Raw genomic sequence first — 144,179 nt, forward strand, 5'->3', positions numbered from 1 at the left:
ATATAAATTTGATTTTTTTCAAATAGTTTGTGATATTTAACTTTTAAAAGAAAATCTAAATACATATAGTTTTCTCTATCTGTTTATCTATTTTTGTTAATATTTTAATATTCTTGATGGTCTGAGTTTAATTTTATGTAAATTTGCAATTACAAGATTTTGTGAATTTTATGATGGGAAAATTTTGCTGATCAAAAAAATATTATAATATTAATTTTATTATATACCGAGTTCTTTCAAAATATAGAAAATTATTAGTAGATTTATACAAAATAAGTTAGGAATTTTTATGCGTTTGTTAGACATGACCCATTGACAGCTTAGAAGAAAGTATAAAATCAACAAACATGATCACCAATCATTAGTATATTATGTCACCTGTACGTTATTCTTTCTAGATTGAATTTGATAACATGATGGAAGACTATTAGAGCCATTCATGATGCCATTGATTATTGGAGGATGTTTTGGTTAGTCACAAGACTCACAACACAAAAAAACGCTAAAATGTTCTAAAAAAACGTGAACCCCGCTCTCGCTTGCATATACTTTCAAAAAAAATTTATCAAACTATGGCTAGTGAAAATGCGCAATCACAATCATCTGTTGGTGTTGGTACATGTGCAAGCAAAGGTACTGTTTGTAAATACTTTAGCAACAAACACAAATCTGGAAGTTTTTCAACATTCTGATTTATGTAAGATGTCAAACGGTACAAAACGTACTCGAAGCAAGATATATATGGTACGTTTTTCTGTCCCTAGTCAAACACAACTATGATAAATCATATAACAAAACATTGCTAGTCGTTGAAAAGCACTCCCGCTTAAGGTCAATCATCAATTACACGTGATGGAAATCTTTGAAACGCGCTCCCAGAATTTGTTGTGGGTCGGGTCATCAACGTTGTTTGCAATAACGGGTGTTAGCGATCTTTTGCCAATGAGTATACCCGGCTTTGTTGATCATTCAACAAAAAAAAAGAGTTATTTTTTCTGTATATAATAACTCAAGAACAGTAATAATATATATTGTTTATTTAAAATATATTAAATATGTCTTTTTCTACATCTCCCTACAAAATCAAACATGTCCAAATCAAGAACTCATATTGCAATAAATACTTCTCTATAAGGAAATAAGATTATTAATGACGATCGTAATGATCTTAAGACTTATAGACCATGGCCCAATATCGGTAAAACATCATGTCAAATTCGACAACCAATTTTTGTTAGTTGTAACTTCAAATAACTTTATTTTGCAAAACAAATGTATGTTCAATAAATCAAGAGATGGTTTTAATGTTTTATGACTAATTTAATTATTTTGTGAGTTGTAACTTCAAATAACTTTATTTAATATTTGTTTTAGATGATTCATTTTTATATATATATATGTTGATTCCGGTAGTGAAATTATGTTTAACGGGTGAATGTGTGATCCCAACGCATCCCCTTTTGCTAATTGGGTTTAATTGTTAACGATGTTGTGTCCTATCTGGTTTCTATTTCGGATGGCTTGAATGTGTTAAAGACCATCAATGGGTTAAAGCGGAAAACGTGCGAACCCGTCGGGCTTTAGTAAACAGGTTTTATAGGCGATAATGTTGTCTAAGCTTATTTGGTTTCTGTTTTTATGGCTTGAATGAATAAAAGACCGTAAATGGGGTAAATAGGTAAACATGAGATGAAGCTGTCGGGTTAAAATGAACACAACGATTTACAGGAGATAATTCCGGTTTCTATCTTTTTATGGCATGAATGGGTTAAAAAACTGTAATTTCGGTCGTCGATCTCTAACTGTTGCCAACTTTTTGGATGGATTGTTAACTTTTGTGAGAATCCGGTCAAATCCAAATATAAAACTTATTGTAAATTTGTATGTGAAGAGGCTACCTCATATTTAACCCGGTAAGGCCCAAGAAGCAAGGGCAAGATAGGCAAGCCCAAGAAGTGAGGCCCAATCCAGGAATACCTAGTGCACACCAAGGACCGAGGTCAACGAGAGACCCGTCGTTATTGGTCTGACACTCGACAGAGCTGGAGCTTACGTACTCCTAGAGGAAAGGACATACCCAGCGGACAATAGCAAGCCTCCTGTTGAAGTCAGAGAGGAAGTGAAGAAACCGCTGGACAATAGGCTAGACCATAGAGTAACGGTCCCGGAAAAGATTCCTCTGGGACACTATATATGTACATATTCTTATTGTAAGGGGCATGTTCAATCAATATAACGAAAAAACTACCATTCACCGGCATACGGTTATCCTCGACTAAAACAAATACACAAGACTTCACACACACACACGCATTTAATCTTACAATAATTCATTTGAGGTTTCAACAGTATGTCATTGTATTACCAAGCAACTCGAGCATTACACATCTTAACCTCCGCCGCATTGAATACTAGTATCTCTAAACGTACAAAAAATTATATCAAAATAATAACCCCCAAATATATGGAACTTTTGTTTATCAGCCATTTAAAACTCTACTACATGATCTGCAACATTCCCTTGATAGTCAGTATATATTCACATCACCGGGCCTTTTTTTTCATGTGATCCATATATATAACACCAAGGACAGGTTTCAGGTGTACGTCTTAGTTAACTCTTTATCCCTTGTAATGAAACCCAATGCATGTAATTCAGGTCCATAAGCTCCGATTACACACGCTACATGTCTTGTAACAAACTCAAAATGAGCCGAGCTTTTTCGAGCTTGAGCCGAGCCCGAGCCTAATTGTGTAATTGTGTTGATTATCGACGGATGGAGTAGTATGAAGAACAATCTTTGAGTCCTGACTGGTTTGAAGTTTAGTATTTTATTCTTTCAATTAACTTTTAATTATTTTTTGTATATAAAATTTTGAATACACCGTGAGGCGTGCTTACTTCTATCTACGCCCGACCTAAAATTTACTCAAAACTAGTTTAGACTTAGAGATTGGGCACTAAACAAATTAAGATTAAGAGATTGAACACCAAACGAGTCCGGACGCGGCGTTTGAGCTTGAAACCAAACGTGAAGACGAGTTTGAGAGGAGACATTTGAGGAATTACGAGATTTGAGAGATATTTCTGAAATCTCTATCCACATTTACGAAATTTTCCTAATAAAAATGATTGTATTGTATTTCAAACCCCTATATATCACATCACATTCAATTCAGAGAATGAATTAGAACCAAATAACTTTTATAGTTCTTATTTCAAACTTCATTTACTAATTTTATAATATTAGTACTTATTGAGCATGCATGAGGCTTGACAAATATAAGTTGTATTCAACATTTTTCTTATTCATTAAAAAAAATTAACTCAATTAAGCTTCTTCCGAATTTCAAACTGATTTTTTTGGAATTTTGATTGGAAGGAGGATACGAGCCGATTTGTGTACAACTTAACGATGCTCCAAACAGCTTGATTAGTGCTTCAATACGGGTGTTTGAAATTCCAATAAACAAATATCAAGTCGTTTGAAGCACCGTTCGAACTAAGCTTTGATTATGAATCGTAGAAGTTATACGAAGCGTAATTGCGTTGATTATCAACGGATGGAGTAGTATGAAGAACAATCTTTGAGTCACGACTGGTTTGAAGTTTAGTTTAGTATTTTATTATTTCAACTAATTTTTAATTATTTTTATTTATGAAATTTTGAATACACCGTTGAGACGTGCTTACTTCTATCTACGCCCGACCTAAAATTTACTCAAAACTAGTTTAGACTTAGAGATTGGGCGCTAAACTAATTAAGATTAAGAGATTGAACACCAAACTAGTCCGGACGTGGCGTTTTTGAAACCAAACGTGAAGACGAGTTTGAGAGGGGACATTTGAGGAATTACGAGATTTGAGAGATATTTCTGAAATCTCTATCCACTAAAGAGACATTTACAGAAATTTCCTAATATAAATGATAATATTGTTATTTCAAACCCCATTATATCACATCACATTCACTTTAGAGAATAAATTAGAACCAAATAACTTTTATAGTTCTTATTTCAAACCTCTTTTACTAATTTTATAATATTAGTACTTATTGAGCATGCATGAGACGTGACAAATATAAGTTGTATTCAACATTTTCTTATAAACATACTTCTCATCACTTTATATAAATCAAGAAGTTATATGATTGAGACATTAAGATTTAGCAATCTAAAATTTACAACCTTTCATATGTTTATAAAGAGTTTTAGGGAGTCTCACGTTTTAGGTGTCATGTCTTTACCTCAACTTTTTTCAATTAAGTTGCCATTTTAAGCATGCTTATAAGTTTTCATGAGATGATAATCATTTCTTTTTACTCATCATTTTATCATATTTTACAATTGTATCGATAATACAAAGAATAATTAACTAAGAAATCTTTAAAATGTTATATAAGTAGGATAATAAACAACCCTTATGGCTATGCGTAGGGAGGGGATACAAATTGGACGAATTGCGACACGTGGCGCCCAGTCAGCAAAGGGTAAGAATTTATTTTTGGGGTGTAATGGCGTTTTATGCTAATATATATATATATATATATATATATATATATATATACACACACACCACACCCAAACATATATAATAATAATATTCAATCCAAAATCGCCCGACAAATAGTTGTCGCCCCCCCCCCCTTTTCGCCCCACATTTCGCCCGGGGGGGGGGGGGGGGGGAGGGGCGGCGGCGGTGTTGTTGCCAGATTTAGCCCCTTTTCACCCCTTTTTGTTGCCCACTACGGGTAGCCTAAGAAGTGTTGTAGTTCAAATTGATCTCAATGAAGATGTTGTGTTACATCTCAGTCAGAATTAGGGCTATAAAGTTTAAATTAGTTTATTACTTGTAAAGAACATGTTCTATCAAAATAATCTTCTATCTAGACACTTGCAGAATGATTGCTAAAACAAAATTATACCCCCTTTCGGAATCAAAACTTGAAAGAAATATAACATAAACCTAAAGAAATTCTGGTCACTGTATCTTCATAGATCTTCATCACTGCTGTTCTTAGAAGGATAGTCCGCTCCTTGGAAGCTTCTTATCAATTTTCTGGACTCTTTGAGGCGGCCAGAGAATGTGTGTAACCCGTCCACGAATCAATCCCAACGGAATCTGCTAATAAAAAATAATTAAAACTATTAACATTATCAATTTATATTTCAATTAGATCTTTGTTTAAAGGTAAATATGACAGATGAACGAGGCGGGCAATGGGTTATCGAATTTTATAGATAAGTAACGTGCTAAATATGATAGCCATGTTAATGAATCTTTCAATAACGCATTTGACATGTTTGAGCCGTCTTTGTAGTTAAATACTTTCCGTTAGAGAAAAACATAACTCACTTCAATCCATTTATAAGTAAATAGGTCAATTCCCCGCATTTAGTTAGAAAAGAAAATCCGTCCAAAATGATAAGTTAACGTGGAGCCAACATACCGGGCCAAAGGATCTGGAGTCGAAGCTGTCGGTTGGATTGTCTCCTTCAACCCAACAATGGCCTTGAGGAATCTTCACGGCATCATATGAGAAAGGAACACTGATCCAATCGCCTGGCATGCCAGTTATACGTTTTACTTGTTTCTCCTTGTAATTTATCGGGGAGCTGCATAAAGTTACAAACTATTTAATATGTCAAGATTCACAAATATGCATAAAATATGCAACATACTCCACAAAAATCAAGTGCCAATAAAGAAGGCGAAGCTAATAAAATACATTTGACATGGAATTTCGTTAAAACGAAAGCAGAGGCTAGTCATCTCAAATAATGATCAACTAAGGTCATATTTTATCTCAGTGTCCCATGATTCAGGAGCTCGGATGACATTACAAAGTTTACAACGTTCTTTTCTTTTGGAAAGGCCAAACCAAACAAGTCCAAAACTTTATTCTGAAATGTGACATATGCCAGTTCCAAGATTTCTTTTTTTTTTCAATGGACTGTCCCTAAGTCACAAGGCAAAGATGGCATATTTGTGGTGGTGGGTAGGCTCTCCAAATACGCCCAATTTATGAACTTACATTCCTCGAGATACCGAAGGGACCACTGTAGATACCTTAATGAGGGATAGAGAGTAAACTATACGTAGGGCTGTAAACGAGCCAAACGAATACGAACAAGGTCTTGTTCATGTTCGTTTGTTAAAGAAATAATGTGTTCACAAACACTTACCAAACGAGATTTTATGTTTGTGTTTGTTCATTCATTAAGGAAATGAATTTGTTCACGAACGGTTCACGAACACAAATAAAATGGGTAAAGCCTAGAGATTGAGACCGATGTATTCATCAATGTGAATAATGAAAGCCTGTAAACGAATCGAACGAACACGAACAAGGGCATGTTCATGTTTGTTCCTTTAACTTTAAACGAACACGAACACTTAATCGAACAAATATTTATGTTCATGTCCGTTTATATAAAAAATTAGCATTTGTGTTCGTTTATTTAGAATCTAAACGAACATTATTGACAAAGATAAACGAACATATATCAATATATATGAACAAATGTAAATGCGAACACTTAATCGAACAAATATTTATGTTCATGTCCGTTTAGATAAAAAATTATCATTTGTGTTCGTTTGTTTAGAATCTAAACGAACATTATTGACAAAGATAAACGAACATATATCAATATATATGAACAAATGTAAATGAACACAAACAAACATAAACGAACATAAATGAAAACACTTAAATGAACACAAATTAACAAATATAAAACCTTTAAGTAGATGATACACAAATGAACATAAATAAACAGACATAAACGAACATATATAAACGAACATAAACAAATGTTCATGAACATAAATGAACGAACGGAACATGTTTTCATGTTCGTTCGTTTTTTAATTAAATGAGCACAAATTTTTTGTTCATGTTTGTTCGTTTATTAAATAAACGAACTTGCCGCCGAATGGTTCACGAGCAATTTATCGAACGTTAGGTTCGTTTGCAGGCCTAACTATACAGGTGTACAGTGTCAATAAGGACTAGAAAGATCTATTAGGAACTTAGAATGCAGTATTTAGTTACTGTTGTTATTGACTTATTTCAGTTGTACACTTCACTGTACTTAAGCAACTGATCAGTGACTAATAAAAAGCGGCTAATGATTTCTGTTCTCCTACCTATTAGGCTCAAAGCTGGAAATTCAAAAAAATAAGTTGACATACATAAATGAACAAGAAATACCGAGAAAAAAACCTGAATTATACCAGAAAACTACAACATCACCATGTGAGAACTTGTAATCCGCCAAGCAGCGTTTCTCCACCAAGACATGGTCATCTGTAGACGAACCATGAACTCGATAAACAAAGTCAAAACTAGCATAATGAAAGTCAACTAGCACACATCTAACAGTTTATAGTTTACATACCAGTAAATGAGCCCAAAGAAGAGTTGACTGGCGGATTAAATGTCGGTGACATGGATAACCCCTGCACATGGACAACACTAGCAACACGGTCCGATACAGTTAGACCTATTAACCCGAATGTAAATGATGATCTACAAACATTCCAGATAAAACTTGTAGTTCTCATTTTTGTATACAAAATGACAAGTCAAGGTCAAGATGAAGTAAAATCCATCTGCAACAACAAAAACAATGTATCAACTATCAAGCCACAAATCCTAAGGAAGAATCTGATAAATCACATGACGAACATCTTGATTTAGTGTACGGCATTATCACAATCGAAGAAAAATAGTTGTGTTTTCACTCATAGATCTATAATACTGAAGAAGTTGTTACATCCTACACGGACGGACCATGAGTCCCGTCAGGGACGAATGAACCAAAGACCATATCAGATTTATAATAATAAGTACCACTTGGTCGGCTAGAACTAGTGTGGCATGCAAGGCGTGATATACGGGCTACCAAGACCTTATGGTTCGGATAACATAACATAATGGGTCCTACACCTAACAAACTGTGATGGTGACTAGTCCGGAACAAGAGCCATTTCTCCTCATTATCTCCTCGTTCTACACTCTCGCCCACTTAAAAACCCTTTTGTACTAAACTGATTCTCAAGCCGGAGGGTGGTTGGCAATCGATTAATGCGAACCAAAAACACGGAAAATATCTGGCACAACTCGCCAGTTTTCTTAATCAGGAAAATAACTCAAAACTTGATCAAACTCATAATTTAATAAATAAATAAATAAAAGTCCATCTTTATCTACTAAAATAAACTAGAAAATTATCTCCAACTAATAATAATGAGATTGATCCGGTCAACTATATATGCTCCATATAAGCCAATCTGATTTGGTACTAGGTTCAGTACTAATCTTAAGTATAGAGTTTGATTTCAAATACCCACTAAGTATGTATCCTAATAATGTTCTAGTGAGAATTCATCTCGATTATTTATTTATTTAATAAAACACAGGATAAAGATAAACCAAGCGCAGAAAGTTGAAAACATAAACAAGCAGGAAATAAATACATTGCAATTTAACAAAATTAATATCTGTGTGCATTCGTGTACAATATAATAATAATCTAAAGGACAGAAAGAAAGTTGGGAGAAGACGTACTTGCTTTGCTTCCGTGCCGGCACCAAATGGTTTTGTGTTTGGTTTTTCCCAAATCAGATTTTTACTTTTATTTATCTAACTTTTTATTTTTTTTATTTTTATTTTTTATTTTTGAAAAATCATAAAAATAATAAGTTTGATATGGTGTTTATACTGTTTTTTTTTTCTTTTGGACATTCCCGAGTTTACTTAACGAGAGAAAGGAAAGGAAAAGAAAATTTTCATTTCCTTTTTTTTTATTTCATCTCCCTTCTCTTTTTATTTTCCTTTCTTCTCAATTCTTTCCATTTTGGAACGAAAAATTTCCACTCACTTTTCTTTTTTATTTCTCCCTCTTTCTTTTCCTTTCTCTTCATTATTAACACTCAGGAACACAGCAATTAGTCATCAAGATTGTAGGAAGTGTTATATGCACCTCTAAGAGATCCCGGACGAGATGATATAGATGGGAGAGAACTTACACCATTTGCTGATAAATTGTCATATAGTAACCGTCACATGACATGATATCCTCTATGTTCACTTAAACCACGAAACAAGTGAAACCACTGTTTCACATCATGTTACATGTTTGACAAATGATTAATGTACTTATCATGATTGTATTGTGATTGGGGTAAACCACCTTTGATGATGTTAATGATTTTTTCAAGTTAAATTCTTAAACCAGTATGTGTAAGCTATAACTAAAATTAAAAAATAATAATAAACAGGTCATTGATTTTGATCAATCCTTCCAGTTGAGATATAAAAACATGTGAGATCATGAAAGAATAAACCAAAAAGGAAGACCATAATTACAAATGATGAGTTGGTTACATGACATCTTACCTTTCCTATATCATCCAAATAATATACATTTGCACTGTTTAACTTCATACTATATCAAAACATATTCAATTCTGTAAGATCATCCATCGGTATCTCAAGCCCCGCTGAAAAATGGTCTTGTAATTCATCATCATCAAAATTCAGTAACGAGCTCAGATCCTGCGGACCACCTACCCCTAACTCATCAATCGGGTCCAGCTCGTTGAGCGGGTCAGCGTTTTCCCTGGACGTATCTTGACCATGTGACAACATCCGACTTTCCCTAATTAGTGAAGGCTGTACAGGGTGTAGCGTTCTTGTTGATTGGGTCGGTGCTTGACCCGCTTTTTGTTTCGTTGTTGCTTTCATTTTTCTCTCACCCTGGTATGCGCGTTTTCCTGTGGCTCCGCCATAAGCAGTGCCTACGTCATCCAGTAAAAGCTCTTTCTTCTTTCCTCTGTTTGATATCGGTCCGTTTATGCCAAAAGCCTCATCTGATGCATCATTAATATGTTAGCAAACACACGCACATATTGAACAGGCTCAATATTATATATATAGCCAAATTGGTAAGTGAATGAATCTTACCAGATGATATCCTTGAACCTGGGTGGGGATTTTGGAAACCGATATACTTTGTGGGAGGCTCCGACTCATAATCGGGTGGAGCAAAAAGGATATCCTTAAGTGGGGCCACGTTAAAGCAACTTACACCCGACTTCCCGAATTTGCGGCACCTGGAAAGAACTCTCCTTCCGAATGCCAATGCAACATGCTTTGGAATCTTTGGGGTCCCACCTCTAGACGGTCCTTTAGTAGCCTGCAAAATATTCATGTGGATTTAAAAAAGACTATCTGACCCGTATTATAAGTCAATTAAACTAACGGTTAAAACTTACGAGAAGTTTTCTGTAAACTATCTCCACCAATCTATCCATTGCAAGCTGCTCAAGATCTCTGCATAAAAAACCGGACGATGTTTAAGCTTAGAGACATCATTCATTAACGATAAGAGATCTCTGTATAATGTTCATACCGTCCTTCAAAGCCATATCCAACACTTCTACATATTTTCTCCAAGTATGCCTTCTTTTTATAATTCTGTATTAAAAATAGAACAATAGTAAATATTGGTGATCGTTGTGGATAATATATATCATATTATATTAAGTATTTATTGCAATAACCTGCTGTCGAAGTTTTGTCTTCAGTTGGTTGATTTCTTGCTTGATTGCTTCATCCTCCTTGTCATCCAACTTAGGCTGATTTTTCCAACAAAAAGCCAATATTTTTTTAATAATGTGATATATGAGGTAAATTATATATTAAGCAAAACGAGTATGAGCTTACCACTAACTCGGGATATAGACCAATGCTGTGGAGCTCCAAAAGAAGTTTGTCATCCAGACGCATTTGGTCATGCTGATTATTATCAAATGAAGGAATGCCAAAGCCTTCCATGTGCACCACTTGTGGCCTGTTGACCAAATTCTTCGAGATCCCAGCCAACGCCACGTCACCACATGGAGAATCGTTGACAGTAGGGCTTCTAAAATTGTTAGTGGTACATCCGTTGCTAGAAAAAGACAACTTCACAGAATGTGTGCTTTGAAACATGGTCTCTTGTTCAACTTCCATTCTAGCCCTCTTTCTAGGCTCATTGAAATCATCATGGTGAAATGTGTCATAAGCTGGCCCGTCGAAAGTATCTTGAAGTGGTATATTTTCAGTATTTTCTTCTTCAAGTTCGTTGGCGGTATCTTCTATAATGAGTGCTGATAATACTCTTTGGAACAATGGGATGAATTCTTTAGATGTTTTATCTGAATCGAGTCTTCCAGAAAAAGACTCACTTCCTTGATGTTTCACATGCATTTTCCTTTCTGCAGAACCATTTGCGTCATATACAGAGACTTCATGTGTAACACTCATCTGGGAAAGCAAATATATATTTGTAAAAAAAAAAACTTAAATACCCAAAATGACCCTAAAGAACATAACAAGACGTCAGGCAAAAAGAAGTACCGCGACATTATTTGTACGACCATGAAACTGGGGGAAGTTTTCTTGAAAATCAGGTTCTTTTAGCTGCTTCAATAGCATCACGAGTGATTGAAAAGTTAAAAATCAAGAATAGATATTGAATATCTGATGATTAAACAACATTGTCACAAATAGATCCCACCTGTGTGGATAAGTAGGTTTTGTCTTTTGTACTGACAGGAGCAAATATAGGTTCAAACTTTTTCCAAAAAGCGCTTGAGCACGCTAAATCTACACAGAGCAAAAACATAATTGTACCATATGCTAAATTGCATTGCTATTTTACACCAAAACTAAAGAATAGTACAGTAATCGTCTTACAGCTAGCATTACGAGCATGATTTGCAGCTGCCAACAGTTCTTCACGGTCATCATCAGATTTCCCTAAATATCATATAAAAAATGTTACATTTTGTAGAAAGATATAAAATATTTTTCTTTATATCCCTTGGCACCATACCTGTACTCTCAGAAGCACCATTCTGCAAATTACCAAGACGTGAAAACCCCTTGCGGTCCGAGAGCTTTTTCAAAGGCCGTCCCGACTTACTGGAAAAAAAATGCATCATTTCATGAGTAAAACAAAACAGATCAAATAAAAACCGTCATTTCAATAAACAAATTCTAGAACCTTCCATTCTTCTCAGAAGCAGGCTTATTGCTTCTAGCTGCCTTAACCATGGGTGTATTATCCAGCTTATCCCCGGTTACTGAAGCGCTAGCCCTTGCAATTAACGGGCCTCGTCCACCGCGGCCCTGTTTCTTCACACCCTCGCCACTTTCTTCCTTAATCACAGATTTAGCCTTCATTCCAACTGCTAAAGAAGGTCCAACAGTTTGACCACCGACAGATTCTTCACTTCCAGACACCCGGTATGGAGATTGAACCGGTTCTAGTTTAGGTTTTAAGGGTTTGGATACAACAGGACCATTGGTTCCCTCAGAAGCTAACCTAACACTAACATCTGAGTGCGAACAGCTGTCAGATGATAACGGTTTTTCTTCTTGATTTGAAACCGGTGACACCAAATTTGCCCTCCTGGTTCGTGAAATCTTTTGTGGTCTCTGGCCAACCCACTGAGCCATATTAGGAGAAGATGGACCCGTGGGCATAGCTCGTTTCCGATTTATAGCTCCACTAGTTGACGGGATCTTACTGCCACCTGTCACGTTCTCCCAGCTTTCTGGAGTTCCAGATAAGCGAGGTGTACTTGGTGTTGAGCTGGCTGGGACCATGGCACCGTTACGTGAAGTCCTTGTAGCCTTCCCTTTTGTCACTAAACTACCACCGGGTATATAATTATCATCGCGAGTATTTAACCTGCAAATAGAATAAAGTTAAGACAGCATAAATGCATAAATGTTAAACATAGTAACACGTCAGATTAAAAGTAAACACATACTTAATGTTTCCCTTTGTAAGAACTCTTTCCTTGTTTGGTCCACTGGTAATTTCTCTAGTGGGCCCCTCGAGTTCATTTCTGGGAGACAGGCGAGCACGAAAGCCATTAGGTAAAGACGACCCTTCTGACTTGTTATCCGATTTGTGACTACTGGAAGTACCATTAGAAGCTCCTAATCTGCAATAGAATCTTACTAACTATTACGAACCAAATGTATGATGTAACTGCATATGCTTGTTGATAATAAATAGGTTACCTGTAAGGGTGAGTGTCATTCGATTGCAAGACAGGTTCATTAACAACCTTGTTTTGAACAGTTCTTTTTGGTTCTCCATTGTTATCCACAGGTCTAGTAGAAACCGTTCCTACCGAACGTTTTCTTTTCATCTTTTTATCCCATCCTTCCCGGCCCACAGGCAGCCTCTGAATTTTATCTTCTGAAATATCAGATTCACCAGCATTATCCTTGACTGAATCTCGATCTTTAGCCATCACAACAGGCTGCTTTCTTAGACCATTACTCCGTAAGTCCGACTATTTTAAATGTGGAAAAAGGGAAACATATAAACAGGCTTCACAATATGTAAAATTCTAAGTGTGCATAACAAGCTAATGAAGTAACAAAACAATTAATATGATGTTCCAAGTCATATAAGAAGCAAACCCTTGTTTCTGCAACGGAAGTGCGAACACGCTTGTTCAAAAGAACATTTTTGGGACAATCTTCTACTCTTTGATTTACAAGTTCTGCAGGGTTTCTGTAAACTTGAGTTCCAATCTTTGAGTTCGTAGAGCCTGCTTGATCATTAGTCAATGATTCATTTCTCTGTGTTTTCTTTGTGTTTACACCGTCACAATATTTATCCAACTTATGCAAGCGTTCATCCAATTTGCTCGCCCTACCCCTGTTAAAACATTGCATCACGAAATATTACACCTAATGCACATATTTGTAACATACCGAAACAAAAGGTAACAAAGAGTACCTAGCTGTGTTGCAAGTATCCACAACACTCGATCTCAAACGCTTCAGATCCTCTGCAACATTCGGAGACGAAGGCTTCGAGTTCGCGGAAACCGCAGCACCAGAAGACCCATCTTCATTTCCACTTCCAGCAATAATACCCATAACCCGTTTCAACTCACCTGACCGATCACTCTTCCGATCACCCATCTGAATCGGCTCAAGCGACAAACACTGCGACAACGGCGGCAAATTCCCCGCCCCAGACGCTCCCGACACACTACTTCCACTTCGCGTCACAGCAAACCCTGAATTAAACATCCGACTCTCCGTCCCATCTCTACCTTCCCGAAAGCTTCCCGGTCTATCCAAACTCCCCCGTTTCCCATTCGCATACGGTCCCGAAAACCCCGGCTCGGACGAACTGGCGGAAGCCGATTCGAATCTTGCATTGGCAGCCATAACTTAACACACTTCCAACACTCCACTCATACGTAAAGTGTTAAACTTTATGCTGAATAAATATAAAAATCACATTTTTATTAAATAATCTAGATTTATTAGAAACAGATCAAGAAACAAAAAAGTCAGCGTTTTTATCATGTGGGTACTACACATTCCGACCATACAGTAACTAAAGCTACATGGGTATGTCTTAAAACAAGCAAATACAGCAACTACATTTCGTAATTGAACCAAAAAGCACATAATTGAAGAATTGTGTACCCTAGTTGTTGGTGGGACAACAGAGAGCAAAATTGGTGGGTTAATTGTGCAATTGAATTGGGGAAATGGTACCTGAGATAGTGAATTAGACGCCGGAGAGAATATCCGGTGGGCGGCGGTGGTGGATGGTGGTGGTCGTCTCCGATTCCGTCGTGGTTGGTTTCGTCCGCGTTATTTGTTTGTTGTGTTTTGCGTTCAGAAAGAAGTCGGCTGATTGTGAAAAGGCTGGGCCTTTTAGTTTTACGGGTTGTTTACATTGGGCTTCTTTATTATTATTATTTACTATTATTATTATTATTACCGTGTTCGAATCCTGATTCCGACCGGATTTTACAAGAGCATTAAAACATGTCGTGCCTTCAGGTGAGGTGAGTCAACTGGTTTTACCGGGAACGTCAAGCCAAACTCGGATGCCAGCGTGGATCCCGATCATGTCAACATAGTTGGCCTGAGTGGGGTGGTGGGGCGCGACGTGTTCACGCAGTGAGATAACTTAACTGTGAAAATTACCGTTCGAAAATAATAATAATAAAATAATATATATTTTACTCGTATGTTTTCATTACTTTTGATGAAAGTAGGAAGTTTATCAGGGTATATCTGAGTGATAACAAATTGTTACATGAGTTGTCATGTATACGTTATTTTTAAATAACAAAAAAAGTTATATATAATAGTGTGTTGATATGTTAGTATATGTTACTTTTTGTAACATACTAACTGGTAACGTGTTAATGTGTCATTGTTATCAAAATAAGGAACAAGGTGTGAGTCATAACATGTTTAGTGGAAGTTCCCTTAAGAGAAAAAAACACATGTTAGATTAAAGTGGTCAGAAAGTGAAATGTTTTGGGAAATCATATCTTTGTATAATACTATAACAGAATTGCAAAAGCACATTGCCTAATCTTGTGTAAAGTCTTTTAAAATAGATAAGGATTGAATGAGAAATTTCAGAGTAGTTTATATCAATTGTTGTATATGAAAATAAGTTAAACGTGTAGATATGGTAAAAAATAAATTATTATAAAATTCTATGAAAAATTGATGTGCAAGTTTGACAGACAATTCATATTAGACCGTTGTACATCGGTAACTTCACTTTTAGGCTTGAAATTTTTTCATGTAATTCCAACTTTTTACGCGCACACACACCCCATTACCTCGCCTTTGGCAATACTAAAACATAAAATTCTGCTTTAAATTGATCTTAATTATTTTACATGTATTATTCATATCTTGATTATTGAGATATAAAAGAAATTAAAATAATATATATCATCTACCATGATATAGTGAGACTTGTTGAATGTGTTGGAACCTATAATTGAAAGAAGAAACTATAGAAGAAGAATTATCTCAAATCCAAGCTATATGTATATATCGACTTCTTTGATAGGTAATTACAAGTGTTATAATAGTACATAATTAGTCCTTCTATTTTGCTAGGTAACACTTTTGAACCAACTAATATTCTAGTTGTAACAGAATGTCACTACCTTGTAACAACGAGACGAGTTGTAAGGTTATCACTACATATTCTTAATGAGACGTTGTACACCAATGATTTCTGCCACACCAGAGAAACACTTTCAGTGGAACAACTTTTGATTCAAGATTCAAATAGAGGACTTGTAGCGCATTTGTTAACATCCAAACATATAATAACTTATCAAAACACATAATATTTTTTCTCTCTCTAAATAACGAATTGTGCATTCATGTCTAAGCAACACATGACGAAGGATCAACTCATCACTCCTTAGATTTCACACCCTCCAAGTTGGTCTCATATATCATGGCTATCATATTCATATTCCTCACCATGTGTGTTTTTCTCATGCTTTAGGACCTTGCAATTGTGAGAATGATGTCCAACCTCATTTTAAAATGTGACACTCTCCCATAGAAGCATGATATTTTTTTTAATATTTATTTTCTTAGGCCCATATTGACAAATTTATCGTCCCTTTATTCGAAATTTGTCTTTGTTAACCCGAAATGGCTGGTCATATTTGACAAGGGTTGTTTATATTGAACCATGCATTTGCATTCCCTTTTGAGCCAACTTGTTTGTCCTCTTCGCTATAAAGATGAAACATCAACTTTTCAACGGTTGTTTCTTTCGCTTGTGTTTGAAATATTATCAAACACATTATCAGGGCACGCCAAATAAACCAATGATCCCAACCCAAGTGGTTAAGGTGAGGGTATTTTTATAAAGGCCAATAATATTCAGTGGCAGATTTAGAACGTGATTTTAAGGGTAGTAATTTTTTTAACTGTGCCTTAAGAGAATTTTTTTTTACCTGTTCGCGAGTATGAGGGGCCCGGTTACGCGTGTCCCGACGCCTGGTAACACGTTTCGCTTGTACATGCACTCGGTTACGCTTTTCATGCGCTGACACGCCTAGGCCTGGTTTCACATTACACGCATACCGGTGTCGAGTTACCTTTTGGAACATACAGGCGCCCGGTTGCCTGTTTTGCCCGTATTGGCGCTCAATAACGTGTTTATTTAAGTTGGTCCTTTAATTTTAATTAAACAGTAGGCTTTTAATCATTTTGTGCTTTTAATAAACTTTGAAAGGTGGAGTTTTGAGCTTTTAATTTTTTTTGAGGGGTGGCATAATATAATTTCATGGGTAACGTGATACATAAAACGTCAAAAATAAAATAAAATTCCACTTCACCGGAAAGGTTGAGCGCTACCCTTCCCTTCATTCCTTCAAGCTACATCCTACCCTAATAATATTAAAGAAAAGGAAGGCAGCTAGTAAGGCATAAGAAACCAAAAGAGTATAAACAAAATAACAAAATAGAAACCGAAAACAATTATAAAGAAAAATTCGTGAAGTTGAACAAACACCAAGCTTCCCAATCTAAGCTTGCCTTACGCCTTGTGTGCGCCATTCTTATTTCGCCTTGATATCCTCCACCACTTTGTCCACCGAAATTGAGACACTATTAAAAATCTTGTCGTTTCATACCCTTCCAAATTAACCACAACATGACAAGTGGAATTGCTTGTATTATTTGACTTTCCTCCTTGATACTTTTGTATTTATTAGGGAAATCCAAAAGCTCTTTGACCGATTAGTCCCGATGACCCGATGCAACCGGTAATTTTCCCCAATTACTATATAATGAACCAAAATCCATAATGAGGTGCTCAAAGACTTCAGCTTTCATCATGAGGTTTTCTCAACTACAGTAGGTTTCATTCTAAAAGCAAAATAAAAATAATCGGGTAAATTAGTGACCCGTAATTAATCTAACTGACCGATAAACGTAAAAAAGTAGGCATGTGAATCCATAGAACGCCAGGGACGTAATGCACACGGTGACACACACGGCGTAAGGGGTAGGACAACCCGTAAGTGGCACGCGGCTAAGGAATATATTCTGACCCAATAAAGTCGAATCTATTTCTTTGTTCTGTTTTTTATTTTTTTATAGGGCGAGGCGGGAGGTATTATTGTTTCGTTTCAGTCACAAAATCGAATCATTGATTGTTTTATAAACATATAAACTAATCTTTTATTATTGTCTTGGTTCGCTCAATATCTCAGATCTACCTTCAGTTTTAAATTAGATTCATCTTCATTCATCACCAATTCATTCATTTCTGCACATAAGGTATAATTATTCATACCTAAACCCTCACCTATTGTTCTATGCGATTCTCTTATTTAATCGCTAATTCCAGTTTAATGATACGTGTACGGTGAGTTAATTTGAATAATTATTAATATATTACCAACCCTAGCCATCACTTTAATTTTTTATTGTTTTCTTATGTAATCCAGTTTAATTTGCTGTAGTTTGGTTGATTATGTGAATTGATTTATAGTTTTATTATATGCAAGTAATATATGAGTTACAAGCCCTAACTATCAAATTGGAAGAAATAGAAATAGAGAGATAATAATAAACCAGTGTAAATCAGTATGTCACCTTACTGGTAAATAAACATGTGCAGATTACTGGTTTGTTGTGAAACTTTAAACCATAGTTGTCAAAGGGTGAGCCTTGGGTCTAGGCGCTTATAAACCGAGGGCCCGAGATAAGCAAGGCGCATAGTGTAAACGTACGATTTTTGGGGACTTAAGACATGTTTTAGGCTTGTTTAAGGATGGTGTCATGCCATTTTTTGGATGTTTTAGACCAATTTTCCTGAAATTTGTAGAATTTTGCCAAAATTTTTGGCATTTGGTCGGAATCTCACTGGATTCTGACTAAAATCTGGCCGGAATCTCGCTTAAAGGTTGCCAGATAGCCTGGAGGGCAGCAAGGAGCTTTTCTTGCGTTTTGACAGCATAGCTTGAAATTTTGTTATAAACGTGTAATGCCACCTTATGTGTTTTGTCATATTGATGAATATCATTGTTTTCAGCTGTTGAAAATCTATGTGGAAATCTGTGCTTTGGTGGTTATTAAATATAATATGCTTATTACAGATTCATAGAGAATGTTGTTACATGATTTAGTCAAAAGAAAGTATTGCCTCACAATGTTATGCGATTATAGTGTTGTATCTATTTGGTTATCTGATTTCATTTTTTATGAGTTGATTTTTTTTTGTTCCTTCATTTTTTAATAAGTCGCAGGTTGTAAAATCTAAAGAGTGCTATAAGAAATGGGTTATATAGGTGTTCATGGAATTAATGCACTGCATAAATACAAATACAGTGGAGTTGATCACTCTTATGTTGCAAAATATGTCTTGCAACCTTTTTGGACTAAATTTGTTACTTTCTTCCCTCTTTGGATGCCGTAAGTAGCACTCTGTTTTTATTTGTTTGATTTCATATGTTATTAGATGTTAGTTTTTATATAATCACTTAACCGATTTATATCTTTTTTTTGCATATCATGGACACTTCAGGCCTAATATGGTAAGCATGCATTTCAACCATATTATGTTGCCTCGATACATAAATTAAAAAAATTCACTTTCGTTTCATTTGCTTAGCAGTTAGCACTTGTTTTTCTTTTCAGATTACCCTCATGGGATTCATGATGTTGCTGGGCTCTGCAGTTCTTGGCTATGTGAGTCTATGCATTTGTTTTTTTTAATTTTATGTCTTACACATTTTCATCCGTATTATATTGACATAGTTGTTGAGCTATTTCTAATTTTCTATACTTTATTTCACTTCGTTGTGAAAATTCCTGATGTTGGCTTTTTTTTTTTTTATCTTCCCTTTCTATTATGGCATTAAAAAGCATGCTTTTGAAGTATTCTTATGGCAGAATATATTCTAATATAGTGTGTGCAAAAAGCAATGACCTTCTTTTAAGTATTTATGGACGATTAAAAAGTGTCTATTAAGAGTTAAGTTTTCTTTTGCTGCATTTTAGACTTATTTTTATATGTTTGGACAACTTTTTTAGATATATTCGCCTCATTTGGATTCTCCACCACCAAGATGGGTTCATTTTGCTCATGGACTACTACTTTTCTTGTACCAGGTTTGTTTTCACCTTAGTGGCTTAGTGAAAACAAATTATGTATTTATACTATGTATTTATACCGTCTTTATATTATTTTTCTAAAAGTTTGGTTTATCATTGATTTGCTTCCAACTTCTTGATGTATATACTAGACCTTTGATGCTGTTGATGGAAAACAAGCAAGAAGGACAAGTTCTTCTAGTCCACTAGGAGAACTTTTTGATCATGGTGAGTTATAAAACTCCTTTATACCCTTTTTCTTTGACTTTTTTCTATTTTGATCATTTTTATGTGCTAAAATATGTAAATTGATGCCCTTTTTTGATTATGCAGGTTGCGATGCACTTGCATGTTCTGTAAGTCATCTTTCATAGTTTCATGCTTAATTATAGATGTTGCTCCCATTGGTATTTTTATTTTAGTTTTTATTATATTATAATTGCTTTATTTAGTTGGAGGCTTTGGCTTTTGGGAGCACTGCTATGTGTGGAAGAAATACATTTTGGTTCTGGGTGATTTCGGCTGTTCCATTTTATTGTGCAACCTGGGAACAGTAAGTAGTCTAAACAATCCTCTTTTCTAGTTTTTTAACAAATTTTCAAATGATTTTTGCACAAGTCTATGGAAAAGACATCATTGTTTCAACAACCTGTTGATTTTTTTTGCATGTTGCAGCTATTTCACCAACACCCTAATCCTTCCAGCTGTAAATGGACCCACAGAGGGTCTGATGCTGATATATATGGCACATTTCTTTACAGCTATAGTTGGTATGTCACTTCTAGAAATTCAAACATATGTTATATGTTCCTTGTAACTAAATAACTTGATCAAATGATGCTGGTTATACTTTCAGGTGCAGAGTGGTGGGCCCAGGGTTTTGGGAAATCTATTCCTCTCCTGAGTTGGGTTCCATTTATAAATGGTAAGATATCCGGTGTTTAGTGTATTATGCGTGAAGTATTTGTTTTGTTGAATTTTGATTTGATATTTTGATGTATTGTTGTATTCAGGAATTCCTACTTCGGATGTTGTTTTGTTACTTATGGTATTGTTTGCTGTTATACCTACCGTCACATTCAAGTAAGTAAATTTCTTCATTTCATCGAACATGCTTTTCAAGCAGATATATCTTTACTATAAGTATTGGTAGTTGTTTTAGAAGCGCTAAATAGTTATGAATTAACTTGTCTTTTTATTTTTTTTTGTCACAGTGTGCAGAATGTTTATAAGGTTGTGCAATCAAGTAAAGGAAGTATGCTAAATGCATTGGCTATGGTAATAAATATTCTCTCGTGCATTTTGTTTTTTTTTTAAATCCTTGGCGGCTTACTGGTTTTATTTTTATTTCATGTCAGCTTGTCCCATTTTGCGTGCTATTGGGAGTAATTATTTCATGGTGTGTACCTTTTCTCTCTTTGTATTATCATGAACGGTATATAAGACATTTGAGCTGCAGTTAAAACCCTTAAGATTTTTTGTGTTTTAGGGATTATATGTCTCCATCTGATTTAATTGGAAACTACCCACACATGGTTGTGATGGGAACTGGACTGGCATTTGGATTCCTTGTGGTAAGATTATAGTTACATTACATCTCTTACATTTTCTACGTTTTAGTTTATTTTTCGTGTCTACAAATTTACCAAAATGACCTCATTTGAATTCATGAACGCCCATATTAATATGAAGATCTTGTTTTTACAGGGAAGGATGATATTGGCTCACTTGTGTGACGAACCCAAGGGATTGAAAACCGGAATGTCTACTGTAAGTTTTATTCTAACACCTTTAAATACTCCATTTTGTTTTGTAACCATTGATTAAGTTAATATTTTGTGTTGTTTTAAATGCAGTCACTGCTTTATCTTCCACTCGCAATTGCAAATACGCTTACAGCCAGGTTAAATGATGGGTATGTAGTCACATAATTTCTGTCTTTCTTGTAAAAGGTCAGAAAAACCCCTCTTTAGTTTGTATCTAACGTTTAAATTTTTCGCAGAGTTCCCTTAATTGATGAGAAGTGGGTGCTTCTCGGTTTTTGTTTATACACAGGTATGGTGTTCATCATTATGATTTGAAGTGAATTGCTTTGAAACAATTTTACATGCATAGTGGAAATTAATTCTTGCACTTTTTTGGTTATTGCAGCTACACTGTATCTGCACTTTGCCACATCAGTCATTCACGAAATAACGACAGCTCTCGGAATCTATTGTTTCAGGTAACAAAAAACGCCATTACTTACTTTTTTTTATATGATCTATGTGTTGACCTTTTCGGCCTCTAATCGTGTTGAAAAAATTATCAGAATCACAAAGAAAGAGGCTTGAGACGTATTCGAGTTCGATACCATGTCGTCTCTTACAAAGGTAGTGGAGTGTTTAGATGCAAGTGTTTTACTTCTTTCAACCTATCCAGGAATTTTGTTCATGTCATGTTATCTTAGTTGGATAGATTCAGATCTTTTTGGTTGAGTTTGTTTTTTTATATGGGTGCAAAAGCCCTTAGTTTTGATTGTTATTTTGATTTAGATAGATATTACAAATTACTAGATGCATAATGTAATAATTTTAAGCTTAATTATGTTTTGATAAATTGTTATAATTATATATAATTAAATGTAAAGAGCTTATGGAAATTAACATTGAGAACCCTAAATCTCTATTTACTATACGAACACAAGCGGTCGTTTGATTTGCAGAATATTTTTGATGGAATTGGAATTTGAAGGGATTAGAATGAACTCCTATCAAGTGTTTGATTGGGAAAATGTAATGGAATCCTTTCACTTATATTGTTTGTTTTGCAAACCTCTCAAAGTAATTAGAATGTAAAAGGCTACTAAATGACATAATTATCCTTTTATTGCGTTTTTGTTACCATAATCTCAAATTTAATAATAAACACTTGTAAACCAAACATTGATTTCTAAGAAAATTAGTTCCGATTTTGTTTCATTTCCTAAAGATTTGGTGAATCAAATAAGCCCCCTAAGAATTATCGTTACATATTCACATGAAAGTTACATTTGATTTATATACGTGCTAGTTTTTATAACTATGTTTTTACGATAAAACAACTATTAATATATATTTGTATATTCCAAAATAGGGTTTGGAGCAAATATAAATGAAATTAACGTGCTAAACGTGATAATCAAGTAGAGTAATTATATATACAAGTAAGTAATTATGTAATTACTCTACTTATATACTACTTAATTCTCACGTTTAGCACGTTAATTTCATTTGTATGCTACTTAATTCTCTAACTCTTATGCTACTTAATTCTCTAACTCTTAACAGGCCATCTTAACAAAGTTCACTCAATTCATATATCAAACAGAAGAGGATACTTAATAGCTAATAACCTTACTTCGTTCCAAAATATCAAAACTTCATTTAGTCGTCTCCCTAGCCATACCCGTTACACGACATGAATGCCAACTCCTATACAACTATTATTATGCTACATATTTCATCTTGACAATTGACATAATATAAGGTGATTGTTTAAATAAAACGACAAACTTAATTACACGTCTTCGCTGTAAGTCAATTGACATGATTAAGTAGTTTTCTAAAAAAGTTATCTTGACCATTCATTTAAGATGAAAGAGTGAAACTAAAAGCATCAGCGGACCTACACTTTTGGTGTAGGTGTCGGCCGACCCTTGTAATTTAAAAAAAAACGTGAATTAACTAGTCAAGAATATGACATCTAGTTAAAGATGCTAAACTAGCATTGCGTTTGCTAGTATCATCAAACAATGACAATAATCTTGGAGCGAATACAAGATAGATCGAAAAGAAAACATAATGCTATCAAATTTTGTCGTAGACACTTGATACTTAAAAGACTAACGATCAAAATTGATAAACGAATCAAGATCGCAACTTATATAGTCATTTTCTAAACAATATATGTAATCTATAGATTCGTACAAACTTGAAGATAACAAATCAAAATCTTGGAGAGAAATGAAGCAACTTTGTAACATATCAAATCTTTTTCTTAATTTTCAAACAAAATATTTGTAAAATCTTAAGGAGACAAAAGAACCGTCATGATTCACGTGGGCAACATTATCTTATTACTTCACTTCTAATACAAGTCTCCTATGATCTTTCACTTGTACACCATCTTCCACACTTAAAAAGCCATAACAACCACTCATCATTCATCTCCAATTATTACTTTCATTATGTACAACAACAATATATAAAATGACACACATGTATTGAACAACATACATTAGCATATACTTAAATCACAAGATAACGTGTATTTGACATCTCCAAGCATGGGTGAACCAAATGCATATTTTCTTAAGACACGTTAGATACAAAACCAATTTTAATAAAAAAAAATTTGTCGAAACCATATAAACAGTTATTCGAATAGACAAGCGTGTCTTACGTAATGTAAAGTAATAACAAGAAGTGTGTATGCATCACATTATATTTCATAATACCTTTGAAATAAAGGTTTAATGTTGCATGATTGAACCTCATTAGCAATCATACTCATTACTCAAAGCCCATTAATTTACCTATAAATTTTCAATCTTCATACCCATTCCCCACCATACCCCATAGCTATAACCATGTTTCCCAATATGACATTTATATTAGTTATGTTCATCTTCCATTTCACCATCCTAATCCACCACCCTTCACCGGTTTTCGCCTCCGACCCTGATCCAATTCAAGACTATTGTCTACCCTCTCCCCACACCCACCAATGCAAAAACTCTTCATCACTCACAGTTGACGATTTCGTGTTTTCTGGCATTAAACACCCCGGAAAATTCACTAACAAATTCTCTGGCGTCCCAGTGTCCGCCACTGCATTCCCAGCGCTTAACACGCTGGGAATGTCGCTTGTTAGAGCCGACTTTGAGGTGGGTGGGATCAACGTCCCACATTATCACCCTAGAGCCACCGAAGTGGCGCATGTGCTTGAAGGAAAGGTTTATTCGGGTTTCGTTGACACGCAAAATAAAGTATTCGCAAAAGTAATCGAAAAGGGTGAAGTTATGGTTTTCCCGCGTGGAGTGTTGCATTTTCAAATGAACGTTGGGGATGCACGGGCAACCGTTATTGGGAGCTTTGATAGCCAGAATCCGGGCTCGGTGAAGCTTCCCGTGGCGTTATTCGGGTCTGGTATCAAGGATGAGTTGTTGGAGAAGGCTTTTGGATTGAAAAGTAAAGATGTTTCAAAGTTGAAGAAGAGATTTGGAAGTGAAAATGAAGACTAGGTATGAGTTAATGTGACAATGTATCCTATGTATTCTTTATATTGTTTTCTTATAGAATGAACACTTATTCATGTTTTTTTATCAATAAAAGTTTTGTTAAGAAACACTTGTTCGATCTTTTTCTACCTTGTAGATTTTTAATTATGAATCTTTCTTTGCAAAAAAAACTTTTAGTGATTAAATCAGTTTTTGTTGTTGAATATGTTTTCTTAGAGGACTAACTCAAAAATTTATGTGGGCCCAAGTGTTGAAGACCGGGCCATGATGTTTCTGGATACTCAAGATTGCGCTTCCAGGGTGATGCACAAAAATGAACTTAACTTGGGCTACGCGCCTCCGTTTCGTGCGTGCTACTGGTCAAAACGACCGTTGGGACGTGGGCGGGTTATCCCGTTTATTTTTCTGAAATAAGGCTTCTAGATACACTTTTGGGTCACTTTTATATTTTTCGTCTACTTTTTGTGTTTTCTTTTGGGCTGTTGTTTGGCCTATGATTTTTTATGTCGGCCCAAGCTCATTTTGGATTCTCTATTAATATGTTATGAATGTCTTGTGACTGATCATTGATCAGAATTGAATAAAAAAAACTTTGGCTTTTCAAATTCTTGATTTTTGGGTCGGATTTGGGGTTTGGAGAAGGATCATCACGGGTATTCGTAGAATCAACGTGATTAGCCTTCGTTCTCTATTAGGCCCCGCCGTGTAGCTTAATTGGTTAAGGGGGCGTAAGGCTTGGAACAATAACCTAGAAGTCGTGGGTTCGAAACCGATCTTAAGCGCCTATCGCCTTGCCGTTGAGTGAGGTTGATTTACCTCTCACGTGATGGGCCTGAAACGGTCTGGCGTGGACCAATTTGCGTGTCCAAACAACACGTTTTGAAACAATATGACCAATTGGCACAACATCCAACATCTTATGACCAACAACTCACAATCTTATTGATAGTTTAAATAGGTAGTCAAATAATGTAATGAGTTATCATATTTGTTTAAATGCTTTGGATTTCTAATGGTTTTTTCGTTTTGAAGAATTTTTATGAATTATTAATATTTTTTAAACTTTTGGGTTTTATGGTGTTTTTTTTATCTCATTCATGTGATCTAATTTCTTCACCGTAGGCCCGTAGCCCATCCTAATTACCGGTTTAATTAGACACGTTTACGGTCGCTAATTTATTTTATGACAAGTACCACTATAAGAAATCTTACCTTACAGTGTGAAAATCAAAGGTACACTCGACTAGATAAACAAGGCAAATAAACCAAACCTAGACGGACTCCTTACAGAGAATTAAATATAGCAATTCATCAACCAAAACCTATCACATAATCTATCACCTTATAGCTATTTAGATAGCAGCACACTTAGGTCTACTTGATTTATGTCACACCCCTACCAAAGGCGGCGGAACATGCCGAGGTGCAACGGATTGCCAATGAACACATGACACTATTTAAAGTGACAATATTTAAACAACTCGTTTAATTTCATAACAACATAAAGTCACATAACAATATTCATACGATAATCATAACAAAATATAGCAAATAATATATTGTTCATTTTGCTAATATCCTAAAGGTCTTGATAGCGTTTCTCCACGATCTCGAGTCAACCAAAAGTCAAATCTGTAACATTGCATAAAATAAAGTTTATCAACACAAAGGTTGGTGAGCAATTCATAGTTTTGAACAATTATGTATACAATAGGAGGGTGGGGTTAGAATAAGAAGTGAGTTATTTGTAAATGTGAGAGGTAATATCGGGCGTTGGATGTGATCATCTGATGGTGGATATTGTTAGTGTGTTTTTTGTTCGGTGTGTTTTATTTTGTTAGTTCGGTGTGTTTTTTGTTCGGTGTGTTTTATTTTTTTAAGGGTAAAAACCACTTCTTACACTCCTTAGGATAGTTTTACTTCTTATTTTAACCTTGCTCTACAATAGGAAATGCCACAACTTGTTTACAAAACGATAAATAATAGCAACAATTAGGATAAATGAAATTGTTAATAAGAATACATTAGCGACACCTTGCTATAAGAGAATACCAAATAGTCTAGGATTTTGTATGAAATTGTTAGTAAGAATACATTAACGACACCTTGCTATAAGAGAATACCAAATAGCTTAGGATTTATGAATCAACCCTCCAAAATTGGTAAACACATTAGCATATAAGCATGTAAGCATAGAACACCAAATCGAGCATTTATTTAAGTAAAGAATACAATAAAGTTTGTGGTTTAAGACTCAATTATAAAACATTTAGTTTGAATAAGATATGCAATATCACCCCCAAAACGAAAGATGGAAAAACGGGGAATGAAAGTACTCACATTCAAGTATAAAACTTGATCGGTAAAAGACGGGAAATCGGAAGGACGAAATTTAACGAGCAAAGCCTAAATAAAAAGGAAAAGCCTTGAATTAGAAAGGTTGTTCTAGGAAAACTTTAAAATACAAGATAAGATGTATATACAATTAAAGTTTAAGGTTTAAAATGTAACTATTTAAGAAATTTATAGAATTAGTCCTTTAAAATATAAGTTTGCTCGGAACCGGGTTAAAGTATCTAGCCTTAATATTTACTCAACCTAGGTTAAGTAATAAGGTGGGTAAAAATACAAGAATGCAAGTCCCTTTATAATAAAGATATTAAAACGGGTTTTAATTAGTGTTCGGGTTGTTGGTTCGGATCTTGATAATTGGTCAAACCCAAAGTTGTGACATTCGTCAATTTTGGGTCCGATTCGTTTTCATTATTTAATTCATATACTTATAAATCGACCCGTTTTGTAAACCAAAACCCCCGACATAATCAAAATGATGGTTTTTATGTTACAATATTGTTTTACACTTGTTGTGTCTTGAAAACATCCTTTTCGGGCCTAAAAAAGCGTTAAAAACACTTAAAACCAACTCCAGGGCCAAACTGTCATTTTTGAAAGTTTGAAATATATTCCAGCCTCCACCCTGCCGCGCCGCGCGACGGGGGAGCCTCTTACGGTCGCGTAGCGCGAGCCTCATCAGACCAGCATCTCCGTTTATTTGTTTGTTTGTGCTTGTTTTGACCCATTTTTGCATGAAACTTCTTGTGTTTAACACTCATATTTGACCACCAACATTACCCTATATATACACCCCCTTTCCCCTTCATTTTCCCATGCTACAACTCCAAAAACTCTCTCAAACATCAAAGATCTAATGTTATTTTCTTAGTTGTTCATGAAGGTTTGACTTCTAAAAGTCAAACTGAGTTTAATCTTTCATTCTAATTAACAAGATGTGTTATTTAATGATTTATGAAATAAATGAAATTATTAAATATTGTCATTTTAATAGTGTCTTGTGTTTTGGGCAATCCGTCGCACCCGACATGTTCCGCCGCCTTTGGTCGGGGTGTGACAAAGGTCAACTTTCCAAAATAACAAATGTTATGAGATAACTCATAAAAATCAAGTAAGACTTAACCAAGTATGTAGTTCTACTGTTTTAGAACTAACAACGTCCGTTAAGCGAGTGTTCGGTTTTGTCGGTCCAACTTTGTTATAAGATCAAGTTGGGTTCAACATTCCAAGTACTTTGATAAAATATTTAAAATCAGTTTATAAAGTATTTTTAAATAAATATACAAGTTTTGATAGCTAGAAACACACTTGTGTGTCTTAAGCGAGTGAAAATCGGTTTAGTTCGGTTTGGTTCGGTTTCTATCTCACAATAAGTTCATGGACGGTTGCCACATGCCCAAATATCAAAGAACTTGTATAATAACTTATAAATGATGATACTTAAGTTTTACAACCCAAAAATTTAACAATAAAGTCTTTAAACGAAAGTTCGGTTTTCGGTTTTGATCTTGTTTCGTGTCACACCCCGACCAAAGGCAGCGGAACATGCTGAGGTGTAACGATTGCCCATAAGCACATGACATTATTTAAAGCGACAATATTTAATAAACTCATTTCATTTCACAACATCGAAAATGTCACATAACAATATTCATAACAAAATGTAGCAAATCAAATATTGTTCATTTTTGCTAATATCCTAAAGGTATTTGTGACGTTTTCTCCAAGCATTCAAAATCAACCAAGATATAAACCTGTAACATTTCATAAAATAAAGGTTATCAACACAAAGGTTGGTGAGCAATTCATAAGTTTTGAGCATATGATATATATTAAGGAAAAGCCACAAAACTAGTACACGAAACAATAAATAAAAGCTGTAAACTTGGATAAAATAGTTATCGCTAAACAAGTTAGCGGCACATTGCTATAATGGGATGCCAAATAATCTAGGATTTTATAGTTATCGTTAATTGCATTACGTTAACGACACCTTGCCATAAGGGGTTGCCAAATGGTCTAGGATTTATAGTTCCACCATCCAAAAGCGATAAACACATAGACATTTAAGCATAGAAAATCGAGCAATTATTCAAGTAAAGTATACAATAACGTTTGTGGTTTAAGACCCAAGTATAAAACATTTAGTTTAGATAAGATGAAATTTCACCCCCAAAATAAAAGATAGAAAACGGGGTATGAAAGTACTCACGTTCAAGTAATAAACTTGAAAGTTGATAATTTGGAGATTTGCCGAAACGACGGGTTTAACGAACAAAGCCTAAAAGGAAAGAAGTTTCGGGTTTAGAAAGGTTGTCTTGAAAGTCTTTAAATGAAATAAATGTTGAGAAATGTAAACAATGAAAGTTTCAAGGTTTAAAATGTAACTATTTGCAATTTATAATAATAACCCTTTAAAAATGTAAGTTTACTCGAAACCGGGTTGAAGTATCTAACCTTATTATTTACTTAACCTATGTTAAGTAATAAGGTGGGTAAAATGCAAAAATGCAAGTTACGTTGGGACAAAGATACTAAATAGGTCTTTAACGAGTGTTCGGGTTGTTGGTTCGGGTCTTGATGATTGGTCAAATCCAAAGTCATTTTCCAAAATATTAATTGTTATGAAATAATTCACAAAAACTTTATAATACTTAACCAAGTATGTAGATCTATTGTTTTAGAACTAACAACGTACGTTAAGCGAGTGTTCGGTTTTGTCGGTTAAAACTTTGTTATGAGATCAAGTTGGATCTAACGTTTCCAAGTACTTAAGAAAATAATTAAAATCAGTTTGTAAACTATTTTTAAAGAAATATACAAGTCTTGATAGCTAAAAACACACTTGTGTGTCTTAAGCGAGTAAAAATCGGATCGGTTCGGTTTCCATCTCACAACAAGTTCATAGATGGATTACACATACCCATATATCATAGATCTTGTATAATAATGTACAAATGAAAATGTTTAAGTTCTACAACTAAAAAGTCAACAACAAGTCTTCTTTTTAAAAAGAGTTCGGTTTGGTTCGGTTTCCATCTCACAATGAGTTCATAGATGGTCTCCACATACCCAAGACTTCTATATGTGACTAACAAACTAAAATGAGCAGAAGTTAAGCATGGTTAGTAAGCAATAATAAAGTCAGATAAGTATATATATATAAAGAACACGAAGTTCTCCATGAAGCCTTGCCTTACGAGGTCCGAAACCTCACCGACCGGAGCCGGAGAAGTAACTACCAAAGGTAACAAGGGGTATTATATTATATATATGTTGTGCCACCATAAACAAGTATTAATAATGTTAGATAAACAAATTAAAATGAAAGATTAAACTCAGTTTGACTTTTAGAAGTCAAACCTTCAAGAACACACTAATATTAACCTTGAATCTTTGATGTTTGAGAGAGAAAATGAAGTTGTAGCAGGTGTAAATGAAGGGGAAAGGGTATGTATATATAGGGTAATGTTGGTGGTCAAATATGGGCGTTAAACACAAGAAGTTTCATGCAAAAGGATAAAAAACAAGCACAAAACAACAAAAAACCGTTTGCTGATCTGAAGCAGCTCGCGCCGCGCGACGACCTCTCTTGCCCTAGTCGCGCAGCGCGGCGTGCCCGGGGGGGCTGTTCCAGCTCGTCTAGCATAGTTCGTTTCTCGTCCAGAAGTTCGTTTTTGATGTATTTTGCTCGTTTTAAATGCGTTTTTGAATCCGTAATAGGGGTTTTTCAAATTGAACATATGGGAATGATTTGGTAACATAAAAATCCAATATTTTATATATCATGAGTTTCGGTTTACAAAACGGGTCGGTTTACAACATAAAACAACACCAATACGAATACAATCGAGACCCGAATTTAACAAATGTCACATTTCGGGTTAAGACCGAGGTAAGATTCTACAAAACCATAACCATAGAAGTTATAAAAATGGTTTTAGAAACTTAAATCTAACAGTAAGCATGTTTAAACAATTATTTAATAAAACTAGTAAATAAAGTTCGGTTTACGGTTTAGAGCTATTTACGGTTAAATCGAGGCTAGTCTCTTTAAACCCATAACCATGGAACTTCATAAATATGATATACAAAATAAAATGAGAAGAAGTTAAGCATGGTTAGTGAGAAATAATAAAGTTAGATGGTTAGATAGTTAGATATATAACAAGGACCACGAAAGTCCTCCATGAAGCTTTGCCTTACGAGGCCCGACACTTCAACGACCGAGACCGGAAAAGTAACCACCAAAGGTAACAAGGGGTGTTTATTATATATATGTTGTGCCATAAGTTATAAGTGTTAATAAAAGTTAGCAAGTTAAATAAAATGAAAGACTTGACTCAGTTTGACTTTGAAAGTCAAACTTATCAAGAACATGAAAATAACCTTGAAAGAACCTTGAATTTAATAGAGGAAAAGAGATATGAGCAGGGATGAATGTAGGAGAGGGTCTTGTATTTATAGGATAAGCTTAAATGGGTTAAACAAGTGATTTAGTGGGTAAAAACGGATTTTTGTTAATAGAACAAACAACAAAACACAAACCTGCAGCTGCCGTCTGGTGTCTCCATCGCGCCACGCGACCCAGAAGGGTCTCACCCATCGCGTAGCGCAATGGGTTGGGCGGGTGGATTTTTTAAAGTTTCAAAAATGACAAATTTGGTCCCTGAAGTTCGTTTTTAGCGTTTTTAAGGCGTTTTAAGGACCGAAAAGGATGTTTTTTAGACCCAAAAAATATAAAACAATATTGTAACATAAAATCCATCATTTTGATTATATCATAAGTTTCGGTTTACAAAACGGGTCTGTTTACATAATAAACGAATACATAAACGAATACAAATTAGACCCGAAATTGACGAATGTCGCAGTTATTATTATTGTTCCTATGGTTTTATTACAAATTAACCGCAAACTAATCAAAAACACAGTAGATGACATAACATATTCTAATAAAAAAAACACTTACATCAAAGTGACCATCCACCCGTAGTGTCATTTGTTCCACATAGATGTATACACCACCGGTAAGCAGCCATGCCCACTATAAAATAGGCGAAAAATCCGAATATGGTTTATATTTTTGACATGTTGAACCACACTGTAGGATTTTTACTTTGAAGTCCATCATCAACACGGAAATAGGATTTAATTTCCAGCAAGCAGATAAACATAATAATCATGAGTATTAAACCTATGACTATAGATGACATCATTTCTAACTCGGATATGGTTGAGTTCAAGATTGGTTGATATGCTCACACAAGTGCAATGCTATATGGGTATATATCACTTTATGAATTTTTAGTGGGGAAGAGGAAACAACATGTATTGTGTTTTGGTGTAATTACCAGACTACTTGCTAAGAAGTTGGAAACATTAGGTTGTAATGCAGCGTTGGCTGAGGTTGATACTAACATTTTAAATGTCGTGAAAAGTTTCTATGATATTAAAGAGTCATGGACGTTTCATATTTGCCCGATCAACATCATTGAACAAGATACGCATACCACTTATTCAAAAGTTAGGCAAAAGACTTATCGAGTCCCGTGGAAAAGGCCGCAATGAATTTGACGTGAACATGGTGGATTTAAAAGATCACGAGTCCCGTTCTGTTTCAGGGGCATGTGCACCTCTCCGTTACATGGAAACACTTAACATTCACACCAAAATAAAATTTATAATCCGTGATGACGTTGCTCCTGCGATGAATGTGATCCCACCATATTACATGTTCTGTTCAAGTGTTCTTACCAACTTAAAGACGGCTTTTTCAAAACTTTACTGTGGATGTGAGTGAGAAAAATTTTGTTGTGATAGCCACAAAATCAGCATCGATTGGTTCAACTTCAAATTCCGTTGCTAACTAAAAAAAATGTGTGCTGAAGTCTTTAAGGGAATTTACAATCTCAACACTTGTTCATGCTTCTGAATAAGAAGGAAAAAAACCCGTTTAAGTCTTTCATGGTTCAAAAAATTTAGATATGGGTTTGTTTGCACTAATATGCTTTTAACCAAAACGTGATTTAAAAAAGGGTTGAAAAAGGTTTAGACGTGTGTGCTTCGATGAGTTGTACATTATCACATAAAATAGTATTCAATATATATATATATATTTATATATATATATAAAAGCAGACGTTGATTATTATAAGACGTCACAACGGTATATTTGTAATTTTATAAAGTATTATATTTAAAAATATATTACAATTAATTACAATGCTAAATCTAGCATTTAAAATATATTATAACTATACTAAAAAAATGAAAGCCCAACATATGTGTATGCTTTGATGAGTTGTATATTATCACGCAAAGTCTGTTTTCATATATATATATATATATATATATATATATATATATATATATATATATAAGAAAATATAGAGAAAAATAACACAGACAATGGTAAATTGGAAATTGTAACTACAAAAAATTTGAAGTTTACTTAAAAATCCTTTTGTTTTGTTTATGCACATTTCACTTATTTTAAAGCAACATATGGTAACATCATGGTAAAAAAAGTGTTGCTCAACATACTTCTTACCCCCATATTTTTACTAAGCGTACATCTTCCATTAAATTATACATTAATACGATTCAAAGCTTTGTTGTTTATTTTGTCATTTTGTTATCTTTTATTATTTATATTTTTAAAATACATATTTAAGATTTTTTTTCTTTTGTTTTTTATATATATTTTTTAAATGACTTTTTATTTATTTTAAATAACAAAACATTTATTTCTTATTTTAAAACAAGTTTTTTTCTATACTTGTTTAATTTGGAATTTACAATCTCAACACTTGTTCATGCTTCTGAATAAGAAGGAAAAAAACCAGTTTAAGTCTTTCATGGTTCAAAAAATTTAGATATGGGTTTGTTTGCACTAATATGCTTTTAACCAGAACGTGATTTAAACAAGGGTTGAAAAAGGTTTAGACGTGTGTGCTTCGATGAGTTGTACATTATCACATAAAGTAGTATTCAATATATATATATAAAATCAGACGTTGATTATGATAAGACGTCATAACGGTATATTTGTAATTTTATAAAGTATTGTATTTAAAAATATATTACAATTAATTACAATGCTAAATCTAGCATTTAAAATATATTATAACTATACTAAAAAAATGAAAGCCCAACATATGTGTATGCTTCGATGAGTTGTATATTATCACGCAAAGTCTGTTTTCAAATATATATATATATATAACCAAATATAGATAAAAATAACACAGACAATGGTAAATTGGAAATTGTAACTACAAAAAATTTGAAGTTTACTTAAAAATCCTTTTGTTTTGTTTATGCACATTTCACTTGTTTTAAAGCAACATATGGTAACATTATGGTAAAAAAAGTGTTGCTCAACATACTTCTTACCCCCATATTTTTACAAAGCATACATCTTCCATTAAATTATACATTAGTACGATTCAAAGCTTTGTTGTTTATTTTGTCATTTTGTTATCTTTTATTATTTATATTTTTAAAATACATATTTAAGATTTTTTTCTATTGTTTTTTATATATATTTTTTTTAAATGACTTTTTATTTTTTTTAAATAACAAAACATTTATTTCTTATTTAAAACAAGTTTTTTTCTATACTTGTTTAATTTGGAATTTACAATCTCAACACTTGTTCATGCTTCTGAATAAGAAGGAAAAAAACCCGCTTAAGTCTTTCATGGTTCAAAAAAATTTAGATATGGGTTTGTTTGCACTAATATGCTTTTAACCAAAACGTGATTTAAAAAAGGGTTGAAAAAGGTTTAGACGTGTGTGCTTCGATGAGTTGTACATTATCACATAAAGTAGTATTCAATATATATATTTAAAATCAGACGTTGATTATGATAAGACGTCACAACGGTATATTTGTAATTTTATAAAGTATTATATTTAAAAATATATTACAATTAATTATAATGCTATATATCTAGCATTTAAAATATATTATAACTATACTAAAAAAATAAAAGCCCAACATATGTGTATGCTTTGATGAGTTGTATATTATCACGCAAAGTCTATTTTCAAATATATATATATATATAGAATCAAATATTGATAAAAATAACACAGACAATGGTAAATTGGAAATTGTAACTATAAAAAATTTGAAGTTTACTTAAAAATACTTTTGTTTTGTTTATGCACATTTCACTTATTTTAAAGCAACATTGGTAACATCAAGGTAAAAAAAGTGTTGCTCAACATACTTCTTACCCCCCTATTTTTACTAAGCATACATCTTCCATTAAATTATATATTAATACGATTCAAAGCTTTGTTGTTTATTTTGTCATGTTGTTATCTTTTATTATTTATATTTTTAAAATACATTTTTAAGATTTGTTTTTCTACTGTTTTTATATATATTTTTTTAAATGACTTTTATTTTTTTAAAATAACAAAACATTAATTTTTATTTAAAAACAAGTTTTTTTCTATACTTGTTTAATTTTTTTAGAGTGTGTTTTTTTAAATAATTTTTAGAGAGAGGTTGTATTTTTTAATACAAAATTCATATTATTCGTTAACTAAAAAAATAGTGTATTTATGTAATAAAGAACATAATTTTTATGAATTGAGTATAAAATATATAATGTTATGTGATAATTAATATTTTAACATAGAAATTGTGTTAGAATGGACTAATCTTTCAAATAAACATGTTTAAATAATTTAAAGTTTAGGGAAGAAGGTATGACGATATGCAAAGTGAAATGTAACATCTTGAGTTTAAACGAAAACATAGATTGCAACGTAGATATAAAAAACAAACTCTTTAAAAAAGATAACAAGAGAATATAAAAAAAAGATAAAAAAAAACAACTAGGTTGTTTACGGATGAACCAAAGTTCTGACAATATTGTTAAAGGTTAATTAAGTTGAAGATTTAAACACAATTTATGATTTCCATCTTGTTATAATTTAACTAGGTTAACATGCCATACGAAAGGGTCGTGGACTACCTGTATCGTCATTTGTGTTCGATGGTGTTGTAGTCTACGGTGTCGGTGGTGGTAAAGCATTGCCGGCATTTAGAACTTAAGAGAAATAAGCAAGAAAATGGTGAAATGAGGAAAGATGGTGTGAGTAATGACAAGAGTTGCTCTTGGTTTTATTGTTCAATGCAACAAAGGGTGAAAGCAACTTATCAATGGCCACCTGCGTGATCTCAGGGATATTATCGTCCTTTGTTTGTATTTTAGTGACAGAATAGTGGCAAAGATGTTTCACACAAGAATGTTATGAAATTGGAAGGGATGGTTGGTTATGCATGACTCAATCACCAATGAGTTATTTAGCTAGATTATTTAGAATTTTATTCATATTCTAAAATTTTATTATTTACTCTATACTTTAATTATGTTATTCTATTTAATATTTCAGAATTTGGGTCGCATATTTGCTATCTTTATAGTTATGAGGGAGAATCAATAATCACCACCGTTTTGCCACCTCCATGACCACCGATGGCCACCTTGGCTGTTACTATTGTATCTCCCGTCTATGCCACCTCCATGACCACCGATGGCCACCTATTAACCGAAACCGAATGTAACCCCGCAAAATCGTGCCAAAAATCGATTATTAGTGTTTTTTATAATCGAACTGAACCATTCACATTTTCATATGATTTTAGCTCTTATACCTTCATTTAATGCATTTTCACATCTATTCCATGTGTTTGTAATTAAAAAATATTGGCTCAATTTTAGTGTTGGATATTAACTAAACCGACTCAAAAACGACAATTAACCGAAGAAACCGAAACAGCTGGGGCTAATAACCAAAGCTTTCCTTGAAAACGGATTGGTTTATAGATGTTTAAAAATCTAGTTAAGAGATTTTCGATTATAAATATAAAATTGTTTAAATTACCTAAGGAGTATATATTTAACATTTGCTGTAAAAAAATAAATTATATATTTAGCATTTATTCATTGTTACCATGTAAGGACAAAAATTGAATGGTAACAAATGCTGGTTGTTCCCACCGGCCACCACCCACACCATTTGTATTTATTTAACTGCTTCAAAATTAATATTACATTGAACTTAAAAAAGGCTCATGCTTCATCTGATTTACAATGGGATTTAAATTAATAAATAAAAATAACATCATAGCTATATTAATATAACCCAAATAAATATAAAAAATCATATCTAACAAAATCAAAAAAACAGTTCCATGTTGTGTAGTTACAAAACAAAACACATGTATCCATAATTTCACAAAATGGGGTAATATATATGGCCAGTAATGTAAAAAGTGAAATGGTGCCAACATCATTTTAGCCACTTCTTATTGGCCTATATCATGGCACCTTGAGTATCTACACATTTGGTCTGAAATGGAAATGATACCTTATATAAATTTTTCATCAAAAAATGATTTAAGCAAGTCAATCAATGGAAAAGGCATTTCAAGTACTTACCATCTTCATCCTTATTATTCCTCAAACATGTGAACCTCTTTTCTTTCTTCTCTTATCTAGTTATCTGTTATATATATATATATATATACATATATACTTAGTTGTTGAAGAACACCACACCACAACAAACACAAACACAACTCTCGCGCTTTCTCATGACCAACCACCACCATAAACCATCGTACGCCACCCGTAACCTCCACCGGAAACCGTTGTATGTACACCACTAGTAACCACCACTAATCACGTTCAATAAAGAATATTCGAGTTATAGGAATTGGACTCAAGAGCTGGTACTCAATATCATCTTCATTTCCTCATTAGAATTAATCTTCACCTCATGCAAGTAAAAGGTACAAGTTAGAAAGTTAAGAAAATGTTAATTTTGTGAGCTAAAAGCATATAAACGTGTGTTATTACAAAAACAAAATTATTGAACAATTGAATGACATTGCTACTTACACTAAGAGCGTGTTTGTTTTACAAAATTCGTGGTAATTCAAATGAATTGGAAATCCTATGAAAATTCCATTTCATTTTGTGAAACGAACGCGCCCTAAGTGATTAGTAAAACAAAAAAATAAGAATCAAAATAGAACTTATATGACAAAACTAACACATATCAAAAGGTGAAAGCAAACTTTCGACGTAATAGATAGGGCGTGAATATGTGAGACGATAATCCACGTAGAACTCCTGATTGAAATCCCCAATCCAGTCTATCCCCATGGATTCATCAAGAGTTGCCAAACCCTTGAGCGCCTTATATGAATCTTTTGATGTGTCATAGATAACGAGCTCGAATGAGAAACTTCGGAAGAGAACTTTCCCATCACCTAAAATACAAATAGAGTAGAACCTGTTAGCTTCCGATCCGAAGATGAATGAACGTGTTTTTAACCATACGCCTTCTTCTTTCATCAACCACAGATCAAATGTGATATTGGTATTTGAGCTATCGTTAATCATGCAAAGGCATCCGTCTATGATTCCCAAAACCATCCCGTCGCATTGGAAATAATGTCCATTGGGTGGTTCTACTTTCGAGAATATCATCTCCTTAACATTGAGCGCCAAGATCGCCCGATTGGAAAAGTAAGCTGGCCAATAAACAGTTTTAAATCTAACAATCTTCAAGTCATCACCAACACTATAGCCTAATCCAAATACGTAGGGATGGCCCGTACGAGGTGGATCCATAACCACAAGTATCTTTGATGCACATGTTAAGGGATTGTATTAAACCAGTAACGGATTTCAATAATTCACACAACACTAGCAGCTCTAGCTAATGTTTTCATTTAAAAAGGTATCTTTGTATTTTGTGATTTTTAGTATGTTAACCTAATGTTTTCATTTTATTAGAGTTAGGGGAGTTAACGAACTGAGTTAGAGCTCGACTTAGCTTGAGCTTGTTTACATACTAGAGCTCGAGCTTAGGGGCTTGACTCATTTATTATTCATTAATTGATTAATTTATAAATTGTTATAATATTTGATTATATATATATATAGTAATAATAATAATTGTATAACTATATAAATGATACACTTAGGAACTGGCTTGACTGCTTGAGCTCGATAAGTAAAGATTGGGTTCGAGCTCGTTTGTTAAGCAAGCTTGTATTCATGCTCGAGCTCGTTTAAGCTCGGTTTGATTTGAACTTTTAGCTAGTCGATCTCGAAAACGGGTCAAAACAGTAAAGTTTTAGTTGTAGTCGAAATGGGATGGGTTGGATTGACTGACAATTTATGGCTTTTCCTTTTTTATCAAGTTTTCTTTCTATTAATATACGTACCATTCAGTTCCACAATTCATTTTTAATTCAAAAATAACTTCCATTTTTAAGGTATAGTAAAATTAGAGGGGAATTCTAAAAGTTTACTAACAAATTTATTTAATAAATTCTAAAGCTGGGCAATGACTCGCCGACTTCCGTGGCAAAGGCCACCATCAGTTTGACGTTATCATTATGGATTTACAAGTTCACGATCCTCGTTCCGTTTCGGGAGCATGTGCGCCTCCCCGTTACATGGCAACGCTTGAAATGCTCGAGAAAATGAAGTTAATGATTCGGGAGGACGGTGCTCTCGTGATGAATGTAATCCCTCCAGAATATCCAAACTTCTGCTGCTGTTAAAGACAAAGGCGTGCTGAAGTCTTTGAGGGAATTAGTTGGTCATGCTCCTGAAGAAGACGTAGACGAAGAAAAACTGTTGAAGTCTTTCACGGTTCAAGAAGTTTAGATGAGTTTGTTTGCACTAATCTGTTTTTAATCTTGGTTGTTATATGTTTTTGAACCTAATCTGCTTTTTATCTAGACATGTAATTGACTGATTTCTCTTTGTGTAATTCGAGTTTGTTGGAATCCTGATCATTTATGCTTTAATTTTAGTTTGTTGGAATTTTGATTACCTAGCATCTATGTTTTAATTTTAGTTTGTTTGAATTTTAAATCTTAGCACGATATGTGTAAAGGTGGAAAATTGAGCAAGGGCTGTGTAACAGGTCAATACGCATATGGTACTAATAGTTTTTACTTGTATAGTTTGTCATAAACTAAAATTAACAAGAAAATGGTTTAAGAAGAAAAGGTGTTCCATAATCACTCATTGCAGGGGATGATTCATAATTCTGTTGTTATACAAATATAAAAAGCACATGCCATTAATTCTGTTCTTTGATTATCTTTACTTCCCAAATCAAAAGGGGACGACCGCTGGTATTTGATGATTCTGAAGGTCTTAATAGCTATTAATGCTCTTCTGAATGCTGCATACCAAGATTTGGAATAAGGTAAGTTGATAAGAGTTATTTTCTTTATGTTTGACAATGTCAGCAGTACTTACATTTGTATGTTTACTCATCGCAAAAACTAAAACCATGCGGGCAATAGTCCCTCTAGGAAGTAGACCACCAACCCCTCTTGGAGGCCTAATGCTGTTTGACATTTCTAAAAGTCAACAAGGGTAGAACGGGTATCTATGGCTAGTATATCTTCTCTGATGCTTTACTGTTCTACAATGCTTACAACTTCTTATCCTTCTCAGGTACCTTTACATGTTTATGATATAACCATTGTTAGAGGAGACAAAACAGGCAGATTGGTCTGGTTGGGTAACTGGTCAAAGTGGTTAATTTTTGTGCGCACTGTAACGGGTCATATCCGGTGGATCTGAAAAACATTTTGTCAAAAGTGTTCTAGTTTTTTGATCGAAATGGTTTAGGAGGTTGTTGCTAGAACATTGTATTTTGGGTGACTTTTGTTACGTTTAAACCATTTGACCTTTTGACAGTCTATTTTCTTTTGTGTTACCTGTTTGACCCATTAGAGTTGAACATGACTCTAATTATTACTTTTTATAAATAATTGGTGTGCTAAGTAAATTTAACATTTAACAAGCATATAATGTTTATATGGTAAGAAGAATTCCTACTTACCCAGCGGATGGCAAAGTTAACATCCAACTTACACTGAAAATAATCATTAATTTATTTAATAATGTATTTATTACCAACAGGAATACGTATACTTATAACTCCCGGTTCAGCATTCTCGTAGTTTGGATATTCTGTGCGACATTGTCAAGGAAGCACGCATGCAACTTATAGTTTGCATTCTTTAAAAGTAAATGCATCACTCTTGCCAGCATGTTTTAACTTTGTTCTTCTCCTTGCAGTTAACTGTTACCACGTGGTGCACATATTATCCGAGAGAATCTTTGGAAATGTGATCCACTCTAACTTAGGACAAAACACTATGCTCTCAAAAAGTTGATGCTCCTGCCTCCTGTCCATGGGTGTTGGTATGCTTTTAACTTTTATATTTGATTTAAATATGTTAACAAGTTCATTCTATTCTATAATTGTGGTTGTGTAATTGAACAGTTACTGTCACTATACGTAGCTGAAGATGTTGTGAACAATGAATTCATTGATCTGGATTACTAATCTCTGAGAAAACATGAAATGGCAACTATGCCCCTTGGAAATCAGTCTGAAGCAAGTTACTTGCCCAAAAGCGCTACTCCAATTGCTGCAATAGAAAGTACACTTCTAACCGTGATATATATGGCGCACTGCGGTGAACTCAAAACTTTATTTGTAATAATAATAATTGTATAATTATATAAATGATACACTTAGGAACTGGCTTGAGCTCGATAAGTAAAGCTTGGGTTCGAGCTAGTTTGTTAAGCAAGCTTGTATTCATGCTTGAGCTCATTTAAGCTCGGTTTGATTCGAGCTTTTAGCTAGCCGATCTCGAGAACGGGTCAAAACAGTAAAGTTTTAGTTGTAGTCGAAATGGGATGGGTTGGATTGACTGACAATTCATGGCTTTTCCTTTTTTATCAAGTTTTCTTTTTATTAATATACGTACCATTCAGTTCCACAATTCATTTTTAATTAAAGCATCTGCAGGTATAGTAAAATTAGAGGGAGATTCTAAAAGTTTACTATCAAATTTATTTATATAAATTCTAAACAGGTTTCAGTATAGTCTGCAAAAGCTAGATTTATAAAAGTTCAGGTATATATATTTTGGTCCGCTGTGATAAGGTTTGGATTGACCTGGTATGGCCCAACTTAATTGCTAAAGGGTGTCAATTTCGACTTTTATGGTAGTTATTAGTACGGGTCAAAATTTGTCAAGTCTGGTCATCCCATAAATACTCTTTACCTTTTGTTTCTTGAGATTTATGACTGGTTAAATTTGATTTAGAAAACTATAGTACTTTCTTCAAAAAAATGGTTTAGGAGATTTTATACATTTTGAATCTTGTGTTGACTTTCAATTTGTTTCATTAAAGAAAAACAAAGAGAAAGTGTAATTGAAAGACCTTACATATAGATGGGTTGGAACTTAAAATGTGATAACTTATATTTTAGTTATAATGAATGAATGTGTGTTTGTATGGATATCATTTGACTTGTTTCTTTGTGGATTGAATATGGTAACAGGATGGAAGACTATTATTACATTACACTATTATTAGATATAAATTATGATAAAAATATTTTACTTATTAGAGGGGCATTCATAATGCCATTGATGATTAGAAGGGTGTGATCAAATTCTCTTATCATTTCATTATTTACATGTAGAAAGCCTCAATAATGTACAGCTTCTGTCACATTGGCAATCTAAATACACACAAAATACAAAGGAAGAACATTCCACATTTTAATTTAGAAAAAAGACCATAAATCGATATATAGATAAACCTAATAAGGATCTCCGGACACATGACAATTCCGATGGAAAAGATGATCACGTGTTAGCTATTGAATGGATTAGTTCTACCTTTAGGTTGAATTTAAGTTTGTCAGGACATTGGTCCCCAAAGAGATCCAATGTCCTCAAAACAACACTCATCGTAGTCTAAATGTCCTCAAAACAACACTCATCGTAGTCTAAAATAACATGTTAGATAAAACTAACACACATCAAAAGGTGAAAGCAAACTTTCGATGTAATGGATAGGGCGTGAATATGTGAGACGATAATCCACGTAATACTCCTGATTGAAACCGCCAATCCAGTCTAACCCCATGGATTCATCAAGAGTAGCCAAACCCTTGAGCGCCTTATATGAATCTTTTGATGTGTCATAGATAACGAGCTCGAATGAGAAACTTTGGAAGAGAGCTTTCCCATCACCTAAACTACAAATAGGGTAGAACCTGTTAGCTTACGATCCGAAGCTGAATGAACGTGTTTTTAACCATACGCCTTCTTCTTTCATCAACCACAGATCAAATGTGATATTATTTGAGCTATCGTTAATCATGCAAAGGCATCCGTCTAGGATTCCCAAAACCATCCCGTCGCATTGGAAATAATGTCCATTGGGTGGTTCTACTTTCGAGAATACCATCTCCTTAACATTGGCGCCAAGATCGCCCGATTGGAAAAGTAAGCTGGCCAATACAAAAAGCCATTTACAAACAAACCCGCTTGACCCAAAAGGTCAAAATCTCTTTTGAGGTATTCATATGGTGGCCCGCTCCACAAACTAGTTTTTAAGATCAAAGACATCATATTTATACAACCGTCTGTCGATTCGATTGTAAACAGTTTTAAATCTAACAATCTTCAAAGTCATCACCAACACCATAGCCAAATCCAAATACGTAGGGATGGCCCGTACGAGGTGGATCCATAACCACAAGTATCTTTGATGCACATGTTAAGGGATTGTATAGGACCAAATGACAACGTAAGGATGTGTCATGAAGAGCCAAGAGCACAATGCCATTTAAAGTTCTGACAACGGAAACGTGTGTCCCATCATCATGTTTTAAAGGAGAAGGAATTCTGACCATAGAAGGAGCCTCGTCTTCGGCTGGTACATTGTCGTCTATGACAACAAGAGGCCGTGTGAATGGCAAAAGGATCATTCGACGTGATCTTGACCTCATAAAACAAGGATATGAAATTAGAGCATTCCAATGCTTAGACACGCATCGAAACCGTAGTAAAGGTTTTCCCGGAAGTCGACCAAGAATGTTGTAAAGATTGTCGTCTCCTATATGGATGTTCGCCATACATGATTTGTATTTGGGGTGCTGAGGAGAAGATATGATGAATGCAAGGATGGAAACCCTATGTTTGCATTGTTAACAGTATTATATATATATGTAAAAGAAATAGTATTAGTAATTTGTGAGCGATCTATATATATATACTAGGTTAGTCACCCGTGTAGCACACGGGTTAGAATAAATAAATAAATTTATTTAAATAATAACACAATATAAAATTTAAAAAAAATATGTTCTTTATACACAATATTTGTAGTTTTATTTGCAACTTTACTTTTTATATAGAAACTTAGTAGTTTCTTATTATTTCCGCTTTTAACTATGAATAATACAACACATAACTGATCATAAACTAAAATAATTTGTTTAAAAAAGAAACCAACTATATATAATGATTGACCTTAGCTTTTATTAATCTTTATTGCAAAGCAAAAATAAAGTGAAAATTTCATTCTTTGAAATTAATTATTTTATCTAAAGGGGTAGGATTATTTTTAAGAATGAAAGTATGAGTTCCATTATTACTTCTGGATATGATTTCGGCTTCTATTGCACGATTATCATATTGTTTTTTATGTGTAGTTTAGTTTCATTGCATAGACCAATTTTCTAGTTAATATTTTAAGCAACATCACTTCAACATCGGCTTTTAGGACTAACATATGACTTGACAACCTTAGATTTTAAGGCAAGTTAAAACATCAGGAAACTAATACCTTCTTGTAACGTATCATTTTATGCCTGATAGATACCATCTGAAAAATAGTAATATTTTTCATCTCCCAGAAACATGGATAACTAACGTTTGCTAATTTCTTGAACGACCTAATTTTTTGGTGCATGTACAACTCGTTTTACTAAAGAAATCTATATTTTTGAAATCTCCAATAGTAGAAGGATATACAGAGTCAATTTGTCATTTGATTAACTGTGTGCTAATGTCTAACATTTGTATTTCAAATATAAAAAGTTGTATTATCCACCTGAAAACCAAAACATGTAGTCTAGTGTTTATATTTTGTGAATTTTTAAGATGATGAACGTAACATAAATGATGAGTTGTTTAAACAATCAATTAAAAAGTTGTAAATGGTTACTTTTAAACCAACCCGTGCTCGAAACATTCTAATCATAAATATTTTTTACTTGAACCATGTTTAATACTTTAACCAGTTAAAAAATTCGCTCGTTTAAATTAATATAAACACTAAGAACACATCGATAGTGAATTTGCCTTTTAAGAGTTTGAAAGAAAAAAACATGTAAATTAGTAAACAATCATATATTTAATAAGTTAAAGTTTATTGAAATTTTAAATTTAAGTTAATCTTGCCTTTTCATTCAATAATATCTTTATTAAAAAGAGAAAATTAAATATTAAAAGGAGAAAAATGAAATGAAAAACTATTAATAAGAAAGATATATGTATTCAATATGAGAGATGAGAGTGAAAATTTTGTATTTAGTAGGAGAGAGATGAGGGAAAAATTTTATAAGGAATACTTTGATGTTGACATGTGACAATAAAAACTTTTATTTATTATATAGTATAGATTCTGCCACTTTCTGGGCCAATTTCAAAAAGGAATAAAGACTTGGAAATGGATTTTACGTACCAACCAAAATATTAAGAATCATTCACCAAATAACCAACACAGGTATCATGAAACGTGCATGTGACGTTGACTTATGTAAATGGATAATTCTTACTAATTGTTCATGATATTAATTGGCTTGTAATCAGCAACATTACCCATAGTATACTTGATTATCTTAACTACATTGCAATGTATTAGATTTAGCGGAATTAAAAGTTTATGCTAAGAGCATTCACATCCCATTCCATATATTTTTTCTTATAATTTAGCTAAAAAACATCATTTCATAAATTTATCTATCATTTTTTAAAATTCTTTCACATTCTATTCCCTATTCATATCCATAAATTAATTCTTTATTAATTTTTTCTCTTTTGTCTTATTATATAGCAAGTGGTGATTGAGAGATATGTGATATATTATATGATATGGATCAAAAATGAGTCTCTATATTTAGGGATTTACTCTAGTTGCCATATAACTCATCCATATAATAGAGAATGGATTAGAGAGGTAATTTTGATGGTTTTCTTAAACTTTACCCTAAATTATATGGGTTTGACAACTTTAGGGAATAGGTTGAGAATGCTCTAACCGCCTCTAGGGCTGTAAGCGAACCGGACGTCCGCGGACGTCCGGGCGTCCGTTCGGCAAGAAGTTCGTTTATGTTCGTCCGTTTAATAAACGAACCGGACATGGACACAAAAATTTCGTTCGGTAAGCTTAACGGAGGAACACGGACAAGGGCCAAGTCCGTTCGATAGTGTTCATGAACGTCCGGTAACGTTCGTCCGATTACGTCCGGTAATGTCCGTCAGGTATCGTTAGTGTTTATATCTATCCAGTATTATAATTTAACTGCGGAATTTCTAGTGTTGTTAATAACACTTTTATATTACTACACATGTTTGATGTCTCTTGTATTATAGTGATCCACTATATGTTAATATATTAAGTGTTAAGTATATTTGGATGTTATATGGTGTAATTCATAATTTATATGTGAAGTTGTTTAGATATATGCTTGGTGTTAATATGTAACCGTTTATATTTGTCCATTAGTGTTCGTTGTCCATTAATGTTCACATGTTTGTTTGTCCATTAATGTCCATTAGTGTCCGTTTGCCCATTATTGTCCGTTTAAAATATTAAAGGACGGACATGGACAGACACGGATATGAATTTTCGTTCGGTAGAGTGTTCATGAACCGTCCGTTTGTCCGTCAAAAGCTTAACGGACGGACACGGACATGCTCTCGTCCGGTTCGGTCCGGTCCGTGTACACCCCTAACCGCCTCATCTACCCGTATAATTATCATTTGTGGAGATAGTTTTTAGCATTTATGGGAGACTGATTTCAAGGGTGTTTGGATGTTACAACCCAAATAAACCACACGTTATTTAATTTCATTAGCCTAAATTAACATACATTATCATAGTATAATTAAAACATCAAAGCATAGCATTTAACATCTCATTCCAAATATCTGGAACCCCAGGCAGGCACCAGTGGCTACAATCAGCCAAACCATGGCCTGCCCCATGCTGTTTCACGGCTCCATCACCGCCAGCTTGCGTGTAAATCGATGGGTGACCATCTCTTCGTAGAGCAGACATAGTGGTTATATCTTGTAAATAAACAGGGAATCTCATCCTCTTGAGCACACCTTTAAGCACCATCATCTCTTCTGGCACATGAGGGTGACTAGCATACCCTAATGGTTCACTTTGCTTGTAACATTTCCATCCATTGTCTCTATACAACCTTCTATGTGTTAGGTACAACATTCTATGCACAATGTACAACTTCCATTTATTTAATATATATGCACAAGGTACCTGTTATGTCGAGGTGACATGCTACAAATATGACGCGGGACTGACGTGGGTCAAGGTTCAAATCAACCCATTTAGCCCATGTCCGAAGTCCTCTTTGGTATGCCACCATTCGGTTCATGTCTCGGGCTACATGCTTCCCCTCCATCAACAGGTCCCACCTAAAAACATTCCTCCAATTATAAGATGTAAATTGTAATGCACAAGTTATCACTTATAACTTACGAGGTCCATTTGTTAGAGTGCGTCCACCAGTGTGCTGAATCAAAAACCAACACGTCAGCAGCCCGCCAATACTTGGCATTCTCTTCTATCAAATCCAAATGCAATATCCTCTTGTTTCCAGGCCCTTTCTTCAGCTCAACAAGCAGTGGGGCCCAACAAAATTCAATTGATGTTTCAAAATCCTGTAAAACAACACAATGAGCTTGTACTTGTACAATAATACAAATCCTGAAATCCATATATGCATTGATGACTCTATGGTACAACTCATTAATGCATGTATTTTGCGGTTAATAGTTTTAAATACAATCGGTCTCACCGGTGCATGGAAGGCCATCGTTGGGCCTACATAAGTGACCGTTTTGCGGTCAGTTGGCACTACGGATTCGACCAAGCAAACGAGTGACTCCCATTGGTTTCTCATTATGGAGTCACCTACTAACATTATTCTTTTCCTTCTCATTCTTCCAAGAAACTCCAAAGCATCAAACCTGAAAGTGTTTGATTTTGATCCATCAAATCTTAAGGTACAACTTTTGTTGAACAGATTAGAAAACAAAAATGTACAAACCAATAGTTTTTAGGATACACACTAATAATCAAATTTGAATTAAGCTATACAATTTGTTGCAACAAATTATTATAGCTAGGAGGTGTCATTTTTTTGGCCTCCACATAGGCTAAAAAGACGTAAAATTTTATAATAATTTAAAAATAAAATATGTAATGGATTGAAAGTATGTACTTTCAACCCAAGTTCACCTCTATCAGTCATGTTGACACGTGACATGAAACATTATAATTCGAAACTGAACCTAATTATTATAATGTAAGTTTAAATAAAAGAGAAAATGCACACCTAGGAATGTTGCAACCATGCGGCTTCCATCTCCATTTCTCATAATCAGAATCGGGCCTCCCGTTCTTTTGGCAAGTAACTCGGGTGCTAAGATACGGGCAAGTGGCTGCATCATAAAGAGGATATGTTTGATCATACACCCATTTACCCGACCCAAAGTCACATTTTCTTAATGAATCGTGACAGCCCTGGACCATGCTGATCTCCTCATCCTTGTCACCATTGAGCCATGACAACTCCTCGATCTCTAGGTTTGATGCTTCAAACGGTTTAATGAAACTAAGAAATAATGAGAAGGCAATGGAACACAATATGAAGGTGGTGGAAGCCATTGCTTATTACAAAGGTTACAAGAAGACATAAATTGGTGGTATAAAATATAGAGGCAGGGCCAAAGTAAAATTGAGCATGTGGGAACACTTTATAAAAAGTTGGATGAAATTGTGTAAAATTTAGGCATGAAATGCGATGAAATTGAGTCATCAAGAGCCTACCAAGTACCAACAATCATGAGTGCTCACAGTGGCATATAATAATTTTATACAATCAAGAATATATTTCATCATGAAATGATATAAAAAATTATAATTTATCAAAATAAAAATCTATATTAGAGTTTTATCTATAAACCGTATGTTCTAAAAGCTGTCAAAAGCAATAAAACCAGCTTTTTTTATATATATAAATTACTGGTCATAACAATTATGAGGTAAATTGCATTGCTAATTTGCTATATTGTGAGCATTGTAGCTATTTAGCAAAAAAACAGTGAAAAATAATATTTACTGAAGTGCTCCTTTTGAATTTGTGAATTGTGATAACCAAAATCATGACATGAAGAAAATTAACTTTAGAAGTTGGACCCATGTTGGACCATGGAAATGATATGGTTTACACTTTAATGTGTTGAAGGGTGAAAGTTAATTATGAAAGGCATGACAAGTCCAAAGCACCAAGAAGCAAGGACATCATCACTCTACCAACTATCTTTAACAAAAAAAAAATAAAAATTAAAATAAAAATTAAAAAAAAAACTTAAAATCCCACATAATAAATATGAATAAAGGTAAAGAAAGATTACTAGTCTTAGCTTGTTGTTTTTTAATGTTGTCATGAAAGCTTAAAGTTTAATATGAAAAATAATTAAACTAGGCATAGTTTCACTTATTAATTTAATTACACATAGTTTCAATTATTAGCTACGAGTTTGAGGCCCATGTATTACACGGGTAATTGATGAAAGTTTTAAAAGAGAAAATTATGATTTGCCTCCATGTGCTTTAGTGGTACGCAACACGCAAAATCAGACTCGGGCTTGTAAAGCGTTCCCGCCCATAAAGCATAGGGAAGCAAATTATAATTTTCTCATTTTAAAATTTAAACATTAAGAAATATACAATCAACGATGAAATTATCATATATTGTTAATACAATTACAACTTACACTGAAATTACAGGAATTACAAAAGAAACATTATACAAATACTTGACAATAAGAACATTTCCTTGTATACTACATTTGTGCTTGTATCAGATTACCTTATTTATCAAGAATCAAATTCTCTAGCACATGCCTGCTTGTAACTCTTGACAAGGCAACATATAACCGTCCATGTAAGAACACGGGTTCTTTCAAGTAAAAAGATATATGTTGGTTATTTTTTTTATTAAATTGGATACTTTTAATAATATTATACTAACGGAATTTTAATACAAAGTATTATACTAATTGGATCGGAAGTTGAATGAGCATGATAAATTTGCTGTCACCAACCGATATGTATCGAAATATTTCAAGTTTTTTGTTTTAATTTATTATGATTAAAAGTCATATAATCAAGGAATATATGAAATAGTTGAAAGTATTACACAAGGAATGCAATTGGCATAAATATGAAAAAGACATACTAACATGTTTGCCATAGTTGTGAAAACTTTGATTACTGTATGAGTTAGCAAAGTACCACAGGATGTTCTTATATATAGTACTTGAAAATATTAGATAAAGAATGTTTTAAACTTTGAATACTAATATCGTGTGATTAGTGATTATCTTAAGAAGAAGTTGCAATATTTAATTAGATTTATATATCTCTATCTCTATAATAATTTAAAACAATTAAAAAATTATGATTGTAGTTTTCAAAATAACGAAAGAATTCAGATTTACAGAAAACAAGCATGGTAAATGAGCTGACCATATTAAATAAAAAAACTGTTATTATAGCTTGATCATATTAGACTCTTGGAATTCTTTCTTGAAAAAAATCTACCTAAAATAATCTATTGATTTATATTTAGGAAAAACTGAAAAATCAAATCACTAACATTTATATTAGTTAAAAGTGTTAAATAATGAATATCTATAATTTGATACACCCCGTGTGATTAGATAATTTCATTTGGAAAGTTGTTGAAATATTAAACACATAGTAAACCATGATTGTTTTCACACTTATATATGTATTAATAAGGAAAAACATATAATTTAATACTTGATTTTAAGGTTTAAAACTAATAATTATTCGTATGATTAGAATTTTAGCAAGAAAACCAGAATTGTAGATTTCCAAAGTTTCAGCTAAAACTAATAATGGTTTTAATACTTACCTATAATTCTCTTAATTTTAAAATTATTAAATAAAGTGATTTTAATGAAAATGTTAAAATTTTGCACATTAAGCAAAATATAATCAACACAAATATGAATAACGAAAAAACAAACAACTAATGGTATCTTAGCTATGAAAAAATACATAATGAAAAGTTTTAAATAGCCAGTAAATCGTGATTGTAGTTTTCCATATAAACAAAGAATTCGAATTTTTTGGAAGTATTGTAAATGAGTTGACCAGATCCAAAATAATGTTTGTTGAATTTATGTTTTTGAAAAAATATTAAAAAATGAGAATGGTTAAGAGAGTGACAAGTGGCACAAGTAAGTAGTCTTTTATTATAATTGTAGATGTGTAATAAGTGAAACTATGCCTAATTTAATTATTGTAACATTTTTTCATGTAAGATGTTCGAGAAGTAAACCTAGAACATATGAAAGTGAAACGGTAGTATACCTTTAACGACATAGACAACACCCATTCTTCCCTTGACCTTATTTAATCATGATGTTAACTACATTTACTGTGTGAAAAAGATATTGGTGATACTTTTGATGTTTTACTTTAATAATGGGTTGGTTGAGTTATAATTAACTTATAAACTTAAGAAATGAAAAAATAAACATGCAAAGAGAAAAAATGAGTTAGAAAGTCGATTAATCGATACAACGAGTGATGTGCAATGGCACACTTGCACCATACCACTTAATATTTTAGAATACGATTTACTAGACTGTATAATACTTGTTAATACAATATTAGCTTCGAATCGGTTTGACCCCAAACCTTATCGAGTTATAGGGACCCAGACTCAATCTTTGGTATACCAGTTTTAACCATAATATGTTCGCCATAATGATGTCATATACATATACTCATATTACTAAAGTAAAAGGAATAAACCAGTGTAGAACTATATTCTATTGTCCATGTATGATATTATAAACCAACCTGTTATAATTACTACAAAGTATTATTATATATTGTACACAATAACGGCAAATGACAGTTGATCCTAACTTCTGCACAACATCCCGTGGGAAAGCCTCACGGCCTGGTGGTCAGCGTAACAATAATGACATTTGTCGATATGCCACCGCCTGCTCACTCAAATCATCATAGATTATTAATGCGTGCATTCCATTATCGCGGAAATATTCCCCCATGGCACAGCCAGAATATGGAGCCAGAAATTGCAGAGGAGCATGATCTAAAGTGGTGGCTGCTACAAGAATGGAATATTCCATAGCATTCGCTTCTGAAAGAATTTAAACTAGTTGTGCCACATTTGAGTGTTTATGTCCAATCGTTACATAGACACAATACAATGTCTCACTCTCAGAGGTGCTCCTTGAGTTTTAATTCGTTTGATTATGAAAGTTGATCCGGAACCTTAAGTGGTACTCAACTAGTATAAGCAGGCGTCACTCAACCAATTTTGGAACCTAATTGAAGTTCGAGTGAACTGCGGTTTTCGTCCCTGTGCTTTGTCTACATTTGCAGTTTTAGTCAAATAGTTTCAAATTTGTGATTTACGTCTCTGTGGTTTCATTTCACTTACAATTAAACCCAAATTCATTAACCCCGTTAAGTTTGATCCTTAAACCCATCAGTGTGCCCCTCTCGTGATGGGCATTTTTGTCCTTTTTCTCCCCAAATAAACATCAGTCGTAATTCGCAAGCCCCATCACGTGAGGGGCTGGGTGTATTTGGGGAAAAAAGGACAAAACTGCCCTCACGTGAAGGGTAAGTTGATGGGTTAACAATCAGACTTAACGGGGTTAATGAAATCGGGTTTAATTGCAGGTGAAATGAAACCACAGGGACGAAAATCGCAAATTTGAAACTATTGACTAAAACCGCAGATTTAGACAAACCACAAGGACGAAAATCGCAGTTTACTCTTGAAGTTTTAAAACTTTAATTTATTATTATTATTATTATTATTATTATTATTATTATTTTAAGTTCTAAACATTTTAGTTTAATTGGACACTGAAGAAACACTAGTTTAACCCTCGGCCTAGATAGCTAGGCATTATGCTAAAGTTAGTCTTTCCCACGGGGGTAATAAACAATCTTGTTGATCTGAGCGGAGTAATATGTAAAATAGAACAATGTGAGCTAGTTACGAGAATGAGAGGGGGGGGGGGGGTTTCTTCTCGTAACCACCATCCGACGTGGGAATAAGTATGGGTGCCTGTAAAATTTACGAGAGCTAAGTACTAGTGAATACTTGCGTATGAATCAAAACCCTTTTACCGTTGGTGTTAGGATGGCATTTATAGCCGAAAGATAGGAGATAAGAAGTGCGTCAGCTGCGCTGTCAGAGGATCCACCAATCAACGAGCTTGCACGTGCTCAAGGAAAGTTGACGGATAAAGCAACTAACCGATGGTGTCATTCATACTATGTAGTACTATTGCTGTGTTGTCGTCTTTTTACTGACTGAATGTCTCTTTCATCAAGATACTCCCTTTTTATACCATACCAAGGATGATACTTAGAGTCAAGTCGTCAATCCTTCTAGAGTGACAGAAGTGACGCATGGCGTAAGGTGAGACTTCCGCCGTCGTCATGTTCTCTCATTGTTTTTGGATTTATCAAGTGGTGATGTTCCACGGAAGGCGTAGACCTTCCCGCAGAGGCTTCTATTTCTTGTAGGTGTGTCTGGGACCCTACCTCCTCCTACACAATTCTAAATTTTGTCTAAATTCGGCTTCATTAGTTTTGTTTTTTATGCAGGCTTTTTTGGTTAATTTAAAGTCTATGTTGTTTAGGCGTGAAGAATAATAGTTTGGGCCTAAAGGGCCAAGTCTATTTGTCCTTTTAGCTTTGTAGTTGTTTACTTGTTTTAACTTTGGTAATGATGCCCAAAAGTAACACTTCGGTCAAAGCCCAAAAATTTGGTAGTAAACCGAGATAAAATTTGGTTCAAACCGCACTACTACATAACCAAGAGTTCAAGACCCAGTGGTTTTGATGATGTTTTTGACTTATCAAGTAGAAAACGGTAACACAACCACAACGTTTTTGTAAAAGTTACCAAAGTTAAGCGCAAACACATGTAACAAATATATAACGAGTTCTCAATTCAATTCAAGACCAACTCGAAAAGCTTTGCTTCTATAAAATAACTGTAGTTGTTTGTTAGTTGTGATTAATATTCGCTTTAAAGTTGGTTAGCCCGTGTTCATGTACACCATAATGAAGAACTAGAATTATTTTATCAGGTAATTTAATTTTTAATGTTATTCTTTTTTTTTATTCTCCTTACATTTAATATAAACATTTTTGCCATTATAATGCTTAATCTATACTATATTATAATAATACATACGGCTATGTCAAAAATGTAGTCACACATAACTTTAAGAGTTTAAGTAATTACAACTTTTAAAACTTATTGTATAATCCTTTTAAACATGTTGTTAACTTAAAAACTAAGTTCTCCCATGAGTTTTTAATTGCCATAACCTTTCTACATGTTAACATTTTTTAAAATATACATTAATAAAAACTATCAGTTTATTTCGTTTGAGTATGATACCGATATAGTTTTTTAATTTAAAAAATAATTTGTTACGTGATAACCAGTGTCTATATTCTCCGTCACACCACACGGAAATCTCTCGTGATCAGTGTTGCAAAAATCCCGACAAGACACCGATTAATCCATAGCTCCCACTTCACTGATAATTTTGGGCTAGTCAGCTAATTAATCGGTCAACGGTCAAATCTGGTTGACAGCTTCTGACGAGATTCCGACAAAAATCAATGGTTTCTGGAGAGATTCCGACCAAATTCAGGGGGATCCGGCGAGTTTTCAGCGAATTTTTGGGCAAAATATGTTTGTGTATGTATAAAACTGAAAATGAAAATTACATAAAAATGTATGTGTATGTATAAAATTGAAAAATACACGTTAAAGTCTGATCCGATTAATCCCGATTAATCTCGATTAATCGCTAGTCCCCAGCCCACCACCCGACTACCGACTATCGATTTTTACAACACTGCCTGTGATAGGGGTGTTCTTCGGGTTTGTTTTTTGGGTTTTTCGGGTCGGGTTATTCGTGTTTCAAAGTTTTAAATCTTGACCCGAAACCCAACCCGAATATCTAACGGGTTTTTCGGGTTCGGGTTTTTCGGGTTTCGAGTATCCTATAAAACAAAACAAAAAACAACAAAATTTAAAAACAACATATTATTCTTTGCTCGTAAGCAAATAATCAAATAATAAACCAATATAACTTGATACAACTATCCAAAAGTAGAGTAAAACTAACTCGAACCATAATCGTCTTCAATCAGGCGTGATTGGGATGTTCGACTACAGTTGTTATTAGTAATAAACAGAAACATAAATTAACAATAAACAAACGATCTATAATAGTTGTAATGACAACAATCGGGTAGAACTAGATTTTGATAACGTTAGTGGTTAAGACCAAGCCTATTATAGCTAAAAATATATTTAATTTCAAAACTAAAAGTTTATTCGGGTTATTCGGGTTGACCAAACACTTATAAATCAAACCCGAGAACCAACCCGAATTATTTCGCTTCGGGTTCGGGTTAGACTTTTTTCAGGTTTGGGTTTTTCAGGTCGGGTTAGTTCGAATTCGGGTACGTGTTTTCTCAGGTTGAGTTTCGGGTTTCGGGTAAAAGTGTCCCCTGGACTGTGACAGTAAATAGAAAAACATTTAATAAATGAGGGTCAAATATGCAATACAAGGTTTATTGAAGTGTTACAAGAGTAAAAAATATATATATATTGTCAATACAATTTACATAAACCCTAGCTTCACCCCTAAACCTCACAGGCTCTAATACTTGCAGAGGTCAAGCTCAACAATGGCGGCATTTGACTATGCACAGAACCTGTATGACGTGGCTCTAAAACCTAGACTCCTCCGTTCTCTAATCAACGAACACTTTCCCGAAGAGAAGCAGCAATTGGGCGATTCATCGAAGCTTCTATACGTTGCCTCTGCAATCAGAACTCATCAACTGTTGTCTGAACAAGTTCTTCAATCTGCTGATAATAAAAAACAGATTGAAAAATGGAAGTCAGCTGTTGACCTTTGGGTTGACCGTGTGCTAATGCTGGTGTCTAGTAATATGGTGAGTTTCTATTCAATTTGCATTATAAGTAATGCTGTTAGGTCTATGTTTTAGGTCATAAGCCTAATTGTTTATGTTTGCTTTGTTCTTGTTCGTTTGTTAAGTTTTATCGGACAAGGTTACGGTTCTAGAACGGCTAACTGAGCGTAGTTTATTGTTTGTGTTCGTTCGTAAGGAAATGAACTTGTTTGTGAACGGTTCACGAACACATACGAACAAACACAAGTGAATGCAAAACAATGTTTTTGTGTAATTAGGATAATGGAAAATGGTTAGTGTCAACGGTTAGGTCCAGTTACGAGTTTGTGTTGGTGTTTTTTTTCACATCCGTATTTGTATAAAAATTTTACATGTAACTTAATTACATAATTCTCATATATAATTTTGTTTTATAGTTAATAGCTTTGCTTAAATCTGTGATAAGATTAGATAAGTCATTGAAAAGTATTCAATGAAGAAACATAATCAAGCAAACATTAACGGACGTAAACGAACACAATTGAACGAACATGGATTGTGTTCATGTACGTTGATTTAGTTAATCGAATGAAATTCCTTGCTCATTTATTAAACAAATGAACATATATGAATTTCCTGCCGAACAGTTCATCGAACGTTCGATTCGTCTACAGTCCTCTGCTCAAATAAAATGTCTTACTTGAGTTTAGGTTTACGTGAATTATGGTTTAAATTTAGAGACTTTAAGCAGCTAAAATGTAAGTTACAGAATATATTGGTTAGTTCACAGAAGGGAATATAATGGTATGATTGTTTTCGGGGGTGTTTGGGATTCCTTATTTTCATCAACTTATAACTTATAAACTTTTTGAAAAGTTAATAAGGTGTATAAAGTGTTTGGCAAACCATAAGGCCTTATGGATTTTAACTTATGGTGAAGGCAAAAGAGAGGGGTTTTGAAAAGTTAGGAATATGTAACTTATTAACTTAATGAGTTTGATTTACCTATTACACCCCTCTCACTCTTAAACCTTATTACACTCCTTTTAAAAAAGAGTGTCTCTTTTGGTCATTTTGGTTTTCCCCAACATATAAGCTAATTCAAACATTCTTTTAAAAACTTCTTTTCAAAATTTCATAAGTTTATAAGTCCTTTTAATCAAAAGTCCTTTTTCACTTAAATAAGCAATCCCAAACACACCTTTCATGTAGTTTGTAGTCTAGTTCATAACTGTAAATCTAACTTTTCGATATGTGTGGTGTTGCCAGATAAATGCTGGGCTGGAATATGTTTGTTAGGCGTGACTTGTGAAGGATGCAGTTCTGAACGGTTCCTTGCATCTTACTCTGCTTGGTTTCAAAAGTTGCTTACACATCTTCAGGTATTTAGGACTTTAGTCTTTCTTCTGCTTTTATAGTTTGATTAATATTTGTGTTTATGGTGCACCGTGCATGTAATGTCAAAGGATAGGAGGTTATTCAACTTCCCGAGCTATTTTGGAATTTCAAATATTATCAGTTTCGTGCAATGGTTCTTAAATAAAATTAATTTTTTTCGGTCTCTGAAAATGTTGTTAAAAACAATAAGAAACTGTTTTTTGCTCCAATTTCAAGGTTGTGCTTTTTTAAAGATTGTTAAAAGCTGATGTTTTTTTTATCTAACACAAATTTTGATCTTGCATATAAATCAGGCTCCTGCAGGGTCTAACCTTGTGAAAGTTGCATGTTGTGGCTCAATCTCAGATCTTCTTACAAGGTATGTTTTTAATTTGTTCTAGCCAAATTACAAACATAATACTGTTCAGAAATGAAGCTTTGCATTAATTTGTGGTTATTAAGATTTAGACTAAGAAGTGGTTGCCGAGACAGTGAAAAATAATGTAAACACACATGATACTTTTATTAACCTCTAAATTTATCTTGTTTGACTGGTTGTTGCCACTATTTTTGAGGATTATTGATATTCTTTGAAAACACTATATGTTTTATAACTTTTATGCTTGAAGCATGTCGTAACCTTTCCATTTTAAGTTTACGTGTTTTGCCCATTAACAACCATTATAAGATATTAGTAAGATTCATTCTGGTTCACAAATTTCTTCAAATTTTATGGGTATTTTAAGCATTTGAATATTATTTAAGGACTCTATACATGAAATTAAACGTTGCATTATTTTCGGGATAAGTGGAGTGTAACATAACTCACAATTACTTAAAAAAACATGAATGTCGCCACATGTGGAAACATAAGAGTTATGATATCTTAAATATACCGACACTCTTAATTTTGCGGGGCTGTTACTTCTTATTTTGCGGGGCTGTTACTTCGTATTATTCGGGACTGGTATTAATGTTAACTATATAAAGAGTATTTGTGTAATTCTAATATACACAATAAATTGTAACCTTTACTTGTTTTCACCTGAACTAGGTTGAGTGGGTTTCCAAATATGAAGAGAGATGGATCTTCACATGCTGCAAAGCTTCTTCAAACTGTTTTAAAGCTGATACAAGAGGATAGCTCTGATGCTGTATGTATTGGTATTATCATTATTTATCTTTATTTTTATTCTGAGGCTAACAAAAAGCCCTCATCAGAAAAAAAGTATTTCTTTGCAAATGCCCGTATTATGAAACATGTTTTTTTTTGCTTCTGGTAAACAACTGTTTTGTTTCTTCTCTGCAGGACGGAGCTGTTAATTTGTTATGCACGATTTTGACTTCATTTCCATCATCCCTCCAGAAGAATTATGATTCTGTAAGTTGCCTGTCTCTTTTTTTCAAAGTGACCAATGATCTTGTTTGTTTTAGCATATGAACACTCGAATGGAACAAAATTTTTGGAACTATTAATTTATTTAGTCTTAGCATAATAGCAATTAAATATATATGATCCGTTTTTAGCTTATCACTTTATGCAACTTGCAGTATGACCATAAAATAATATCAAGCAATTAATGACACATATCATTTGTTGTTATGGCCTAATAGGAAAGTTATGAAGATGCTAACATAAACTCATAGTTATCAAAGGCGCTAGGCGCATAGTCCTCACATTGGACTTAGGCGCAAGGCGCAAAAAAAAGTGAGGGCCTAAGAAAAAAAAGTGCACTTAAATAAAAAAATAAAATATATTTTGTATAAGAAAAATAATACTATTCTTCATATAAAATAAAACAAAAGCTATTAGCCTATTATATAACATATAATATCATCTAATTAGTACTAAAAGTTCTAGAAGAGTCAAGTGTCAAATGTATTTTCAAAACTTGAATTACAAAATGTTCAAAACATGAAAACCAAAAGTTTTTTGAATATGCTTGTTTGTTACTAGACATTATTTTTCACTTGCTATCTTCAATATTCAGCAATTATGGTTTTAACTGTATATCTTCAATATACAGTTTTGATGTTTGAAAATTTGTTTGGCAGGCTGAAACTGCTATTGTTACAAAGATTATGTCTGGGAAATGCAATGCTCAAATGGTGAAGGTTAGACCGTTTTTTAATGCTTTGACATTTGATTGTAGATTTGACAATGTTTGACCCATTTTACTTATGAATGACCAGAAACTAGCTGTTTGCTTATCTTTACTTCCCAAATCAAAAGGGGACGCAGACAGCTGGTATTTGATGATTCAGAAGGTGTTAATAGCTATTAATGTTCTTCTGAATGATGCATTCCAAGGTTTAGAAGAAGGTAAGTTGATAAGACTTATTTTGTTTATGTTTGACAAGTACTTACTTTTTTTATGTTTACTAACTGCAGAAACTAAAACCATGAGGGCGCTAATCCCTCTAGGAAATGACCCACCTGCTCCTCTTGGAGGCCTGTCGATGTTTGACATTTCTAATAAGTCAACAAGGGTAGAACGGGTTTCTATGGCTAGTATATCTTCTCTGATGCTTTGCTGCTCTACAATGCTTACAACTTCTTATCCCGCTCAGGTACCACATTTTATGGTTAACTGACCTTCACATTTTTGTGGTTAACTGATCAAAACAGTTTATTTTTGCGTGTGCTGTAACGGTTCGTACTCGGTTGATCTGAAACACATTATGTCAAAATTATTTAGCAGTTATTGATGGTTAGTGTGCCAAATATAATTACCAAACGGCAAACGTTATTTAAAAACCTATATAGATTTTCTGTTAAAATGGTTTAGGAGATCATATGCTACAAAATTGTATTTTGGGTGACTTTTGACTCATTTAACACGTGTGACTTTTCATTAGTCTGTAATTTTTGTGTTACGGGTTTGACTCATTAGAGTTAAACATAACTTTAGTTATTACATTTTGTATATAGTTGTTATGCTAAATAAACTAATAAAGGAATGTGAGTAACAAGCATAACATGTTTATTTTTGGTAAGAAAAGTTTTTGATTAGCCAGCATATCGCTAAAGTTAGCAACCAACTTACAGAATTTAACTGTGTTTTTCTTTCAGATAATCACATCTTTAAGGACTATGTTTAGCATTTCTAAAATTTTATTATTTTGAAAGTAGTCTTAATTCTTTAAAATAAATTGATTAGTGAGGTTTGGAAAACAGTTTGTGTGACTTTCTATCTGTTCTGCCAATTTGAGTATTTAGGGGGTGTTTGGGATTGCTTATTTTTACTAACTTATAACTTATAAACTTTTTGAGAATTAATAAGGTGTTTGGGATTGCTTATACTGCGAGAGGAAAAGTTTCATAAGTTACACTTGTGTAACTTATTAACTTAATGAAAAGTTATAAGGAGGTAAAATAAGGAATCCCAAACACCCCCTTAAATCTCTTTTCAGCTGCATTATTTCCCCATTGTTACCCGTTAGGGTTAAAATATAACGTGAATCAACCAATCCATAAGTAAATATGTTGAAATGTCTACATATAACTTCACATTTGATTAATCTAAAGGCGTAAACGTTATTTAAATTTCCTTGTTTTCTTATCGCAGGCTAAAGTTCCTATTCAGTTATTATTAATGCTTATTGAAAGAGTGCTGATGGTGGATGGTTCCTTGACACAAACCTTGTACCCAACTATAACTTCAATGCAACAGGAATATGTATGCTTAGAACTCCCCGTTCAGCATTCTCATAGTTTGGATATCCTATGTGGCATTGTCAAGGAAGCACGCAGGTGACCTATAAATTACATTCTTTAATAATAAACGCATCTCTCTTGCCAACGTGTTTTAACATGGTTCTTCTCTTTGCAGTCAACTGTTACCACATGCTGCACACATTATACGAATTGTAACAGAGTATCTTGGGAAATGTGAATCACCCCAACTTAGGATAAAACTCTATGCTCTCATAAAGTTAATGCTGCTGTCCATGGGTGTTGGTAAGCTGTTAACTTTTATTCGATTTAAAACTTTAAACAAGTTCATTCTTTTTATAATTGTGGTTGTGTAATTGAGCAGGATTGTCACTTTACCTAGCCGAAGATGTTGTAAACAATGCTTCCATTGATCTGGATTCAGTAGGTGATCGTGGTAGTAATTCAGAATCAACTCAAAAGAAAAGAAAACATGAAATGACAAATATGCTCCTTGGAAATCAGGCTGAAACAAGTTATTTACCCAAACACCCTGTTCCAATTGCTGTCAAGGTTGCTGCACTTGAAGCACTAGAAACACTTTTAACCGTGGTATGCATGCATGTGCTGTTTGACTAAATGCGGTCAACTCTAAACTTTCTGTGTTTTATGCTTCTGTAAACTGCAATTTTCTTGTTGATGGCAGGGTGGTGCATCGGGATCTAACAGCTGGCGACCAAGTGTAGACTCACTTGTTATAACTGTAGCTACAGATGCTTGTAAAGGCGGATTAGTAAAACCAGCAAATGATATTTATAATTCACACAACAGTAGCTCCACTTGGGCTGATTTTCAGCTTGCTTCTTTACGCGCTCTTTTGGCGTCTCTTCTTTCTCCTGGACGTATTCGCCTTCCGTATCTGGCCCACGGTCTTGAGCTTTACCGTAAAGGTATCGACCTTATTTTTAGCAAATTTTGTCTTTAATGTTAACCTGTAGCATTCAGCTCTACAATTTAATTTTGTTACAACATATGCAGGTAGGCAAGAAACAGGAACAAAAGTTGCAGAATTTTGTGCACACGCGATAATGGCTTTGGAAGTTTTAATACACCCGAGAGCCATTCCATTGATAGATCTTGGATCTTCAATAAACGACTACCCCGCTAATGGAGTAAAAAACAGGTTTATGGAGAACTTTACATACTCTGGTGCTGAAAAACACAACTTATATCCAGGTGGCGGGTCCAGAAACGAGCCTGAAAAACCAGAATCAGAAAATGATGATCTGTATGAAAAATGGGTAAAAGATAATGATGGAAGCGAACCACCTGTAACCGAGCCAGAAAATAATGAAATCACGCCAGAAATAGCAGAAAAGTCTGTTTCCATTGAAGTGGTAAATGATGATAAAGGAAAGGGGATTTTGGTGGAAACACAATCTGCTGAAGAAGTTAACAAGCAGTCTGAAAGTCAAAGTCAAACGGTTGACTTTCGTGCGTCGGACAACATGAAGGCGAGTATTTCAGAGCCGACAGGTAAAGCATTGGTATCGGGTCCCGTGGGAGGTATGGAGTTGAAGTTCGATTTAGGTGATAATGGTGATGATTCGACGGACGAGCTTCCAGATATTGTTGACGTGGAACCAGATTCTGATGAGGATTAATAGTATTAGGGATCAAAAATTTTGATAGCATCCATGGAGGTAACATGTTTTATGTATTTTCTTGCAAATGCAAAATGTTTGAAATATGAAATTAAAAATTTAGTGACAAATTTTAGAGTATTCTGGTAATGGGGTTAACTTGTTAAAATGAAGTTTTACAAAAAAAAAAAAAAAATTGTATGTATGATCTTTTTTATATTTATTAACTTGATTTGAGTTTATTTTGCGCTTGTATTAATATAAATATGTTATGTAAATAATTTAAAAATTTGTTTATAACTTATAAGTAGGAAAATAATTAATGTAGTCGACGTTTTTTAAACATTTAACATTTGTATATTTGTTATTAAAAAAAAACTTTTTCTATATTTTATAAGGGTAATATTATAGTTTTACAATTTTAACAAGTCTAATGTTATTTTGTTTCACAAATCCTTTTGGATATTTGTTTGGACATGGTAGCTATATGGGGGTCCAAAAGAACATAAAAGCATACACGTGCTCTCCCTGTTGATGTTATAAAACTCATGTTTCATGAAGGAAAACGTGGTCACGAAAAGAAAGTTTGTAAATTAAAACCAGCTTTTAAGTTTATGTGGGGGCGGTTGATTAATATCAACTTTGAAGATACAAGTTTTCATGGTTTTTGAGTACAAGGGGTATGCCTTAACAAAAAGGGCGTTAAAGTTGAGTGGCAAGGTTAACGAGTGTTATACCACTCTTTTTATGGGTTAAGAGGCGATAAATGCAAGGCGAGTTTAAATGTTAATGCACTTTAAAATCCTCTACACACAACCACATTAATGGAAGAATCAGTTTTACATTAAATAAAGAGAGGTAAAGGGGAGGTTGAACAATTTTCTTAAGGTTAGTTGTATTGAAATGGGGTAATGTAATGTCTATTTGGAATTAAGAAGCTTGAATATATACCTCAATGCCTAAGTCAACCAAAATATGAAATCTGATTTAATGGCATGGCAATAAGATCAGTTTTATACTATAAAAAGTGTACACAGTTTTGAGAATTAAAAAAAAAAGAAGTTAATATGTTCTTTTAATTTTTATTTTTTTTTATCAAAAATACAAGCAAGTCTGATTTAGTTTTGTCTCAAATATTTCAAACGAGTGAAATTTAAAATTATAACATGTAATAAAACAAAATACGTCTTGATTATACTTTATTAAAGGGACGGACAAAAGCTACCAACTTCAATCTAGTTTCCGTTCATGTTTTTATGGCTTGCCAGGGTTCGAGTCATGATCTCACCCGGTTTTACCGGCTCCTCGCTGTCGTGCCGTTTGGCGGGCGTGGGGGTCGGGTTTTATCTGGTGAATCCCTCAACAGGTGGACCGCTAGGGGCTCCGTCCGTCCGGAGTAGTGGCCCGCTCGGGCTACCTTTAGCCAATGGGGGCCGCGTACGGGATATCCGGCGTTACTTAGTTGGCCGTTAAAAAAAATGACTTAGACGTCGATATCTTTAATAATATTGGGTATGATATTTATGTGGAAAAATATGCTAATCTGCACCCGAATTGTGTAAAATTGTAAATCATTACACCTTATATTATAACTACAATAAGATATCAAAAGAAGACAAGATTTATCATAATAAATTAATAAAAATCAATATCCATCACGTGATGCTTAATCTCTTAAACCATCTAAATCTAGTTGCAACAAACACGCACTATACAATAATCAGCATCAAATAAATAAACTACATATGAAACATAAACAAACAACCTTTTGATATCTTCAAAGCTTGAGTACAATGCTACAAGTATTCGTTGATTTGGTTGATTTCGGTCATTGTTCTTAATTAATAGTTAATATATTTTTAAACATGTAAATAGTTGGTTTAAAATTATGTTATGATTTTAGCTTATGACCCCTCTATTCCTAACAAATACGCCTACATATATAATTGTTCATCTTTACCTATTTGTTCATGTATAATCGCTAAATGATTTGATAATACCGACTATTTTTAACATAAGTTTATACTCTGTAAGACCATGCGTAGTGAGACGTTTTTCCCACTCAAAACGCCTCCAAAGCGTCTGGAACACCACCCCCGGGGCGCATTGGGGTGTTTGGATGTAGGGGGTGCTTCCCACGAAGCATTGGTTGTTGTATTTGCTTTTTTTAAAATAAAGTAATAAGTAATGATTCGAGGGGCTTCATCCACTACACCACTTTGTTGTAAAACACCCATATGATGATGAAAAACACTCACATAGGGGTTCCATCCAGCACACATGGTCTAATTGTTGTGGGTTTCCTTCTTATGGTGTTCTTGGTTGAGTCAAACCTGGAACGCTGAAGTTGGTTTGAACGGTTAACATCTTGTTTAAGGATGTGGGTAGTTAAAAGAAATTAATATTCTTTTTTTCTTCTTCTTTTTAGGAAAATAAAAGTAAAGATGTTTTTCTTAATATGTAAATACTATTTTATTTAGTATGTTTTTCTTTGTATGAAGTGTCAAAGATGGACTACAATGTATTTTGAATTATACAAGCTACCTAGTAGTCCAAGTGATGGGGCTTCTTTTCATTATAAATATCCTTTTAGCTCTAATCCAAATAATGGAATAATGGTTACAGAAGAACAATGAGTGGTCATACATCCAAATAATAAAAATATTAGTGGCCAAAGCATAAAAATACAACTAGTTACTAGGAAGAGTATAAAACTTAAAGATATATATACTTTTAATTCTAATTGTAAACGGGTTATGTTGATTCAACAATTTAGTTTTAACAAGCTTGAATATCACTCCATTATTAAAACGTTAGACATGTCAACCAAAACATCATATGTTTATTAAACGAGACAACTAATCAACCCAGTTCTTCTATTTATATTTCTTTATCAAGTTCGTGTTTATGTCAAACATTATCATCCATGTCTTTTATAACGAGACTAGATTATAGTTAACATAACATAACACGTAGTTTTGTGTCGACATTACACGTTTAACGCAACTATTCAACCTGAACACGACTACATCTAATTTGTTCAATAACACAACACCTTTAGGCTTTGGCTCGGTTACATATTAGCATTTCAGTAACATTAATGATACAACACATTTAACATGATTATTAACACGGCTCGTTTAACAACACTCAATAAGACATAACTTATAAATAGAAGTTATCAAAAGTTACAACCCATAAAATCCTTAACAAAGTATGTCATCCATTACATGAGGCAATTTAACTAATTATAGAGTTAAACATCTATGTCATTTTGTTATATAGATCTTATATATGTTGTGTCGACTTGTTTACCCCTATAAATAGTGGTGCACAAAAAACCTAAACTCGGAACTGGACCGGAAAAAAAAACATTGTACGTGGGTTTTTACAATCCGAATCAGTACCTGACCCTACCCGTAGCGTACGGTGAGTATGCATTCCAGTTCCAAAACCCGTACCCGGAACTGGTTTCATACCCGAAACCGGGTTTTTCCAACAACCGATCTATACCCGAAAAATACAAACCCGTTATATATTAATGGTCACGTTAATAATTAATGTGGGCGAGAGATCCGTTCATGAGACGAGAGTTTTGGTGCACGCGTTTAGCTTCAATGTGGATTTCTTCTTGTTTATTTTGATTGTTCAGCTATAAATAGGGACATTATATGTCATTTCTATGTGTGATTTGAAAGGTGGTTTTACCCACCCAGGGGGGTTCACCTTGGGTAAAAAAGTGCAGCCTCTTCAAAATTCAATATATGAAATAACAAAAACCATAGTGTCGAAAGTTTAAAAACAGAAAGTAATTAACAGCTACCAAATTGGGCCCACTCCACTCTTGCTGAAACAAAACAAGTATCATCAGTCAGTCATCAACGGTGGGTACCTTCAACCTCTTCACTTCGTATAAATAACCACCTACAAACTCACTCCTCTCCGTCAACTCTAAACATCTATAAAACCCTAATTTCACTCCCAATTGCTCTAAATAAATAAACTATAAACTTCAGATCTTTAATCTAATTGTATTATTATTATTATTATTATTATTATTTCAACAATACAATGGGAGGTGAACCGGCGAATTGGATACTGATGACGACAGCACGGACGCCAACGAACATAGCCGTGATTAAGTACTGGGGGAAACGAGACGAGACGTTGATATTACCGATTAATGATAGTATCAGTGTCACTCTCGATCCGACTCACCTCTGCACCACCACTACTGTCTCTGTCAGCCCTAGCTTTGATCAGGATCGCATGTGGCTCAACGGCAAGGTATCTATTATTATTAGTTGTTTGTGATTTGATTAGACTGGCTATACTTTTGTTGATTCGGAGTAACCGAGGCGAGTTGATTGACATTTGGTAATAGTTGCTGCCATAGATACACCACAGTCCACAGGCACGTTGAATTGCAAACCGGATTGTTCCGAATTGGTTTCAATGGTGATAGTTCCAAACTGGCGGATCGGATCCGACTCGAGTGAATCCGGTTTCACTATTGGATTTGGATCCTGATCTGGAGTTTTTGCCCACTGCTAGTCACATCAGTCTATTTTACTAAAAAGTTATACAGCCATTTGTATAATAACTTGTATAAAACCTTGTCATTTTTATTTGGCCACGGATTAGGGTGTGCATGAAACCGAAGAAACCAATCCGAAACCCAAAAATTCAACGAAGCGGAACAAAAAGTGACGGTTAAGTTTTATGTTTTTGTAAAAACCGAACTTACGGTTCGGTTTTGGTTTTGCATGTAATAAAAACCGAAAAAACGAGCGGATCTGAATTTCTAGGTTTTCATTTGTTATGTTTTATTTTAAGTAGTTTATAAGAATTTACTAAACATGTAACTCAAATATTTTAGCACAAATGTATAGCAATCAATTAGTTATAAAATAACAAAATGACTTGGGCCTAAATTTAATTATTTTGGGCCTAAATTTTCAAGCTCAAATGTTAAAACCAAAAAAACCAAAACCGAATGGTTTCAAACATCCGAAAACCGAAGTGTCGGTTTTTGGTTTGGTTTTACCAAAACCGAACTTGCAGATGTGTGTGTAGCATATGTAACTTTGAGTTCATAAATCATTCAGTTTTTTTTTCTCAGTCTTGATGTTTTTTGGTGGTTAATGTAGGAGATATCTCTACAAGGAGGTAGATTCCAAAGTTGTTTGAGAGAGATTCGAGCGCGTGCCCAAGATGTAGAAGATAAGAAGAAAGGTATTCATATCAAGAAAGAAGATTGGCAAAAGCTTCATCTGCACATTGCTTCATACAACAATTTCCCAACAGCTGCTGGTCTGGCTTCTTCAGCTGCTGGTCTTGCTTGCCTAGGTAAAAATTGCATACTTGCAGCCGCATTAAATGTCCACTCGAAACCACTTGCAACCACATTAAATAGTTGTCATTACCACCTATGTTGGGTTGACCATTCTATACAATTACAAATAAACAAATTTTTTTACTTGTGTGCAGTTTTTTCTCTTGCCAAGCTGATGAATTTGAAAGAAGATAACAGCCAACTTTCTGCTATTGCTAGGTACTTTTCTTTTTTCCAGTTTTTATGAGGCGGCTGGTTATGGCCTCTGTGGTTTGTATATTATTATTATTTTTGCTATTATCATCATTATTATTATTAATTTATTATCACTTGTAATGCCTCAATGAGTGAATTCGTGTTATTTTCTACTTTTTCTAAGATATATTGTAGTCAAACACTTAAATGCTTGTATCTTTATATCTGTTATATGTTATTGTGCTCACTTGGAATTTATGCAAGTGTATATTGATGAAAACAATTGTTACAATGCATAAATTATGTGCAGGCAATGTTCAGGTAGTGCATGCCGCAGCTTATATGGTGGATTTGTCAAGTGGGACATGGGAAAAGTAAGTTTTCGTGTTTGAAAGTTATAGCTTCTTCTACGAAAAGTGTTTCATTATGGGACCAAATATTCTTACTAAGATTTCTATATTGGTTGTAGGAGGATAATGGAAGTGACAGCCTTGCTATTCAACTTGCAGATGAGAAACATTGGGATGAACTTGTAATTATCATTGCTGTGGTATGTTATTTGTTTTTTCTTGTTGAACTTGTAACTTATTTTTCCTTCATTGTTAGTTGATAAAATTATATTATGTAATACAGTAATAGCATGATATTTTTCTTTTCATCATGGTAATGGTGCTTCTGATGCTTACAGGTAAGTGCCCGACAGAAGGAAACCAGTAGCACCTCAGGCATGCGTGATACTGTCGAAACTAGTGCGCTTATCCAACATAGAGCCAAGGTACATCAATATTCACGTTAATCATTCATGATCATAAAATCACATTGCTTTCGTACTTAAATAATCTTACTGCTTTTGTGGTGAATATAAATATATAATGTTACTATTCTATTCTTATGGTTTATTGATTTAATATATATATATATTTTTTTGGAATTTCTAATATTTATGCACTTAAAATATATAATATTGTTAAACTTTCTACTTCTATTGTGATAGGAAGTTGTGCCAAAGCGCATAGTCCAAATGGAAGAAGCCATACGAAACCGTGATTTTCCGTCTTTTGTGCGGCTAACTTGTACCGACAGCAATCAGTTTCATGCTGTCTGCCTTGACACTTGCCCCCCAATATTCTACATGAATGACACATCGCATAGGCAAGATTCTAGTTCTGTATACTATTTTAATCGTGGATCAGCACTGCAAGAAGCCAAGAACAATAAGTTAACTCTAAATGGTTATATTATTGCAGGATAATCAGCTGTGTCGAGAAATGGAATCGTGCAGAAGGAACACCTCAGGTCTGGGTTCTTTTCTAAACCTATTAAATTATGTAAAACACCCCTCCAAACAGACCACACGTATACATACATCTAAATCCTTGCCTATGCATGTATGTATATGTATAGTATTTAGAACGTGTGGAGTGAGGACTAACTTTGAGAAGCTGTGCAGGTGGCGTATACCTTTGATGCAGGGCCAAATGCGGTTATGATTGCACGAAACAGAAAATCTGCAGCACTTCTGCTCCAGAGGCTGCTTTACAACTTCCCTCCACAAACCGATACTGATTTAGACAGGTAAGATAATGATAACTGTTTTGACTCTTGGTATAATAAGCTTTTTGTCATCTGTCTGATGATTACTATGATTTTTCCTCTTATAACTCGACAGCTACATAATTGGGGACAAGTCAATACTAAAAGATGCTGGGATTAAGGATATGAAGGATGTGGAGGCGTTGACCCCTCCCCAAGAAGTCAAAGATAACATTCCGCCAGCCCAGAAATCAAAGGGTGATGTTAGTTACTTCATCTGCACGAGACCTGGTGGTGGCCCGGTTGTGCTGTCTGATGAAACTCAGGCTCTCCTGGACCCACTCACTGGCTTGCCCAACTAAGAAAGAATTGAATTTTCAAAATGCTTATTTCCTTGTGTCTTATTCATTTTTCTAATGCTTTTTTCTGAAGATTTGAGTATTTTAGAATGAGATTTGTATGGAGCTGTGTAACAATACATTGTACCCATTTTTAGAATTATGTACCCAAAACATGTTAACTGAATAAATTGTTTTTCTTCCTGACTTCTTTTTATTAATGTCCATATGCAATTAACAATGATCCTCTCTCACACAATAAACAATGCATAATGATAATTTTGATATATTGAGCTATTTGATTAATGTTTTTCAAAGAATAATTCCCTGTTATGATACATGTAAAGTTACCAGAAGGCATGAAAAATAGGTAATGACATTTACGCTCATGACGTGATCACGCTTGAGTAGAATATGAAGAACAATATAGACTGAAAAACTGTTGGTTGTATCTTTGATAACTGAAGCCTTATGCAAGCTTGGCATTGCCAACTGACTGTTCATTTTTGTTCCAATAGCTTACAAGAATAGAGTCCATTATGATCTAAACCCAAAGCATTAAGATTTTACTAGTTAGATATAAACGGATATACCAATTTGAAAACCTTACAAATGTGTTCAGTGATTGGTTTCTAAATTCACATTTAGAGAATAAGTACCTGGTTTAAATGTGCTGCAATACAAGGAATGATCAGTAAACCCGATTCCCCAAATGTAGAACTTAGTTGATCCACCACCGCAACCAACACTGGTAACGCTTTCTACAAATCATTTTTCACCCTTACAGTTTCAATAAATAGCAGTACATGACTGTTAATTAAAAATAATAATAATAACAATTTATAAAACCATTAGTTACCTGGCTAGCAACAAGTAAGAGGGCAGTGAAGTTTTCCTTCTTGCCAAAAATTGAATTGCTACCACCAGATAGCACACACAGGCACTGTATTGAGATTGCATTGAAGCTTAATAGTATGAGATGAAGAAGCCTGTAGATGTTCACAAAGTTTATGTCATACTGTTAAATCTACACATTTCAGTTATGTTATTTGTTTAGACAAGTGGGGACATACACTCCCATCATGACAGCTACAAGAAAAGCTGCAGGTTTAACCATTAGAAGCAGGTATCTTGATCTGCTTACTTGCATCCATGGGACCTGAATAAAATTATGATTTTAGTAAACACGAGATTGGCTTTAAATTGAGAAAATACATAGCAAGAAATTAATATTTGATAAGCAAAGATTAGGCTTACCAAACTGAGTAATAATACACTCAGCACTGATAAGAGCTTACGGTTATTATCAGCAAAATCTGCCAACCCTGCAGTACATATGAATTGAAAGAATTAAGAAGACAACTCAATGCACATATGCAATTTAAGATCTTGGTTACTTAAGTTGTAAAATATGATGAACCTATTCTTTTAAAAAATTTAAATAAACAATAGCTTCGGAATTGTGTAGAAAAGAAAATTCACCTTTAAAGGATTCCTGAAACGCCTGTCAAGAAACCAAAACATTACTTTTTTAAACCTGAACATATAACAAGTGTCATCCCACTCTACTATGTACAGTCTAAAGCACAATATATGCATGACAATTGCTCTTATTCTACCTTTCTACAAGAAAAAAGGCATGATACTTCCACTGCATGATTAAGAATATGGGACATTTGATGAGGCCCATCAAGTTGACAACAAAAGGTATTACCTTTCCCAAAATTAAAGGTATTAGAAGTGTGAAGATAAGCCGTCTGAACAGTTTTTCAGTTGGGACGGTTGCCCCCAGTCCACAAGCTATCAGCTTCGATATAGAAAACGGAAGCTACAAAGATACCGTCACCAGTCAGGTCTTTTTTTGTATAATTGTTGATTGTATCCTACAAAGAATTTAGAAATCTTAAACTTACAATCATAATGGCCAACAAACTAGATGTTACAGTCATTGCAAGAGCCAATGCAGCATTTCCACCAGCAAGCTGCATATGCGGGTCGATCCACAATTAACTATACTATCAGAAATATAATGATGCAAAACTGGTAGTAAATAATGAATTTTAACAATTAACCACCCGGGTTAGAGCAGTTCCACTTGATAATGTTGTAGGCATACAACTAAAAAGAGCTAGTCCTGTAAGTTAAAAAGAATATAAATAACTAAATAAGCAAAGATTAATTAATGCTATGAAAATAAAACACTTATGACTGATGAACACACCTGTAACAAATTCTTGAGGTTGGAGATGAAATTGCAGGATAACTCGGGAAAGGTTGGGAGTAAACAATAAAATTGAGGCCTGCAGTGACAATAATGTGATTAGTATTCATAAATTACAACTAATACTACTGAAATGATATTTAAATAATTTGAGTTCATACTAGCCCGAAGAGTCCAACCGGCCAAGCTTCAACAGCCGCACTAATATCTTCACTACGAAGCGTCAATCCTGTATCATGAAAAGGCAGAGAGTAAGCTGATTAAAAGTAAAGCTAGCAGTAGCTAATACTCTTAATTAGCTTCTTGCCTGATATGATAAATATCCCAAAAGTGCTGACTTTCGATAACTGATATTTATACGCAAGACAACCAGGAATGGGATTTGCAAGCCCCAATGCTACTCCCCCAACAAGAGCTGTACATACCAGATATCTTAGTAAATAATGCTGGCTTTGAAACAGAATCTAGGGGTGTAAACGATCCAAGCCACTCAAGATCAGCTCGTAAAAAAGCTTGATCGACCTGAGCTTAATCGAGCTCGAGCCTAAAAATAAGTTTGTTTAATAAAGGAGCTTGAGTATCACTTATCGAGCTTGAGCGAGCCTATTATTTACATAATTTTTATTTAATATATGTATTTTTAATAACTACTATTAAAACTTATAAAGTTATGAGAAATATAACTACATAATTATTTATTAACTATTATTATATATAACAATTAATATATTGAAAATAATTAATAAATAGGCTATGAGCCGAACTTGAGCTTTAGAAATAGAGCTCGAAACGAGCCGAGCTCAAGCTTTGTGTAAGTTAAACAAGTCGAACTCGAGCTCTGTGTAAATTGTAAATTAAACAAGCGGAGCTCGAGCTTGAAAACTACTCTTGAGCCAAACTCGATCTTTAGAAATAAAGCTTGAAACGAGCCAAACTTGAGCTTTGTGTAAGTTAAACAAGCCGAACTCGAGCTTTAGACACAAAGCTCAGAACTTGATCTATGTGTAAGTTAAACAAGTCGGCTTGTTTACATGCACCCCTAACAAATTATATTTAACTGAAACATTATAATCAATTAATCGTATTATATCATTACCAAGTGGAAGAAAATTGTTAGAAGCAAAACTGAATAGAGGTTCTACCACGGCCAAGATACCAGACTTTCTAGCCGGTTGCTCTGGGCCGCCACCATTTTGCTGAAACTAAAACCACACAATTACCGTTTATTTCAAATAAATAAACTATCATTAATAAAATCTACATAAATTCAGTTAAATCTGATCGGAACCTGATCAGAATTCGTGTGGTTTCTTATTACTGTAACAGAACGAGCCAGCTTCCGGTGTATCAATGAGTTATAATTGATAACGTTGAAGCAGCGGTTGTTAGATTTGTGGTTAAGTGATCGGAAATGTACGGTTCCGGTAACCGGACTGGTGAGATTGGTTAGGGTTTGAAGTGTTCCCGCCATTGGCTGCCTCACAGCCTCACATTCACTACTCTAGTCAGTTAGTTAGTTATTTGCATATTATTTTGATTTTAAACCCCTTGTTTATTTTATAGTCGCAAAGTGGCCCTTAACTTAAAGGATCATTTTTGGTTCTATCGATCGTCCAAAATGTCATGTCCACCTCAACACTTGTCTTTTAGTTTTATCATTATTACGTCGGTTTTTAAATACCACTCGTTAATAACAACAAACACATAACAATTTTACATTTTAATTATAAGTTTATAACACAAGGAGTCATGGAGTAATATAATAACAATTACCGCTTTAAATATCCAATAATTAATTACTTTGTATAGAGGTGGGAAAATAGAAGACCGGAGAGCACTTGCCGGTTACCTTCTTGACTAGAGAAAGAGAATTCGCTGGTGATTGTTTAAAAATCTTTATCATGAGAAAAATATATGATAAGTATCGTATTAGTTATTGAATTACTAACAATTAAAATAAATTTTGTTCAACGCGCTTAATTATTTAAGAAAGGAATTTTCCTTTATTCAAATGAAATCAAAAGTTAGTGTGCATATTGTAAAATGTGAATAATCACTTTGCTAACAAAACTTTACACATGCTGATGTAAGTAATCATTCTCACCATTTGTTAACGTATTTAGATAGCTAGAAATGATCTCATCTTCTCAAATATCCTGATTTGCTTATCGGTCTATGGAAGACATAAAATTGTTACGTTATTTATGGGTCAAAAACCGATCTCCCCTAAAAGAAAGCATTAGATAAATGGATTTGTGTAATTTTGTTTTGCAATATTTTGGATGGATGTTTGATTCTAGTTATTTAATTGAAATTTGTCGTTCAAAAAATAGGAAATTTGGTTTTTATAGGTCCCAATTATCGTCTTTTGGTCACTGCCGGTTCCAACTAATGAATTGGCTGCTGACGGTTTCAACTTTTAACGTATTTGTTTCTAACAGTCCGCAACTAACAGAATTCTAACGTCGTTAGTTTCAGGTCGCTGGAAAAACGTTTTGGCCAGAAAACACACATTTTTTTCCCGAAAACTCAACAATTTTGTCCCAAACATCATGATACCTTTGTATCGTACATTTATGAACATTTTTCTAGTAAAAGTCCCAATTATTGAGGTCGTCGGAACCCTAGAACCATCGTCGGAATCAGTTGATGGTGGTTGGTTGGCGGTGGTGGAGGTGTTCAGGTGATGTTTTTCAGCAAAAAAATTGACTTTCCCGGCCAAAAACGTTTTTCCGGCGACTGGAAACTAACGGCGTTATGAGTCTGTTAGCCGCGGATCGTTAGGAACAAATACATTAAAAGTTGGGACCATCAATGACTAATTCGTTAGTTGAGACCGGCAATGACCAAAAGACAATAGTTGAGACCAATAAAAACCAATTTTCCTTAAAAAAAAAAAAACTTACACTTTGGCCCTCTTGATATTTTTGAATTAAATCTTGCACACAATATTGATATTAATCTGATAACTCAAATAGAGTTGGAGATCGATCTATCTATCTATTATCTGATTGGCAATGGCAGGTGCCATAGCTCGGTTCCAACACGCGTCTTCATCTTCTGTTCTCATCAAGCCCTATTCAATCTCATCCAAATTAACTCACTCATTTTGTAACCCTAATTATTTATTTCGAAACAACAACACTCACAATCGTAGTAGTATTATTATACGCAAGCTTCATCTCACTACCTCACTCTGCTCCACTACTCCTGAGGTAATTAGGTTAATGTTACCTCACGTTTACATTTCTTCATTTATTTTCAAAATTAGACTAGAAATTGAATGATTTATTTATTAGATGTTCATGCTTTAGATAATTGAACACACACGTGATTCTTCGTCATCTCATAATATGTCTAGGTGTCAGTATTACAGTTAGGACTGTTCATGAGCCGAACCGATCCGAGCTAGTGCTTGGCTTATTTACAAACCGAGCCGGCTCATTTTCGATGAGCGAGTTTCTGAGCATTGCGTATTTCTTTTCACATTTAAATTTCTATAATTACCTTAAAAAATAATAGAATAAACAAACTTAAGAGTAGTTTGCAAATTGTATAAGAAAGAAGTTTGAAGTTGTTGGATATAATGTACATAAAAACATACTTCTAGTAGTAATTGCTAGTCGGCCGGTTGGGTGGGGACTGGTGATTAATCGGGATTAACTGAAATTAATCAGCTGGGATTCATTGGTGCTTCGTCGGGATTTTTACAACCTTGCTTCTAGTAGCCTTGAAACCTTGAAGCGAACAATTGAAACTATGAAATTGACGGAGTGAGAGAAACTTTTGAAGGGTTCAAAAAAGTGTAAGTGTGTGTGTGGCCATCCGAACCGAGTGTACATTTGCTCGTGCTTGGATCGTTTGCAAACCGAACCAAGCTGATCGGGTCGTTTACAAACTGAGTCGAAATCGAACAAGTTTTTCGGAGCGAGCGTTGAGCGCTTTGGACAGCCCTGATTACAGTTAGTCAGTTAGGCAATTCACGTCTGCTGATCTTAATTGGTCACAAAATACTTTTTTGGTGCAGAATTCTCCAGCTATTGGACCAGGTGGTTCAATAGTCGGTGATCTTCTAGACTATCTCAACGAGTCATGGACTCAGTTTCATGCCACAGGTATGCAATTATAATGCTGTTGTTTGGCTTTCTGTTATATGCAAATGTGTTATTTGAATATTAATAACAATACAGATAAATGCATTTTGATGAAATATTAATACATCTCTTGTGAATGAATCTATAGCGGAAGCAAAACGACAACTGATTGCTGCTGGATTCCATCTTCTCAGTGAGAATGATGACTGGGAGCTTAAACCTGGTGGACGCTACTTCTTCACTCGGAATATGTCCTGCTTGGTTGCTTTTGCCATTGGAGAAAAGTGATTCACCATTGTTTTCTTTCACTGTTTATTTTTCTATCATCTTTATTAGGTTAATGTTTTGATGATTGAACAGTTCAGTTTCTCAGGTATTCTGTTGGTAATGGTTTCCATGTAATTGCTGCACACATGGACAGCCCGTGTCTGAAACTGAAGCCGAAATCTGCACTGTCAAAATCCAACTACCTTATGGTTAATGTGCAAACATATGGTGGTGGATTATGGCATACCTGGTTTGATAGAGATTTAAGTGTAGCTGGAAGAGTTATATTGAGAGTGGGTGATGGTTCGTTTCAACATAAGTTAGTCAAAGTTAAGAGACCTCTTTTACGTGTGCCTACACTTGCCATTCATCTTGACCGGTTTGTTTGATTCTTTTGTTTTCTCTCGTTGCTTTATGAAATGTTTATATATGTGAACATAATTGTTGTTTTTGTTACAGTACGGTCAACCAGGATGGTTTTAAGCCAAATTTGGAGACTCATCTTAACCCACTATTGGCAACAAAACATGACGATGCATCCTCAGATTTAAAAGATAAAAATAAATCCTTTCATCATCCTCTACTCATGCAGGTAGTAGAAATCATGTTTTTGGGTGTATATATGGAAAGATGGTGCCTTTTGAACCAATTCGCTTGATTATTTGTTAAAAAAATTCAGATTTTATCGGAGGAGTTGGGGTGTGAAATTGATGACATAGCAAACATTGAGCTAAACATATGTGATACACAACCTAGCTGTCTAGGAGGTGCAAACAATGAGTTTATATTTTCTGGAAGATTAGATAATCTTGCTTCAAGTTTTTGTGCACTTAGAGCTCTTGTTGACTCGTGTGGGCCCCAAGATTTGTCAGACGAGCATGCAATTAGAATGGTTGCACTTTTTGATAATGAAGAGGTATGTCAGCTTATGTAATATTATTTTAATGTCAATTTAGATGCAAAGATTGCCAATTGTTTATACTGTTTACTTTTTATCATCAGTTTCTGAATATTGTTGTATAGGTTGGTTCTGATTCAATGCAAGGTGCTGGTGCACCAACAATGTTTCAAGCCATGAAGCGGATAATCGATTCCTTGGGTAACCAATACATTAGGGAAAGCATCGTTGAACGTGCTATCCGTCGATCATTTCTTGGTTTGTATAAACTTCATTCTGCTATTTTAAATTGCAAATTAGTGTTAAGAAATAACAATTTTGTTCACATTAAATTTATGTTACTTTTATATCTTCTTCAGTTTCTGCTGACATGGCGCATGGAGTTCACCCAAATTTTATGGAAAAACACGAAGAACACCATCGCCCAGAATTACACAAGGGTCTCGTGATAAAGCATAATGCAAATCAACGGTATGCGACCAGTGGAACTACCGCTTTTCTCTTTAAAGAAGTCGGTAAAATTCATAATCTTCCAACTCAGGTAATTATTTGTTACTGTAATTAGTGACTTGTAGTATTTCTCAACAGTCTCCAAGAAGTCTAACTAAATCTGTCTTGATCTTGTATGCAGGACTTTGTAGTAAGAAACGATATGGGATGCGGGTCCACTATAGGTCCTATACTTGCATCTGGAATTGGTATCCGTACGGTTGATTGTGGCATTCCTCAGCTTTCCATGCACAGGTAATAAATCCGACCCGTTTCAACCCTAACCCGTTTTGATCCGTTACTCAAATTTTACTTCAAATTTTTGAAAACTATTTCTTAAAACCTTGGAAGTTGGAACATCACATTGTATTTTAATCTTTTTTACATTGTATAAACTCCTTTTTTTTTTTTGAATATTTTGGTGTTTTTTCAATAACTGCAGTGTAAGAGAGATATGTGGAAAGGAAGACATAGATATAGCCTACAATCATTTCAAGGCATTTTACCAAACTTTCTCAAGTGTTGACCAAAAACTGAATGTCGACTAGTTACTTCCCGCCAAGATTTTAGTAACATAACAAATGTATGAAAGTAAGACACTAGCACATTCTTTTTATATGTCAAGAAAACTATATATTTATTTTTCAATTTGGAGAATAAACATCAACTAATGGTAACCAATATGAATTGACCATTTGGTATTATTGACTTCCTAATCCTGCCCTTTGGTGTTGCTGGATTTGTTCTCTCTGGGAACCGGAACTAATATAATGAAAAATTAGATTATGGAAAACATGAAATTTATTTACTTTATTTAGTTTTAGGACTCTTGAACATTCAATATTATAGACCGTTGTAAGACTTGATCATATTTTAGGTGTAACATTTTAGTTTAGTTAAATTATAACTTTCGATTATTTTGTATCTAGTTTTAAACCCACCCTTTTAGTTGATGGCTTTTTAATGACAATTTATATATGTATGTATATATATTAAGAAGCAAGTTTAATATGGAGTATATTATTTTTTTACTTTGATCAATAAAGTTTTACTTTCGTGGCACAATTTTTGCAACATAAACATGTAAACTTTCGTCCTCTGGACCTTGGCCGCAAGTTTTACACTTACTTTTACTACCCAACCTTCGCAACATCAATGTGTGAACTTTTAGACTTTTACAAACTTTGGTTCTAAAAACTTTGGCCACAGAGAGATTAAACAAATTCGTCACAAAAACACACATTTAACATTGACCACAAAAATTTTAAGGTTTTACAATAATATCTTTGAAAAGAAAAATAATTCAAGATTAAAGTTCTAATAATAAGAATCAACGATTACAAGCAAACTTCAAACATATGTTTATATATATTTAAATCCACTATTCTTATTGCATGCCATTTTCGTTTCTTCACCCAACAAAGGAGTGATACAATCGAAGCCGCTTCTTTTTGCAAGAATCCACCAGCTGAAAGCAAGCAAACCCGAATCGTCCCTAGGCTGTAAAAAGATAACACACGGGTTAATGCAAAATTTGACCCGTTCCTTAAAAAAAGGCCTAAGTGGTTATGTTTTGGTGCATAAAACATCCTAAGTCATATATTTAAAAAGTTCAAATACTTGATACAGGTAAAATAAATTAGTATCCAGCACTGAAATTGCCAAATTTGACTCGAACCATTTAAACAACCCAACTAGCCTGTCCGGCTTGCCACTTAAAATATTGGTAAACCAAGGTTTAGTGACAACAAAGGCCAGTCTCCATGAAATTTAAAAAAAAAAAAATTACAATGATTTGAGTATGTCAGTCAAGGTATGTATAATTTCTAACTTTAACATCACATTAATTATATATTACTAAGAAGAGCAGTAGACAAAGTACAATTTCTTAAAAACAGTAAACAGTTTTTGCTTTTAACATTTTTTAGAACAAAGTAAAAAAACTAGTACTTGTATTCGAGAAAAGAAATAGAAAAACAAAAACAAATATTACAAGATACCTTGGCCTGAAAGAGCGGTGTACGTTTGCAGCTCCGATAATCTTTCCTTTGTATCATTCTTTGTTGTCATTAATGACAAAGCATAGCTCTCATAGAGCTAGTCAACACAACTGTTGAGACTTGAGACCAATGAGCATTCAGCAGATGAAGCTCTCAAAACCGGGGATTGATGACATGGACCAATTAATAAATACAGCACTATGTCCACACCAATCGACCCCGGAAGACAATGCCTGCACCCTGGCCAGCTCAGATAATGTGTAGCGCCCCGATAGGTCTGGCAGGGTGCAGGCATGGCCCAGGCCCCTCAGCGGGGCCGGGCTAATCCAAAACTTGCATCAGATAGCTGCTGCTGAGACTACAACGACAATTCATCAAGAAACATTAGCATCCTATTGAGTTCCTAACTATTATCAAGATACATTCTTACCTGTGCATAATGGTGATGAATCTGTTCACGAGGATGGATGAATGTCATCCCAGGCCGCTGACATGGATACTGCATATAGAGAGTGGAGGCTGAATGGGGCCCCGCATGGTTGGGACTAAATGGAGTCATCATTGCATCTGGAGGCCTGTAGCCTATTCCTGCAGGTGAAGATGGCGGGACCCATGGACCAGGTAAATGTTGAGGGAGGGCATGATCAGTAGAAATAGGAAACCTATGAGCTGAACCAAGCTGAGGAAATTCAGTGTTGTAGTTCAAAACCGGTGTGTACAATGGCTGTATAGGATATGAACCACCATTAAACCCAAACCCTGGATCAAATCTTTGTGCGTATCTGTAAAAGAAACATATTATTATCGTTCCTCGTTATGAATAAACAAAAAATGATTCTGACCTGTCGTAGTTCCTGTCATAATCCGGATCCTTCCTTTCAACTTCACGATCACGAAAAATCGCCACTCTACTATTATTACTTCTTGACCTAACAATTGGCTCTTTTTCTGTCCTACTTCTACCAGATCTACTGCTTCCAGCAGAGGAATCAACTGAAGCCCTACCAGTGCTGGCATCAGCAGCAACAGAAGCTTCTTCGGTTTTTGAACTACTATTATGCTGAAATGCTTCTTGCGTTCTTGTTTCACTAGAGCTAAATATTCTTGCACGTGCACGGTTATATTCTTCTTTTCTCTCTTCCACACTCTTTAAACTGTTGTTTTTTGAAGAATTTGAGTTTGGTCCACCACTTAACTGTGACCATTTGTTGGGGCGTTGTTTGATTGCAACCTTAACAACATTGCTGCTAAGGTTGTCTTCTGTTGGTATGTTAACAGGGACGTCTGCTAAACGGATTAATGGAAGCCGGAACTCAGAAGTCTTGCGGATTATTATCCGGGAACCGGAACCATCTTGAAGGTTGTTGTCTAATAAAACCATGGATTGGAGTGAATAGTGTTGAGCCACACGATGTGCTGCTAAACGCAGGTATGAAGTAGGCAACTGCTGGAACTCCATTTGTTGTTGTGAAGGATCTTTAATGAATTTCTCAACATCCTGCTCCATCCGTAGCACTAAACAAAACATAATGAAAATGCTTAGTTTTAGACACTTATAAATAAAAAGAGCAAATTATATAATCCCTCTGTCCAAAATAAAGTCCTAACAGAAGACTGATACACAACACAAATATGCAATGAGTCCAAAGTAATGGCAAAATAAATTAAACCTATTATATATACAATCAACATAGAATAAAGACTCAAATCAACTAGTTTGAAGTACACACAACAGCTAATATGAAAAAAGTAACAATTCAGCAGAAAAAAACACACACAGCATGCAATTAACAGTTAACACACAGTAACGCCCACTCGCCCAAGTTTTCTAGATTAAGAAGCAAAATACCTAAGCGGTTTATTTCGTATCTTGAAAAGAAGCTTAGCAGAAGGCATACCCGGCTAAGATTTCAACAAATAAAAAAAACATTGAATTACAATTTCAAAAATCCACCAACAGAAACTTTCAAGAAATCAAAAATATATTCAAAATAAAATAATCAACAAATCTGGAAAATATTTAAGCTACAATTTCTAGAACCATAAAGCTCATGAGTTTAAAAATGTTCCAAATTTTGATTAGCAACCACGTGAGTTGCTAAAAATCCTTTAAAAAAATCATTAATCTTCACCAAGAAACAAACGATCACCAAATTTGAATAGTAATGTGATGATCGTAACAACTCTTACGGAAAGAAAATATCACAACTCATAAAACAAACTCATGATACGACCCTTTTGTTTCATTAAACCCTCATTCCGATGCAAATGGGTAGTTTCGATGTAATCGTAGGAATGGATTGGTATCAGAGCCGAAGGTTTAAGATAGGTCGTTAGAGATTGCCTTAGACACATGTTTAGGAGCCCTATACGTGCTTATCTGCTTACCTTACGTGTTCTATTTGATTGTTACTGCTTTCCCTTAGTTAATACTTTTTCTTATTCACACTCGACCCATTTAAAATTCATACTTATAACACACTTGCCTACCAACCAAAAAAGCTAAGCCAATAGCGTAGTATGTTAAGATTATCTATATTACTAGCTCCATAGTTGGCACAGAAATTTTCATGATCCCTACTAAAACAGCAAAAGCCCAGGCAAATATAAAATTGAATCCCCTTGTTTAGAAAGCATAAGCAGCCTCTTAAAAGTGAATCCAAACTCAACATTTCGTCAAACATCACAGTTAGAGAACTAAAAAGCAACACATCAAAATACTCCTCACGATCTTCCATTCAGAAAGTATTTTGGTGTCCTAATTTCAATCTCCTAAGTCCTAATTGTGATGTTTAACAGGGTTGCTGAACTTTGACTTGAGATTATTAGTTGCCCGTAATTTTTGAACAAAAGAATTTGTTTTACCTTGCATGGCCTATGGTTGTCTCCCTAAAAATAATGAAGATCTCTATAACAACATGTAGCCGATAAAAAAGATATATTAAAATATTACACTATATATGCATGCATAGACACACATTATACCTATGTGTATGTGTGTGCTTGTGTTTGTGTTAGCAGCCATAAACTTCATAAAGAATAGAAAGGCAGCATGTGGTAAGTCATTCAACGAGCACTTCGTCATATCTAATCATATGCCATTATAATGTAACATAGATGAGGGCAAACTATTTAAAATACAGCAACTACAAAACTTTGTTTTTCTTTATGTGTCTAGAACTGCTCAACACACATAACTTAGCCTCAACTTCTAAATGCATCTTTTAAAAATTCAATCACCACTCAGTTCATCTTCAACATATCAGATGATAAAGATTATAAAATCAATAATGGTTAACCTAATATTCAAGCTTAGTTAGAGTGTTAGACAGCCAAAAGAGAGAACCTAACACTTCAATGTTATAACTTTCTAAGCTAAAGCTTCCTGCAGATGCATAAGCTCCTTCCTCCACGGGTCCAAATAACTAAAAACTATCATTCACTGAGCACTTGGTTATATCTAGTCATATGACACAATAATCTTACAAAAATAAAAGCAAACTGTTTAAAACACGTCACCAGGCTAGTATCTAACTCTTTTCTTTCTTCGTCTAAAGCTGCTCAACAAGCACAACTTCATCTTATAGATTCTAAATGCATCTCACTAAAACTCAACCACCACACATATCAAAACTCAGACGGTCCATTCCTTATCACTAACAGATTTTTTGTAACTGCAATACACTTGGATAAAGAAGATCACCAGATATTATTAAACTCAATGGTACATCTGTTGAGGCCTATTAGCCTAATTCCACACCTTAAATCTACATATATACACTCAATAAATACATATTGTTGAGTTGAAGTATCAAAGGTTAACCTAATTTTCAAGCAGCCTAATACCTCAACATTATGCTTCTGTGATGCCCTAATTGCAATCTAAACTAATTAACAACATATATAACATATAGACAATTGACATATACCTGAAAGACGTTCCCTAGGGTTTTGCAAAGCTTCACGAAGAAACTGATCAACAGAATTCACCAACGCACCGTCAGACGAAGAAGACCTATCATCAGTATCAACTTCCGAATTACCAGTAGCAGCAGCAGTTGAATCTGACTTATTATTATTATTATTATTATTATTATTATTATTATTATTATTATTGTTGTTAGATAGCATCAAGCGGCTCATAGAGGCGTCTAAGTCGGCAACCTCCCATGAGTCTGGTGGACCTAGATCGTCTACTGAACCCGCCATGATGATACACCAGTAGAATATAATAATAACAAGTAATCGTCAGAAAACTGATACCGATCTCAGGCTCTTCGAGATCGATGATGAAGAACAAACCCTAGATTTGATCGATTTCATGAGAAGATGATGAATTGGAAGGAGAAGATAGGGTTTGACGAACAAGAGAGTACCTCTTTTGTTTTCATATTTGTCCCTTAACTTTTAACACAACACTAGAGTTTTACCCGGCAGGTTGGATAACGTGTGTCGGGCAGGTCGGATCTTTTTATACACTCGTTGTTTTGTATTGGTGCTCTATTGTAAGTTTGATTGGTTAACATATAAAAAACTTAACTGTTTAAAAAGACATTTATTCAGTTGGTAAAAGACGCGCGTTAGTAAAACCCGAGCCATAATCATAAAACGTTAACAAGTTATAATTATAACTATTATAAATAATAATATAAAATATTCATAGGTATACGTAATAACCGAAGTTAAATGAACAGAACCGTCACCCTACCTGAAGAGGTAGGTCCCAGCAGAGCCCAGTTGGACCCGCAAGACTCACCTTAAACAGGGACGTCTGCGCAGAGACCAACAGGATCCGCAGGACCAACCATGCTCAGAGACGTGACGTCCTTACGCGCAGTACGCAAGCTGGTCCCGCAGGAAATGCCTCCCAATGGTGAAGGACTCCGCCTGTCCCCGCAGCCTCGGATACAAGTCATTAGGGAAGGCCACCCGCGCAGCATGGCTACACGCACAAGGCACTTAGCTCTCGATCATTCAGTGTCACCTGAAGGAATGAGCCAAGCCGGGAGCAATCCCGCACAGAGGCGGGAGGGGGAATACTCCCGCCCAAATAAGCCAGTCCGTATACTGAAGGATCTTTTACTGTACCTGACGAGGTATGGGCGAAAGATCTGATCAGAGATACGACAGCTCACTGATACAGTATGGCGAGCAGCATGCTCCTGTACTGTATCACTATTAGCCGCTGCCTACTCACCAACTACTGTCATACCACGTGCGTAGCCGTCAGTTGGTGGAACAGGAATAGTGTACAGCAGGCCTGGTCGCTATCAGCCGCTACCTACCCACCAACTACCAGCAGGGCACGTGCGTAGGCTACTGTTGGTGGAACAGGAACACTGTTGCAGCCGGCCATACCTCTTTGGAAACCTACCTTCGGCTATAAATACCACAAATGGTATGACCATCTCATCTTATCATACCTTACTACATTATCATCATATTATACCTGATATCTGCTCTAGCAATCTCTTAATATACTTTTATATTTAAAGAGCAATCTAGTCTGATTCTCACGCCGGAGGGTGGTCACAAGGAGGAACCCCCCCCCCCTTCTCAGTGACGAGCTCACGGTGTCTGTTTTGCAGGTTATCAGAAGAACCATCTTCCAAGGGTCTAACCCCTCGTGGGAAACATCTCTCCAACCCCCAGGTTACCAGTAATCTGTCCGGGGTCCGGTTAGTGTTTCTTCATTGGCGCCATCCGTGCATAAAGCTAGAACTACAATTTTCTCCAGTTTTTTCAAACTTCTACAAAGATGGTTAGAGAAATTCCGGTAACCACAACCCCAGCTACTAGGGGGAATACCGGCAACACAGTTTTTACGAACACTACCCCGGCTACCGAAGCCGGGGCAAGTGAAGTAAATTTTACGAACACTACCCCACTTACCAAAGCTGGGGCAAGTGCAGTAAATGATCGCCTACTGGGATCCACCGATACCCAGTTTGAAAAACGAAGACTCCCCCGCCAGACTCTCGATGAAGTTAAGGCATGGGCGGAGGCACGACAAAAGGAATTCCAGGCTGAGTTGGACGAACGCTTGCGTTCCGTGCAACAGGCCGACGAATTCGAGTACTGGGAGGATGACTCGGAGGAATCCGACTCCGACGCGAACCCTCGCCATAGGGCAAAAGGGAAGCGTAAGGAGACGGAATCCCAACCGAAAAGGCATTTTGGACAAGCCTTCAAACCAAAAAGCACAGGTGGAAGTCCACGAGACTTCTCCAAAACGTTCAGACCAAACATTGCAAATGCAGGAATGTCCAAGTTTGCAAGGGACATTGCGGAAGCAATCGCCCCAAAGAGTGCCAAACAAATGCCTAACATAGGCACATATGACGGTTTATCTGATCCAGACGATCATTTGAACAGGTTCATAGCGGGGGCAACCGTCAGCAATTGGACGGAACCCACGTGGTGCTACATGTTCCAAATGACGCTTGTCGGGGCTGCTAGAGCTTGGTTTGATCGTCTACCGGTCAACCACATCTACGACTGGGCAGACTTCCAACAGAAGTTTAGCCAACACTTCAGCCAGCAACGGAAGTATACCGAGGAGCAATGGACAATCCTCAAATGCATACGAGAGGAAGATGAATCTCTGCCAAACTTCATCACTCGCTTCAACTCAAAGAAGCTAAGTTTGGGCAATATCAGCGAAGATCTTGTTCGCGCTGCCTTCATCCAGGGCGCACATGACCCAGAGCTCATCCGCACCCTAACGGGTAAAGATGGCATGCCATCCACATGGGATGGCATCATGACAGCAGCAAAACGCTATGCGGAAACGGAGAAGCAACTGGGTAAAGATCTCCCACAGAGCACAAACCTCTACACCCAGAGGACGAGAGAGGACAACGTCCTCACAGCCCGACTAAATAAAAAGCGAAAGCTAGGCATTTGGCAGTCAAGGGTAAACTTTGACACCTCATCCGGCTTGCAACATAGAGTGGGCGGAAGGGATAATGTACAGCCGCACCGAAACTCCAGATGGACGCCACTCACCAAAAGCGTCAGAGATATTCGCCACTGAAGAGCTCCCGTGGCCAAAACCTCCGATAATTCGACATCGTCACGATGCTGATCGGAGCAAATACTGTGACTTTCACAAGACAAAGGGCCACAACACTGAAGAATGCATAGATGTAAAAGACATGGTCGAAGCATTTGTCAGAGATGGGACGCTCGCGCACCTCGTGGCGAAATAAAGGCTGAGCAGGCGGATGCGTGTAGAACCCCAGCTGGGGAAAACGAATAAAAATTCCAGCTTCAACATTGAGACTACATGCTGCGTAAAGAACGAGATCCCGAACCAGGTGCGTATCGGCTCGATGGCGCTCCCATCCCAACATGGAAGGGAGCTCATTTACACAGTTTGCATGTAAATCAATTCCAATTTGTAAAGAAAAGGCCAAGAGCCACTTCTAATGGAAATGATTCTCTTTTAAGAACATCGAAGCTGATGATTTTACATTTATACTTTTCTGAACACTAATATGCCGGTTTTCACCGCATAATTACGTGAGGTCATTGCATGGGAAGGCGGTCCTACCCGCACGAACCCAAAAAACGTGACAAACCTTCACGCAACCGCGCGTCGAACGGTTAAACTATGCAACACTGGTGACGGCATTCACATTACGTGAAGTCGTTGCGTGGGAAGGCGGTCCTACCCGCACGAACCCAATAACGTGGCAAACCTTCACGCAGGTCAGTTGAAGGAAAAGTTCAATTCTCCCATTAAATGAAAGTGCCGGTCTATCCGCATGAATCATGAAAGGAAACTGAACACTAACCTATCGACAACCGCGCGTCGAATGGTCAAAAACAAAATTCTTAAAAGGATAAGGAAAACCTACACGCATGTCAGATAAGGGTAAAGTTTTGCCATCCTACTAAGTGCAAGTGACGGTTCTACCCGCACAATCACGAAAGAGGAAACAAAACTTCACACCTATTATCAACCACGTTCAAAGGTTAACTTATCCTCAAAGGATGAGGAAAACCTACACGCAGGTCAGATAAGTGTAAAGTTTTGCCACCCTACTAAGTGCAAGTGACGGTTCTACCCGCACAATCACGAAAGAGGAAACAAAACTTCACACCTATTATCAACCACGTTCAAAGGTTAACTTATCCTCAAAGGATGAGGAAAACCTACACGCAGGTCAGATAAGGGTAAAGTTTTGCCATCCTACTAAGTGCAAGTGACGGTTCTACCCGCACAATCACGAAAGAGGAAGCAAAACTTCACACCTATTATCAACCACGTTCAAAGGTTAACTTATCTTAATGCCTTAGAAATTTCGAAAAGGAAAACCTACACGCAGGTCAGATGAAGGCTAAAGTTTAGCCATCCTACCAAGTGCAAGTGACGGTTCTACCCGCACAATCACGAAGGAGGAAGCGAAACTTTAACCCATTATCAACCACGTTCAAAGGTTCTTATTCTAAACACTTGGAAAATTGCTAATTTAAACTAAGTATGCAAGTCATAAGTTTATAAAGCAAGGAACCCAAAGAAGGAAATAACAATCTTATACGCAAAAAGATTTATATTTCACAAATTAACTATTACAAGAATGGCCGGGTAACTACCCGCCCAAAAGAATAAAACTATACAAGTCTATCTTAGCAATGGGAAGGGATCTTCAGGATCAAGCTTCAGGGCCGCTTCTACTTGGACCCGCTCCGTCAGAAGAACGGGGTGGTTCGAGGAACGCTTTGAGGACAGCTAACCCATCATCAGCAGCAGCTACTTCGTCCACCTTCTCCACCACTGGATGCGGGAAGGCGGCGTATTGGTTCAATGCTTGGTCATAAATGGCTTCGGTATCCACATCGAACAAAGGGAAGTTGGAAGGCGGGACGCCTTTCTCAACAAACCCTAGACCAAGCAGGAAGCCGGCCTTTTCCCCATCCTCATGAGAAGCGTTGAGGGCTGCGGTCATAGCATCATCGTAAGAGGTCTCTGAAAAGACCCGACGCACAACCTACAAAGAAAACACAAGTATTAGAACCTTTTCTTACAAAAGAAAAGCGTGAAGATAAAACTAAACATACCTGAGGCAACGCTTCTCGAAGAAGCCATTGGAGGGCAGCTTGAGCTTCGTTATGGGCGCGTTCGGCTTCGCTCTTGTTAAGGTTGGCAAGTAAAACTTCCTTTGCGGCAGCCTCTTCGACGCCCTTGAGTTTCCGCTCGGTGTGGTCAAGCACCCCCCTCTGGTCCAGGATTTCCTGGAGTTTCTTGGCATCTTCCATTGCCAAGGCATCATGAGCGCGTTGAAGAGCCTCTAATTTGGCCTTGAGCTCCTCATTCTCCACACGCAAAGGCTCAGCAACGGCTTCAGCCTTGGCAGCCCTCTCGGTTGCGTTTCGCGCAGTCTCCCTGGCCAGCCGAAGCTGTTCATTCACAGCTTGGGCAGCCTTGGAACGGGCCTCGAGTCGCGCCTGAACTTCAACCTCGAGGGCCTTGAAGGCCTTCTCCTTGTCGGCGGCAGCTGCCGCCAGCTGTTGGTTCTCCTCCCGAAGAGCACGCGCCTCAGATACGTCCTTGGCGCGAGCTGCTTTCAACTTGTCGTTTTCACGACAAAGCAGCTCGACGCGTGGCTGCGTCCGGGCCTGGAGAACCCGAAGCTCATTGGTTAGCCTACCCTCCTGGTAGCTAGCCATGGCTTCCCCCAACGCACCATGAGGAGCAGCGTGGCGAGCCCAGTCCACGCACTCCACAGGGGTACGAAGGGTTGTTCCTCGGCGTATGTTCCATCGCGGAACATACACTTCATTGGAATCCGACACTGCAAAAGAAACAAAGGCAGTAAGGAAAAGATGATAAAAAACAAGGGAAAAAGAAAGGAACCCTACGCACCTGTAGGGTCAATGACAGGCCGATAGCCGCCAAACCCATCACCTGAACCTAAAGGAAATCCATCCAACAGGTCAGGCAGACGGGAAGGTGGCAAAGATCGGCGGGACGCCCTGCGCGTACCTGATGGTCCGGCCGTCGGTGCCGGTGGCGCGGGCATGGTGGCAGCCGCCGTGGTCGCCGTTGTGGTCGCCGCCTCGTAGTCAGCAGCAGCAGTAACCGCCGGCTCTGTGAAGGATGCTGTAAAAATCGCACTCACGGCCGGCGGGGACGTCATCTCAGCTGGAACAGTCTGCTCAGGAGCAACTGAACCAGCGGAAGCAGGCGCGGTCACCTGGGTCGACGCCTCAGGTAGGCTGACCAAGCCTACCGTCATTGGCGAAAGGGTACTCCTCTGCGCTTCACCCCGGAATGCGTCAACATCCACGCCTGCACAAAGAAGAAAGTGTTAAATTAATGAAGTGATAAATCTACAGACATTATAATTGTACTTACGGGTTTTCTTGACCCTGAACGTACGGACGGGCGGGGAGGAACCCGATGGAGCCGGCCTCTTGGTACCGGTCACCGTCGTCTTCGTAGGTTCTCCGGAGGTAACGGTCGTAGCCTCCGGAGCAATGGTCTTCTCACCACCGGGCTTCCCCGGAGCAATGGTCTTCTCACCATGGCTCCGGAGCAATGGTCGTAGCCTCCGAGTCAGATAGAACCACTGGATCAGCTGTGGAGGCCTTCTCCTTCCCCTTCACGCCGGCAGCAGCCTTCTTCTTCCGCACCAACGGAGGAGCATCTGAGGATTCCTCAGAAGAAGACGGGTCAGGAATTCCAGCAGCGGGAACAACATTGAGGGATTGAGGAAAGAATATCGCCTTACCTGGCCGCCGGTGACTCAGGATCTCGTGGCCCAGCGGATAGACCTCCACAAACCGATCTGCCGTTTGCTCCAGGATGGGCAACTCGCCCTCGTCCAGAGCACGAGTACCCATCCGCGCAGGACCGTCGGTTTCCCGCGGGTACAGAAGCGACTCCAAATCATTCCCCTCTGAAAGAATAAACAGTTAGAAGACAAACGCGTATCAAAAAGAAAGACAAGACATACCATAGGGAATAGAGTTCAAACCATATTCGAGAAGGATGGGAACCTGAGACGCATCCTTCCACACCCGGCTCATCCCTAACATGACCATCCCGGACTCCGCAAACCGGTAAACCGGAGATTGGATCCGGGATATCTTCGAAAACCATTCCGCCTCCTGGTAGTTGGGGGCGTGAAGGCTCGGTATCGCTTGGCCATTTTTAAACTTCATGGCAAGGGGGATGGCGCGGGCAGAAATGTAGAAGAATTCCTGCTTCCACGCGCGAAGACTGCGCTCGGTGTCGCAAATCTTCAGACCCTTAATACGGGTCGTCAAGGTGTACCACCCCTGGATGCACCTCCAGGTATAGAAGGTCATCAGGCGGTCCACATGGGGCTCGATGCCCAAAATCCGGCACACCCACTCAAAATGGCGAATCTTGGCGATCGCCATGGGGTGCAGCTCGGTCAAATGAACACCGTGCCTCTCAAGGACACGGTAAACAAATTTTGTCAACGGGAATCTAAGATTCCCATAGACAAAAAATGCAGCATAAACCCCGATCTTGCCTCTGGGGGCATCATACACGGTCTGGTGGGATTCAGGAAACTCAGGCTCGAGATGATCGAGCATGAACTTCCTGACAACATACCGGTACTGATCGCCGGGCAGAGCACACTGGCACTCGCCAGCAGTACCCCTGTCGTCAGCTATAGCTTCAGCATCACGAGAAGACATCTTGCAGAGAAAGAAGAGAACGATTTCGAGAGAATGCTCGATTGAATAAAGGAGTATTCGCCGGAAATCGCCTTAAAGATGAAGAGAAAAGTGAAAAGTGTGAATTGTAAGTAACCCTCTCCCCCTTTATATAGTAATCGCAATTAATGCGGTGAAATTAATGCGGAGGAGAGAGAAATCGAATGTGCAATGAAACTATGACACGTGGCAAAAAGCAAGCTGGCAACAGCTGTTGAAAGGACGTATGCCAGTAATTTCGCGGCCACGCGCCCGAAAAATCGCGCCCACGCGCCTGAAAAAGCGACTGGAATGACCATGTTCTGTCACGTCACCATAACTTCTTGCACGTCCTGACACAGTCAGAAGAAACCGTCGCTCGACGTTTCAGAGGTTTGGACTGTTATCTTTTCACCAACTCTTCGAATTTCAAAATTCAAAATTCGAAAATATTAAAAAGCGGGAAAATACCCCTTTACCCCTTGGCAAACAAGTAACCGTAAGACGGATGCGGGTACAGTGTAAAGGCAAAACCCTTCACATACCTAGCACCCGCAGGGAATTGAAGCCAAATAAACCTTGGCAAACAAGTAACCGTAAGACGGATGCGGGTACAGTGTAAAGGCAAAACCCTTCACATACCTAGCACCCGCAGGGAATTGAAGCCAAATAAACCTTGGCAAACAAGTAACCGTAAGACGGATGCGGGTACAGTGTAAAGGCAAAACCCTTCACATACCTAGCACCCGCAGGGAATTGAAGCCAAATAAACCTTGGCAAACAAGTAACCGTAAGACGGATGCGGGTACAGTGTAAAGGCAAAACCCTTCACATACCGAGCACCCGCAGAGAATTGAAGCCAAGTACCTCGGCAACCAAGTAACTATAAGACGGGTGCGGGTACAGTGTAAAGGCAAAACCCTTCACATACCTAGCACCCGCAGGGAATTGACGCCAGGAATACCTTGGAAGTAAAGTAACCGTAAGACGAGCGCAGGTACAGTGTTAAGGCAAAACCCTTCACATACCTAGCACCCGCAGGGAATTGACGCCAGGAATACCTTGGAAGTAAAGTAACCGTAAGACGAGCGCAGGTACAGTGTTAAGGCAAAACCCTTCACATACCTAGCGCTCCGCTGGGAATTGAAACCAAGAAGGATCTTCTGGGCAATGCTTGCGGAAACGGAAATAACATCCCCGCATAGCGGGAACGTCGAGAACTACGTTGTTTGAAGCTCCAGGATGGAATTGGTGGTCTTAACATAATTGATCACTATGTTCAAAACTACCAAAACCTCATGGAAAATACATACAACTGGGACTCAATGCTCCTGACTTGCGAGGAGGTTACAGACCTACCCGCATCATACCCAAAGACCAAGCAGGAAACTCGGGCATTTCTGCAAGTGACAAGGACTTCCGCGGAAAGAATCCCCATGGAAAACCTTACAAAACCCTTTTCAAAACCCTTTGCTCAAGTCCAAAAGTTCACCTCACTTTATTAAACACTCTTGAGAAGAACATTGGACTGGGGGGACTTGAAGAGGTAGGTCCCAGCAGAGCCCAGTTGGACCCGCAAGACTCACCTTAAACAGGGACGTCTGCGCAGAGACCAACTGGATCCGCAGGACCAACCATGCTCAGAGACGTGACGTCCTTACGCGCAGTACGCAAGCTGGTCCCGCAGGAAATGCCTCCCAATGGTGAAGGACTCCGCCTGTCCCCGCAGCCTCGGATACAAGCCATTAGGGAAGGCCACCCGCGCAGCATGGCTACACGCACAAGGCACTTAGCTCTCGATCATTCAGTGTCACCTGAAGGAATGAGCCAAGCCGGGAGCAATCCCGCACAGAGGCGGGAGGGGGAATACTCCCGCCCAAATAAGCCAGTCCGTATACTGAAGGATCTTTTACTGTACCTGACGAGGTATGGGCGAAAGATCTGATCAGAGATACGACAGCTCACTGATACAGTATGGCGAGCAGCATGCTCCTGTACTGTATCACTATTAGCCGCTGCCTACTCACCAACTACTGCCATACCACGTGCGTAGCCGTCAGTTGGTGGAACAGGAATAGTGTACAGCAGGCCTGGTCGCTATCAGCCGCTACCTACCCACCAACTACCAGCAGGGCACGTGCGTAGGCTACTGTTGGTGGAACAGGAACACTGTTGCAGCCGGCCATACCTCTTTGGAAACCTACCTTCGGCTATAAATACCACAAATGGTATGACCATCTCATCTTATCATACCTTACTACATTATCATCATATTATACCTGATATCTGCTCTAGCAATCTCTTAATATACTTTTATATTTAAAGAGCAATCTAGTCTGATTCTCACGCCGGAGGGTGGTCACAAGGAGGAACCCCCCCTTCTCAGTGACGAGCTCACGGTGTCTGTTTTGCAGGTTATCAGAAGAACCATCTTCCAAGGGTCTAACCCCTCGTGGGAAACATCTATCCAACCCCCAGGTTACCAGTAATCTGTCCGGGGTCCGGTTAGTGTTTCTTCACTACCCTTAGGTCGGGCATGGCACATGCACATGAATACGGCTAAACCTAGATCATTGGCAATCATTTATCAATTATATTATGTTTTAGTGAAATCTACTTTGGTAATATCTCATATTATGTTTCCTGAATGATGTTTCAGTTTTGGTATATCAACCAAGCCGCTACCGAAAGTATCGATCCCGAAAAACTTTTAATATTAAACGATGGTGATAAAGATTTAAGAATTTAAATAAAAAAAGATTCGAGGAATAAACTTATTTATTAAGTGAAGAAATAGAAGCGACACGAGTTGCACGAATAACAGAGTAGTATATATATATTAAAATTTTGATTCTTTGACCCTCCGGGTCAATAGTCGCTCAATTGGTCATGTATTTAACCACACCCATTGAGCACTTATGAGGGTCAATATAACCACACATTTGTCCCTCGTCACCATTACTTCTTGCAAAGGTCAAAGTTTATGGCAAACCATCATATTAAATTAAGGAAGAGTTCGAAGCTTGATTACTGAACACTAACGAGAAAACAAAAATAACCAAATCATTTGAAAGGTAACGATCGCCCACGTTAACCCTAAACACCACCATTGGTGTTCGGTTTCCACTTTCTCATATCGATCACACTTCGCAATCTCTCTAAGGTATATATATATATATATATACACTCTCACATCTCTCCCTTTATGTTATTGACTTGTGAATATCGGAAAGCACCAAAGAGTTTAATCTTTTCCATATGTATTAAATTGTTAATTTTACTTATACTTATTCATTTAATAAAGACAGAATTATAGAAATTGTCATTTATGTTTACCCCAAATTTCACTGGTGGTCCTTTATCTTTCAAGTTGATGTTTATTATACTTTACGTTTTAAAAAGTAACACCTTCTGTCCTTTAGGCCTACCCAGTTAAAAAATCTCGTTAAGTCTTGTCGCGTGGTTCTCACGTGGGGGTATTTCCGTCATTTCAGGTCTGGTTATGTTTCCCCACATTAAATACCCAATTCCCCCACCCCGATGACGAACCTAAAATGACGAAAATACCCCCACGTGAGAAGCACGTGACAAGACTTAACGATATTTTTTAACTAGGTTAGGCCTAAAGGACAAAAAATGTTACTTTTAAAACGTAAAGGATAATAAACATCAATTTGAAAGATAAAGGACCACCAGTGAAATTTAGGGTAAACATAAAGGACAATTTCTATAATTCTGTCGTTAATAAACTTTATATGTATTTTGATTTTTGACATTAATTTCCTTTAGCTAATATAATAATTGGTTACGAGGCCCAAGTCAGTAAAGTCCGTTCTATTAATCCAGTCCATGCCTAAAGCCCATTAGAAAATTAACTTTTTGAGAAGTCGTTATTTCCTAAAGCGAAGATTAATTAATCAAAACAAAACCATAGAATATATTAAACAACGTAATATATTATTATTATTATTATTTAGAGCTGAAGTAGGGTTCCCTTTCGTTCCTTATAACCAAACAGCCGATGATCATCTTCTCCTCATTCCATCTCCGTTAAAACAACATCAAAATATTATGACTAATAACGTAGGTAATGACATTCTATACAACATACTTGCTCGACTTCCTGGAAAACCTTTACTACGTTTCCGATGCGTGTCAAAGCATTGGAATGGTCTGATTTCAGATCCTTATTTTATGAAGTCGAGATCACGTCGAATGATCCTTTAACAATTTACCCGGCCTCTCGTGGCTATAGATGTCAACGAGGCTCAACATATGGTTAGATTACTTCCTTCTCCTTTAGACGATGAGGATGAATGCACAAAAGTTTCCATTGTTGGAACATTAAACGGCATTGTGCTTTTGGCTCTTATTTATTGTAAGTCCTTACGTATTCCCTCACGTTTTAAGTTGGTCCTATACAATCCCTTAACTTGTGCATCAAGGATAGTTGAGATAATGGGTCCGACATTAGTACATGATGATCACCCCTATGTGTTTGGATTTGGTTATGGGGCGACTAAAGATGACATAAAGATTGTTAGATTTGAATATTTTTCTCACCATCCAGATGGTCCCGAGTATAAATTTGATGTCTTTGATCTTAAAACTTGTACGTGGAGCACGCAACCACGAGACCTCACAATAACATCTTTCTTACGGAGTGCTCCGGGTACGTATTTGAAGGGCTTTTTGTATTGGCTGACTTTATCATCCAGTTTCGGAATCTTGGCCCTCAATGTTAAGGAGATGGTTTTTTTTAAACATAAAACTACCCGATGAACTCACATACGTAGATGTGACTCTTTTGGGATCCATTGGCGGATGCCTTTGCGTGGTTAACAAGGTTGATAGCACTAGATTTGATGTGTGGTTGATGAAAGAAGAGTGGTCATGGATGAAGGCACATTCATTCACATTCCCTTAGGAAAGAGGTTATTTTTTCCCCATTTGTATTTTGGATAATGGACAAATTCTTATTAAAAGTACCTCACACGAGTTTGTCATCTATGACCGAACAAACGATTCACATAAGCCGCTCAACGGTTTTCCAACTCTTGATGATATTAAGGGGATAAAGACGTCATTTGATTTCAACATGAGATACATAAGTTATCATTTCAACGATTTATGCTCCATTGAGTACGTGGAAAGTTTGGTTTCACCTTTTGATATGTGTTTTAGTTAGCATTCGTACGTTTGGAGATTGTTTGTGAACGTATTTTTGGCCGCCCCATAACCGAACCCAAACTACACGTAAAACCCAATACCAATTGGTTTTTCTGATACATGGTTCAATCTTAGGATTTAATTATTTCAGTTCTTTTCTATTTGTTGACTTCTGTTCCAATACGTTCTTTTCTATTTGTTGACTTCTGTTGACTTCTATTTGTTGACTTCTGTTCCAATACGTTTTTTAACATGTGATATGATTTTTTAACAAAAGAGCCTGTTCAACAGATGATCAAGATTCAAGAACAATATTGATGATCATATCAACTATTTAACCAAGCTAGTCATCTCAAAGACACGACTCTTTAATCAAAACAAACAATGCAGTACTTCAATTAAAAAGGTATCCTATAAAACAAAATTACCCAAGCATCAATTGCGTTTGTTTTTTGTTTTTTTTCTCATGAAAACTGTTATCTTTATCCCTAAGTGTATGCATTCTTGTGCTATAACTTTTTTTTTCTTCTGTTTTTCTTCTTTTTTTTTTGTGATTTCCACTTAGTGCTTACAATTCGTGTCTTTACAGGTTTAACATGTAAGAAATGACGCGCTAAACACAAGTATCAAACATGAATACGACTCGTTTAACTACCGACTAAAAGACACTTCTAAGTTTCATGTACCAATAAGGGTATACGATTGAGTCTAGCCTACTAATTTCAATTATTTTAAGAAAATAAAAAAATTCACATGCCGCGCTTTTTTGTTTAACATGTCTTATCATGTTTTAAACAGATGCTTAATTGTCAGCCCCTATCTAACTTTTTTTTTATACTTTTAATGTTCCTTTGCACTTTAGCTATCAAACTCATTGGTTTGAGCCTTGAGAGAATAATCAATGAAGAATGTACCGTTTGATCATGTTTCTGGAACAAATCTAATAACATCTGTGTTCCTTTCTTATAATTACACGGGTCTCTTATTTATGAGACTATAAAAATTTTAAAGTATATAATAATATTAGAAATTGGAATTTGATTAGTTAAATGTAAATAAATATGAAAAGCAAAACATCTGTGTTCCTTTCTTATAATTACATGGGTCTCTTATTTATGAGACTATAAAAATTTTAAAGTATATAATAATATTAGAAATTGGAATTTGATTAGTTAAATGTTAATAAATATGAAAAGCAAAACATCTGTGTTCCTTTCTTATAATTACATGGGTCTCTTATTTATGAGACTATAAAAATTTTAAAGTATATAATAATATTAGAAATTGGAATTTGATTAGTTAAATGTAAATAAATATGAAAAGCAAATAAGTGTTTTGAGTTCGCATCAATCACTACGTGAATATCGACCTTCGGTCACACATGTGGTCTGGGCGATTTGCCACACTTCGGCTTAAATGTGTGGCTAAAAGGTCTTTGACCATGTTTGAAAACATTCCAGAATGTTTTGGCCACACATATTATTCTTCATGTGACCATTCTATACCTACTCAGGTACTTTTCGCCACACTTTGAAAAAAACTGTGACAAAAACTAGCCACGTTATAAAAACGTGTGGCGAAATGTGACCTACAGTCATAGTTTGTTTGATCTTTGATACATGTGACCAAAAACACATGCATTAGCCACAAACTGTGACATTTAACTAGCCACATGTTTTAATAGTGTGGCCAAATGTGACAAACGGCTACTGTATTGATAAGAGATGTGTCTAAAGGTAAAAGATATAGCCACTTATATTACGTTGTGTGACCTAATGTCACATTTTCTAGCCACATTTTTAATAAAGTGGCGAAATATGACGAACAACCATTGTATTTATTAGTAATGTGGCTAAAACGCTTAAAATATATGGCCACTTATACGAGGTTGTGTGACCAAAGAGTAGTTTACTTTTATTTTTCCTAAGTTTTTTATTGTCACGGATACACTTATTATGTGTGGCTATAGGTTATAAATTGTCACACTTAAATATTTTTAAGTGTGTCCAAATGTAATTAATGGCCACTTATAGGAGGTTGTGTGACCAAAGAGTAGTTTACTTTTATTTTTCCTAAGTTTTTTATTGTCACGGATACACTTATTATGTGTGTCTATAAGTGATAAGTTGTCACACTTAAATATTTTTAAGTGTGTCCAAATGTAATTAATGGCCATTTATACGAGGCTGTGTGGCCAAAGAGTATCTTAGTTTTATTTTTTATAAGTTTTTTATTGTCACAGATACACTTATTATGTGTGGCTATATGTGAGAAATGGTCACACTTAAATATTTTTAAGTGCGTCCAAATGTAATTAATGGCCACTTATACGAGGTTGTGTGACCAAAGAGTATGTTAGTTTTATTTTTTCTAAGTTTTTTATTGTCACATATACACTTATTATGTGTGACTATAAGTGATAAATGGTCACACTAAAATATGTTTAAGCGTGTCAAAAACGTAATTAATGGCCACACGTTGATTTGACGAGTGGCGACGTCATCATTGCCTTTACAGTTTCTTGTGCCACCAATTTCAAATTGTCAGGGAGATGTACCGCTGGGTTCCGATGGTGTTTAAATACCAGTCACAATCACAATCACAATCACAATCCATAATCACAATCCACAATCACAATCACAATCACAATCCACCTTTCTTCCGATTATAATTTCCGATAATGGCTTCATCATGGGTCGAACGTGCACCGGGTGCTCATGCCCCCATCTACTACGACCCCACATTTTTCACCATACGATTCCACTTTTCTTCCGGCGCTGTCCGGAGGAATCGAAGGGTGAGGTATGTGGACTATGTCCACCCTCACACCTTCACGTACCAACAACTTAACGGAATGGTTAGGTGGCTTGGGTACACAACTGCTGATTATTTCAGCATTGATATGGTAGTTCCGGGAATCGAGGTGGCCTACATCGAGTTGAACGACTTGGAGGACTTCAAGGCAGTGTCCGTTTATGGGGCATTCCGTAGTCAGGTGAACCTTCGCCTCCAAAGGCTTAGGGACTCCACCTATACCACGGATGACATGTACGAGAGGATCATGCCCTCTCATACTCCAGAAGAGAATCCGGATGTAGATTCGAATACGGAATCTACAGGTAGGTCTACGATGGATGTCGATGTAGATTCTGAGACGGAGTCGGATGCTAAGAGCTAGTTAGTTTTATGTAATTTGGTTTTCTATATTAATGTAAATGTTATTATTGTAAATGTAATTATATTTTGGTATTAATATGTTATGTGAATTGATTAATCATATTAATTTTTTTTAATACATAATCACTTATATTATGTGAATGTTATTATTGTAAATGTTATTATTAACTGTAAAGCGTGGAGCGTTTCCAAAACGTGATATATATAACTGGTGGCTGAAATTTAATGACTGTTTTTTTTAATACCTAATCACTTATATTATGTGAATGTTATTATTGTAAATGTTATTATTAACTGTAGAGCGTTGAGCGTTTCCAAAGCGTGATATTATTAACTAGGAGTTATTATTGTAAATGTTATTAATTATTAATTGTAAATGTTATTATTATATTTTGGTTTATGCGTATGTATAGCGTATTGGATGTAGTTTTTTTTAATTAACTTTAAAATAGATGCTAGTGTGATTGAATAACAAAATAGACCTAAAATTTAATTTTTGGTAGTTGAGACAGTAATTTATTGTAGTTCAGTTGATTTGTAGCGTATCTAGTAAGATATACTAGTTTTTTATTTTAATTAACTTGAATGTAGGCTATTATTACGTAAATATAGTTCCAAGATTTTTGACAGATATTAAAAGCGTACAAAGCGTGTGATTTACTAATTTTTTTTATTTTTATTAACTTGAATGTAGGCTATCATTACATAAATATATTTTCAAGATTTTGGACAGGTAGTAGGTATAAATGTAATTAATTTTCAAAAATAATTAGCTTCTGTGCGTTTCCAAAGCGTGTGGAAACCATTTTGACAGGTAGTATGCAGTTATAGTGTGTTATACACTCAACAACCAACTATATAACAATAGAGACTTTAATGACTACAATAAAACCGGTGACTGAAATTTATTACACTTCTATATATGTTATGTGAATACCAAACTTGGCCAAGCAGAAAAAATCTAAGGATTCCACAGATCTTAAACTTCCCAAAGATCTTAGATTTTGATAAAATCCTTTCCAAAACTCAATGTTATCACCAAATCTTAAATCTAAGGTTACTGGTGATGGCATTGAGTTTGGAAGCGGTTTTTCAAAACTGAATTTTATTTGTTCAAAGGCTTCTTCAAAGTCTGAAGGGTACAATTTTGGTATGCAGGTTAGTGAAAAGAAGGGCATAATGGTCTTTTTTTATAAAATGAGTTGATAATGTTTTGCAGGAAACCAGCTGTTGAAAAGTATTTTGAAACATAACCAAATAGAGGTTTTGCAAGAAACAAAACCATCAGACGAGAAATGATGACTGTCACCGAACACCCTAGACAACATGATGCATTTTTGGGCTTTCTTTGTATTAATGTAACTTTGATATAGCACGAGTCAGTTATGAGTGTAATGACTTTATTGATCTTACTACGGTACACTACAAGTCAATTGTGACTTTTATCGATGTAACATGATGTATGTTTGAACTTGACACCAATTGACCAAAATAGCCAGAAGATGAAATGAATTCAACAAACCGGCCTGTACGTATAAGTAGTAATAGTATTAAAAACAACCAATATTTCTTTAGTTTGAATTAATAAGTACAAAGTAAAGAATGGTGATATCATGTATCACAACTATATTTAAACATTATTTACATCTAACTAGCCGAACGAACACAACTGCTGGGTCGACAACCCCGACATCGGTGTCAATCTCCATTACGAATAGTTGTAGGCTTTTTCCCGGGCCTCCAGTAGTCATCCGGGGACTCATTACGAAGCAGTTGATTTGGTTGTACAAGTGGCAATGTATTACCCTCATGAGGGAAAGTTACCGTACTAAATTCCTCATTGACCTCGTCATACGAATGCCTATAATTCTTGGGTGGAGTCATGAGGACAACATGCTTTTTTCTATCCAGCTGATCTTGAACATAAAACACCTGGCGTGCTTGCGAGGCCAATATGAACGGATCATCCTTGTGGCCAAATTTGTTTAGGTGTAACCAAGAATATCATGTTTGACATGTTTACAGTCAACCCATTGGCACATGAAGACCAGAATTCTTTTAGTATGATAATCTAGGACCCATATCTCTTGCAAAAACCCAAAATAAAAGTTTTGTCCATACGTCACCACGTCTTTTTTGATGTGCATGTCATCCGCCTCTACACCAACCCCGCTGTTCTGGTAAACTCTACCATCATGAGATTTTGTACGAAATTCAAAACCGTTGATGTCGTACGAGTCGTATTTGTAAGCGTTGCGGTGTGCTCCGTGTGCAATCCACTTTACGGTTTCCGATACAAAACCTGGGGAGCCCGCTAGCTCTCTTTCAACCTGAATTTCATTACAAGGATTAGATTCTTCACCTTCATTGCAGATTCTATAAAAGAATTTTAAAAATTATAGAAGACTTAATAAATTGATCTACCTTGTCGCGTAACCAGTCACCAAACTTTAAAGTATGATCCTTCTCCAGCAATGCTTGTCGTTTAATAGACATTTGGTTTTTCAAAGAGGTCTTGTGTTGTCTGCAAGTAAGAGTATAATATATATATATATATACATACATATATATATATATATATATATATTTATATATATGTATATATTAATTTTGGGTGCGTTTGCTTAGCGTTTTAGGTTTTTAGCTTTGTTTTTTGCCTTTAAACGTCTCGCATAACTACCGTACGTTAAGGCATTAGCGTACAGTAACTGCACCCTATATATATATATATAATTTAGAGTATATATGTTAGTAATATTTACTTGATATACGGCGCTATTTCAGGCGTATTCTGAAGCACATAGAAATGTGCTCTCTTGGAAAGATCAGGAAAAACTTCAACTGATTTAAGGCCTGTGACAGGAATTGTCTCCCCATTATCATCATGCTTATCATGTGGAATACCAACAGTACTCTTGATGTTTTTTTGGTATTCGCTCGGAAACTCGATTGTTTCTTCCGCAATGTTCTCCTCATCAATGCACCCTTCTGGATAAGTTTTGTTTCGCACATGCCCTTTGATAACCTTCATACACCTTTCAAAGGGATACATCCAACGAAAGCATGGTGACCCACATAATTTTATCTCTCTTACAAGATGCACGGTTAAGTGAACCATGACATCAAAAAATGATGGCGGAAAGTACTTCTCCAGCAGGCACAGTGTAACCATTTGCTCTTCCTGCATCTTATCAAGCTCTTCTACAATGATTTATTTGCTACAAATTAACTTGAAAAAAAAAAAACAAAGCCTGATTATAGCATTTCTCATTGGTTCTGGCATGATGGACCGTATTGCAAGGGGCAGAAACTGTTGCATAAGCATGTGATAATCATGTGATTTAAGGCCTTGTAGCTTCCTTTCTTTAAGATTCACCAAACTAGAGAAGTTAGAACAATACCCTAGTGGAGCCTTCAGTTTATACAATGTTTCAAGAAACATGTCTTTTTCTTGCTGGTAATGTGAAGCATGCTGCAGGCAGTTCTGTATTGTTGCCTTTTGCTTTCGGTTGCAACTCCTTTTTAATCCCTAAAAACTCCAAATCCTTTCTAGCTGCCAATCCGTCTTTTGTCCTACCGGGAATGTTCAACAACGTCCCGACAATACTTTCTGCCACATTCTTTTCAACATGCATCAAATCAATACAATGTTGGACTGGTAAATACTTCCAATAGCTGAGCCGTTGGTACCATATGTTGAACTTCTTCCAATATTGGTGCGGCGTTGTGTTATCCCTTTTCCTCTTACTCCCACTTAGGGATTCAGATCCCTTTCCCCATTCATTGTTAATGTTTTTGACCTCGTCGTATATCTCTTTCCCTGTCATAGGCTCTTTAGCGGTTCTCATCTCCTCTTTTCTGTTGAACGTCTTTGTTTGTTTTCTGAAAGGGTGGTCATGTTTTAAATACCTTCTGTGGGCAGCATAATTCTGCTTCTTTGTGTGATAAAGTCGAACACACTGAGTGTCGCCCCGACACACCACACAACCTTTGAATCCACTGTAAGGGCAACCACATAGTGTACCAAGAGCAGGGTAATCATTAATCGTCCATAACACAACTGCACGTAGTGTAAACATTTCTTGTTTATATGCATCATATGTTGGCTCCCCGACCTCAAATAAAGATGCTAGATCGTCAATTAAAGGCTGTAAAAACACATCAATATTGTTTCCTGGCACTCCGAATATTAATAAGGAAAACATGATGAATTTTCTTTTCATACACATCCAAGGTGGAAGGTTGTAAATGACTGCTAAAACAGGTCTGACACTGTGGTTTTTGTTGCCTCTATGTATGTCGACCCCATCAGTGCAAATCCTTAGACGAAGATTTCTTGGATCGCTTCCGATGGTATCGGAGTACCTGTCATCTATGGCTTTCCATGCCGGTGAATCTGATGGGTGGCGTAAAACACCTGGTTTATTGGTACTCGTGGCGTGCCATGTTAAATTCTCTGCTGTGGTCTTTGATTGAAAGAGGCGCTTGAATCGTGGAATAATGGGAAAGTACCACAGTACCTTAGCGGGCGTGTTTATGTAAGTTTTGTTAGTCTTCTCATCCACCTTCCACATTGACTTGTTACAAACTGGACATGCTTCCAAATCCTTGTAATCCTTATAGTAAATAATGCAGTCATTGATACACACATGTATCTTTTCGTATCCTGAGCCCATTGCCTTCATCGTCCTTTTGCCCTCATACATATTATTTACCATTTCGTTATCTGCAGGTAGCATTTTTTGCAACAATTTCAGAAGTTCATCAACGAACTTATGAGATACCCCGTGCTTGCTCTTCAAGTTGAGTAGTTGTACTAATGTAGACAACTTGGTGAAGTCAAGACAACCTTAGGGGCTTCTCAGCGTCAACAAGTAGTTGTAGAACCTGTTGATACTTCTTGTCGCCTTTGAAATTGTCTTTTGTAGCATTTACCATTTCTACAGTTTCATAGGCATATGTTGGAATGTTGGTGTCAACAAACCCAGTATTATTATCATAATTAGTTGGAATGCAGGTGTAGGCAAACCCAGTATTATTAACATTAGTTGGAATGTTGGTGTCGGTTTCTCCATGTTTTTATCCAAGTAGTATAACTCTTATCAATTCCAAACCTGTACAAGTCATGTTCTACATCGTCTACACTAAGAGATACGTGGTTCACACACCGAACACATGGACATGAAATATAAATTGGTGGTGATTGCAATTACGAACTGCAAAATGTAGAAATGCCTTAACACCATCTTTATATGCTTTACTGCACCTATCGCCTACTGACATCCAAGACTTATCCATCTTCCAATAATTTTTTTATAAACTATATCATCAACGATATATATATATATATACACATTAATTAATGCCAATAAATGTAACCGACTAAAAGCAAAAATATTTGGTACTCACCTGAGATTAATGAAGTTGTTTGGTAGGATTGATATTGATGAGAGTTTAATAAATACACTAGCAGATCATTTATTAGGGTTTGGTGAGATTTTATTTGGTTCAATAAATACTAATTGATTTGGGAGTCTTCCAGAAGATAAATCGATTAATTGGCGGGTAAAAATGAAAATTTTAAACTTCAAAATGTCGGTATATAAATATTAGAAGAGGTTCTATTACGTTCTCAGGGTGTAGCTCAAACGGTTGAGGCGCTTGTGATTAAACATAGATTGCAAATATTGCGGGTTCGAAACTCCGGAGGGAACATATTTTTATTAATTTTTTATAATAACCTCTTTTTAATGAAATATTATAATAACCTCTTTTTAATGCGTGATTTTGGACACACTCAAACTAAACTACTCATTAAGCCTTTAAATGCGTTCAGATACATAAAAATACATCATAATAGCTGGTCTAAAATCATAACAAAGTTTCTTAGCTTTTAATTACAAAACTAATTAAAATCCCTAAAAACAACAAGAAGCAAATAAAATACAATATCTTCACTTTTTTTTTTCTGATTCAATCCTTGAAGATACACTCCTTGCAAGTTGATCCTCTAATGACTTATTTGCCCATATCAAGATAGGAATTGTGTTTGTACATCTTGTGCACACATCAGATCTTGTGGACGAAACACAATCAGACCATTTAAAAAAATCACATTTTTTTGCCCTAAGTTAAAAAAATATAGAGTTTAGGGTTAACAATTGTAGATGAATTCCAACTTTATTTGCAATTTCACTAACCTGAGATGCACAATTGTAGAACCTCCGACCTGGATTTTTGGTGGTCCTTGATGTTCTTAGAATGGCTTCTTGACCACAAAAACAATAAACCTGAGATCGATTGCTTCTGTTACTGGATGTGGTGGTCCGCGATGAGATTTCTTCCATGGTGAAAAAGGAGTTTTTATTGAAAGGAGTTGTTGTACAGTAGTGTTTTAGGATATTTATATATGTCTTTGTACGGTAGCGTGTGGCAAGCGTAATTGACTCTTTTGAACAAATATATACCATATTTTAAGCTAATTGATTACACACATTTTTAACAAAGAAATATGAGAACCATTAATCTATATTTACCATTCATCAAAAGATGTCATACAAAAAGTACCACTAATTACAATACATCACAAAAAAACCAAGACCACCAAAGCTAACATCACCATCACTCCGCCTTGTCCACAGTCTCCGCTCCCATCTCCTTAAAACTCATGTTGGTTGACACCGTAGTTATGGTGTCAACCAGGGTCTCACACACTGAGTCGTAGCATTCAGACTGTTGTTGCTGATAATCAGCAACCATTGCTCGAAACTCAATGTCGTCTTCCCACAACATGAGGTTACAGGATTGGAAGGTGTTTGTTTTTTCCCAAGCGAGTGTAGCCCTAATCGCTTCGACTTTCTTCAACAAAGAGTCGTCTTTCTCTTTCTGAAAATCCATCGTTTTTTTCACTATGGCCTTCACGGTTTTCTCAGAAGAATTCATTTTTATTATCTTTCTGAAAATGTTAGTGTGATTGAATAACCAAACTTAATGTAGTTAAGTTTGATTTGTAGTAAGATATAGTAAGATCTAGTAAGATATAGCTTAACTTTAATGTAGGCTATCATTACCATAATATTTTTCCCGGCATTTTTGACAGGTGACGTATAATTGTGATCAACTAATTCTGACAGGTGATATAAATGCAAGTAATCTCTAGATTAAACAAAAACACATGAGACAAGTTGTTGCGTTTCCCAAGCGTGGGACACCCTTTTGTTTTTTTAATACAGTTAGTATTCGTCCGGTGCGTTTCCCAAGCTTGGGACACCCTTTTGTTTTTTTATTACAGAGTTACTATTCGTCAGTGTGCGTTTCCCATGCGTGGGACACCTTTTTGTTTTGTCTGTGAGCCTTTTGGTTATATATGCCTACACCACATTTGTGAAACTCATATACCTACATAATTTTAAATTATTTTTTTTAGTTAATAATGGATTGCTCGTCATCATCATCATCATCATCCAGATCCTACAAGGCTGCCCTAAGAAGGCATATTGAGGCTCAAATCGAGATAGATAAAGCTTGTCGGGAAACTCTTACTGAAGAATTTGTAAAGACTAGCAACAGCTTGGATGCCAGGGATGTCATTGCAAAAGTTCTTACTCGAATGCCCGCTAGTACTATCCGAGATCTTGCTATTTTGTTTATGGTTAATGTAGGACAGAGAGAGCTTGACGAGTTAAAACTTTTGGGCAAGGCAATTCTTGAACTGAATTGCTCAATGGAATTGAAGTTGAAATTTCTTATGTCACTTAGAGATTAGTATGTGATGGTGTTTCATGAGTGTTTATGATGTAGTGATGATGTGTTTTTATGTGTGTCACCCAGAGATTAGTAGTAATAAAATTTGTATGTTTGTGATGGCGTGTTTTGGTAATAATAAAATTTTTATGTTTGTGTTAAAACATTGATTCAACATGTAACTATTATCTTAAAGTGCATTACAAACTGTTAACAGAAGACTAGAGATCTCCATAACAAGTATCTTAAAGTACATAGCAGTCAGTTTTGAAATCATTCAAATTTTTTGTTGCCTTTTCTTAAGTTCAGCAATCAACTCTTCTCCGGTTAAACGAGTGTCGTCATTATCATGGAATAGCAGTGCATTATTGATAAGAGTATTTCTGTGTTGGTTTGTATCCGAGAGGAGGATTTTGTGTGACATCTGCCCCGATCCGACCCGACCCAGGTACCCGTTTCTCTTATCCGATCTCTTTCTTTTATGATTTAATATTTATTTATACTTATATTTTACTTATAATAATAATATATTTTCCTTCCCGCCTCTTTCCCTCTCTTTCTTTCCGCCGTCCCGTCCCTCTTCTTCTCTCTTTCCGCCTTATTTTCCCTCTTGTCGCCGTCCCGCCCTTTGAGCCTTGTTTCCCTCTCTCCTTACTCTTTGCTGTCATTTGTTCCTTCTCGCCTAAGGTTGTCTGCGCAGCTCCACGCGCCAGACTCCTTACAAGGAAGCCTGCGTGAAGGTTGACTGTTCCTGCGTTACGCGCTAGGGACTGTAGTTCTTCCCGCGGCGCGCTAAGAACTATAGTTCTTCGCGCGGCGCGCTAAGAATTGTAGATCCTCCCGCGACGCGCTGTGAATTTGTAGTTCTTCCCGCGGCGCGCGCTAAGGTTTGTTCTGTCTGCCTTCGCCCTCGCGCGCTCAATCTTCTCGTGTGCGCAGCCTCTCGCGCGCGCAGCTTTCTCGCGCTGTCTTGTGTCCTTTCTTCTGTTTTAACTTGCTTGTTTGCTTTTGATATTTTATCTTTTGTGCTGTTGACCTAACCTGTCTTATGTCTGAAAAGTTACTTTCGGCGTAGCATGCGCACCAACCCCATTGGTTGACAGAAAAAGTGACTGACATTATCTTTGGAGATCTGCTTTTCCATGCTTGACCAGTACCTTTATCTGACCCGCCCATGCCTGTTTACTGTTACCTGTCAGCTTTTCCTTTGCCCCCTGCAGCTGCCATATCTTTTGAAATCTTTTACTTTTTGGAGATATTTTCCTCTTTTCTAGGGATTGTGTTCCCTAGGGTTTCTCTATAAATAATAATCTTATTTTTCCTAACACATCACACACAAACACTTAATTTAACCTCCTCCTTGCTCTCTCTGCCGTCTTCCTCTCTGCCTCCGTCTTCCTCCCTGTTCTGCCCTGCTTTTCCGGTAATATATATTATATATAATAATTTACTTATTAATTATGCTAACTTATAATCAAGACTTAAAACCAATCATTAAAACAATAATCTTATTTATAGGATAACTTGTGCTTGTTTAAAGTTGGTTCTTGCTTTATCTTACACCGCATCGTTTATCAAGTGAGTAATCTCGTACCTAATCCCTTTTTGCTTTTAATGTTTTGGGATGTTCATGTGTTCATACAAACTTAGAGTCTTAAACTGTTTATGAACTTTAGTCGCGCAGTATCCCATGTGTTGAGGACGTAGACTTGGCTGTTTATTTGTATGTGTGGATCATTAACCGTCTTGTCGGTCTATTCCGCAGTTCTCATGGTACCATTAGATGAACACGGGAGAACTATCGTTTATGATTTTCTCTTTTGTTTACACTTGCACAGTCTTTCTTGTTTGTGAGCTCAATTGTGAGCACTGGCAGTCTATGAATCTTAGATTTGGTCCCGATCGGATTACACCCTTGTTGAAAACCAGACATACACATGTTGCGCGCAGATTTATTGTTATCTATGTATTGTATTAAACTTGATTTCTCACCAACACGCAAGTGTTTGACGTTTATTTTAACACATGTTCAGGTTTGCTGTAGCTACATTTGGAGCTTGTGGACACGTATGACGTTTTTACTTTTGGACCTAGATTAAAATGTATCAAGACAAGTTATTGTTGTTCGAATATTTTGCCTTATAATATATTGATTTATGTCGATTTATGTTATCTTGTGTTTACGTTGCGCGTGCGCGAATGAATATATTTATTAAATATTGACACCCAATAGTGTCACGAGTAATGAAACAATATGTGGCGCCCCGATGTATAATCCGCCTTTGGTCGGGGTGTTACAATTTGGTATCAGAGCTCGTTGACTTTAGGATAGGTGGTTAGACGTAACGGCCTAGAATACCTAAGAGTCCCTTCTCGCGCATGAGAGAAATCTCATGTTTGCACGCTTATTGTTAATTACTCGTTATTTATGAATATGCTCGCGCAGACGCAGTATATGATTTTATGTTTTATTCCGCGATATTTCGATTTTTGTTGAATTTCGATTTTTATTGATTTTACTTACATATTCGTTTGTTGGATTTGAAAATCCGAAAAGTCATGGTGATACATGAATAGTTGATTTTCAATTTTCATTTACGATTATGTTCTGAGGTTGGAGACTTGAAAAGTCATGGTGATACATGAATTGTCAACCTCCAATACTCATTTTCTTGTATGTTTTATATTGAAGATTGAAAAGTCATGGTGATACATGAATCGTCAATCTCCAATACTCGTTTGCTCGTATATTTTAAATTGGGAATTCGGAAAGTCATGGTGATACATGAATTGTCGATTCTTGATTCGAATTCGTTACCTTTATTAAGTCTGCATTTAGGGACATTTATTTTACTTTAACTTTTGACAGTAACTGACTCCGTGAAACCAAGCTTTTCGAGGTTATACTTTGTGCTAAAACCAAGATATTAACTAAAATTAAAACTTTTATAGAATGCCTCCGCTATCTCGTCGCCATCTCAAGAAAAAAGAAGCCGCGCGCAGACGTTCGCAGCAACGTTCCCAGGAAATGGCCCCCGCAATAGCCCAAGCTTTGAGCCAAAACAATAACAACACCTCTGGTTACAACATTAAGTCCTTTAACGCGGGTAACCCTCCAAAGTTCACAGGTCTTGAAGGAGCCACCGTGATGCTCCAGTGGCTTGAGAAAATAGAAAACACTTTCCTCCACACCCGATGCCCCTCAGACAGACGAACCCTGTATGCTTCCAGTGTCCTGGAATCTAGAGCGCTTACATGGTGGAATGGAGTAGCTCATGCGCGTGGCGCAGAAGCTGCTTCTAGCATGACATGGGAGGAATTCAAGGAAATTCTGACGCGAGAATTCTGCCCTCCCAACGAAGTTAAGCGCCTGGAGGAAGAATTCTGGAACTTGAAGCAATACAGCGGTGAAGCGCGCGAGTACGCGACGCGCTTCCATGAACTAAGCCTGCTTGTCCCTCACCTTGTTACCCCTTCCCGCCGAGCCATAGAGAAATTCCTTGGGGGTCTCCCCATGGAAATTCAAGATTCTGTATGGGCCAGAAACCCAGTAACCCTCTCTGACGCCATTGAGTTGGCCGCTGTGCTCAGCGACAACCATGTCAGAGCAGGAACCCTGTTCCTGCGGGGATCTGAGAAGACCAAACTCACCAAGACTGCCCCTGAACCAACAGAAACCAAACCTGAACCCTCACACCATAACAACCCGAAACGTAGGCGCAGACAAGCTTACGCGCTTACCAACCCGCCCATAGTCCAGCAACCCGCCTACCAACCTCCAGTTTACGCGCCTAACCCTCTGTCAGCTTACCCAACACCTCCTGTAGCCCACAACTATGCCTTAACCAATCCAGCACTCCCTGCCCCGCCAACTAAGAAACCTTACACAGGAAACCATCCCTTTTGCCCAACCTGTAGATTTCACCACCCAACCCAAACCCCGTGTCGACTTTGTACCCGATGTGGCCGCGCTGGTCACCTTGCAGAAAACTGTAGAGTCCTTCCCGCCAATCCAATTGCGCCAACACCACCAGTCTACCCGCAGAACCCACAACCAACCTACCAAAACCCACGACCCAGATCGTGCTTTAACTGCGGTGATCCCAGTCATTTCCGGAACGCGTGCCCGAGACTACAAGTGCAAATCACACAAGCGAATCCGGTGAACCAGATTTCAAACCAAGTGACGCGTGGACGAGCTTTTAATATAACCGCGCACCAAGCGCAAGCGAATAATGACGTAGTTAATGGTACATTTTTGCTTAACGGATTTTATGCTTCTGTACTTTTTGATACTGGCGCCGATCGAAGTTTTATCTCTCGCGCCCTCGAGCAGAAGCTTGCGCGACCGCGCGATAACTTAAAAGAAGATTTTTCAGTTGAATTGGCTAATGGCGAAACTGTTTTAATTAACTCAGTGATTAAAGATTGCACGCTTAACCTTAACGAAAACGATTTTCTGATCGACCTCATCCCCATGCCTCTTGGAAGCTTTGATGTTATCATTGGTATGGACTGGCTTACGCATAATCGCGCCGAAGTTATTTGCGCCAAGAAGATGATTCGCATACCTCGAGAAAATGGTGATCTTCATATCTACGGCGAGAAACCCTCCCGCGGTCTTAAACTTATGTCTTGCGCCGAAGCCCGAAGGCTCATGCGGAAAAGGTGTATTGCATTCTTAGCCCATGTGGTTAAACCTGCTGAAGAAAAGAAGAAGCTTCGCGATATCCCCGTTGTGCGTGATTTCCCTGAAGTTTTTCCTGATGATCTTCCTGGTATCCCTCCCGCTCGTGAAGTCGAGTTTCGTATTGATCTTGTCCCTGGTGCTTCCCCCGTAGCTAAATCTCCTTACCGTCTTGCGCCCGCTGAGATGCAAGAATTGGCAAGCCAACTTCAAGAGTTGACCGCTAAAGGATTCATTCGCCCTAGCTCTTCGCCCTGGGGTGCTCCGGTGTTGTTCGTTAAAAAGAAAGATGGTTCGTTTCGCATGTGTATTGATTACCGCGAGTTGAACAAACTCACCATTAAGAACCGGTATCCCTTACCGCGCATTGACGACCTCTTCGATCAACTCTAAGGTGCCTCTTGTTTTTCCAAGATCGATCTCCGCTCGGGCTATCACCAGTTGCGTATCCGCGATGAAGATGTTCCGAATACTGCTTTTCGAACTCGTTATGGCCATTTTGAATTCTTGGTCATGTCCTTCGGTTTAACCAACGCACCCGCCGTTTTCATGGATCTAATGAATCGGGTGTGTAGGCCTTTCTTGGATAAATTCGTGATTGTGTTTATCGATGACGTTCTGATTTATTCTAAGACCAAGGCCGAGCATGAGCAACATCTTCGGTTGGTGTTGCAAAAGCTTAGAGCCGAGCAGCTCTTTGCCAAGCTCTCCAAGTGTGAATTCTGGTCTGATGAAGTACAGTTTCTTGGCCATGTTGTGAACAAGATGGGTATCCATGTCGACCCATCCAAGATTGAAGCAATCAAGAACTGGATCACGCCATCCACTCCTACCGAAATCCGTTCCTTCTTGGGCTTAGCTGGTTACTACCGGCGATTTATTTCGAACTTCTCGAAGATCGCTTTGCCTTTAACAGCTCTAACGCACAAAGGTAAACCGTATATTTGGGGCTCGAAGCAAGAAGAAGCCTTTCTAACGCTCAAGCGTTTGTTGTGTGAAGCTCCTGTCCTTGCGTTACCTGAGGGTAATGAAGATTTTGTCGTGTATTGCGATGCATCCAACCAAGGTCTCGGTTGTGTTCTTATGCAACGAGGCAAGGTTATCGCTTACGCATCAAGGCAACTTAAGGTTCATGAAAAGAATTATACGACTCACGATCTCGAACTTGGTGCAGTCGTATTTGCCTTGAAGATCTGGAGACACTACCTTTATGGTACTAAGTGTATCCTCTACACTGACCATAAAAGCCTTCAGCATATCTTTGATCAAAAGGAACTCAACATGAGGCAACGCCGATGGAACGAACTCATCAGCGATTACGATTGTGAGATCCGGTATCATCCTGGTAAGGCTAATGTGGTAGCCGATGCGCTCAGCCGAAAACCCTGCCAGCTTAACTGTATCTTGCCGCGCACGCAGCTTCACTTCGCGCCGATCCAAAGCAACCTTGAATCGCGCATTCGTGACGCGCAGCGCGCATTCATCAGTAATGGTAACCTTCGCGCCGAGTTAGCGTGTGGCGCGGAAACACATTTTGTGCCCAATCTGAGTGGAATTCTCTGCTATCTCAATCGCATCTGGATTCCCTTTGATGAGAATCTTCGCGCTGATATCCTGAGTGAAGCGCACAAATCTCGGTATTCTATTCATCCCGGCGCTGATAAGATGTACAAGGATTTGCGCATTACTTATTGGTGGCCCGGTATGAAAAAGGATATTGCTGTGTTCGTAGCTAAATGCCTGACTTGTTCTAAGGTAAAAGCTGAACACCAACGCCCATCTGGTTTGCTCGAACAACCAGAAATTCCTACGTGGAAATGGGAAGGTATAGCGATGGATTTCATTACCAAGTTACCTTTGACAGCAAGCAAACATGATAGCATTTGGGTAATAGTGGATCGTTTGACTAAGTCTGCTCACTTTCTGCCCATTCGTGAAAACTACCGTGTTGAGCAACTCGCGCAGCTTTATGTCAAGGAAATTGTCTGCCGTCATGGTACTCCTTTGAGCATCATATCCGATCGCGATGGCCGTTTTATATCTCGCTTTTGGAAATCTCTCCAATCTGCGCTAGGAACTCGCTTGGACATGAGTACTGCATATCATCCTCAGACTGACGGACAGTCTGAGCGAACTATTCAAACTCTTGAGGATATGCTCCGATCTTGTGTTCTTGATTTTGGAGGTAATTGGGATTCACACCTGCCTTTGATTGAGTTCTCTTATAATAACAGCTATCATTCTAGTATCGGTATGGCCCCATTTGAAGCACTTTACGGTCGTAAGTGCCGCTCCCCGATTTGTTGGAGCGAAGTGGGTGAAACTCAAATCACAGGACCCGAACTTGTTCAAGAGACAACCGATAAAATCGCCAAGATCCGTGATCATCTGCTGACTGCTAGAAGCCGACAGAAGAGTTACGCAGATCGCAGGCGAAAGCCTCTCGAATTTCAAGTTGGTGATCTTGTTCTCCTCAAAGTGTCGCCCTGGAAGGGTGTTGTCCGCTTTGGGAAGAAAGGTAAGCTTGCTCCTCGATATGTCGGACCATTTAAGATTCTCGCGCGTGTAGGAAAAGTTGCCTACAGACTAGACCTGCCGCCCGCGCTCAGTAATGTGCATCCAACGTTCCATGTATCCAATCTCAAGAAGTGTTTAGCTGACGAGAACCTTCACATTCCACTTGATGAAGTTCAAGTTGATGAATCTATGCATTTCGTTGAGAAGCCTGTTGAGATTATGGATCGCGATGTTAAGCAAACCAAGCGCAGTCGCATCCCTATCGTGAAAATTCGCTGGGAGTCCAAGCGCGGAGCCGAGTTTACATGGGAAAGGGAAGATCAAATGAAGATCAAGTACCCGCACCAGTTCTCTGCGCAACCTACTTCGAGATAAATTTCGGGACGAAATTTCTTAAAGTAGGGGAGACTGTGACATCTGCCCCGATCCGACCCGACCCAGGTACCCGTTTCTCTTATCCGATCTCTTTCTTTTATGATTTAATATTTATTTATACTTATATTTTACTTATAATAATAATATATTTTCCTTCCCGCCTCTTTCCCTCTCTTTCTTTCCGCCGTCCCGTCCCTCTTCTTCTCTCTTTCCGCCTTCTTTTCCCTCTTGTCGCCGTCCCGCCCTTTGAGCCTTGTTTCCCTCTCTCCTTACTCTTTGCTGTCATTTGTTCCTTCTCGCCTAAGGTTGTCTGCGCAGCTCCACGCGCCAGACTCCTTACAAGGAAGCCTGCGTGAAGGTTGACTGTTCCTGCGTTACGCGCTAGGGACTGTAGTTCTTCCCGCGGCGCGCTAAGAACTATAGTTCTTCGCGCGGCGCGCTAAGAATTGTAGATCCTCCCGCGACGCGCTGTGAATTTGTAGTTCTTCCCGCGGCGCGCGCTAAGGTTTGTTCTGTCTGCCTTCGCCCTCGCGCGCTCAATCTTCTCGTGTGCGCAGCCTCTCGCGCGCGCAGCTTTCTCGCGCTGTCTTGTGTCCTTTCTTCTGTTTTAACTTGCTTGTTTGCTTTTGATATTTTATCTTTTGTGCTGTTGACCTAACCTGTCTTATGTCTGAAAAGTTACTTTCGGCGTAGCATGCGCACCAACCCCATTGGTTGACAGAAAAAGTGACTGACATTATCTTTGGAGATCTGCTTTTCCATGCTTGACCAGTACCTTTATCTGACCCGCCCATGCCTGTTTACTGTTACCTGTCAGCTTTTCCTTTGCCCCCTGCAGCTGCCATATCTTTTGAAATCTTTTACTTTTTGGAGATATTTTCCTCTTTTCTAGGGATTGTGTTCCCTAGGGTTTCTCTATAAATAATAATCTTATTTTTCCTAACACATCACACACAAACACTTAATTTAACCTCCTCCTTGCTCTCTCTGCCGTCTTCCTCTCTGCCTCCGTCTTCCTCCCTGTTCTGCCCTGCTTTTCCGGTAATATATATTATATATAATAATTTACTTATTAATTATGCTAACTTATAATCAAGACTTAAAACCAATCATTAAAACAATAATCTTATTTATAGGATAACTTGTGCTTGTTTAAAGTTGGTTCTTGCTTTATCTTACACCGCATCGTTTATCAAGTGAGTAATCTCGTACCTAATCCCTTTTTGCTTTTAATGTTTTGGGATGTTCATGTGTTCATACAAACTTAGAGTCTTAAACTGTTTATGAACTTTAGTCGCGCAGTATCCCATGTGTTGAGGACGTAGACTTGGCTGTTTATTTGTATGTGTGGATCATTAACCGTCTTGTCGGTCTATTCCGCAGTTCTCATGGTACCATTAGATGAACACGGGAGAACTATCGTTTATGATTTTCTCTTTTGTTTACACTTGCACAGTCTTTCTTGTTTGTGAGCTCAATTGTGAGCACTGGCAGTCTATGAATCTTAGATTTGGTCCCGATCGGATTACACCCTTGTTGAAAACCAGACATACACATGTTGCGCGCAGATTTATTGTTATCTATGTATTGTATTAAACTTGATTTCTCACCAACACGCAAGTGTTTGACGTTTATTTTAACACATGTTCAGGTTTGCTGTAGCTACATTTGGAGCTTGTGGACACGTATGACGTTTTTACTTTTGGACCTAGATTAAAATGTATCAAGACAAGTTATTGTTGTTCGAATATTTTGCCTTATAATATATTGATTTATGTCGATTTATGTTATCTTGTGTTTACGTTGCGCGTGCGCGAATGAATATATTTATTAAATATTGACACCCAATAGTGTCACGAGTAATGAAACAATATGTGGCGCCCCGATGTATAATCCGCCTTTGGTCGGGGTGTTACATTTTGCACAAATACTTTAACCTCAACCCTTTTAGCTGTCTTTGTTGTTCAGGGCCTTCCTTTTGGAGATTACACCCCCATGGTCTCTTCCCATCATATTTCTCCATGTGTCTCATAGCAAAAATACCACAATTTATTCCATTACTTTTTGTTCTCCATCTCATCTTCAATCTATTGGTTGTTGCTACTTGGATTTCCTGAGTAATGGGGTGTTTGATTGTTTTAAGATACATGCAAAAAACGTTTCTCTACACAAAATAGAAAGCAATTTAAGTATTTTGACAATTTTTATAACAGGTATGTATGTTTTTTGGGTTAAAGGTATATATGTTTACCAGTATATCAGGAGTATTTCCGTATCTTTCTTCAAAATTCTCTCTAATTGCTTTTGATTTGTCTTCTAAGCGTTTAAACTTTGCATCAGCTGGTATTTCTTGATTTGCACTGTTGTCAAGTAATTCTATCACTCATGTTTGAAGATTGAAGGTAACCACAAAGAAATGATCGCGTTGTACTATTGGCACGAGTACTATAGCAACCTCCTTGAGTGATAGAATTCCACTCCTTGCCATTTCTCTTTCGATGTTGTCTGAAAACACATCCATTCTTTCTTTGTCTGTGAAACCCCTTGACTCAGAATAATGGTCACTTGTCTGTGTAATAATTAAAATGCAGATGATTAAAGCGTTTATTGTGCGTTTTCTAATAGTGCAAACAAAATAGATTAATTTGTACCAGCACATTGCTTGAAGCAAAGAATCTGAACGGTGATGCTGCAGATTTTTTTCTTTTCTTCATAGTTCATTACATAGCTGAATGCATCCATTGCATTGGCGGCTATATAAATGCCAGGACAGAAGCTTTCACAGACCACCTTGAACGATTCTGTGTGAGTGGACTTGTAGACCTCCTCCCAAATGTCTCCAAGACAAAAAAATATATACTCTGAAATTATTTCTTCATCTTCCGTGACACCAGCGGATACGTCAACCTCTCTCAGAAGATATGGAGAGTTCAGTGTATCTGGGCTATCAGTTGTTGACAATCCTGTGTCGACTGTTAAACATAAGTGTTTTAAGAGCGTTTTAATTATACTAATAATTAATTTAGCATAACAGCATAAGTGTTTTAAGAGCGTTTTAATTATACTAATAATTAATTTAGCCCAAATACCTTTCTGAGCAGCCACTGGACCACCAACACTAACATCTGAATCAACTGCATCACACAGATGTATTAAGTTTAAAATAACATCATAAGTGTTTTAAGAGTGTTTTAATTATACTAATAATTAATTTAGCCCAAATACTTTTCTGAGCAGCCACTGGACCACCAACACCAACATCTGAATCTTGTGTTTTAGGGACCACATTATTAGTGAATCTGTTTTCCCATTCACAACATCTAGCAAAGATATTCTCATTTGATGGATGTCTATCCTTTCCTTGACGAACCAACTCGTTGATCTCGGAGCAAATTTTATCAAATTTCTTCAACTTGTTATCCATTGCCTTATTCCAAGACTGTAAAAAGAAAATATAGTTATTGTTAATTCAAAAACATTTTCAATTTATCCCACCCAGTTGTAATGGAGTTAAATAATAGTCAACAAGCACGATAGGCATTTGCAAACTTAAAGGTGAACAATCGGTTACATAATCATCCAAATATTGTTCAGCTGTTTGATCGGCATTATCTGTTTCAGATGCACTTTGACCATCTATTTTTTAATTACATATAATGTTGTATTACATAAAATGCATGTAGAGATAAGAGATATGGGAGTTTTTTTAGAAAAAAATAACAAGTTTAATACCATGTTCTTGTTTCTCCTCAGCTGCAGTGTTTTCTTCAACTCCAGCCTTACCGGCAGCACTAACCGTCACAGCAGTGGTAGCAGCAGTAGCCGCAGCAGCAGTCTCATCAAGTCTCTTCCCGGCAGCACTAACTGTCACAACAGCAATATCAGCAACAACAACATCAGCAGTCTCATCAAGTCCCTTCCCGGCAGCACTAACGGTCACAGCAGCAACAGCCGCATCAATCCCTTTCCCGTCAACACTAAACATCATAGCAGCAGCAGCAACCTCAGTAGCGTCTTCTTCTAAGGGAGGACCATTATTCTCCAAGTATTTTTGCATCTTATTAAGAGTAGTTGTTGTTATGTAGTTGATTGCAGGCGATGTGACGGGAGTCCCAAATGGACCATATTTTTTCTGGTATTCATGCGTGTAAAGCATCACAAGGAAGTTCATCGGACCGTTGTATTGATCGTTGATACCTCTCCATTCTTCCTTTGTCATTTTCAAGTTTTCAATAACATAGCTGCACCAGTTCATATTTGGAATATCCGAGGTTTTATCAATTGCGGAGATGAATCGTTGATTGACTGTTGTTGATTTTGTCATAAATCCTATACAGGTGTTGAACAACACAAGGAAATTAATCTTAAATAGTTCACCAACTCCTTGATCCGCGGCCAGTTTGTCTTTCACATGCTTTATACTTATTCTTGAATTTGTCGGGAATTGATTTTTGAACAAATCTGTAGTAACATCTTCCCCCAATCTTGGTCTACTCTTGTCTAAAACAGGAATCTTACCCATTGGTATCTCCAACACTTCATGTACTTTTTGTGGTGTTATCTTAATAACACCGCTCCCAATGTTCAATTCATTTAAACGGTTATTATAGTTCATGAGCAACCAATATCCCAAAGTTGTTGGAGTTTGGGTTACTTGAAGTCTTAATATCGACCCGAAAGCCATTTCTTCCACACAAGTTTTTTGGGCAGTGGTCATTGCCTTCACTGCATCAACAATATTACAAGGTGCACACCTATTCTTCAATTTTTTGTCTACAAATTCAACAAAAGGTTTTCCCCTCTCGGCTGGCTTCTTTTCTTTAATGGCTTTCTTTTTCGGAGGCTGAAAGTCCGGGTCAGAGGTGTTGTGTTCCACCTGTTTCCGCTTTGACAACAACCTGTCGATTTTTGTGTCAAGGTCTGAATCAAAGTCTGCTTCCACAACATGTTTTGTTTTCCCCACCGGAGAAACCTTTTTAGTCTTCCTTTTATCAGTCTTGTTTTTTTCGACAACTGAATCACATACATACAATAAAACACGGGGGTAGGGGATAACAACACGAATCACAAGGAAACAGAAAACTCTTATCAAACATCACAATGATAAATTCTCATACCAAAGCCATAACACGCTAATCATACGCATATAACTTGCTTTAATATTATACATAGATTTAAAAAAACAATGATATGTATTACAATAACAACACGCTTATCAAACGCATTAATACATAAGAAGATTCAAACAAATGCTTACATTTTAAGATTAAGTAAACCTAAAACGCTAAAAAAATCATAAAGTAACACCTGTTCCATCTTCATTCTGAGATCTATCGTGCTTTTGCTTCGTCCTTGGTTCCGTTCCAGAAGTAGATGAGTTAGGGTTCTTCATTTTGGTTCCGTTCCAGAATAATTAAACCACTCGAGCTTGTGCTTGTGCTTCACAGTAGAAACGAATCGTCGACGGTTTTTAGGAATTTTGACTTACTTATCCACGTTCCAAAAGTAGATGAGTGACTTACGAGGGTAGTTATTTGACCCTTTTAAAAGAAGGCGCGTGCTTTTAAATTTTAATCGTACGGTTAGTATTTTATAGTAGCAATATATATATATATATATATATATATATATATATATATATATATATATAATATTAGTGGGTGGAGGTGGGTTCAAGTGGTCATGATGGTGGTGGACGGTGGCGGAGGTGCGGTGGTTCGTGGTGGCAGATGTGTGGTGGTGGGCAGTGGGTGGTGGTGACGGATGTCGGTGGTGGTGGTGGTGGTGGTGGGTAGTGGGTGTTGGTGGTGGATGGGTATAAATAAATGTATATATATTTATATATAATATTAGTGGGTGGTGGTGGTGTGGTGGGTGGTTGTGGTGGGTGGTGGTGGAGTGTGGTTAGTGGTTGGTGCTGGGGGTCGTTGTGGCGAATGTGGGCGGTGGTGTGTAGTATGATTGCGGATATGTAATACACGAGACAATGACGGTGCTATCCCGTATGATAACCATTATGATTGGCCCAATTATGATCAGACGATGCTAATATAACTACCTGGGTTGGTGGTGGTTATCATATTGATGCTGTTAACCTATATATACGGTTTGATTACGCCAACCCATACGATGGCGACTGTAGCTCGTACGACAAGCATGACGTCTATGATGATGATCACACATATATATGATTAACCTATATGACAATACGCCACATAGGCGCGCGCGCACACACACATATATATATGTTGATGATGATGGTGACACCGATGTTTAATGACATGTAACCCGTATGATCGACGACGACCATGATAACGTATACGATGGTCATACTGATGGTAGCATTTACGACTGATGATGTCATTTGATGACGACAACAATTCATAAGATGGTGCCGACAATGATCGCTAATATTGGGCGTTTTGTTTACGATAACCCATACGATGCTGACTACATCCCGTACATGGCAATCGGATGATGATGATGCTGATGATGATGGAGATGTGTGACGATGATGACGACACTGATAGCGAGATATATGTTACCCGTATGATCAACGCCGACTACGATAGCCTATACAATAACCACGTTGATTACCCGCACGTCTGATGATGATGCCGTTTCATGGTGATGGTGATCGATGATTATGATGATGATGATAACCACTATAATACATGATAACGATGATAACTTTATGATGTTGATCATCATCATAACACATATGGTGATGATGATAACTTAGAAGATGATAATGATACAAAACTACATATGATAATGATAACACTAGAATGTTATGAGCCTCTCTATTACGAAGTTGTAAATCTTATCCAGAAAATCTTACTAACGGTTAAGATAATACTTCAATAATGGATAAAATTTCAAATTTATTTAAAAAATACGATTTATTAAACGAACTCAACTTTTAACGAAATTTAATACCGGAATGTTAGTAAAAAAAACCTAAAAGTAAGACTATGTTTTTATACTATTTTTGTTAAAGTTATAAAACAAAAAACCAAAATATATAAATAATTAAATGTGTAGAAATAAATAAAACCAAAATTCAAAATCCTTTTAACTTCAAAACCCTTTTAACTTCAAAACCCTAAATCGACTTCTACTTCGCTTTACTGTAATTCGTAGACATCGCTTATCCTGGTAAGAACATAAAAATGCCACGTCTCAATAATGGAGTTAAGTTCCTGGTAGATATCGACAACGATTCCATGAGTAGGATGGTATGTTAATGTTATCTGGTTAATTTTTTTTATGAAACATTTTACAGTTTTGCAACATATACATTCTAAGAACATTTTTTGTGTTACTTATAGCTCATTCCTAAAGCTGTTCAACCAATGTTTGCTGACATAAAATCAAATACCGCCTGTTGTTTGATTTATGATCAAAGTGGTAGAACGTTTTCTGTTGTTATAATCAAGGTACTTGATGACTTTTATTTTGGAACCGGTTTGATTGAATTAATCAGAGATTGTTGTATACAAGCTGGAACATATGTTGTTTTTGAACTTAAATCAAGATCTATGTTGAATATGTTTACTTTCAAAAGAAACGTAAATGATCAATCCGGTACTATGATATGTATTCCAGTCAGAAACCGACATGTCCATTACTTGGTAAGTTTTAATTTCTGTTTTTAATGATTGTTTCCAAATTCAAATGTCTTTTAATTAACATGTTTAATAGGATTTCCCTGAGTGGTATGTGATTCAAGAATTTGGTGACAATTACATGAATTCGCTTTTCGAGCTTATTGCTCCAGATAGATATATGTCTAAAGTTTCATGTCTTTGGGATGGAATGGGTTGTAGGCTAGAGGATGGATGGATTGAGGTTTTTAAACAAACCAACTTGAAAGGTGGTTCATTTGTTGTGTTTGAAATCATATCAGATAAGACATTTCATATTAATGTCTTTCATGAAGATGGCATAAAATTTATCCTTCCTGGTCCAAATCAGCTGTTTCTCAACTATCAATTAAGCAATCAAGGTAGTTCCTCCCAAAACCCAATTCATCTTGATGAGCAAGATGATGACTCTAAAATCGTCTTCCACATGAACGTCACCAAGAAATTGGTAAATTGAATTTTTAAATTTCTTTTTTATTTACAAGTATATTTGAAATTTGCTTTTCACAGCGTCTTCCGCGTCAAATTGCCACCAAGATTGATGCCTATGATGGAATGCCAATCACTTTGGTCAATCCCGAAGGTTGTAAAAAAATGAGACTTCATGGTGAACTGTCGGACCTGAAATTCAGATATCGGTTACCAAAATGGAAAAAATTCAAGGTGAAAAATGAAATACAGATTGGTGATAAGTGCATATTTGAATATGACTTCAATGAAGCTACGTTGTTAGTTTCAAAAGTTGATTAGTGATTTGGTGATGTTTGGAACATTTGGGAAATATTTGGTGACGTGTTTGGTGAATTTTGGAACATTTGTGATTTGGTTGGTTATTTGTATATGTATGGTTGTATTGATACACTTTTTAGTTTATTGTGTTTAATGTTGGTTGGTTAGCTTTTAAATGCTTTAATTTTATAGTTTCTTGTATCATCTATTTTGTTATTCACTCTTATTTTGTTTCATGGAATGTATTGTAATGGTGCCTTTTGTATGAAAACTTTTAATGAATGGTAATTATGGTTAAATCTAAAAATAAAACAAAAAAAACTTTGTTAAAAAACACTATTACGCTTGTAACACGCCAATATACATAAACATATATAAATATCCTAATACGCAATACACGCTTATCCAACCATCTTCTGTCAAAGTGCCTATTTTCAGCCACAGGTTCTCTGCCGTAAAGACTATGCCAATAATCTATTGGTTCTTAATTAAAAGGGAGGCAAAACTCAAAAAGCTCCAAAATATTAGCTCCAAATATTCAAAAACTCCAAATTACATTTAACACTCCAAAAATCAAATTACACTCCAAATTATTAAAAATTTTCCACTCCACAAATCAGCCGACAGTGATTTATACTCCAAATTATTAAAAAACAGTCGAAGATGAAGCTTATAGATGAAAGAATCGAAGAAGAACATGTTTTATACTTCGATGAGGAAGCCAACTACGACGACGACGCTCAATCAGACGACACTGAAGGCTACTCCAGCGAGGAAGCCAACGACAATGACGGTCAAGCAGACGAGGTTATAGGGACGATGGTTATCGAACCCCTCAACAGTTTTGCTACAACGAAAAAACCTACAAGGGGGTTGACGAGGTTACCTAAGTTGCGTACCCAATATGCAAACTCTAGTGGTGTCGAACAAAAAGTGTAGTTTGATAATCTGGGTAGGTTCACTGGCCAAAACAGATCAAAGTTTTCAAGTTTTTTAGGGGACGTTGTAAGGGAAATAGTTGGCTTGAGACATTTAAGTTGGAGGGAGGTCACAAAGGAGCTTAGAGATAAACTGTGGGAACAAATAACGGTTATTCTTAATTTTTATTTGTGCATTTTATATTTTGAGAAGTAATTTACCTTTACTGTATTATATTATGCAGAAATATTTTGAGATTGAGGTGTCTCACAGGCCTTTTGTGATGAATCGGCTCGGACACCTTTTCCGGGATTTCAGAAGAAAAATGTATGCCAAATACATTATGCCGAACATCGGTAAACCTCTGAAGCTGAAGGCGATACCCAAGGGACACAGGACGATGATCAGGCAAGAAGACTGGGATCGCTTCGTTGAGTACACACAATTAGATCTGTTTCTAGTATAAATCCTCTACTCTGCAAAAGTAGATTGATCGACTATATATGGTTTATGTTTTTTGTTTAAATATAATGAAATGATTATAATGTGTGGTTGAAGAAAAAATCGGCTTCATCAAAGGGAGCTCGAGCAAAGAATGTTTTTTATCATCACATGGGACGAGGGGGTTATACCTACCTTCGAGAGAAACTAGTAATCACTGTCAGCTGCTTTCTCTCTAGTTCAATGATTTGTTGGTTATGTGTCTAACGCTATGACCGTCAGCCGCTTTCTCTTGAATATTTTACAAGGTCAAAAAGAAGGAAATTGGACCGGATGAGATCCCCGTCCGTGCATTAATGTGGATTAAAGGAAGGGAGGACAAAGATGGTGCATACAAGAATGCTGTTGTCGAAGGCGTGGCAACCAAATTAGTATGTTTTAGTATTAAACTTTTTAAATCATGTTAAAGTCAATTCATTGCCTTATATTGGTGTCAAAAAAACTTGAGTCTGTATAACTTGTCTCAACACTTTATGTGGATACATAAGCGTGTTACAAGTGTATTATAATATTTGTTTTCTTGCAGGCTCAGCATGAAGAGCAGATCGCCTCCGGAGCCCTGGCACTTGAACTGTGCACAGATGCCGTCACATTAGTGCTTGGCAAAGAGAAAGGTGGGTTTTTAAAAGGGATTAGGTACGGATTGACAACAGGTAAATATTGGGGTGTGAGTCGTGTAAAAGGCTCGTTTAAGCAACGGATTGCCCAACTTGAGTATGAGGCGGTGCAGAGAGATGAAGTGGTGAACAGGTTGACGACTCTACTTGAATCCACGAGTGCTATGCTAGCAAGCCGTGAGAAGGAACAGTTAGCATTTGAGGCCAGGTTCAGACATCTCGACGGATTGTTGCCGCAAATTTCGGCAAGTCAAGTAAGTGACGTATGCTACATATTATTAATGCATTCGAGATACATAATTGGCACTGTTTTTGTTACAATTCGTAGGTAAATCATGTTCCCAACCAGGTTGGTTCTAACCAAAGTACTAGTGCTGTGGTGCAAAATAAAATGCCAGGACCAGTAAGTATCTAACAGTTTCTTTGTTTTTTACAACTTTCCATGTGATTTTTCATTTTCCATAACCTAATAAATTGATTTGTAGGCCAGTTATGTGGGAAACATCTTAAACTCAGGTGAGGCTGTGCAACAAGAATCTGCTTCTCAGGTAACCATTTGACAGTTTGATTGATTTGTTTTAATAATTAACTTTCCATGTGAGTGTGCTGATTTTGCATAAGTTAATTGTAGCCCAAGTCTGCGGATAAAATAGTTGTCGAAACGGTACCCGCTCCACATATCGCGACATCAGTACTTATTTGACAATTTCAGTACTTTTTATAATTCGTTTCCAATGTGAGTGTGCTCATTTTCTATTACCGAATTGCAGGCCAAGTCTGTGGAAAAAAGTGTTGACCAAATGGTACCCGCTCCCCATATCGCGCATCAGTAAGCATTTGACAATTTCAGTACTCTTTATAATTCGTTTCCAATGCGAGTGTGCTCATTTTCTATTTACCGAATTGCAGGCCAAGTCTGTGAAAAAAAGTGTTGACCAAACGGTAGTCAATCCCCATAGCGCGACCTCAGTAAGTATTTGGCAGTTTCAGTTTTTATATTTTATAACCTAATAAGTCCTAACAATTCCAATTTCTGTTATATTACCAATGAAGCCTGTAGAGAACAATGTTGACCAAGCATCAACACAACTACACCACACTCCGGATAGTAACGGCTCGAAAAAACCATCAGTAAGTATTTGGCAATTTCAGTTTTTCCGTTAATAGTTGATTGATTCATTGAATGGTTTTTAGGTAAAACGGAGAAGCCGTAAAATAAAAGTTGATGTATCTACGGATGAAGCTTCCCCACCTGCTGAAATAAAGGTATGTACTGCGCGAAACATTGTTAATTTCCCACCAACATGGATATGTACTTATATATTGACTTCAACTAAGCCATCTTAATTTCACATGCTGGTTTATAGGTGTATGAGTGTCGTTTGTGTGTGCATGACAAGCGTAACAAGGTGGCAATTGGTAAAGTTTATTGGTCACTGGTTCCACATCAGTTGCATGGAAAAGCAATCCCGGAGGGTTGCTATAAAGTTAGTATTGATGAAGTCATAAAGGAACACGCAATTATTCCTTGTGAGGCAGGTGAAATTGTGACTGTTGGCAACACACGTGGTTCTTTTGTTGCTTGGCCAGAACAGCTAATCTTATGTGACCAGGAGGTTTGTTCCCTTTTAACTTAACCGAACAAATATCTATGTTCTTTTTCATTTAGTTTAAAAAATGAACACTTGTGTTTGTTTATGTTCGTTTGTTTATAATCTAAACTAACGTAATTGAACAAAGATAAACGAACATAAACGAACTTCCCGCCGAAAGGTTCACGAACAGTTAAACGAACGTTCGGTATGTATGCATACTATTTTGTTCTATTCAATTACAAAATAAGAAATTAATTATACATATTTGTTTTTCATATTCTGTTGTTCCAGCTACCACCACTCCCATCCTCAAAAGAACCAGACATAGCTGGCAAGAAGGCAAAGGCAAAGTACAAAACGATAGACCGGGTGACCAAACAGAAGACAAGGAGCAGTGCCAAGAAAACCGACGCTTTAGCTAGTATAGGTAGTCGTTATTTTTGTATTTTGTAAGATATTTTGCATATACATTTGCTTAAGTGAATATTATTGTTAATATAATTTGTTTCTAATTTTGTTTTGCCATGCTTGCTTATAGCTTTTTTATATTACTGCACAAAAAATAAAAATAATTATATATTGCCTAATTACACACAATTTGGCCACATAGAACACATTAAATAGGTGTGGCCAAAAGTACCTGAAATTACAAATATTAGAGTCTATAAATGACCATTAGCCACAACATAAACATTTTTGTGTGACGAAAAGTATGATAATAGCCACACTTTATATTACAAAAGCATTATGTGTGACAAACGGTAAAGACAATGGGCACACCACAAACAACAAAAGAGTGTTTGAGTGACAACTTCACATTTTTAGCCACATTGACAACAACCTCCAGTGTCTATATGATATTATTATCCACACAGTACCTCACTACGTGTGACGAAAAGTTTGAAAATAGCCACACTTTAAATTAGGAAAAGCATTATGTGTGACAAACGGTAAAGACAATGGCCACACCACAAAAGAGTGTTTGAGTGGCAACTTCACATTTTTAGCCACATTGACAACAACCTCCAGTGTCTATATGATATTATTAGCCACACAGTACCTCACTATGTGTGACGAAAAGTTTGATAATATCCATACTTTAAATTAGGAAAAGCATTATGTGTGACAAACGGTAAGACAATGACCACACCAAAAAAGAGTGTTTGAGTGGCAACTTCACATTTTTAGCTACATTGACAACAACCTTTAGTGTCTATATGATATTTTTAGCCACATAGTACCTCACTATGTGTGACGAAAAGTTTGACAATAGCCACACTTTAAATTAGGAAAAGCATTATGTGTGACAAACGGTAAGACAATGGCCACACCACAAACTACAAAAGAGTTTTTGACTAGCAAGTTCACATTTTTAGCCACATTTACAATAACCTCCAGTGTCTATAAGTTATGATTAGCCACACAGTACTTCACTATGTGTGACGAAAAGTTTTACAATAGCCACACTTTATATTTTAGGAAAAACATTTTGTGTGACAAACGGTAAGACAATGGCCACACTATAATCTACAAAGGAGTTTTTGAGTGGCAAGTAAATATATTTAGCCACTTTTAATGTAATATCCAGTGTCTATATAATATAATTAGCCACACTATTATTAAATTTAAGTGGCCATTGCTTTGCTATATCCACACGGTATAGGTCACAATGCACGCTTAACACAACCCTATTGGCCACATTATTATAAAATTCATGTGGCTATATACGTGCAATGGTCACTCATAGTAAATACTCATGTGGCCATTTTCTACCGTTTAGCCACACTTATTGGAGAGGCTTCTTGATGGCCAGCAACTAATGCCTGTACCCTTTAGCCATACTTATTACCACATAAGGCCACCAAAAACTGTGTGTGGCCATATCATACCCACGGTGTCGCGACCTTTGGCCACATATGACCTGAACCAAATGTGTGTGGCTAAAGGCCTACGGCCACACTTTTTTCGTATGGCTAAAGGTCAATATTCACGTAGTGAATGGTCTTTTGATCGGCCATGCAATTATCCGATAATACCTATAAAATTAAATTCTAACGTGGCATTTCTAAAAGCCAATCCTTTATTCCCTTATGTCATGCGTCTCTAGCATTCTTGAAAGCACACTATTGGTGTTTTATGATTGTATCGATCTACTCAGTTGTGTTTAGTTGTGAGTGTGACTTTAGGTTGTGTCAAATGTTTCGAAGGATGTATCTACTCAAATATGTTTGTGTGGGTTTCTAGCGACTGTTGTATAGTTCAACCATCAATTAAGATTGTAAGTTCTTAGGTTCAATTGATCGAGGGGCTCGGGTCGATGGGTCCATGAACAAACGAAACCATTTACCCGTATGAATATGCGAGAGACTATGGCTAATCCTCAAAAGCAACCGAGAAGCTCATCTAACAACTTACTGAGACCAACCAAGTGAAGTCCAAAGTTTTGGCCAACCCTCATTAAGGCACATAAGCTCAAACCAATCCTAAGAGGCTAAGAGCATCCACACATCAAGCTCATTTTCTCTAGGTTTGGATCTACATGGAAATCAACTTCTTTTCTCTACGTTTGGATCCACATAGTAATCTGCAAACTTTGGATATTGGAGGACACAAGTCTCCTGCTATAGAGTGAAGGACTTGGGTTTGAAGTTCTTTTCTGCAGACTTGGAAAGAACTTTCTCTATGTTTGGATCCACATAGCAATCTGCAAAAACTTTGGATATTGGAGGACACAAGTCTCCTGCTATAGAGTGAAGGACTTGGGTTTGAAGTTCTTTTCTGCAGACTTGGAAAGAACTTGTGATGTGGGCCCCTTTATATATTAGTTAGAATAAAAAAAACAACTTTAAACATCATCGATGAAACCCCATCAAAATTTATTTCAACTTCCAGGTTTTTGATGTAATCGACTTGAAGCAAACTAACCGTATTTCATTGGTTGCGGTTTAATTTGACGACGGGCGGTTTGAATCAATGGGAAGATCGATTCATGTTCAAGAGGACAGTTTGAATCAAGATTAGATTGATAAAAAGTTTGAAACGAGTCGAGTCTTGTGAGCACAAGCCTCAGTAACTCACTTGATTTCTATGTAATTATTTCACAATGTGCGGCCAAGCTTTGTATCATTTAAGTACACAAGAGCTCGATCCAAGCTTAGGCTCTTTTATGGTAACTTATAATATATTAAAATAATTAAAAATAAGCCGATCACGAGATTGAAAAAAAATGGCTCACAAGCCCAGTTTGAGCTTTAGAAAAGAAGCTCAAAATGAACGAGCTAGAGATCTTGCAAGCTAAAACAAGCTGAGCTCGAGCTTAGTCAAGCTATAGAAAGGAAGCTCGAAATCAACCGAGCTCGAGATCTTTCTATAGTCATATTTAATAGGGATGTCAATAGTTTCGGGTTGGCGGGTTGACGGGTTGAGATTCTTCAACACTAACCCAACCCGTATTTATATTCGTGTCGGGTCGTGTCAACCCATTTAAATCCGTGTCATGTTAGGGTTGTGTTTCGGTCAACCAATTTTACGTTCATATACTAATATGAGTAATATCTATTGACTTAGTAATTAATTACTCTTATTCATATAAAACTTATTAATAATTTGTGATAAATGTAATTATTTTTGTGTTTTTATCCCTCGCTCGCTCGCTCTCAATTAACAAACTTAGGTTTACATATTTAGCTCAAGATAATAACAAACGGATGAAATAACCACAGAATATGCAGTTAAAATTAATAAAATGAAATTATCATAAGTAAAAATGTAGATAAAAAGTATTGTAAAAAGAAATTAGTTTTACTTTTAAAAGTTAATTAACATATAAAAAATTTACAAACTAAGTATTAAAATTTAAAATTTAAAACACCTATCTTTAAAATAAAAAGATTAACTTCTCTAAAATTGTTAAACGGGTTAACAGGTCAACCCATTTTTAACGGATCGGGTTCGGGTTGACATGTTTTTTAAATGTGTCGGGTTCGGGTTGACTTATTTAAGAAAACGGGTCGTGTCAGCGTACCCAAAACCTATATTTTTTCGTGTCGGGTTTCGAGTCGTGTCAGGAATTGACACCCCTAATGTTTAACCATTAATAACCAAGTAACTATTAATCCCATATACTAACCTTGTATAAGTAAAAAATGATTAAAGACTTCTCGTTTTTCTTATAACGCATAGAAACTTAAAAAACTAAATATACTTTTCATTTTCTAAATCAAATAGAAAAGAACCGAATATAAATGGTATGTATGTATTATGGTTTTATTTTATGTCCTTGTGCGGATGATAAATTTATGAAAAATGTGGAGTGGTCGATCTCTTTCGACGTGAATTACTTTAGTTTTGATTACGTGTATTATTTATCGGAACCAGAACCAATATTTTATCGTGTCGGGTTTCGAGTCGTGTTAGCAATTGACACCCCTAATATTTAACCATTAATAACCAAGTAACTATTAATCCCATTATACTAACCTTGCATAAGTAAAAAATGATTAAAGACTTCTCGTTTTTCTTCAAAACTCTTAAAAAATTAAAGAACTAAATATACTTTTCATTTTCTAAATCACATAGAAAATAACTAAATATACATGGTATGTATGTATTATGGTTTTATTTTATGTCCTTATGTAGGATGATAAATTTGTGAAAAATGATTTAACACTCCACACGGTGTGGTCGATCTCTTTTGTCTTTTTTACAAGATATGTTTTCTTGTCATTTAGTATCAAATATTATATTAATTATAAATTAGATTAATATTATGCATTATAATTTAAAGGAAATAATAGTACAAGTGAGGAAAGTAGCCCATCTTATACAAATTCTGAAAATTGGACCAGTGTGGTTTGAAAACGTCAAACTTGTCCCATGAGATGAGTGTGGGGATTTACATACAAACTCTTGAAATATAAATTATATGTTAAATGTTATATATCATACAAATTTAATAATAGTATAAACTAGTGTGTCACCAGCACGTTGCGCCGAGGCTTATCGGTAAAATTGGGTGTTGGTAGAATCCAAGTGTTGTCAGTCCCGGGCGTTGAGACAGTAAGTCGACATGAATTTCTTTAGTTTCAATTACGTGTTTTATTTATCGGAACCAAAACCAATATTTTATCGTGTCAGTTTTAGAGTCGTGTCAGGAATTGATACGACACCCCTAATATTTAACCATTAATAACCAAGTAACTATTAATCTCATTATACTTACCTTGTGTAAGTAAAAGATGATTAAAGACTTCTCGTTTTTCTTAAAACACGCAAAGAAAATTAAAGAACTAAATATAGTTTTCATTTTTTAAATCACATAGAAAGGAACAAAATATAAATGGTATGTACGTATTATGGTTTTATCTTATGTCCTTGTGCAGTATGATAAATTTGTGAAAAATGCTTTCCACTACATAGGGTGTGGTCGATCTCTTTTGTCTTTTTATACAAGATATGTTTTCTTGTCATTTAGTTTCAAATATTATATTGATTTTAATTAAATTAATATTAGGTATTATAATTTTAAGGGGAATAATAGTATAAGTGAGGAAAGTACTCCATCTCATGAAAATTATGAAAATTATAGGAGTGTGGTTTGAAAAAGCCAAACTTGTCCCATGAGATGAGTGTGGGGATCTACATACAAACTCTTGAAATATAAATTATATGTTAAATGTTAGAAATCATACAAATTTAATAATAGTATAAACTAATGTGTCACCAGCACGTTGCGTCGGGGCATATCGGTAAAACCCGGGTGTTGGTAGAGTCCAAGTGTTGTCGGTCCCCGGCGTTGAGACCGTAAGTCGACGTGAATTCCTTCGGTTTTGATTACGTGTTTTATTTATCGGAACAAAAACTTATATTTTATCGTATCGGCTTTCAAGTCGTGTCAGGAATTGACATCCCTAATATTTAACCATTAATTACCAAGTAACTATAAATCCCATTATACTAACCTTTTATAAGGAAAAAATGATTAAAGACTTCTCCTTTTTTTAAAACGCATAGAAAATTAAAGAACTAAATATACTTTTCATTTTCTAAATCACATATAAAAGAACTAAATATAAATGGTATGTATGTATTATGGTTTTATTTTATGTCCTTGTGCAAGATGATAAATTTGTGAAAAATGATTTACCACTTCACAGGGTGAGGTCGATCTTTTTGTCTTTTTAACAGGATATGTTTTTGTCATTTAGTTTCAAATATTATATTGATTATAAATTACATTAATATTAGGTATTATAAATTAAAGGGAATAATAGTACAAGTGAGGAAAGTAGTCCATCTTATACAAATTCTGAAAAATTTGAGTAGCGTGGTTTGAAAAAGTCAAACTTGTCCCATGAGATGAGTGTGGGGATCTACATACAAACTCTTGAAATATAAATTATATGTTAAATGTTAAATATCATACAAATTTAATAATAGTATAAACTAGTGTGACACCAGCACGTTGCGCCGGGGCATATCGGTAAAATCCGGTGTTGGTAGAATCTAAGTATTGTCGGTCCCGGGCGTTGAGACAGTAAGTCGACGTGAATTTCTTTGGTTTCGATTACGTTTTTTATTTATCGGAACCAAAACCACTATTTTATCGTGTCGGGTTTAGATTCGTGTCAGGAATTGATACGACACCCCAAATATTTAACCATTAATAACCAAGTAACTATTAATCCCATTATACTAACCTTGCAAAAGTAAAAAATGATTAAAGACTTCTCGTTTTTCTTCAAAACTCAAAAAAAATTAAAGAACTAAATGTACTTTTCATTTTCTAAATCACATAGAAAAGAACTAAATATACATGGTATGTATGTATTATGGTTTTATTTTATGTCCTTGTGTAGGATGATAAATTTGTGAAAAATGATTTACCACTTCACAGGGTGTGGTCGATCTCTTTTGTCTTTTTTAACAGGATATGTTTTTGTCATTTAGTTTCAAATATTATATTGATTATAAATTACATTAATATTAGGTATTATAATTTAAAGGGAATAATAGTATAAGTGAGGAAAGTAGTCCATCTTATACAAATTCTGAAAATTTTGAGCAGGGTGGTTTGAAAAAGTCAAACTTGTCCCATGAGATGACTGTGAGGATCTACATACAGACTCCTGAAATATAAATTATATGTTAAATGTTATATATCATACAAATTTAATATTAGTATAAACTAGTGTGTCACCAGCACGTTGTGCCGGGGCATATCGGTAAAATCCGGTGTTGGTATAATCTAAGTGTTGTCGGTCCCGGGCGTTGAGACAGTAAGTCGACGTGAATTTCTTTGGTTTCGATTACGTTTTTTATTTATCGGAACCAAAACCAATATTTTATCGTGTCGGGTTTAGATTCGTGTCAGGAATTGATACAACACCCCAAATATTTAACCATTAATAACCAAGTAACTATTAATCCCATTATACTAACCTTGCAAAAGTAAAAAAATGATTAAAGACTTCTCGTTTTTCTTCAAAACTCATAAAAAATTAAAGAACTAAATATACTTTTCATTTTCTAAATCACATAGAAAAGAACTAAATATACATGGTATGTATGTATTATGGTTTTATTTTATGTCCTTGTGTAGGATGATAAATTTGTGAAAAATGATTTACCACTTCACAGGGTGTGGTCGATCTCTTTTGTCTTTTTTAACAGGATATGTTTTTGTCATTTAGTTTCAAATATTATATTGATTATAAATTACATTAATATTAGGTATTATAATTTAAAGGGAATAATAGTATAAGTGAGGAAAGTAGTCCATCTTATACAAATTCTGAAAATTTTGAGCAGGGTGGTTTGAAAAAGTCAAACTTGTCCCATGAGATGACTGTGGGGATCTACATACAGACTCCTGAAATATAAATTATATGTTAAATGTTATATGTCATACAAATTTAATATTAGTATAAACTAGTGTGTCACCAGCACGTTGTGCCGGGGTATATCGGTAAAATCCGGTGTTGGTATAATCTAAGTGTTGTCGGTCCTGGTCGTTGAGACAGTAAGTCGACGTGAATTTCTTTGGTTTCGATTACGTGTTTTATTTATCGGAACCAAAACCAATATTTTATCGTGTCGGTTTAGAGTCGTGTCAGAAATTGATACGACACCCCTAATATTTAACCATTAATAACCAAGTAACTATAAATCTCATTATACTTACCTTGTATAAGTAAAAAATGATTAAAGACTTCTCGTTTTTCTTAAAACGCAAAGAAAATTAAAGAACTAAATATAGTTTTCATTTTTTAAATCACATAGAAAGGAACAAAATATAAATGGTATGTACGTATTATGGTTTTATCTTATGTCCTTGTGCAGTATGATAAATTTGTGAAAAATGCTTTCCACTACATAGGGTGTGGTCGATCTCTTTTGTCTTTTTATACAAGATATGTTTTCTTGTCATTTAGTTTCAAATATTATATTGATTGTAAATTAAATTAATATTAGGTATTATAATTTTAGGGAATAATAGTATAAGTGAGGAAATTACTCCATCTCATGCAAATTCTGAAAATTATAGCACTGTGGTTTGAGAAAGCCAAACTTGTCCCATGAGATGAGTGTGGGGATCTACAAACAAACTCTTGAAATATAAATTATGTGTTAAATGTTAGAAATCATACAAATTTATAATAGTATTAACTATTGTGTCACTGGCACGTTGCGTCAGGGCATATCGGTAAAATCCGGGTGTTGGTAGAGTCCAAATGTTGTCGGTCCCGTGCGTTGATACCGTAAGTCGACGTGAATTCCTTCGGTTTCGATTACGTGTTTTCTTTATCTGAACAAAAGCTTATATTTTTTCGTGTCGTGTCAGAAATTGACATCCCTAATATTTAACCATTAATTACCAACTAACTATAAATCCCATTATACTAACCTTCTATAAATAAAAAATTATTAAAGACTTCTCGTTTTTTTAAAATGCATAGAAAATTAAAGAACTAAATGTACTTTTCATTTTCTAAATCACATGTAAAGAACTAAATATAAATGGTATGTATGTATTATGGTTTTATTTTATGTCCTTGTGCAAGATAATAAATTTGTGAAAAATGATTTACCACTTCAGAGGGTGTGGTCGATCTCTTTTGTCTTTCTTAACAGGATATGTTTTTTTGTTATTTAGTTTCAAATGTTATATTGATTATAAATTACATTAATATTAGGTATTATAATTTAATGGAAATAATAGTATAAGTGAGGAAAGTAGTCCATTTCATGCAAATCCTGAAAATTATAGTAGTGTGGTTTGAAAAAGTCAAACTTGTCCCATAAGGTCATGTGCAATGGGCGAAAAAGAGGCGATTTGGGGCGCGAACACCGCCCCCTAGGCGAAATTGGGACCAATTTGGGGCGAAATGGGCGGGGGCGTGGGTTATTTATCGCATGGAGGAGATGAAGTTTATTATTGTTATATTATTAATATTATTATGTATATGTATATGTATATATGTTGTGTGTGATATGTATATGTATATGTATATGTATATGTATATATGTTGTGTGTGTGTATATATATGTATATGCAAAATGAATCCTAGAAACAACCCGAACCTCTCATTCCCTCATTTTGGTCAACACCATGGTTCGCAAAACCAACCGAACATGAACTTACAATGGAACCCGATGAACCTAAACCAACCGAGCTATCCGTTTCAATTTCCCGACCCGAACCTAAACATGTACGCCAACCGAGCTATATTTTTTTTATATTTTTAGTTATTTATTTTTTTTGTATTTCTTTTTAGTTTTAATGCATTTTTATTTAATTATTTGAAGAAATTGGTTTTTATTTGATTAGTTTAATTATAAAAAGAAAATAATAAAAAAGATACTGTGGGCCCAATTTGTAGCCCCTACACCACTACACCCCAAAAACAAATTCTCACCCCTTGCTGAATGGGCGCCACGTGTCACAATTCGCCCACATTTGTAGCCCCTCCACTACACATATCCTTAGATGAGTGTGGGGATCTACATACAAACTCTTGAAATATATATTATATGTTAAATGTTAGATATCATGCAAATTTAATAATAGTATAAACTAGTGTCACCGTGAGTTGGTAGAATCCAAGCGTTGTCGGTCTCGAGAGTTGAGACAGTAAGTCGGCGTGAATTCCTTCAGTTTTGATTACGTGTTTTATTTATCGGAACCAAAACTTATATTTTATCGTGTCGGGTATCTAGTCGTGTTAGCAATTGACACCCCTAATATTTAACCATTAATAACCAAGTAATTTACAAACTAAGTATTTAACTTTAAAATTAAAACATCTTCTCTTTATAATAAAAAGATTAACTTCTCTAAAATTGTTAACCTGGTTAACAGGTCACCCCATTTTTTAACGGATCGGGTTCGGGTTGACATGGTTTTTAAGCGTGTCGGGTTTGGGTTGACCTATTTAAGAAAACGGGTCGTGTCAGCGTTCCCAAAACCTATATTTTATCGTGTCAAGTTTCGAGTCGTATCAGGAATTGGCACCCCTAATGTTTAACCATTAATAACCAAGTAACTATTATTAATCCCATTATACTAATCTTGTATAAGTAAAAATGTAAGGCCCCGAACCCGGGCACCCTACTTTAGCGTCGGATTTACTCATAAACACAGTTCTTCAAATCAGAGTTTATTAAAACTTTTCGCGGAATATAAAACATCAATCATTTGTTACAAAGCATTAAATCTTTTCTTTGATACCATGACACAAAACTTTATATTTAAAACATCTTTACTTCTTTCTTCAGATGCTAGCCGTTCAATCCATGCCGTGTGTCATCCTCATGCTAACTCTGTAATCAGCTCACCTGCGTGCATACTAAAAGTCAGCTACGCTGAGTGAGTTCTAGTTAATCAAGCAACTTATCATACAACCACTACATGCATCATATACGTATCTGCAGACACGTAGTCCACTATCTAACCTGCTTACATTACCACTTAGCCTCTTATTTACGCCTACCACTTTGCCACCTTGCCACTTTAATAACGTATAACGTTATGCCACTTTGCCACTTTAATAACGTATAACGTTATGCCACTTTGCCACTTTAATAACGAAGGCACGTATAGGCTTACCCTACCACGTACTATCGTTATGCCACTAACACTCTTACTAGACTCTTGCCACTTCTAACACGCTCTACCTCTACTTGTCTACAACACGCTTCATATCATTTACATAATAAGCAAGTCACATCAACAATCATACACACATAATAACGATGGCACGTACAGGCTTTCCCTATCACGCGCTCACGTTATGCCACTAACACCCTTACTAGACTCTTGCCACTTCTAACACACTCTACCTCTACCTGCCTATATCACACTTCATATCAGTTCGGTATTTACGTAATAAACATGTTACATCATAACATTCATACACACTATCAACCACTTGGAATTTACTATCCTTGGCGATACGTGCAATATCCGAAGATCGTTCACGTACCGACAAGCATTATAAAATATATACCTCGTATAACATCTATAGCATACACTTACCACTTAAGGTAAGTGTATTCACACTTCACATCGAGTATGCACACAGCCCCGAAAACATAACAAGGAAATGGGGCTAGAAACTCACCTGAACACGGTTACGTTCTCCGTTGATCGTAATCCCTTTCTTCAGTTGTGCACGGCTGACTGTATAACAAGTATACATATCAATTTAACTATCACTACTTATAACATCTTTCTAGTCTTAATTACTACCCACAACGAACGGGGGTCCGGGGGCAGCGCCCCTGGCAGCGGGGTCTAGGGGCGGCAGCCCCTAGCAGGGTCCAAGGGGCAGAGCCCCTGGCTGGGGTCGAGCTGCCAGGTCAGCTTGGAAAAATTTTATTTACATTAACTGTCTTAACACATTTTCCATTAGGTTTTTAATTTATTTTCTAAACGAACTTCACTTCAGGCGAAGTTAAACCTCGGGCGAACTTGGCTTCAGGCGAAGTTAAACCTCGGGCGAACTTGGCTTCAGGCGAAGTTAAACCTCGGGCGAACTTGGCTTCAGGCGAAGTTAAACCTCGGGCGAACTTGGCTTCAGGCGAAGTTAAACCTCGGGCGAACTTGGCTTCAGGCGAAGTTAAACCTTAGGCGAACTTGGCTTCAGGCGAAGTTAAACCTTAGGCGAACTTGGCCGTAGGCGAAGTTATCCTTAGGCGAAGTTACACTTGAAGGCGAAGTTACGCTTGAAGGCGAAGTTCATCAGGCGAACTTATTCTTGCAGGCGAAGTTATCGCGCTGCAGATCTGTTTGCCCATAAATCCTTCGTTTCTTAGCCAAATAACTCGATTTTGGTACCCACGGAATCGTATGATCGGCGACTACAAATCCCAACCATCAAATCGGCCTAAAATCGACGTTTTAGGGGTCCGATTTGGGCAGTTTGGGTTCCGGGTCCGGTTAACCCATCCAATCCTAACCATTTTCAGTAATATTAGCTTTGTTGGATTTGTTCTTACCTTACCAACTCAGATCTATCAACAAAATCTCGGGTCTCGGCTTCGAATCTTGATCGGTTAGAATATGTGTGTTTTGAGTGTGTGAAGAAATAGATGTAAATGAAGATATTTTTGGGATTTTGGGGGTATTTATATCCCTGAAATCCCATTCTTATTTAACCCATCTTAATTAATCCAAGTCCACAACCCACATCCATTACCCAACACTAGCCCGACCCATACCAACTCATATTCTATTATTTATTTCCTAATAACCCGGGTAAACTTTCTCTCTAATATTAAGTAATATAATTAATATTACTTGGAAATTTCGGGATGTTACAAAAAAATGATTAAAGACTTCTCATTTTTCTTAAAATTCATAGAAAATTACATAACTAAATATACTTTTCATTATCTAAATCACATAGAAAAGAACTAAATATAAATGGTATGTATGTATTATGGTTTTATTTTATGTCATTGTGTAACATGATAAATTTGTGAAAAATGTTTTACCACTCCACAGGGTGTGGTCGATCTCTTTTGTCTTTTTCTGGAATATGTTTTCTTGTCATTTAGTTTCAAATATTAGATTGATTATATATTACACTAATATTAGGTATTACTCCATTTAAAAAGAATAATAGTACAAGTGAGTAAAGTAGTCAATTTCATGCAAATTCTGAAAATTATAGTAGTGTGGTTTGAAAAAGCCAAACTTGTCCCATTAGAAGAGTGAGGGGATCTACATACAAACTCTTGAAATATAAATTATATGTTAAATGTTAGATATCATACAAATTAAATAATAGTATAAACTAGTGTGTCACCGGCACGTTGCGTCGGGGCATATCGGTAAAATCCGGGTGTTGGTAGAGTCCAAGTGTTGTCGATCCCGGCGTTGAGCCGTAAGTCGACGTGAATTCCTTCGATTTCGGTTACGTGTTTTATTTATCGGAACAAAAATCTATATTTTATCGTGTGGGGTTTCGAGTCGTGTCAGGAATTGACACCCCTTATATTTAACCATGTCAGACCCCCATCTTGGGCCTAGGGGCGTAACCCAGTAATTGGTACCACATTTGTAAATATATTAGAGTTACGGGTTTAAGTGGAAGACTTTATAAAACATGTGGATTTAAAGTTAAATATTTACATTACAAAAGATGGAACAAAATTTCCATTTAAGTTTACTTGTTTAATTGTTTTACAAAAATATCATATTTTAATATTCAAAAAAAATATCCGAGCTATTGGATTCTTGAGCCCTTCGTCTTTCAAGCTCTAATCTTGATTACCTGCAAAATATTAGAAAATACGTCAGCAACGAATGCCGGTGAATATGTTGACGCTAAAATATTTTCTTTACTTAATCACCCCTCGAGACCACGTAAGTCTCGGCCCATCTTGGCTTAGAAATAATCAAGTTAAAACAACAACATTATAAATTCGAATATCTACACTAGGTCACCCCAGCAAAACACCGCAGCGTTTCGACGTACTTAGGTGCCATAAATATACACATGGTCATTCTCACTCGAACGTACTTAGGTCCGGCCCATCGTGGTTGGAGGTCGTGACCAAGCGTGGTGCGATGTGCCTACCGCATTTAACCACATATGTAAGGATCCAGACAAACGTATACTACAGCCTGAGGGCTAGGCTTTTACTCTTATTCATAATGTTTTTAGAGGCACTTAGTCTCATGTAAAGTTTTACACATAACATGTTTGATTTGTTTGAAAACAAGTTATTAATAGTGGGGCGTATTCAGCTTTTGATTGGAATCGGTTTCCAACACCGTCCGTGAGTCCTTCTCTTGCTATCTCGCACCTATAGTACGAGTATAACTTTTATTAGTCGGATATACAATCCGGCTTAAGACCTTTAGTCTTATTTATTTCGATGAACCTTTAGTTGAATACTCTTTTATGTTAAAACCTTTAGTTAAAAAAGTAATGTTTATAAACCTTTAATTTATTATAAAACCCTACATTTCTTCTTCTTTAAGAAACATATTCTTTTCTTTATTATTTAAGAACACTCATTATTTATTAAATTATATTTGTAACAAATAAATGTATATATAATCACACATATATATATACTTTTATATTTCTTTCTTTTCTTTGTTATTTATTTTCTTTTTATAAGCATCGAGTATAATTCCGACTTAGGGTATTAAGCCTTTATAATATTTTATTAATATTTTAGTCGACCATTATGCCTACCTTTTACTCGGCTTATAATCCATAGACACTTGGGCATCACTTCGACGCCGCTTGATCTTTTCAACACACGCTTTGATCAACACTTCACTCGAATCACCCCAAACGAGACACCAACTCTTCTCTGCACGTTCTTTGAAATGATCGTCGGGATGTAGAAACAGCACCACCTTCTTGTTTGGAATGTCGTCGGGGAGTGGTACGAATATTGAGTTATGGAACGGGAATCGAGGAATCGGGCACGGTTTTCGAGGTGAATCGAGGGCACGTATTTCGAGGTATAGAGATGTTTAGAGAGAGTAATAAGCTGAATTTGGTGTGTGACAATGAAATCCCGGAGGTTGCTATTTATAGACATAATTTTAGGTCCCATCGCGATACGCGATGGGTCCTTGGGCTGGCCTATCGCGTAGCGCGATATAGGCCTGATGAATCACACAGTAGACCTGCCACGTGGCGACCGTGGCAGGCGTTGTGCCGCGTGGCGACACGTGGCGGACGTGTTAAACATTTCGCAACATGCGAAGCGACATCCCTTTTCATCCCGTTCCACCAATAGTTAGACTTGAGATTGTGGTACATTTTATCGCTCCCGGGATGCATCATATACTTGGATTTGTGAGCCTCATTCAAAATTTTCTCACGTAAACCTCCAACGATTGGTACCCAAATTCTATTACTGAGTCTAAGGATGCCATCGTCACCCTTGACTAGCAAGTCAATGGTGCCATTACGTTTTTCGTCAGAGATTTGGTTTTCATTGATTGCTTGAGTTTGCGCGGATTTGATTTGTTCGAAGAGATCAACTTGGAATTTCAGCCTTAACGCTCGGACTCTTTTTGGCTTTCCGTGCTCTTTACGACTTAAGTCATCATCCACAACGTTGGCTTTACCTTCGTGATAGACAATTTCGCAATCATAGTCGTTTAGAGTTTCCATCTAGCGTCGTTGGCGCATGTTAAGTTATTTTTGATCAAAGATATGTTTCAAGCTTTTATGATCAGTGTACACGATAAATCTTACTCCATAGAGATAGTGCCTCCATATCTTAAGTGCAAAGATTATGGCGCCTAACTCTAGATCGTGAGTCGTATAATTCTTCTCGTGTACTTTGAGTTGACTAGAGGCGTAGGCGATTACTTTCTTGCGTTGTATTAGTACACGTCCCAAACCAGAATGGGACGCGTCGCTAAAGACAACAAAATCCTCAGTACCTTCTGGCAAGGCCAGTATAGGTGCTTGGGTGAGTTTTTG

The 144,179-nt window shown here is 36.2% G+C and overlaps 10 protein-coding genes and 2 pseudogenes across 15 annotated transcripts; 6 read left to right on the forward strand and 6 right to left on the reverse strand.

The window, feature by feature from the left end:
- Positions 1 to 5,017: 5,017 nt before the first annotated feature.
- Positions 5,018 to 8,626, reverse strand: LOC143618399 (uncharacterized). Its single transcript, XM_077090631.1, has 5 exons — positions 8,577 to 8,626; positions 7,405 to 7,618; positions 7,241 to 7,313; positions 5,451 to 5,616; positions 5,018 to 5,122 (listed from the first exon to the last, which is right to left on the reverse strand). Exons 2-5 carry the CDS (start codon positions 7,568 to 7,570, stop codon positions 5,018 to 5,020), a joined length of 510 nt encoding a protein of 169 aa, XP_076946746.1. The 5' UTR covers positions 7,571 to 7,618; positions 8,577 to 8,626.
- A 668-nt stretch (positions 8,627 to 9,294) lies between these two features.
- On the reverse strand, positions 9,295 to 14,765 carry LOC143618763 (uncharacterized). Of its 2 annotated transcripts, none has more exons than XM_077090860.1 (16): positions 14,595 to 14,765; positions 13,819 to 14,310; positions 13,497 to 13,737; positions 13,089 to 13,366; positions 12,833 to 13,009; positions 12,061 to 12,750; positions 11,890 to 11,978; positions 11,751 to 11,813; positions 11,572 to 11,660; positions 11,412 to 11,474; positions 10,737 to 11,318; positions 10,574 to 10,648; positions 10,423 to 10,487; positions 10,286 to 10,343; positions 9,975 to 10,206; positions 9,295 to 9,880 (listed from the first exon to the last, which is right to left on the reverse strand). In XM_077090860.1, exons 2-16 carry the CDS (start codon positions 14,256 to 14,258, stop codon positions 9,462 to 9,464), a joined length of 3,561 nt encoding a protein of 1,186 aa, XP_076946975.1. In that variant the 5' UTR covers positions 14,259 to 14,310; positions 14,595 to 14,765; the 3' UTR covers positions 9,295 to 9,461. The 2 variants fall into 2 exon arrangements, with proteins under 2 accessions (XP_076946975.1, XP_076946974.1); XM_077090859.1 differs by having other exon boundaries at positions 11,412 to 11,477.
- A 4,336-nt stretch (positions 14,766 to 19,101) lies between these two features.
- Positions 19,102 to 22,448, forward strand: LOC143618764 (choline/ethanolaminephosphotransferase 1-like). The gene is made up of 18 exons (XM_077090861.1): positions 19,102 to 19,298; positions 19,411 to 19,420; positions 19,524 to 19,574; positions 19,920 to 19,997; positions 20,132 to 20,207; positions 20,313 to 20,335; positions 20,432 to 20,532; positions 20,655 to 20,749; positions 20,836 to 20,904; positions 20,993 to 21,062; positions 21,194 to 21,257; positions 21,338 to 21,378; positions 21,469 to 21,553; positions 21,687 to 21,749; positions 21,836 to 21,894; positions 21,982 to 22,034; positions 22,131 to 22,203; positions 22,291 to 22,448. Exons 1-18 carry the CDS (start codon positions 19,162 to 19,164, stop codon positions 22,310 to 22,312), a joined length of 1,170 nt encoding a protein of 389 aa, XP_076946976.1. The 5' UTR covers positions 19,102 to 19,161; the 3' UTR covers positions 22,313 to 22,448.
- A 1,844-nt stretch (positions 22,449 to 24,292) lies between these two features.
- Positions 24,293 to 25,378, forward strand: LOC143618765 (germin-like protein subfamily 3 member 2 pseudogene; annotated as a pseudogene).
- Positions 25,379 to 44,145: 18,767 nt separating this feature from the next.
- LOC143618685 (F-box protein At5g07610-like) lies at positions 44,146 to 44,607 on the reverse strand. The gene has a single exon (XM_077090794.1). The coding sequence runs from the start codon at positions 44,605 to 44,607 to the stop codon at positions 44,146 to 44,148; it is 462 nt and encodes a 153-aa protein (XP_076946909.1).
- Positions 44,608 to 47,582: 2,975 nt separating this feature from the next.
- LOC143618407 (protein trichome birefringence-like 36) lies at positions 47,583 to 49,469 on the reverse strand (annotated as a pseudogene). The gene is made up of 5 exons (XR_013151003.1): positions 49,123 to 49,469; positions 48,583 to 48,754; positions 48,264 to 48,445; positions 48,042 to 48,199; positions 47,583 to 47,958 (listed from the first exon to the last, which is right to left on the reverse strand). The product of XR_013151003.1 is annotated as a protein trichome birefringence-like 36 (transcript).
- A 7,105-nt stretch (positions 49,470 to 56,574) lies between these two features.
- On the forward strand, positions 56,575 to 63,682 carry LOC143618766 (uncharacterized). 3 transcript variants are annotated; one of them, XM_077090863.1, is made up of 13 exons: positions 56,575 to 56,868; positions 58,092 to 58,204; positions 58,514 to 58,578; positions 59,254 to 59,353; positions 59,509 to 59,580; positions 60,255 to 60,314; positions 60,393 to 60,522; positions 60,592 to 60,770; positions 61,769 to 61,953; positions 62,033 to 62,160; positions 62,240 to 62,466; positions 62,561 to 62,804; positions 62,893 to 63,682. In XM_077090863.1, the coding sequence occupies exons 1-13, from the start codon at positions 56,595 to 56,597 to the stop codon at positions 63,516 to 63,518; spliced, it is 2,403 nt and encodes an 800-aa protein (XP_076946978.1). In that variant the 5' UTR covers positions 56,575 to 56,594; the 3' UTR covers positions 63,519 to 63,682. The 3 variants fall into 3 exon arrangements, with proteins under 3 accessions (XP_076946978.1, XP_076946977.1, XP_076946979.1); XM_077090862.1 differs by having other exon boundaries at positions 60,393 to 60,770; XM_077090864.1 differs by lacking the exons at positions 56,575 to 56,868; positions 58,092 to 58,204 and having other exon boundaries at positions 58,566 to 58,578; positions 59,254 to 59,363; positions 60,393 to 60,770.
- A 3,785-nt stretch (positions 63,683 to 67,467) lies between these two features.
- LOC143618768 (diphosphomevalonate decarboxylase 1-like) lies at positions 67,468 to 71,101 on the forward strand. Its single transcript, XM_077090865.1, has 10 exons — positions 67,468 to 67,784; positions 68,648 to 68,846; positions 68,988 to 69,051; positions 69,338 to 69,401; positions 69,497 to 69,577; positions 69,716 to 69,802; positions 70,022 to 70,179; positions 70,275 to 70,323; positions 70,478 to 70,602; positions 70,697 to 71,101. Exons 1-10 carry the CDS (start codon positions 67,569 to 67,571, stop codon positions 70,920 to 70,922), a joined length of 1,269 nt encoding a protein of 422 aa, XP_076946980.1. The 5' UTR covers positions 67,468 to 67,568; the 3' UTR covers positions 70,923 to 71,101.
- A 97-nt stretch (positions 71,102 to 71,198) lies between these two features.
- LOC143618769 (putative sodium/metabolite cotransporter BASS4, chloroplastic) lies at positions 71,199 to 74,790 on the reverse strand. The gene is made up of 14 exons (XM_077090866.1): positions 74,408 to 74,790; positions 74,216 to 74,321; positions 73,427 to 73,534; positions 73,281 to 73,348; positions 73,120 to 73,198; positions 72,974 to 73,032; positions 72,812 to 72,880; positions 72,613 to 72,726; positions 72,381 to 72,402; positions 72,156 to 72,223; positions 71,972 to 72,057; positions 71,758 to 71,887; positions 71,558 to 71,659; positions 71,199 to 71,442 (listed from the first exon to the last, which is right to left on the reverse strand). Exons 1-14 carry the CDS (start codon positions 74,588 to 74,590, stop codon positions 71,368 to 71,370), a joined length of 1,269 nt encoding a protein of 422 aa, XP_076946981.1. The 5' UTR covers positions 74,591 to 74,790; the 3' UTR covers positions 71,199 to 71,367.
- A 1,340-nt stretch (positions 74,791 to 76,130) lies between these two features.
- LOC143618770 (putative aspartyl aminopeptidase) lies at positions 76,131 to 79,538 on the forward strand. Its single transcript, XM_077090867.1, has 10 exons — positions 76,131 to 76,334; positions 77,147 to 77,234; positions 77,362 to 77,497; positions 77,587 to 77,859; positions 77,940 to 78,072; positions 78,160 to 78,396; positions 78,504 to 78,636; positions 78,738 to 78,919; positions 79,010 to 79,122; positions 79,310 to 79,538. Exons 1-10 carry the CDS (start codon positions 76,137 to 76,139, stop codon positions 79,413 to 79,415), a joined length of 1,599 nt encoding a protein of 532 aa, XP_076946982.1. The 5' UTR covers positions 76,131 to 76,136; the 3' UTR covers positions 79,416 to 79,538.
- Positions 79,539 to 80,117: 579 nt separating this feature from the next.
- LOC143618771 (uncharacterized) lies at positions 80,118 to 85,219 on the reverse strand. 2 transcript variants are annotated; one of them, XM_077090869.1, is made up of 5 exons: positions 84,797 to 85,219; positions 81,710 to 82,382; positions 81,298 to 81,649; positions 80,868 to 81,225; positions 80,118 to 80,367 (listed from the first exon to the last, which is right to left on the reverse strand). In XM_077090869.1, the coding sequence occupies exons 1-4, from the start codon at positions 85,074 to 85,076 to the stop codon at positions 81,175 to 81,177; spliced, it is 1,356 nt and encodes a 451-aa protein (XP_076946984.1). In that variant the 5' UTR covers positions 85,077 to 85,219; the 3' UTR covers positions 80,118 to 80,367; positions 80,868 to 81,174. The 2 variants fall into 2 exon arrangements, with proteins under 2 accessions (XP_076946984.1, XP_076946985.1); XM_077090870.1 differs by lacking the exon at positions 84,797 to 85,219 and adding an exon at positions 82,483 to 82,796 and having other exon boundaries at positions 81,710 to 82,451.
- Positions 85,220 to 96,614: 11,395 nt separating this feature from the next.
- Positions 96,615 to 97,853, forward strand: LOC143618686 (putative F-box protein At1g50880). The gene is made up of 2 exons (XM_077090795.1): positions 96,615 to 96,765; positions 97,340 to 97,853. The coding sequence occupies exons 1-2, from the start codon at positions 96,615 to 96,617 to the stop codon at positions 97,468 to 97,470; spliced, it is 282 nt and encodes a 93-aa protein (XP_076946910.1). The 3' UTR covers positions 97,471 to 97,853.
- Positions 97,854 to 144,179: the final 46,326 nt, after the last annotated feature.

Source organism: Bidens hawaiensis, unplaced genomic scaffold (assembly GCF_021521415.1).
Source record: "Bidens hawaiensis isolate Kalapana, Puna unplaced genomic scaffold, B.hawaiensis_p1.1 tig00002338_1, whole genome shotgun sequence".
Lineage (NCBI taxonomy): Eukaryota > Viridiplantae > Streptophyta > Magnoliopsida > Asterales > Asteraceae > Bidens > Bidens hawaiensis.

Bases quoted from the DNA above. Each gene is read 5' to 3' on its own strand.
- LOC143618399 (XM_077090631.1), bottom strand. From the start codon at position 7,570: ATGAGAACTACAAGTTTTATCTGGAATGTTTGTAGATCATCATTTACA. The intron at 7,314-7,404 runs GTATGTAAACTA...GTTCGTCTACAG, and splicing joins TTCTTTGGGCTCATTTACTG to ATGACCATGTCTTGGTGGAG. The intron at 5,123-5,450 runs GTATGTTGGCTC...TTTTATTAGCAG, and splicing joins ACTCCAGATCCTTTGGCCCG to ATTCCGTTGGGATTGATTCG.
- LOC143618763 (XM_077090859.1), bottom strand. From the start codon at position 14,258: ATGGCTGCCAATGCAAGATTCGAATCGGCTTCCGCCAGTTCGTCCGAG. The intron at 11,319-11,411 runs GTACTTCTTTTT...TTGCTTTCCCAG, and splicing joins GTCGTACAAATAATGTCGCG to ATGAGTGTTACACATGAAGT. The intron at 10,649-10,736 runs GTAAGCTCATAC...TGGAAAAATCAG, and splicing joins GTCTATATCCCGAGTTAGTG to CCTAAGTTGGATGACAAGGA.
- LOC143618764 (XM_077090861.1), top strand. From the start codon at position 19,162: ATGGGTTATATAGGTGTTCATGGAATTAATGCACTGCATAAATACAAA. The intron at 19,998-20,131 runs GTTTGTTTTCAC...TGTATATACTAG, and splicing joins TACTACTTTTCTTGTACCAG to ACCTTTGATGCTGTTGATGG. The intron at 21,750-21,835 runs GTAAGTTTTATT...TTTTAAATGCAG, and splicing joins TGAAAACCGGAATGTCTACT to TCACTGCTTTATCTTCCACT.
- LOC143618685 (XM_077090794.1), bottom strand. From the start codon at position 44,607: ATGGCGAACATCCATATAGGAGACGACAATCTTTACAACATTCTTGGT.
- LOC143618766 (XM_077090862.1), top strand. From the start codon at position 56,595: ATGGCGGCATTTGACTATGCACAGAACCTGTATGACGTGGCTCTAAAA. The intron at 60,315-60,392 runs GTTAGACCGTTT...ATGAATGACCAG, and splicing joins GCAATGCTCAAATGGTGAAG to AAACTAGCTGTTTGCTTATC. The intron at 60,771-61,768 runs GTACCACATTTT...TTCTTATCGCAG, and splicing joins CAACTTCTTATCCCGCTCAG to GCTAAAGTTCCTATTCAGTT.
- LOC143618768 (XM_077090865.1), top strand. From the start codon at position 67,569: ATGGGAGGTGAACCGGCGAATTGGATACTGATGACGACAGCACGGACG. The intron at 67,785-68,647 runs GTATCTATTATT...TGGTTAATGTAG, and splicing joins GCATGTGGCTCAACGGCAAG to GAGATATCTCTACAAGGAGG. The intron at 68,847-68,987 runs GTAAAAATTGCA...ACTTGTGTGCAG, and splicing joins TGCTGGTCTTGCTTGCCTAG to TTTTTTCTCTTGCCAAGCTG.
- LOC143618769 (XM_077090866.1), bottom strand. From the start codon at position 74,590: ATGGCGGGAACACTTCAAACCCTAACCAATCTCACCAGTCCGGTTACC. The intron at 73,033-73,119 runs GTGTGTTCATCA...TTTAACTTACAG, and splicing joins ACCTCAAGAATTTGTTACAG to GACTAGCTCTTTTTAGTTGT. The intron at 72,058-72,155 runs GTAAGCCTAATC...AATTTTATTCAG, and splicing joins GTGTATTATTACTCAGTTTG to GTCCCATGGATGCAAGTAAG.
- LOC143618770 (XM_077090867.1), top strand. From the start codon at position 76,137: ATGGCAGGTGCCATAGCTCGGTTCCAACACGCGTCTTCATCTTCTGTT. The intron at 78,073-78,159 runs GTAGTAGAAATC...AAAAAAATTCAG, and splicing joins ATCATCCTCTACTCATGCAG to ATTTTATCGGAGGAGTTGGG. The intron at 78,397-78,503 runs GTATGTCAGCTT...ATTGTTGTATAG, and splicing joins CACTTTTTGATAATGAAGAG to GTTGGTTCTGATTCAATGCA.
- LOC143618771 (XM_077090869.1), bottom strand. From the start codon at position 85,076: ATGGCGGGTTCAGTAGACGATCTAGGTCCACCAGACTCATGGGAGGTT. The intron at 82,383-84,796 runs GTATATGTCAAT...TGTTTTGTTTAG, and splicing joins CCCTAGGGAACGTCTTTCAG to TGCTACGGATGGAGCAGGAT. The intron at 81,650-81,709 runs GTCAGAATCATT...TTTCTTTTACAG, and splicing joins TATGACAGGAACTACGACAG to ATACGCACAAAGATTTGATC.
- LOC143618686 (XM_077090795.1), top strand. From the start codon at position 96,615: ATGACTAATAACGTAGGTAATGACATTCTATACAACATACTTGCTCGA. The intron at 96,766-97,339 runs TTTAACAATTTA...TCACATACGTAG, and splicing joins GAGATCACGTCGAATGATCC to ATGTGACTCTTTTGGGATCC.